Source organism: Passer domesticus, chromosome Z (genome assembly GCF_036417665.1).
Source record: "Passer domesticus isolate bPasDom1 chromosome Z, bPasDom1.hap1, whole genome shotgun sequence".
Taxonomy (NCBI): domain Eukaryota; kingdom Metazoa; phylum Chordata; class Aves; order Passeriformes; family Passeridae; genus Passer; species Passer domesticus.
Window position 1 is genome coordinate 49,818,979 of NC_087512.1, and position 144,179 is coordinate 49,963,157.

Sequence of the window (144,179 nt, forward strand, 5' to 3'; positions counted from 1 at the left end):
CTGCTTCAGCATGACAGAGAGAAGGTAGGGGATGACAAAGGCTGAACGCCCTTCAGGCACTGGTAGAGAGGGTTTCATTGTTTTGTTTGGTTAGAGCACTGAATACCTATTTCTACAGGGGTGTGAGTTCTTTGAGACAAGATTAACTCTCACAAGGACAAGAACTGGTGATTTCTGGGCAGGCACACCATATCAAGTAGAAAGTTATTAAAAAGAAGACAGCTTTGTACTGGTGCTTGCTATTCCAACAGCAGTACAGGCCTGTAAGTCACAAACCACTAGTACAAAAAACCCCAGAAGCAGCTCTGGCAAAGTACAGCCTGGGCCCTCTGCAGTCACTTCCAGCCTGTTTGAAATCCAAAGCTGCTGCTGAGGTCTTATTAACATAGTACTGGGAAAATATTATACATAGGGGTGGGGTATTTTTGAGGCCCTGGAGAGAGCCAAGAGTACCCAAAAGGGCAGTGATCTCCAGAGAAAGGTGGGCTCAAACTAATCTACTATGTACTCCTGGGCAATCTTCCCAAGTGGGACAGAAGGACAGGGTGAAGCTGAGGAGCACAGGAAATTGGTTATGATGGTTATGAAGACTTTATCAAGCCTGAAAGAGAACATCTGGACAAAACAGGGTTTTGTCTGCTGAAAGATGCAAGGAAACTAAAAGAACATGAGCAGCAAGTGGAGATTTGGCACTAAACTCAGATTTTTTTGTTTGTGTCAGTGACATCTCTTTTAATATAAGATCAGCCAAAGATTAAAAAGGTGTAAGGGACTACAACAATAAGTGAAAAGGATAATGAGAAAATACATTAATAGAAAATTACTAAAAGCTCAGACAGATTAATCTGCTGTGGCTAGATCCCTATACAGAAGCACTGTTAAATTGTTTAACCCCAAATAGGCCAAGTTCACTAATAAAGAGATCTTGAGAGTCAAATCTACTGCTTTTGGGGGAAGGTAAAAAACCATAAATGAGGAAGAAATATCTTGCTAATTTTCTCGTGTCGAAATGTTTTCTGACAGAGAGGAGATTTTGCTATGGAGGTTTCTTGGCCAGCAGTGTTTCTCTGAGAGTATTTCTGAATGTCTCCATTCTCCAGTGTCTAGGAGAAGAAAAGCTGGGAACCATACAACCCTCACATTCTGAGACTGCACTGCCTCTGCTGACAATAAACCAATACCTTGATCTCTCTGTTCTTTCTCAGAAATGCAAATATCTCAATTTGCTCTGGAGATATTACATTAAATACCAGAAATCTATTTTGAAAACAGGGCAAAAGAGAAAAGTGATTTAGACAGAGTTTCAAGTTTGAGTGTGAAGGAAAATAAAGGCTCTTGGCTGCAGCTTTCTGCAGCAAACTCCAGCAGGCATTCAATTGCTGCAGCCCCCTTCCTACTCACACACCCAGAGGTGGATGTGGACACCCTCCCAGAGAAGTGTTCTTGTGCTTCTAGAAGGATGAAGCAGTAACACAAGTGTAACAGAGGATGTCTGTTTTCTGTCACAGAAAAATGTTGAAGACTTGCCCAGAAACAAAGCTGCTTGGGAAGTGGCCATTGCTACCACCTGCACCCCCCCAGAGCAGCAGCTGGGAAGGATTCTTCATCAGAAAACAAAACTATCCTGCCATGACCTCGGCTGAGGCAAATGACTGCTGAACTTAGATTATTTAAGTGCCTGCATCTTCATCTGCAAAAATGGAATCTGCCTTTCTAACTACTCCCAGTCAGGGCTGGTGGCAGTAATACTTCCTAATGCCCATTCTGTGCCATTGCACCCTAAATATCTAATTCTGCAAGTGTTTAGGAATGTAGAAGTGATTAAGAAGATGAATGGAGCAGCACACTCCCTGTGACTAATTCTCATTTAAATGTGTAATATTGCAGCTAATAAGAATGCTGAGAAACTAGATCTAATTCTCTGATGAATGCACTGTTTTCCTGTAAATATAGATATATCAGAGAGGGTGATTGCCTATGTGGGAATAAGGGGCTTGTGAATAAAGTGACTTTTCTATTATTGCAGCACTTGGCAAAGGAGAAGAGAAGATCACAAGCACCACAAAGGGGAAAAACAACTGAATGGATGTGTCAGAAGCATTACGTAGTGAGCAACTGGAGCGATTGGCAGAGTAGGAGACTTTGTCATGGTGAATTACAAAATGACTCTTAAAAACAACCTGAACAAAGCCAGGAAAAGGTCTCTATTTAGAATGGAGTTTTTCTTTAATGTGACTATTTGCAATGGATATTGCATTCGAAATGCAGTATAACTGAAAATATAAAAATTAAAGTGCCCATCTGCAGTGTTTAGATTGTTGCAGTATGATTCCATTTGGAAATCACAGGAAGCTGTACAGAACATCTGTTATCAGACAGGACTGTCAGGCAGGACTGTCAGGATTCTGAAGAACAGATAAAATTATTAGATTGTGGCTGGAATTCATTCAAAATCAAAATAAACTTTTGTTCCTTTGGCTGCAGAATAGTTGTTATGGTTTTAATTTTCTTCCAACAACAGAATCTGATTGCAGTCCAATGGTGAGCTATCCGTCAGCAGGGAAAAGAGATTTTCTTTGAGTGTTTTCATTGGAAAAACCCTTCAGAAGATTTGTTTTTTCCTGTGAATGGAATAATGGGAGAATTGAGACAGAATGGTGCTTATGGTATTCCCCATGGTAGGACCAGAGTATCACTGATTCGTGTATGAAATTCAATCACAAAACCATGGTCCAACACTTATTGGCAACACCTCAATGAGCCTGCAATGGCTTTTGCATGCAAGAGCTTGGAATGAAGACATTCTTTTGGTGGATTTCACAGGTTGTTGGCAAAATGTTTGACTAAGTATTAGTTTGTATGTAACTGTGTGCTACTAAATGTTTCCTTGATGGCGTTGCACTGTCAGCGTTAGTTAGCAGAAATGTACCTCTAAGAGCTTGCTGTATACAATTACTTTGTGCCAGCCTGGACCTCTTTATTCTAAAAATCTGTTCAAGAGAAGGGCAAAAATTGAGCAGACTTCCTCTGAAGAATCAATGTATAGGACGGCCAGAGGTAATTTCAGTATTCTTTACCCGAGAAATATAAAAAGTTCCTCCATGTACTAAAACAACATTTTAGTTTTTGAAATTCTTGAAGGTAGAGTTTCCAAGATACACATGGTGGCAAGCAGGCACAGGGCAGGTATTTCTCTATCCCAGCATTACATTACATTTTAAAATAACCTCAAGTAGTAAAAAGTACTTCAGCACCCAATAGTTCAGCCCTGATCCACAGAGACAGCTGCAGCAATATTTTGTATTTCAGAAAACGTTTATTTATTGCCTACACAGAAATACTGCAATGGCAAGACTCTCAGCACATGCTCATCCCTCAGAGGAGTGCATCCCATTTAGACCTCCTGAAATTCTTCTTGATGGAAGTCAGCAGCTCTCACCCGGAAGGTTCTTCTGTCCTAGTGTGTGAGGCTTGCAATGTACAAAATCTGAGCAAAAGAACTTGTTCCAGCTGGACAACAACAAATGAGTAATAACAGTGGGTCACACAACCATCCATCCTATTTCTATGCAGCTCTTCCTGCTGAAGTGATTAAATGAAAATTATACAGTATCTGTTGTAAAATATGTGCTTACATATCCATACATATAATGTGTAAAGTTTTACTAAGAACTGCTTAGTGAATGCAGTAATTTCAGGGGCCGCGTCTGAACTGACACATGGAAACAGACTTGGGGGAAGATGAGCTCGAGCTGGAGTGCCTGTGCTGAAAGGAGCAGAAGTAATTCAGCCTTGTCAGGGTTTCTTAAGAAACCTGTGTTGGTGTTTCCCAGCGTGGCAGTTTCAGTTGAAACCAGGCAGAAACACTAATTTTGTGTAGTGGTTTTGGTTTGCTAATTTAAGATTTCCTGGCCTAATATAAAAAGAGTGTGGTAGGTTTTGGTGCTGGCTAATCACCAATGCACTCGCTTCCTGCTGTGAGATAGAACAGGAGAAAGGTAAAGCAGGTTCAAAACTTTAAAAGGGTATAAAGAAAATTTTATTAGAAGTAACTAAAGGGAAAAAAGTAATTAGAATCAAAACAAACCCTTCAGAATACTTCTTCTCCCCTCACAACCCTTTCTTTTCCACTGACAATGTAAAGAAACAAAACCTAAAATTTCCAGTCAGTTTATCACCTCTAAAATAGTCTTTCTTCAGTTCACTTAAGGAGAGAAGTCCCTCTTGTTAATGTTATGGAGACTTCTCCGCAAGAGGAAAAAACAGTTCTCTCATGGCTGTCAATTTCATCATGAACAGCAGCTGCACGAGGAAACCTGCAGTTGTGAAGTCCCTCCCATTTTCCATAAGCCTTCTTACAGCTTGTTGATGGGCCATGTTGAATTACGGGGTATTGTTTTAAAGACAAGCTGTTCAAAGGTGAAAGTTCCCATTATCTACTTCTAAAATCATCTTCATTCCTGGGAACAGAGATTTTCTTAAACTTCTCCTGAGGGCACCGGACTAGTCTCTTTTTCTGTTTCAGCTTCTCATGGGATCACATCTATTTTAACATCTGCTTACTTTACCATGAAAGCCTTTGCCAAATATCAATTAAACCCTTCATCTCCCTACAGTTTCATGTGTTATAGGGAAAAAGAGTTCTTTCTCCAGAGCTTACAAGAGGATTTCAGCTCCAAAAACAAGACATCTCCCCATCCCTCTCATCTGGGAATTAACTTCTTCCTCACTGAGCATGACATCATCTTGTTGTTCTTCTACACGCTTGCATCTTGTTCCTTTCTCTCGCTTGAGGGAGGACTGAAGTACTGAAAGAGTTAATTTGTTGCCTAGGCTCTTTAAATCCTTATCTGACCTGCCAGTAACTTGTGGCAGGAGCTGTGTCAGGATAGGCTTCATGGCTGGCCTTTGGTTCCTCCTGCGTTCACTTCTAGCCGCAGGACCACCCTGCACGGGCCTCTGGTCTCAGCCACCTGGTGGGGGAAGGCTGACAGCAAGATCTTAACACATCTGTGACCAGCCCTGCTCCAACCAACAGCCTCCCCACTTCCTACCTGGCAACTACTGGGGCCCAGCCCAGCCAAAACCGGACTCGGCATCCCCTGGACCCCCCGAAAAGGGGCCCAGCCTTTCCGGCAGAAGCTGCCCAGCCCAGCCCAGGACAGAGCCCCGTGGGCTTCCCCGGCCCAGACAGGACTGGACCCAGCAGGCCTGGGGCATGTGATCTTTGTGCTGGCTGGGAAGAAAAGAGGAAGTTCCCAGGATTTTTCGTTTTTAACATGTGTCTTTCACAGAGGCATACCCAGCTTCTCAGTAATTCAACAGACTGTCAGCTACACAAAAAGCTTTTACATCACTTCCTTAAATTTCCTCCCATTCCAAACCACAACACCCAGGAATCTACACATCTGGGGAAATGCCTTTGAAGGAGAGGGACTTGATTCTCAAGGAAACTGCTTCCCCAGGACTCCCAGTGAGGTAGGTGCAGCTGTCTCCCTTTGGCTCCCTGCGCTCCTTTCAGTCCTTGAGGCCCCTTGCACTTGGCAGAGGAGCAGGGAAGGGGCAAGGATGTCAGGAGCAGCTTTGGCATCTGCCTGGGCCTGCGGAGACCAAGCCAAGCGCCTGCGGCAGGGTGTGTTCCCCTGCTTTGAGCACAGGTCTGAGATGGATCATCTCTGTCCAGCTGAGAGCCCCAAAACTCTCTTGGAGAGCTGTGAATTCAAAGGCCTTTGTGCACATACTGATGTTTTGGTGTTTGCCTTTTTCCTTTCATATGCTCTCTGTATTGTTTGCACATGTATTTGTAGGTCTGTAGCCTACTGTATTAGTGACTAATTTTCCCAGTAATTTTCCGTGGCCTTCCTTAAGCAGAGAGACAAAACAAATTCCAGAGTTCCAAGCCATACAGGATACAATGCCCCAGTACTATCTTGGTTCTTCTTGGGAACCAAGGTTGAGAGCAATTTTTTGAGATACATTTTAATGGAAAAAGTACAGCCAGTGCCAAGGGGGGGGGGGGTGTCTTGGTTTGAAAAGACAAGAGTCTGTGAAGGAAGGCAAAAGCGTCCTGTGAAATGGAAAAGGTAAACCCCCTCCTTCCGAATTATCACAACTTCAGAATTAAAAGGGCTCTCAGGCAAAAATATGGGAATGGGAATAACAGTTTTTTACTAGGAAGAAAAAAAAACAACTAAATAACAATGTAATTTAGCACAAGCAAAAAACCACTGGCAGAGTGAGAAAAACCTGACACCCTGAGAAGTCAGGGTGCTGATAGCAGTCCAGCCAAATGGTGGCTGCTCCTCCTGGAGCGGCGATCTGCAGAAGGGTGTAGATCCTTTCTGAAAATGCGGCGAAGGAGCAGCTGGGCCTTGGTTCCTGATTCCTCTGGGAAATCCAGCGAAGAAGGCTGTCTGTGGTCTCAGAAATGCTTGTTTTATGGTGTCAGGGATGCTTGGCTCCTCCCTCTGGGTGGAGCATCTCCCAATGGGATGATGTAACTAATCTTACCAGCCACAGTGAGTAATTCACTAGCCCATTAGCAGGAGATTATCTTCCTGGCAGTGTCATTGTTCTTGAAAGAGATAAGAAAAACTGCCTAACTCCCAACAGATGGCAAAAATAGAATACATGCTTATTTTACAAGCCAGGACAGGGGACTCCAGAGAAAGAACTTGACCTGGGGGTGAATTGCATCACCACTTGTTCTCCTAACTGGTGCTTTTTATCAATTATGCTAATTTCCTAAGACCTATAAAAACACACTCAGCCCTGAGGGCGTGGGTTTTGTGGACATCTTTCCAACTGCCCCTGAAAACCTTCAAATAAAGAACCATATATTGTATTATATTACCTCCTTACTAAAAGTATCTCGATTTTCATTTCCAGGTTGAGAAAAAGATGACACTATATGCACATTAAGATGAAACTCCAATGTGATAAAATTATTGGTTTATTACTATAGTTGTGCAGAATTTATAACTTATAATAATGTTATAGACAAGTATTTGCAGTTAACTATAATGTAGTCCTTTTTTAATATACACACTTATTTTAGGGAATATATTTTAGTGCTATACCCTTTGTAAAACCGTCAGTTCCCCATAAATCGAGTTGAACTCTGTGTCCATTTACAGTTCTGTGACTGCCAGACGTGAGTTCTCTATGTCTTCTCACATCCTGCTCAGGAATCTGTTCAAAGGAGGAGGTTTAAGAGCAACTTTCTTGTCAGTCCTGTAGGGCTCCAGCTGTTGGAAAAGGCACATCCAAAATAACTGTCTAATCTCTCAAAGGACAGAGGGACATACTTCCATGGCAGGGGATATTTAATTGCGCTCCTTTGATTGAAAACATAAAGATATGATTTGAGAAAAAAAAAAAATTGATCCTTTGATTATCTTTCTTTTTTTTTTTTGTTGGATTTTCTTTTGTTGTTGTTTTTGAGGGTTTTTTGTTTAGTTTTGGGGTTTTGGTGGTTTGGTGTTTTTTTTTGGTTTTTTGGGGTTTTTGCCTTTTTTTTCCTTGGTTGTTTTTTGGGGTGTTTTTTTGGGTTTTTTTTTTTTTTTCATTCTTTTCCTTTAAGGTACCTTTGATTACACTGGTGTTGTATAATTTGGTAGCAGGTCCTTGTCTTAGCATTTATTAGTATGAATTTGCTAATACGTATTTATGTATTTGAATTGTAATGAGCGACAAATTAGTGACTGCTCCATGCAATTGTTTTTCCCGATCCTACTCTTCAGCAAGCCAAGAGCAGGAATTTGTATTTGGGTTCCAGATCTGAGCAGCCGTTTGTAATGCAATTTTACATGGGAATGCCTCTAAAATACAGCATAGTGGCTGTAAAAACAAACAAAAAAAAACCCAATACCAAAACAAAACAAAAAAGCCGACAAACAAAACCAAATAACAACAACAACAAACCAACCAACTAAACAAAACAAAGCAAAACAAAACCCACAAAAAAAAAAAAAAAAAAAAAAAACCAAACAAACCCTACTCACCCAGGCCCCAACAGTTTTCACCTTTTAAATTGACAAAAAAGATGCTTCACAGAATGATAAAATCAAAGGTGTGTGAAAGTCCATGAGAAGACGCCCAGCCTGTGATGTCTCTCAGACAAGTCTCAAACACAGCAAGTTGCCTGGCGGTGCCTGCAGGTGAGTTTTGAGTGTTCCTGAGGGTGTAGATCCCACAGCCTCTCTCTGAGCATCTGTGCCTATGTGTGACTTTTCCCACTATCATTTCTTTGTTTCCACATCTATAGGTGCCATTTCCTGTGCTCCCACCTGCTCCTGCTGCCTCTGTTCCTCAAAGCAGGGACTGTTACGAAGGCTGAAGACAAAAGACAGCAGGTCTTTGTGGTTCATCCAATGTCAAAAGGATTGTCTGATACTTCATTCTTAGATAAAAATGCCTGACTGAATGGTTTTTGCTTTGCTTTTTATTGGTGGATAGCTTTTCTCTGGAACTGAATGGATTCATTAATACAGAAAATATATTAATAGGAAAACAGTGCATCTGAAGCCAAACAGACTGATGTCCATTTATTGTAACTCATAAAGTAAAAGCAAGCCAAACAATTAATATATTTCTTGTGCCTCTTTGAGCAAATTAATTGTAAAATAAAATACTATGTAGTTCACCAGTCCTCTGATTAAATTCCTTTAAATAAGACTGTAATATTCTGTGTAATGCCATCTGAAATTATCCAGAGAAAATAAAATTAATAACTCAAACCAACAAAATATCTGTCTCTAGACTTATCTGCATACACTTATTAAGTTGTTATTGCCTACCTAAGCTGTATTTGAATCCTGCCAATTAACATTTATTAAAAGAAATTGAAGAAAAAGGGCCAGGATTTTTTTTTATGGGTGTTGATGACATGTTGTCCCTGAAACTGGCTTCAGTGTTTCTGAAACAAAGGGCAAAATGCCCCACCATTTCTAGGAGAACAAAGACACTATTGAAGAGGATCCTAATATTTGGTTAAAAATAGAAAATAAGTAATTAATTTAGGAATTTGCATATAATAGAGTCTTGATTTAGTTTTAAGGAAAAATCTGAAACATATTGAGAATATTTTAATTTTTTTTGTTTTTACTGATCTGTCCCAAAAAGATGGCAGCATAATGTAGGAAACATCCATACAGCTTTGCTAAGACATGTGCCTGTGATCCAATGACTAATGTCAACATTTTGTAATGAAAGTTTCAAGCCTTGATTGACTGTTGATAAAAATCTTAAAATTCCTAATGGAGTCTCAAAATATTTTGCAGCATGTGGAGAAGGAGCAAAATCTGTGTAGTAAAAGGAGGATCAACTCATAAGCTATGTTGTAAATAAACCTGTGCAGGAAGAATTTTAAGGTTATTAATGAACTCTGGCCTTAAAGAGAGCCCCTGTAAGAAGCTACCTCTAGGAATAAAGCCAAATGCCCTCACAATGAAATAAAGGATTTTCAGGTATCCACACAAGCCTGTGGTGAGAAAGCATGCAAAGGAAGTGTTTTTTTCGTGTGATGTTTCAAACACCTGGATGAAGGAAAATAAATATAATTGAGAAATTCAAGTTCCAAGAACTTCCCCAACAAAGCAGGCCAGGATAATTTTAACTAAAAGTGCTCCTCCTGCAATCTTTCATTCTCACCACCACTTCATTACAGGCTCACCACTGTGATGTCTGTAGTCATCATGAGAACAAGGATGGGCTGAAGAATTTAGAATTTTTGAGTTTTCAAGCACAGAAAGCTGGCCTTGTGGAAGAAGGAGAGATGACAGATATTTCTCTTGGGTCATCTAGAGAGATGCATTCTGTCAAGGAAAATAGCAATGGGCCAATTCCTGCCTTGCATTCAGCTCTGTAGTTTCCATATTTGGGTTAACAAACTTCAGTCAGTATTTGAATGTATCTGCACCTCTGCCAAGTGGTAATCAGAGTAAAACCAGATTTTCACTGCTTACTCTGCATGCTGTTTGTGCTCCCACCTGGACAGAATGTAAATAGACAGCACACCCCTGTGCTGACTGAGCGCAGCAGAAGGGAAATTACTGCCTCTGGAAGAACTTGAAAAGTAACCAGAGCTTCTGCCTCTTCATGGTTCCAAGCAGTATCAAGTCATGCTTTGCTAATTAAATCACCTAAGGTCATCTGTTTATTGTCCTTTATTAGAAGATAATGATGTTGTTGATGGTTTAAGCTCCAGCTCCTTCACTGGTGCACAGAGGCTGCTCAGTTTCCAGAAAGGTTTGAGTGTGATGGAAGAAATTCTTTGCATCTTCCCAAGGGAGCTGGTGAAGGAACTTCACACAGCACGATTTTTCCCAGAACAAGATCTAAACAAGGGAAAAATGTTTTAATTTTTCTCAATCAGTTTTGTGATAAGCCAAGACAATAAATATTAAGGAGTAGTAAACCAAAAATTTCAGGAGCTCATTTGCCCTTATGGGAGAGCTTAGAGAATTACCATTGGTAACTCTATTCCCTGGATTTGTAAATTCAAGGTAGCATTTCCGCACTGACAGCAGTCTTCACCAAAAGACACCTGCCAATACTGGTTTGTTGGTGAGATGTCTGTCAGGGTATAAATATGAGAGGTGTCTGCTTTATTTCCCATTAGTGGACTTTATAATGTATCTGCAGCCTTTTTGTGGTACTAGATCTTGTAAATTTTTGTGCTAGTTATATAGCTTATCAAAACCAGTAAATGACAGGAAATAAAACACAATCTATTGCTGGTTTGTGCTACCAATATAAACTATTACAATGTTCAGGAGACTGTATTTTAACTCGTCAGTTATTGCATCATTTCATATCAAATGATCAATTTCATATGTTCTTCCTTTTCAAAGAGGCTAACAGGTGCATTTATCACAAATCTTTTTTATATCATTAACCAGTAAATGAAAGCAATTGTCTTTAGTTACCAAACCAACCTTGGAGAATGGAATCACATAAAAATTAACAACTCTCAACATAATTGTCCTCTGTCAGTCCTACTTTCCTATACATAATTAATGTGATCGAAGCTTTAACAATGCTGAGGACAACAAATGTTTAACTCCATCCTCAGCAGATTTGCCTTTTTTCCCCTTAGTTTTAGATCTTTCGTAGTCTGGAGGCTTTCAGTTTTCCTGACATCAAAGGTCATATTGATCTTTAGCTGTGTTTTATTCACATATACATTTAACCCATCATTACTGATTTCTTTTTATCAATGGTTAAATGACTGACCCTCCACAGCCTCCCAGGGTTTGTGTCCTTGATTGTGTCTCATTTTCTTGGCATCCCTGCATCATATTTGGGAACTAGCTGAAAATCAGAATGGTCTTTCTTCTGTGCCATTTGCAGGGTCAATAATTTCTATCTCTGTTTCTAAGCTCAACTCTCATTCTCTCAGTTTATTTGAATTATTTCAGAAGAAATTTTAAAATATGAAACATAGGCACAACTCCAAACCCCTGGATATTACAACAGCACATTTACTTACTTAGTTCCCTTTCAGCACAAAGGATATCCTTCACTCTGATATTCCTCCTAAGTGATTTGGTAACAACAGCTCTTTTGAACCTTTTAAAACATAACATCGTGGTCTTGACTGTGTTTGACCAATTGGAAGTAAGTGAGGTCCTTACTACCAGATCACCAATGTGAGTGTCAGTGGACCTGCTCACATCCTCTCTGAGCTACAGATTTTCAACACTGAGCAGATAATCTGAGCTGAGGGTGCCCCATGCAGACATCTCAGGATTTAAAGGAAAATACCCTGAAAATTCAGCTTTGCTGAGTTCTGTCAGGCCATGCACAGTTGTGGGGACAGAGGACTTCCAAACACTTGGCTACACAAGAGCAATTTTTTTATATGTTTAAATGTTTTTAGTCTACAATGTGGATGTAAAAAAACCACAGCTGGCAACAGGACATCACTGGGAGCACCATTCATTCTAGCAGGAAAAAGTAAAACATTTTCAGTGTGTGCAAGGTGAAAGAACAAGTTTTCACACATGCCACAAAAAACAATGAGCCTGGACCAAAGTGCTACAACACCCTGGTCACAGAGAGGGGGTGAACCTCTGTGGAAGGGAACTCTTGGGAGCAGCTTTCCTCTCATCCTTGTGTTTCTCTTCTGAGAGCCTAAGCTAGCTGTTCTTTCTCCCGGAGGCAAAAGCAGAGAGCTGAAAGGTGTCTGTAATGGGGATGTGCTTGGACATCACTGGGATTTAACCAGAGAAGAATGGTGGGACTGCTTTCTGCTGATGTTCTGTGACATGATGTCGATACTCTGGATGCCCCAAAAGAAAGAATTAGTTTGAGCAACATTTACTTATGGTCTCTGTCCATTGCTCCAGGAGAAATTTACAGTCACTGGAAGAGCCAGAGAAACTATAAAAGGAGACACAGCTTTTCCTTTTTTTTTTTTTTTTCCAGTACTGGAGAAATGAGAATGGTCACCTGCCACAAGCATGAGCACCCACTGCAGGATTACTTTGTGAAGAATTGATACTGGTTTATGTTCAATAACTACTTAGTGTAAACCTTTATACTACACCTAAGTCTTCTTCCAAAATATATACTGGAGAGCTCTGAACCCACATATCTGAACCCCTTTTCAGCCTTTTCTCCCTCATTTCTAGACCCACTGCCTAAAATATGTGAAAATTTTCCTTTTCCTTTTCCTTTACTTCATTGAACAGAAAAATGGTGGACAAAAGAACATGATGAGTGGAACCTCTCAGAATTCATTGCAAATTTTTGCCTGCTTTGGAGATTAATTATAGTGCAGAGAGCTAGGAAACAAGGGTATCTCTTCTGTAAATAGAAGCTTAGTAATAAATAACTAAACAACTTTTTTATAAATGAGGGATAGTTGTAATCATCCCTAAAACACTTTCAGCTATACTGATTAGCTGAAATTATCAGTAATTCAGAGCAGATTTTTCTGCTTTCTAGTAGGAAAAGGCTCCTCTGCTGAAATTGCTGTCATGACTTTGTGCGATTCCAAATCATGGCAAATGATCACCCACAAATTCAGTGGAGTGACTGCTCCACAGGGATCCTTATGCCCCACCAGCACCCTTGGTTGTTTAGCCATCATGCCATAGTTAAGGTATTTTTCTTCCATTTTATATAGTTAACCAGAACTTTATCCCAAAAAGCATTAGGGAATGTGTGTCCCTGTAGCGTTCCATGGAGTCACACATGAAATAGTCAGCACAAGCAGCAAACAGCTTGTTCATATCTGGTTACAGAGCTTGTTGTTTGCCCTAAAGAGATGGAATTATCTGTTTACTTCAGCTAGTAATCTTCCTGCTTTAGGGATCTTCCTGCTTTCCTAATAGAAATGCAGGGTAGGTTGTCAGAGTTTAAAAAAAAACAAAAACAAAAACAAAAACAAAAACAAAAACAAAAACAAAAACAAAAACCCCAACCAACCAACCAACCAACCAACCAACCAACCAACCAACCAACCAACCAACCAAAAAAACCCCACCAAATCCAAAAAACCCCAAGGAATAATATCTTATTAACAGATTCCAGTGCCTAAAAAACTGCCAAATGTCTGCAAGCCAGTCTCTATGCAGATGCTTCCCTCAGAATATCTTATAGAACATCTTTTCTCAACATCCTTACATTTGTCAATGCCTTTTAAAGGAATAAATTAATGGAGTCTGTTTTCACCCCAGTGACACTGTGTCAGGATGCCATTATATTAAATGTCACAAGAAAAGGGGGAAAAATATTTTTAAACTGAATGATTTGCATACCTAAGAATATTTTCACCATTTCAACATTTTTGAGGCTGTACAATTTCTTATATAGGGCATGTCAAAGTAAGTTTGCTCCTACAGAAAAACAGTGCTAAATAAATTTTACTGGGCATTACTCAGATTCAATGTGTGCAGGGATTTATCCCTGATTTCTTCTAAGCAAATCAGCACAGAATCCTCATATTACTATGCAAGCTCATGGATCTTGCCATTCATTTGCACTAAATCTTGGTTTGGTTCCATAAAAATACTCCGGATTTAAATATATATGTGTGTGTATATATATATTTCAAATAAATTTTAAAAATATATTATAAATACTCCAGAATATATTGGGATCACATTTGTTGACTTGGACATTGTTATTCCATTCTTTTGGATTGTTTTAGTTGATTGATCTGGTTGAGGTTTCTTTGGTGGGGTTTGTGGAATTTTCTGGTGTTTGTTTGTTATTTGTTTGAGTTTTTTTCCCTGAAGGCTGCTATGCATGCAGCTATGCATGCAGGTGGATTTAATAAATGCTTGCAGTTCTTAAGATTGATCAAAGGTGCTGTGCTTGGTTTAAAAATATTTAATTTTGGACATTTTTTGTAAGATCAGTATATTTCTCTTTAACCTCAGCTTTGACTGAGGTGTCTGATTCTTTTTTTCCAGTAAAAAAAAAAAAGAAAAAGTGAACAGTATGTGATTAGAGCAGTAATTAAACACCACATATGTGATTAGGGCAGGAATTAAACACAGCCTGCTATCAGTACAGTTCTTTACTAGCCCTGAAATGGAGTGGTCAAGCAGGATTTCAGTGGTTGCCTTCCTCTGGAGTCCTGGTTCCTCTCCAGGCAGAGACTCCAGAGCACTGGGCTGACCTCAGTGCATCTCCTTGAGAGAGGAGGATGCTCACACACTGCTGAAGTTGCTTTGAAACCACAAGTTATCACTCCATATGAGTGATGCCTTAAGCAAACATGCTTCATACATTTTTGGGAATGCTGGAAAACCTGCAAGAGTTTACTGGGCAGGTGAGCTGCTGGTTCCTCAGGCACATAACCACAAACTTCACAAAACACAGCCCCCGTGATAAATGTTCAGTGCCCTTCTGGAAGGTGTGAGCAACCAGCCTTGACTGTCTTCTGTTGCTTCCCGAAACTGAACATTTCTCACAGCAACTCCACCATGGCCAAAAAATAATTCATTTTCAGTTTGCTTTCCTCCACCAGGCTTGATCCCTTTCAGTTGGGATGGTGTTTTCTCTCAATGCTCCCATCTTTTTTATTTCTGAACAATTGTGAACTTTCATCTCATTTTGAACAGAAAATGGCAATAAGACTGCAGACTTCCTGATTTGTTAATCCTCACATATCCAGCCAAGTTTTTCAGTGCTTCTTGGTGCTTGCTGTCCAGTCAGTACAAAGCAGTATTCTGGAAGACCTGCCCTGCCAGGCCAGGAGAGACACAGGTGCTGAGCTTGCAGCTCTCACACCTGAGTGGACTCTTCCAATCTGTCAAACCACAGCATCTTATTCTTGGCTTTTCAAATTAGGACAGCCATCATCTGGCACAGTCTTTAATTAGTCTGCGCTGTGTGCTAGATTAACAGGAGGGCAGAAAGTTAGGATTTCTTCTCTGCTTCTATTGGTAGATTATGACTAGAACTAGCTTACTCTTGCATAATGCCAGCAACAGGATATTACCAAGTTTAAAGTCAACCTCCAAGTGAAAATGCAGTGCTTCCAATGATTCACAGAATCTTTCCATACTGGGAAAAATAAAATAATCCACAGCTCTTCAGACAGGAGGCTATTTGGATCTATTTAGCTTTCAGTGGTGTGATATTGTGGTTTCTTTTGTATGTATGTGTTTTTTCTCACAGTAAAACCCTGACCATCAACTTAAATTGCTTTCACTGCTTTACTCAGTCCACAATGTAGCATTCCAGCATTATAACAGCTTTCAAAAGAGGTAAAATTTGGAGTAAGCAAAGGTCATACTTTTCTGTTCAATTGACCATTTTTTATATCTAGCTTGGACACTTTTGTATTTTCCTGCAATCAGCAAACTATCACTGGAATTTTATGAGAAATATAATCAGTAAAAGGGAGGAAGAGGAGACAGTGGAGCAGATTCTACTTCTGACTGTCAGAAGTGCAAAAGCCAAAACAATGAAAAAAAAAAGAGTATTGATGCAGTGGTGATACATTCAGACATTCCACTTTTGCTTTTCTGTGTGTTCCCAGCACCACTTTGCTGGTGAAATCATGTAAATCACCTTTTTGGATAGGCCAGTAGAAAAAAGATGCTATATTTAGTAAAAATTCTATTTTTTTTTTCAGTTTGTTTTTAGTAGAAAGAACCTTATCTCTTTTTCTCCTTGTTTGCATTTTTAATCCCACATCTCTGTCTTGCTCACAGACATCAGGATCTCATTGTTAAGCAACCCTAAAGCAGCTGTGGGATAAATGACTCCTTACAATAATTATGTTGATCAACTGTAAACTAGCCAGATCTCCACAGGTGTCTTCAGTTAACTTTCCAGTGTTGTCTTTAAACCACTCAAAATATTGCTGCCAAAAGTTCAGGGGTTTGTTTGGTTTCGGCACTCTCTGGAGCTCTCACATTTTGGTGAGTACAGCTACAGCTGATGCCATGTTACACACTGTCACCTTTGTCAGTGCCTAACTTCCTGCTCAGACTCTCTGAACTTTTGTGACATTTCCCAAGATTTTTTTTTTTTCATGTAGCTAATCAACTTCCTCACAGACTTTTTTTTTTAATGAATAATTTTTCTCCAAAAAGATCTCTTTAAGAATATTTGCAGCCAAAAATTATTTGCTGGTGCAGTCAGATAAGCTTTTGTTTGAAGAATGTTTCAAAGGCAACATAATGCCAAATGGAGCAACAATTCTACCTTTGTTTGTGAACACTGAAGTGTCTTTGACATTGTTAATGTAATTAATTATTTAATGAAACAAGTGTGTAGCTCAGTCACATTTTCTCTCCTAATAAGATATTTTCAGCTGAAGTAGGACACAGAAAGAGTGCTGCTGGGCATGCTAAGGATATGAATAAATGAAATCGCCCATACTTTGCTTTTCACATGTGGTTAAGAGTCTCTGGGGGTAGGAATCCTTACCTGCCATGGAGGACACAAGAGAAGAGCACAGATGTGATCCTGGGCCGCGAAGCCTTGCAGAGAGCTGAGGTGCGGGAGAGCAACATCAGGCTGATGTTGCTCTCCCGCATGCATGTGGCATTAATTATACCAGAACAGAGGGAAAGTGAGCTCACATCACTCTGGAAAATCCCAATCACTGAGAAAATCCCAATTCCTAAAGGTGTCCCCTGTGCTGTATGACACGAAGGAATGTGCTGCTTGCTGCAGAGCCCTGAGCTGTTAGTGAGCTTGGCCAGTCCGGGATGATTCCTGTCGTTTTAATAATTTAAAACTGCAGAGTGCAGGATCCAGCCAGTCCATACCTGAGGAAGGGGCTGGAGTGACATTTGCTGGCAGAAACAAGTGCAGACAGAATGCAGCAAGGCTCGGGAGGAGGGGAGGGCAGGGGAGAGGACACCAGGCCAGGTTCTTCCCTCTCTTCACAGCACTGAGTGCTGGAGCCCACACTGGAGCCAAATGGAAATGGAAATATAAAGCAAATATTTTTGTCAACAAAAATTCAAAAGCAAGTCAAACTCTTGTAAATGTTAGACTAGTCTGTAGATATTTTAGTCTCCCTCCACCTCTCCCTTCACCTGCTTTCCATTTTTGATCCTTTTAGAACCAGCTCAGCAGAGGGAAACTTTTTTTAATAAACAAATAATAGGAAAAAACTTCACCTAGAAATTAAATTATATTTTATAGGTATTTTTATAGAAATGAAACTCTTCTTTTCATTCACTGCTCTTGGAACTGCTACTTTTACAGCATCTATATAGAGACAGGACTTCCATATCTGTCTAAGTAAACATTTTGCTTTTTTATTTCCACTATATATGTCAGGGGATAAGTAGGTTACCAGTTATGCGATTGATGAAAACTTCAGTTTCAAAGCTCTTTTTTATTAGATGTCTTAATCCAATTCTCTTTATTGGATTGGGAAATAAAAATATATTCTCTTGAGCACAAATAATAAAAGGCAAATATAAAATTGGTGCACACAGAGCTCAAGCTAATAATAAAGAATCAGCAGAATCAGTTTAAAAATTGATTTGTCCAAAGCAGTTCTTCCAGGGGCCTGAAGTTCTGTCTGCTACCAGAACTAAAGTTGCTGTGTAGAAATTTCCAATCTTCTTGGTTTGATTTACACTTTTTGTTTGAGATTTTCTCTCCCTTGCTGAATTTTGATTCCCTTGAGATGTTCTAGAGATATGGATCTGTCTCATTCCTGGCATGTGTCAATATTTTCATTTCTCTTTCAAGACATTCTGGTTATGCATGCTTTTTTTTTTTCCCATAAATTTATTTTTGTCTCTTGAGATGTTTAGTTTCCTTGTTTTAAATACAGGGGTTTATTCACAGCTGTATAATTTAGTAGGAATGATTAATGGCAAGATAATCTTTAGGCTGTTGTCAGGAAGTTTTAAACATTTATAACAAATGTTGGTAGAAACTTCAGCTTTCTGCAGCTGGAATGGAAGAGGAACATGCTGGCAAATCCAAAGACTTTACCTGCAATGTATCTGAACATTACAGTGCAAATTATTTTATTTGCTTGAAACTCTGGCTATTATATGCAAAAAAGATTGAGTGCATCCAGTTTTCATTAGGCAAAAAATCCCCCAAAAACCTAAACAAACAAGCAGAAAACCCCAACACATCTTTTTAATTTCCTTTCAACAGAATACTCTAATCATGAATATGACCCAAAGTCTTTGCTTGGTCCCAATGGCCTCAAAGATGCTCAGAGCTGCAAAAGGGTTTGATCATATAATTGAATCAAGGTCCTGCAAGCAGGTGACTGTTGTCAACCTCACTGTGAGTGATGTGCTCATGTTCTGAGAAATGCTGAATTCATTCCTGAGATCTGTGATTAACGTGTATCAATTTTTTTGTTACTGACAATGCTCCAGGTGCGAGTTATGGCCGAAATTCTTTTGCAGTATTTATCAGGACTGTGTGAAGTAATTATAAATCATTTGGAAATACTGGGCCCTGAGGGAAGAAAACTCTCAAGGATCCCTAAGTTAAAACCAAATCTACAAGCATTTAAAATATTCTCACTGGAGTGTTTTGAAAGAGAATCAAATAGCTGTTTTGCTGAAACCTTTTGTGCATGAAGAGATTTACTCCCCAATAGCAGGTTTTGCTTTTTCTGTAAAAAAACCATTATTATTATCTACAGAACTTCAGGGTCAATACTTTAGATAGTTATTTCCTTTTTTCCTTAATTAAGCAAATTATACTGAAAAGAAACAGGGAAGGAGATTATCTAATTTTTTGCTCTTAATGATGTTGCAAATGAAACATATTTAAATTCCTCAAAGAAACTTGTGTCTTGCTTAAAACATAAAGGAAGAACATATGATCAATATTAAAAAATCATGTTTGACCTTTAAAAAGGTGTTAGTGATGGGCTATAGGCAAATCTGTAATAAACTTTTCTTTGTGCCCAGGCTTTTCTTTCCTTTGTGCTACATTTCCGTGACTAGGGTCATCAGTGTGGTGGTTTGGAGTGCAGAAGACCAGATCCAGGGAATGCTACCTCTCATCTGCATGTCTCTGTGCCAGCACAGCGGCTCCAGGAGTAACCCAAGCATCTTCCTTCTTATATTTTGATTTTCCTCCCTCTGCCTGTGCAGCAGGGTATCCCTTGCTGCCAGAAGCCACAAATGAGCCCATGAGCCATGCTCTATTGTGGGAATGGTTTCCCTGTTCAGGCTGAGTCACTCTTAAACTTCACAGGGTTTTTGAGTTTTTTTTTTACCTTGATGATAAGCATAATTTCCCTACACTTAGCCAATCATATTCAAAGATCCAGTAACAGAAGTTAATTCTCTCTTACACAAATCCCATCCCTCTCTATTCTAGGACTGGTCTAAAGTCCTCTCTTTTCCTAGCAAGAGAAGGTCAAACTTTGCTCCTGTTGCCAGAGTACTCATCATCTTCTCTTCCTCAACAGGCAGACACATCCTTGGTTTCAAAGTGTGTCTAGGAGCCAGGTGTTACTGTTTGATGGTGGTCTGGAAGTACATTTTCTCTCTTGAATTTGGTAGGTGCAACAATGGGAAACAATATGGGTGATGGGACATTGGAGGCAAAGTGATCACCCTTTGTTATTTCTTTTAAAAAGCCAGAACTGCTCACAACTCTCTCAGATAACAGTGCTTATGCTTCTGATTTCAACCCTTCCACCATCCTGAAGAAATCCATCCCCTGTATGAGAGGAGCTGCTCCAATCTGGGCACATCCTTTCTTTGCTCTGATGAGATTCTCCCCTCCAGCTTCTATTCAGGCCTTGCAGAGTAAATTTAGAAAAAACAGAATAGTCTCCAACAAGCCTGTGCAGCCCCAACAGTCACAGCCCTTGCCAGGCAGGACAGGACGTGTGGATTTTTGTCCAGGCTGCTCCTCATATGAGCAGGAAAAGCTGCACTTGAGAAGATTTCAGATTTTCATTTACGGTTGAACTTCCTCTCCTTTGCTTCAGCATCCTTTCCTACTTCACTGTGCACTGTAAATCCAAATGGAAATATTCCCTGGTTTCAGAGGGAAGAGCAATCATGTGTTCATACTTTTGTATGCACTGGTGGAGCTGGAGGGAAGATCATAGGCTTAGGAGGAGCGATTGCATTTATTATGCCAAAGGAACAGATGTTCAGGCTTTTCATACCCAAACAAAACCACATTCCTATAGATTAGTTGTTTCAGAGCATGTGCTAATGAATTTAAACTTTTTTTTTTCTTTTTTTTTTTCAAATGCACATGAGCAGAATTCATAATACCTTGTTCAGGATATAATGCAGAATAATAAGAGTACTGCTTTAAAGAGTATTATTAGTGTGAGCGTCCCTGCCAATCTCATCTTCCTTACAGGCTTCATAAGGTGCCCATGCTGACAGGGAGCTGCACCTTAGTGGAACACAGTGTAGAAAAACTTTAATTTTTCCTGTCTAAAAAGTTATATAAAATCTCATTATTCTAGCTTGTGAATTATTTTTTGTAAAGAAGTATGTAAAAATGTTCTATGTATCTAAATCTACTGAATCTATTAGACTCCAAGGTTTCAACCACTTCCAGTACTCTATAGATTAATTAATAATCAAATTGATTAAACTTGTCAGTCTAAGTCCTTGTCAATACTGTACATTAGAATTCATACTGACTACTAACATGTTCTCCACTCTCATAGTATTTCCTCTGTAGTTTCTTTATCAAAAATTATGAGAAAAGGATGAAAATGGAATTTTTTATTGCAAGACAAAATTTTCACTACATGAATATAATTGGGTTTTGGCATTTCTACTTGAATGTATTAAGTATTTTCATTGAACTATAATTTTGGATGTCAAAAATGTAAAGGGATATAAAATCCCTTTCAAATCCTGAAATGTAAAAGCTAAGCTATTAATTAGAGGAAAAAAGTCAATTATCTTCCTTCGCTTCCACAACATCTGTAATAATAATACTGGCCTTTTGCTGAGTGCTTCATATCCAGCCTCAGGAAAAAATCTCATTTCCCCCATCCCCATCATCTGTCCCTTTTCAATGCAGCACCTGAATATCTGCTGTTTTGCACATGTAAATCCCACACAAAGGAATAAAAACATTCATTTATGTATGTTTTTATAAGCGTCCAGACTAGCACTAATAAAAATACAATTCTGAAAATTTTGTGTGCCTCTGTGAATTCCATAGCCCCTGATTTTGCCAGTGACATCCTGAGACACTGAATTTTTAGTTTTCCACCAGATTTAGTGGCAAGCTGCCTGTCAGCTCTCAGACAGATTCTATCTGATATTAGCTCATCACCTCAAAAGTTGACTATTGAAAAGTCAGTGGTGTCTGATTTGTTCCTGCCTTCATTTGTTGCTGAAAATGGTGGTTTGGGAAAATACAACTTTTGGGTAATAGTCTGCCTTTTAAAGGGGTATCTGATGTTGTACTTCTAAGGCATAACTGAGCTGCCCATAGAGTTTGTCTGATGTTCAGCAAAGATGCATCTTTTGTCTTTCAGTCTGACATGGGACAGCTCACAGCCCACAAGGAATTTCCGGCCTCACAGGCTTCTGAGAGTGTGGTAGTTACTTCAAAAGATATGTATTTCTACAGAAAATCTGCTCTAGACTGGAGACTTTGATATTTCACAAGCTAGTTAAAAAGTAAGCATTGCTTCAACACAAGATCTTCAACTCCCTATGAAAAAATAAACATGTCTGAGGCTAAATAGTGTAAGGCTTGTTTTGTTGTAGTTATGGTAACTGGACGCATTAAAAAAAAGCAGAAACAAAAGCTTATTTTCCATTAAAGTGCCTAAAATCTGTCAATTTCACAAAAAAAGCACAGTACTACTCTTCTTAGTGGTACTTTACAAATTCAAACTGCCCTATGCAACAAACGTGGTTTTGCCAGGGGAGTGCTCTTCTGAGTCTGTCCACCCAGAGCAAGTCTCCCCAGAGCACCATGAGAGCTGTGATTTATAGGAATGTTCAGGTAAAACTTTCCCTGGCACCGTTTGACTTGCTCAGTGCCATGAGCAGACTATCTTTGGGGGTGAATTCCAACCCAAATCCTGCCACTGCTTCTGAGGTAGCTGGGAAATAGGATTTTTAGGGAATGTGGTATGTCCCCCAACTCAATGGTTATGACAAAACAAGAAAGAAGGGCAATGGGAGCTATAATAAGAAATTTCATTGCACATCCTCATGTTGGGCTAGGTCAGGTTTCAGGATCTGTGTGAAAATATGGGATGTGATGGGAATGGTAGGTGGTGAACAGAAGTGGGAAAAGAAGGGAGAAAGAGCAAAAGGATGGAGTGCACAGAGCTCTGCTCTGCCAGCAGCTAGTCCTCTCTGGATATGTTCTCCACCTCATCCCAAGTACCAACATAAAAAGAAGAACAGGCAGACACTGTTTAGTGTCTTCATCATGCTGTCCTGCAAAGCTGTAGGCAGGACTCTGCCTTTGTCCTGGTGGAACCTGAAAGCATTACAAGGAGTGACTGGGAAGGGAACTTTGGCTGGACAGGTCAGGGTACTGGAGCTGCACAGGTGTTGATTGAGGACAGCTGCACAGGATGGAGCAGGACACCAGCCCTGAATGGATTTTCCACACAATTAGTCAGGATGTGTACCCTGCCCAGCAACCAGAGAAAAAAACAGATGGTAGCACTGGAATTTCCATGGTGGTGGCTTTTTGGGCTGTTGAGAAATAGCATGTAAGCATGCCAGGGATTAAAACTAGTCGTATCCAGGGAGAGTTACAGTATTCCCTCACTTTTTGAATCCACAAAACCCAGTGAAACTCATTTCCTAAGTGTGTTGTCTCATCTCCTGACTGGATTTTATCAGTCCAGGTTAAGGTGACCTTTGTACATTTCATATTCTCTCAGCTCTAACCAGCAGTAAGAATTACATTCTGGAACGTATGCCAAGGAAATACCTCTGGCACCTAACTTTTGACACAGCAGCTTGTTCAGGGTGACCTGTTAGCTTGAAGGGAAGAACAGAGCTTTGTCCGACCCCTGAGAGGTATATGGTGGTCCCCAACAGCCAGGGTGAGTGGTGCTGTGCCCCACAGCTTGGTGACAGGAAGGAAATGCTCCAGATGCCACAAGCAGCAGCCAAAAACCTGGTGGCCAAGCAGCCCTGAGTGAGCCTCCTCCCTTCAGATGGACAGGGACATCTCTGTCTGCAGCCCAGTGCCCCAAAGCTAGTGGAACCTTGCAAGGACACATGATGTGCTACTGTGCTGCAGGCCCAGCATGATTCTTTCCAGGTGATTTGAAATTAATATCACTTTCAAATTTCTCCTGTGGGAGAGAAAGAGTTGGTAGACAGGCAGCCTAATGCCTAATTGCTTTGCAATTATATTGTCTAAGGAGATATATTAGTATGTATTGCTAAATCTCGTGTTCTTACTGCTATAATTAAGGGTCTGTCATGGTTTCCATTACAAAACCATAATTTTAGGGATTTATAACTATTCCCAGACCAGAAAAGTTTGCTTCAGGCTGCAATTTGGTATACCAAGACCTCAAGCTAAGAAGAAATTTATTGAAAAAAGCATACAAATATACAAATTTTGTGCTTCTGATTTATTTTTGCAGGATGTAAAAAGTAAGGCACACTTATACGTGTGTACATATCTATAAATTTCCTGGTGCAGTTTTGCAATTAAAGAATTGACATGTATGTAGTGTATTAATCCAAACTGGAGTTCAAATTACATTTTCATTTGAGTTTCAATAATTCTTTTATTTCTGACAACAGCACAAACTTATAAACTGAAGATATCGCATAAGTTTTATCCAACCACTGTCAATATTTTTCCTTATATAGCTCCAGAAAGAAAAGTTACGTTCTCTCACGTACTTCTGTCTTCACAGTACTAAAGGTACTGCAGGTCTGCAACTCTCTGGGCATATAATGTCATGAACTTCATTCCAAAATTTCTTTGATTTGGGTTTGAGCCAAGAGCATGTAAGAGCTGAGGTGGGTTTTTTCTTTTGTATTTTACAGAGAAAGGAGCCCTTCCTTCCTTCCTTCCTTCCTTCCTTCCTTCCTTCCTTCCTTCCTTCCTTCCTTCCTTCCTTCCTTCCTTCCTTCCTTCCTTCCTTCCTTCCTTCCTTCCTTCCTTCCTTCCTTCCTTCCTTCCTTCCTTCCTTCCTTCCTTCCTTCCTTCCTTCCTTCCTTCCTTCCTTCCTTCCTTCCTTCCTTCCTTCCTTCCTTCCTTCCTTCCTTCCTTCCTTCCTTCCTTCCTTCCTTCCTTCCTTCCCTCCCTCCCTCCCTCCCTCCCTCCCTCCCTCCCTCCCTCCCTCCCTCCCTCCCTCCCTCCCTCCCATGTGGTGATTGCTAGTTAAATTAGAAGCCATGCCATTGACTTCCTTAGAAAATCAGTAGTGTTTGAGGCTTTTACAGGCAACATTCATGACTCATTTACACAAGCACTGATGCTTTCAACAACCAGGATTTTATCTGTGAAGTGGTTAGCATAAACCCACAGAATTACTGAAATGTTGAACATGCAGCTGGTCTTGATATGCTGTCAATAACTCATTCATTCCATGAATGGTCCTGAGTACAGATCTTGTAGATTTAACCCAAACCACATGTTTTGCACTTTCAACAGCTCTGTTTAAAGCTACTCAGACTCTTGGCTTTGACAATCCTGAAAGGCAAAAAATTCTCACTCGCTGTGTTCTGCAATCTAATACCAGCTTAAAGCTGGACAAAGAGATTCTTGTAGGAATTACTACAAGGTGTCCCAACAGACACCTCTCTTTTCTAGGAAAAAAGAGGCTGTGTCCTTATGAGGTAATTCATTTTTCACTTCTGTTGGAGACATAGTGCAATTACTTATTTTGAGAACAAGTTGATGAAGTGGTTGTGGAAGAAAAGGATGCACCAGATCCAGGCATCATCAGCATTAAACTTGGCAGAGAATTGGAATATAGGTAGATATAGATACATAGATATAGATAGATGTAGATATAGATATAGATAGATATATAGATATATAGATATAGATGTGGATATGGATATGGATAAGCACAAAATTAATGCTGTCCTCTGTGAAAAAGGAAAAAGCTAAAATTCACTTTAGGCTATATTTATTTAAGATTTGCATTAAAAGTAAACCTCATTACTCTTGCTCCCATATTCACTACAGCCTGAGCTGGCATCCATCACCACTCCAATTGCCAAGATGTTGGCTAATCATCCATTTCATTACTCTTTCTGGCAGCCATGCAAGGTGGCACACAACTGGAAACAAACTCTTAAAAGTTCCAAAGTGTTCTCTGATTAGTGGGAATTAATGTGAATCAGGACTTGGAGAGCCAACACAGATTGCTGTGTATAATGTTTTTTCCCAATTGTGTGTCAGAACTCGAGGACTGAGTTCACTCTGGGGACAGAGCTCTGTGCTGGTGCACACACAGGTGGGGACCTTGGCTTTGTGGTGCCAAGAATATCCCTGCGTCTGCAGTGGTGGGATGCCAGGCCACCAAGCTTCTCTCTCACTCCCCTCCTCAGGTGGACAGGGGAGAGAAAATATAACAAAGAGTTCAGGAATTAAGGACTAGGAGAGATCTCTCAGCAAATACTATCACAGGAAAACAGACAGAAGTTGGAGGTATTAAAACTTATTACTGACTAAACCAGGGCAGGATAATGAAAAGCACAACCTGCTCCAGCGTGGGGTCCTCTATCCACAGGGTCACAGGTCCCTGCCAGGACCCTGCTCCAGCATGAGCCTCCTGCAGGGTCTCAGCCTCTCTCAGGCATCCCCCTGGTGCAGCACAGGCTCCTCCAGGAGCTGCAGGTGGATCTCTGCAGCCCTGTGCCCTCCATGGGCTGCAGGGGCACAGCTGCTACACCACAGGCTGCAGGGCAATCTCAGCTCCACACCGGGAGCACCTCCTGCCCCTCCATTTCCACTGAACTTGGGGTCTGCAGAATTGTTCCTCTCACATACTCTCACTCTGTTCTTCAATGTCTGCAATTACATCTGCACAATAACCTTTTTTCCTTCCTAAATATATTTTTTCAGTGCCATTACCACTGTCTCTGATGGGATTCGCCTTGGCCAGGGTTGGGTGTACCCTGCAGCCAGCTCTCCTGGCCTTGGAGATGCTTCCAGCAGCTTCTCACAGAAGCCACCCCTGTAGCCCCCTGCTTCCAAACCCTGGCCACACAAACCCAATACAATCTCTGGGCTGGGCTGTTAGCAGTGGAGGGCAAGTAAGTGGTCCAGGGCCAGCACAGAGGGGGACAAAAAACTTCACCTGGACTAACTGGACTAGCACCTTATTTTCCTCCAGAGACCAAACTGAACCACTGCATTAAGCACATACCTTTCCATCCCACACTCCTGGTTGAAAGCAACTCCACCGTCACATTTTGCTGTTCCCCTGCAGTCAGTTTCTGCACTTCAGAAACAGGTCCAGCCCATCAGGACCTTGACAATGAACCTGGGATGAGATCCTGTGTGGGCACATGTGTCCTGACAGATCTGGGACCATGGCTGGTGCTCCCCAGCTTGCTGTGAGAGCAGTTTCTGTGAGAGCAGAGGGTTCTTTGCTGCTGGCTGTGTGTGTTTTCCTGGTGCAGCTGCTGTTGGATGCTGTGGGTTATCTGGCAGCAGAATTCAACTATAAGGATTGATTCAAAAACAAGTAGATGGAAGAGTAATGATGAAACATAATAAAATATTTCCCCAAACCACAATGCCTTAAGCAAGCATTTGGCATCTGATTTCTGTTTCTTTTTTTAAAGAAGGTCTTTGTCTGGAATTAGATGCTCCCCTGAGTTCCAAGTCGATGCCAGAAAAGCTGCCAATTGCACAGGACAACATGTGAGATTAAAGAAATATATTATTTCCTTGCACTGCAGTTCCTGGAAAAAGCATGTGAGATTAAATAAATACGTTATTGCCTTTGCACTGCAGTTCCTGGGTAAGAAAGCATCACCAGTAAATCATCTGGGCCCAGAAAAACAGCCAGGGAAATATATCCCAGAGCATTGAGCTTGTAGTGTTGTTGGGGTGGTTTTTTACCCCAATTACCTTGTATTACACATCTGAAATGATCTCACTGATTTTGCAGAACAGGTTTTTTTCTCTCTTGTTGGCAAGTCACACAACTTGGCAGCGTGGTTGACTTGGGTGAGTTCACACACCTCAGGTCACAGGCACTCTCAGAGAAATTGAGGTGTTTCTTTTACTCATCTCCTTTTCTGTGTTGTTATGTGGTTTTTTTTGCCAATTAATAAAAGACAAATAATATTCAAAGCAGTTTCCTTTTGCTGTTCTTCCCTTTCTGTTTTTCCAAAGGGGAAAGAAATTGTAAAACAATGTTCACTTCCAAAGCAAACCTCCTTATGTATTCTTTTGCTGTTAAGAGAAAAAAAAAATCAAGATGCAGACAGCACAAAATACAATTTATGTGGAATTAAAAAAAATATTGGTGAACACATATGTATTTAAAAACTATATATCTTTGCATAGGGTTATTGCAAATCATAATTTTATTTATGCAGGTCTAAGAGCCACACTGCATATACCCATGGTGATACCAGAAGTCACCTTACTTTAATTTATTATGCCTATTTATTTTATAAAATGCCTATATGTATGCCTATACACATGCAGAGGTGGATATGTACAGTTCTCAGTAATGCATAAATATCTGCAGAGATGCACACGTGCATCTCTTTTGGGTTTTATGGTATTTTAGGGGTTTTATCATAAGTGATACATTTTATTACTACTTGTGGAACTGAGCTCTTGTTTCAATTTTCTTACAATTTTAAATGTCTTTTCTGTTTCCAGTTTCTGGCTTCTGCACAGCATGGAACTGGTCTCTAGAGGTTACTCTTTTTAAAACAGATGAGTGCACAGCAAGAGAACAAAGCTATTTAATAAATTAATCATAAAAAGATGGTTAATAGTCAGACACTATTAGACAATATGTTATATTTGGGAGACTGTTTCAGTGAGATTGTCAGATTTTTTTTCATCAAACATTTAAATCCTGCTAAAAGAAGTGAAATATCAAGGTCAGGTCTAAAACTGTTTCATTCAAAATGCAAATGCTGTTTGACCTTCCTATGCCCTCAGTTTGTATCAGTATAATTTTACTGGTGCAGTTTTATTATATTTGTCTCAGGGTGAAGGTGCTGAAAGCATTGGATTATCTTCCCTTGTATCTTTCTCCCCCTTCTCCACTCTTTTAAAGGAACTTTTAAATTAGAAGACATATACTAAGAGATAGTTCAAAGGCATGTTAAGGAAATTAATGTTGTGTGTCTCACACACTGAAATTAGAATTGCGGGAATTGTTTCCCTTCATAAACTGTGATGACTTGCACTCACAGCCTTGGACTTTGCCACCTCATGGTAATTGCATTTGTGTGTCATATTTAGTACTACCAAAAATCACCCTCTAAAATCATTAGGAGGAGCTCTGTCCTCATCTCAAAATGAGGGTCACCACTTCATGGATTGCAGTCTACATCTTTGAAGGTCTAAGTGGGCCAAGGCTAGTCCCAGCCACCTTTTATCTTCTCCTTTGGAATCACAGTACCACCCGTCCATGCTCCACAGGACGATTAATGCCCAATTACAGCTCTCCTTGATGTGTGCTTAAATGATGGGGTAACATCTAAGAAGCCGTGCTTTAGGGTGTTCCAAAGAGGTGTGATCCCTTAAATTCCCAAGCAGTGAAGTAATGTGTAAACAGGGAATGCTGCTCTAAATATTCTGCATTTTACTTGAGAGATGAAATCGTTAGCCTTCGTTTTCAACTTGCTCTTATTTCATAGCAGATTATTAAACTAAAGGTAGTAGTAAAACGAGGACTAAAAGTATTTGTAACTACCTGAAGGAAAATATGACTTTCATTCATTCATATATGTGTGTATGTGTGTATTATTTTTAATTAGCTTTAAATGTGTTCCTGCAAGATTTCTTTTTCTCAGAAATTTTGGCTGTTTAAATACCATCCCATGCATCCAAATGAAAGACTACCAGAAATTACCTAAATGCTGTCCTGAGACAACCAGTTTCTCAATGCAAAATTTGAAGTTCTTATGTAGCAGAAGTCTTCCTGTGAGTGTCAGTTTACAATTAACAGTTTCTACACCATTATTTCCCAAAGCTTGTGGTTTCAGAGGCTTCAGCTAATATATGGGATTTGTCAAAGCCCGTGTCCCTTGCTGCACTGCAACTTTTTACCCAACCCAGTCTGATTAAAGCTTCCATGTGCTTATAGTTATACATTTACAACATTTTAAAATATTTGCAATAAAATTCAAGCATCTTCTGGTTGAGAAGAATGGCATATAACCTTTATATACTTTCGTATACAAACCTTGGAGAAATGTTCTTTAAACTCCATGAAAGAATTAATTATCAGTCACTTTGGGGTGATATGTTCTGAGTGAGAGCACTGCCAGATACTGTGCATGGTCCACAAAACACTTCTCAGCTCTAAAAAGAAAATTTGGGGTAGTTCCCTTTTATTTTATTTTTTTTTCCTTTTTTTTCTTTTTTTTTTTTAACCAAATGGGAATATAACCAGTGTTCCTAGCTTTTTATTACTTCTTTTTACTGAGCCATATTACACACCCAGCACTGTTTCCATATGCTGTTGAATTTCAGGTAGGAATGAGGGGTAGTGGTGGATAAAGTGTGAGATCCCTGGCATAATGTGTAACATCTGCTCAAATAAAAACAACAGCGTCCCAAGATGTACACACACATTTATCAGCCACGAGATTTGGAAACTGGCCTTGCTCCAGCTGGAGGGGCCTCGTTTGGAAGATTGCTTGTAGTTCCTCACACTCAGTTCTGGAATGGCTCACACAGCAAAGGGGAGAATAAAGCATATGGCTGTGAGAGAGATAAAGGGACCAGGAGATAATGGATCTTTGGAAAAGCAGGAGAAAGTGTAGGGGCTTGACGTCTCATGAGAAAGTGGGACATGCAGCAGAATCCCAATGAGATGACACGAGGAGTGCAGAAGCCTGAGTGAGTGGCTGTGGAGCTGGAATGAGCCAGTGCTAAATGAGGAAGCAAAGAATTCTGGCAGCATTTCCTTACAAGACAGTGAATATAGCATGAGAGATTAAGCTGTTAACATCATCAGCAGAAACGCAATTCAGAAAGTCTGACAGCTGGCAGGAGGGCATAGACATTAGAAAAGAAATAGAACAAAAGCAGGTAAATCAAAGGTTGTGTTGTGTTTTCCCCTGCTCTATTAAAATTCCCTTCCTGCCAGGGCAGCATGCAGCCCCTGAGAGGGCAAGACGTGGGACACCACAGCAAAGACAACTGGAGAGCCACCAAGACAGTTACCAGATCCAGAATTTGAATTTTAGAAGCCTTTAACATGTCAGTCTCCAGTTACAGCATCAAACACCTTCCAAGGGGCCCAGGATGATATCACCCCATGGATCAGGTGAGGGAAACAGAGGCCTTTTCCTCAAGGACTGGCCCTCAGAAATGAGAGTTTTCACCCTCAGGGCATAGGCACTCTTCAGTGCACTCCACTGTGAGCCACCACGTGTCCCCTGGGGGGAGAAATTCTGCTGAAGCCAGGAAATAAACAAGTGGATGCATGGATGGATGGATGGATGGATGGATGGATGGATGGATGGATGGATGGATGGATGGATGGATGGATGGCAGTTCAGGTCTGGATATGCAAAAGGGAGTTGCTAAGGGTATCCACAAAATCTCCCATCTCAGCCTTGGGATACTATTTTGTTCCCACAGCAATTCCCACGGAAATGGCTGCTGAAAAGACAATTTACTTCTGTTAAAAACCTCTTTAAAATGAAAGTGTAGTGTCATGCAACTTGTCTGAAAGGGAATCAATACAGGCTTTCTCCCAAACCTCCTAAATAAAAAGTAGGAATTTACCAAGAGGAGATTGTGGATTTTATCCAAATCTGATGCCAGCTGTACTTTTCCTTACACAGTTATCTGCACAGCCATTCTCCCATCTCCTTATTTTAAAATAATGACTTTTGACTGAAGTGTCCCATGTGGGCACCCAGCGGGATTCAGATTAAGCAGCTCCCTGGGTTTATGAAGAGACAAGGAAGCACCTGTTGTCTCTGCTTGGGCCCAAACAGATGGAATCTCACTGTCCCTAGGGGCACAGCTCCAGGTTAGCACAGTGATCACAAGGAGTTTTCTGTTCCTAAAGCTTTGTCCAAATAAAACAAATCCCACCCGAGCTGTGCTCCAGCACAGACAGAAGAGAGGAACTAGTTTCTGCACAGACAGAAGAGAGGAACTAGTTTCTGCCACCGTGACCAGCTGGATGCAGTGATAATGAGACCAGAATGGATTCATGGGACATAGATAAATCATCATCGTCAGGCAAGTGAATCTCATAGTTTGTGGGAGAAGAAATGCCTAAAAAACATTATATTGTTTTGTCACATGTGATCCATCCTGGTCCTCATCTCTCTAGGACAAGAAAATAATTTAGTCCTTGTGTTTTTGTTCAGACAGACACATAAAGACAGGATTTGCCATGTTGTACCTGTCTATCAAAAGCTTTTCCTGACACAGTGTGGTTAATATAAAAATATTATTATGTAAAATGATCATTCCCTCAATAGTGGCCCTAGATTTTGACTGGCAACACTACAACAATGAGCTTTTTCTTCCATTCTAGGATTGACTATTACACATTATTTTTTTAAATATTCCACTGTCAGAAGACCTGCAGTCTGAGCTGACTCATGGTATGAACAAGGCCATAGTGGGAGAATAGTTCAGCTGTAATTCCTACCTAAAATTACCATAAATCAGTTAGTTGCACAGTCAAACTTCCTAAAACTTCCTTCTGCCTCCTTAGAGAAGTCTAATTAGAAATCAGACACAGGGTAATTTTGTCTCCCGGGGGTTTTTGAGCCTCCAATACCACTTTAACCAATTTTTAACAGGCTCTTGTTTAATAAGTGCATTTGTATGGAATGTGCTGTAATCACAGCAACTCAGAAAAACTCCAAGGTTTTCCAGTGTTGGGTTGTGGTGGTTGGGGTCTTTTTTGTTGTTTTTAAATACACGTTTTTTAAAGTAATATTTCCTCTCTATTCTATCTCCAAACCCTCTAATGAATTCTCAGCAAAATTTTCACTGACATTGAAACATCACTGTAAAATCAGAAATGAGATGTTTGGATATTTTTCTGAGATAGAAGATGGCTTAATTTTTTATTTTAGGGTTTTTTTTGGTGTTTCTATATTTTTTTCCATGTCACCATCTAATTCTATTTCAGACTAATACAGGTAGGAGTAGGAGGGCTGAGTTCTGTGCCCCTTCACAGTGATGTGTTTAAAACCTTGGTCTTAGAACACTTCTTGGTATCTTGACAGAAGTTTTACAGGATAGAGAAAAAAATAAACCTTGTGTGGATGAGCAAAATATTTGCAGGGAGAGTGTAACTGTGGAAATTGTGATCTGCCTTGTCTCTCTTTAAAAATAGGTCAGATTGGATCCAAAGTTTGTTCTTGACTTTAAAGGCTGACTTAAAAGAGATGTTCAAATGCTGTCGGAGGCTGAGAATGTGATTTGTCCCATCACAGATCTCTTCTATCACCAGCAATGCAGGGGTGTCATGCAGCTGAGGCTGAGGATGAGGAAAATACCAGGACCTACTGGTCTAAAAGTGCCCTACAAATCCTGGGATATTTCTGTAAGAGTGCACCACCCTCATCCTTACAACATGATGATGGTTTTCTGTGCCCCTGAAAACTCTTTTCAAACCTTCAACAGAAACAAAAATGTCTAGAGATGGGATAAGACATTTACTTATTACTTTACAGTAACTATAATAACTAAAGCCTTTTTCAGCATGAAGTGCCTTAATAGTTGAAGTAACGATGCGAAACTAAGACAAGAAAATAAAAATAAAAAATGCACCCTACTCTTACTACATTTTTAAAATCCAAGTTCCTCTCACTTCTTTTGAGACTTGCAAAACAAACCATCAATCTCAAATTTTCACCTCTTTTTCTAACTTGGTTTTAGGCTATGAAGTATCTGAAAAGCACAGTCATCACAGGTGTTTCTGGGAACATCTCACCCTAAATTTTTCTCAGCTTCTGTATAGTTAAGCAGACACATGTTGTTACTTGGTTTTGGATCAGAACAATAATCACTACATGAGAAGGGAGGGTAGTTCCTAAACTCTCCTCCAAACATCTCTCCAACACAGATGCTGAGCTGCAATGAAGCTGACCTGGAGTGCAAATGCTGAATCCACCCGCCAAACCCAAATCTGGTAGCTTTTCCTCTGGCATTCATGGCAGTGTCTATTTTTTAAACTACCTTCTAAACACAACAGTAATGGATCAGAAGCTAACACTATTATTGAATTTTGAAAGAATCACAGAACTGTCATGGCCTAATCTCCCAGGATTGTTTTACACCAAGGTGTGGGAGTTGTAGGAAACAACCCACTGGTTACAAGCCTTTGCAGTGCCCAGAACAGTCTGCAAATGGGAGTTCAATCTCTCTGTCCATAAAATTATACAGAGAGAGCAAAGTATTTGGGTATTATGAATCCCAGGAAATGAATTAGTCTACAATAAAGTTCCCAAAGAAATGAAACGGTTGTCATCAAATGGTGAAGTTTTTTTTCCACTTAAGAATTTGAGTGGGAGATGTAGGCCATGAGGTACAAAGGTAACTGGTTAGATAAAGGGGGGTCTCTCTGAAGTCTGGTTAAAATAGCAGGTAAAATTTGAGGAAATGTTCTTCCTTTCCCATTCATCCAGTGGGCAGGGGAAGAATGGTCTACACGGCAGAAATTCTGCATCACTGAACTCTTAATTCTCTAAATTTTGGTTGAGTTCTGGGTTAAAGACCCCTACGACCTACTGTTTCAAAATTCATCACAACTGAGAAGAAAAAAATTCCATGGCATTGCTCTATTTTTGTTGATGTGTGACAAGAAGAAAGCAATGACGAATCAGGATGAAATATGTAGCAGTATTTTATCCAGAACGTGTTAGGAGAGGTGCTTTAGGGACTACTGAATGGCCTCAAATCTGCCCTTCAAAAAGACAGAGCAAGAAATCCAGCACAGGTTTTGCTTTGGGCAGATCAGCTTCTTCCAGCAAATCATCGTAATGAGGAGTTTGCTGAGAAGTTTGAGGAACAAGAACCCCTGGGTCACCACCCTGACCTTCCACTGAGGGGTAAAAAATCCTGTAGCAGAAAATTCTAATCAGTTTACACTGATACAAAGCATGACTTTAATTTCTGTAAAGGCCTGGGAAGAGAGAATGACCTTTTAAAAAATCTACCTGTAATTGAACTCTTGAAAAGATATTTGGAAGGAAACTGTAGAACAAATTCTTCAAAATGTTCCAATTTTGAAATGCTCATTGCTTTCCAACATACTAATTTGTGCAGAGCTGTGAAAAATTGAGTTTGTTTAGAAGCCAACAAGGAACATTTTCAAAGACTTTTCCAGCATTTCGCTGGACAAAGAAACACTTTTTTTTGGTTGTTTTTAAAAGGGTATAATGAAGAATGTAGGAAGAGGAAGTAAAAAGGCAAGGTTTGCCATACCTCTGTGTCCTGTGCCTGAAGGAATTGGATAAGAGATGAGCCTTGTGTTTCCCTGGGAGTGAGCATCAATGTAATGTTTCATCTCTGCCTGACCTTCTGCTGTCACAACATTTCAGGGAGCTGAATTCATGTAAGAGCTGGATCTTGTAGCCACATCTGACTTTACAAGGTCATGGGTCACCAGGAAGAAAAGGGACAAACAGAACACAAGAAGGGAGACCCCAAAGTGCCACCAAACAGCCCAGTCTCCCCACCTCCTGCAGGCTGGGCACTGCACATGCCTGGGGAATTTGTGATGGTATTAATGTGTGAAGGCCAAAGGACTCTGAGGAGACATGGAACAGCAACAAAAATTCACTGTTACTGTCAGTCCTTTGCATGACAAGCCCTGCAAACAAACAGATAATTTTCCTTGTCCCAAGGCTGAGTCTTGTCTGAGGCAGGTTTGGGAGGCCAAGAATGATTTCACCCCTCCGTGGTCCCTCTGCACTGCTCCTCCCCATGTCTTTGCTGCTGCTTTCCCTGGCAGCAGATCTGAAACAGGAGCTGCAGGTGAGGATTCATCCTGCTTGGCAGTTCAGGTAAACCATGGAAACCATGCAGAGCATGGTTTCTGCTGATAAGTTTTCAGAGGCAGCACTCTGCCTTCTAAAGGGATAGAAACACATGCCTTGGTCAATTCTTCCACCTGCCATGTGTGTGGGACACAGCAAAGTTTTTCTGTACGTTTCTACAAGGACCTCAGTGCAACCTGTCTGGCTGTGTTTTGTGGTTAAGGTTTTTTGTGTGTCTTGCAGGAAGAAAAAAAGAGCTTCCAGGCTCCCTTGCTCATCTGGCTGGATATTGTCATACATGGGCATTGTGCTGCTCTGTGCTGGCAGCAGCAGAAACACATGGAGTTACACAGCAGTCTTATCTCCAGTTTGTGAATCCTTCTCCTCTGGTGTTCCTTCAGATGAAATATTTATCATTCATAAAGAGCAGCCAGACAGAACCAAATGGCTTCTGACCAATTTAAAGCAGTTGATCTTTTTTCCACCACACATCTTAGCTGGTTTTCACATTAAAAATGTGGTTTTGTGTAGCAAGCAGGGACATGTTTGCCAGAGTGACCCAAACAGAAAGCTAAGTGCCAGCACTGGGATTATGGGTTAGGCACTGTGGCCCCAGAGACCCATTCCTGTGACATTAGAAACCCAAAGTGTTAGGCAAGATAGGTATTGCATAACGGACTGTAAACCAGAGGTTTTTTAGAAGGTTGCAGATTGTTGAGTAAATGTAATTTTTCTTGTCTTAAGGCCAAATGATGAAATCGGAGATTTGACATAGAGGAAAGGAGCCTCTGTCACAGGTTTGTCTGTTGGCTTCTCTTACACTTGTTCATTGTCAGGAGTGTGTGTTTGATTAATTTTTATTTATTTAGCTATCTTTGTAAAATTTGTTTAGGTTTTTGCTTTTTCTTTTCTGTTTTTCTTGGTGTTGCATGAGGAATTTTCTACAAGAGCCAAGATAGACTCAGATCTCTGCAAAAGAGCTCTGGGATTGCTGGAAACTGCTGCAGAGCGCAGGAAGGACCATGATGGAGCTGTTGTTTGAAGGAATGGGGAGGGGAATCTAAAAGAGACCAAAAAGACATGAAGAGGAAACCAAAACAGAGACATTTAATTCAGATGTGTCATAATAATGGGGACAGGAGTAAAGTGTCAGCAAGAAAATGCCCATGGACCTCTGCTCCCTGCAGATGTGAAGCTCTCACAGAGGAGGGATGGCTCTACTACAGCTCTTTTTTATGAGAAATCCTATGGTGCCTGGTCCATTCTACTCCAAATGTAATGATGCTTTTTCATGAATCTGTTTTATCTGCAAAACAAATGGGTTTTTGAGCATTTTTTGTTTTATTTGCTTCTTCTCCATTAGCTACAGCAACCCAAAGCAGAACAACTGAGTTTAGGTTTCTCTGACTTGACTTCTCTCTTTTAATATTTTTTTTCCTTCACCTTGCTGGTATGATGCTAGTGAAAGCCAAGAAATTTTAGGGCACAGCATTGTGGGAAGGTTATATTCAGTTTTGAGATAATTTATAAACTTGTGAGGAAGAGAGCATAAACCATTTTAGGCAGATAGTAGCAATTTGACCTAGGTTTAGGGACATGAAAGAGCAAAGTAATAAACATGTGATTTTTATTTTTTAGAAATAAAAAGTCATGATCTCCATTATAAAATGTAATCTGTCAAATAAATAATCTCCCAAGTTCCTTAAATTTTATTAAGTTATCTGTTGCAATAAATACAGTATGATACCTTATGATAAGAGGAAGAAACTGAAGTATTTTTAAAGTAAATGAATACTGTTGTAGACTATAAAAAATAGGGGGGTTATTAATTAATTGATAGAGCAGGATTGTATTATTCCTACTTACTTATTCCTATTTTATATCTTGTTTGTCAGCCTGGACAGACATAAGAACTGCCACCTACTATGTTCCAGGATGATTGGGCAGAATACTACTCTAGGGGACAGGGAAATAAACCAGCTTCTGAGTTTAGGATCTCTCCCATGTGGGTCTCTTTCAGTCGATATTAAATATAGCTAAAAAAGAAAAAAAGCTCAGCATTTCACTGTGAGAACACCTTGGATTACATTTAAACCCCCTTAGATTAAATCTTACAACCTCAGAGAAAGTGAATTGCAGTAAGAAGATAAATGCTGGCCTATTAAGCCAAGATTGTCTTCTTCTTTTCCTTTTCTTTTTTTTTTTTTCCTTCCCAGTAAGATGTTGAAAAGACTCCTAAGCAATTATTAAAAATTATTAAAATACTAAGTTATTAAAATACTTGGAGAAACTGTGAGTTTTGACCACACTGACTGTAAGAGCCCCTTTTTAAAATCCTGACTCTGTATAGAAGGAGAGCCCCTTTTCTCTCCTCTGTGCTCCTTCCCCATCCAAAGCCTTCCCAGGCAAAGAAAAATTTTGGCTGATGTACGGTCATGGGCTAAGGCCTTTCAAGAAGCACCTAAGTATGGCAATACTTTTTCTAGGTCTACCAGTAATTTCACAGTGATTCTACAGAAAACTCGTTGTCTGGACACGCTGGAGTCTTCCATGGGTAAGGCCATGTGGAGAGGAAAAGCAGGTGTGAGAAGGACAAAACATTTTACTTTGTGACAACAGAAATATGTTTAAGACTTTTTATTCCCCTCCCTTCAAAATCCAAAGCCTGGCAACAGCCAGAGCCACTCTGACAGAGGAGAGACAGCCCAGCTGTGAGTGGGAAGGAGTGAACTGGCTGCCAGTGACATTTTTGTTTATGCTGTTGAGAAATGGGCTTTCCCCAGAAATCAGGCAGGGGGTTTTGTTTCAATACTTACCCGAACTGTTAATCCTTTTCCTTTGATCGCCACTGTGTTAGATCTTTGCTTGTGGCTGATAAAGAGCACACAGTCTGTGGTCAGACTTAATTCCTCACAGCTGGTTCGTCTCCACAGAAGAGTTATCTGCACTGAGAGAAGCTGTCTCCATTTTGTATCTGAGCAAGTCTGACACATTACGCTTTTGGCAAAAGAAAAATCTCCCAGTGCAGAGGTTTCTCTTCTATCCCTCCCCTCATGATCATTGACCTTTCTTTTTTCTACTTGAAAACAGTTTTCTCGTTTCAAGTCTGACAGGATTTTGAAAGCTATTTCTAGAGGTTTTTGCCAGAGATCATCTTTTTGGGGGGAATCTTCAGCATCCATTTCAGCTCCCAGACTGAAGCAGGAGGATAAGGCAAGCACAGCCTCCTCTCACCCTGGGCATTTTAGAATTCTAATCAGCTCAGGGGAAGTTTCCTGTAGGAAATTGTGAAGTGAAGCTTTCTCTTTTATCAGTTTCTTTCCATGAAAGTGTGGACTTGAGGATTTTTTTATCATCTCACAAACATGTAAAAAAATATATAAGCAGTTCCTGCTAGAAATGTTGGATGCAGTATCTGACAGATGTGAGGCTGCTACAACTCCCTGCTCCAGGTCCAACTAGCAGTGAGGCTGAAGGTGTACTCCAAACTATTTATTTTCTTTTAGATTTTATATATTCAAAATAATTTCTTAACTAATTCAAAATATGAAAAATGTGACGGTGATATGTATTTGCTTGACTCCTCTGTGAATTACAAATGAAGAGGAACAATAGAAAGCCAGTGTAAATTGACAATGAGAGCAGGAGAAAGAGTGCGCCTTGAGAGAAAAGGTGAATGTGTACTAATTAGTAAAAAGAGTTTCCATGGTTTCTGTAGATGTTTGTTTTGATGAAAAATTTTAAAGCATCTTCATTAACTAGTGGGCTATTTCTCCAGTCTGGCTGGTCCCAGTTTTCAGTCTGTGACAGCTCTCCTTTCCTGCACAAGGTGTTTTTGAGGGTTGCTCACAGCAGTGTGAAATGAAGTGCATGCAGATTTATCCTGCCTGTCTCTGTGCTGCGTAAGAGCAGTTGTTTCATTTATGCATGTCTGAATGCTAAGCCAGTTTTATTAGCTACCTGATTAGGTTCTCATTAAGAACAAAGCCTGTGTTTTCATATCCAAAACGTCATGTGTTTCTCATAGCAATTCCAGCCTATTAGCCAGGCTGCATTTCTTCCATGGGTATTTGCAGTCATTCAGCCCAGATCAGTGTTTCTTTTTACTTCCTCAGTGAAGCCCTAACCATTTTGGCAGCTCACATCAAGCCCTACCAGCCATGAAAATGCCAGGGGACAGATTGCAGTTTTCTCTTTCCAAGAGCAATCAGTTTTTACCCAGATAAATATAAAACTTTAGTGTGTTAAGGAGCTATGGGAAACCTGTGGTTTTCAAAAGGCTGGCATTTTGAAACATTAAAAACTGTGTTTGCCATTTCATGCTGAATACCTTGTTCAGTGTACACAGGCAGGGCCTCTGTATAGAAAAGAAGAATTTCTGAAATGGTAAATAATGACCTTTGTTTTTTTTTCTCCCAAAAAATATAATGAAAAAACCAACCTTCAGTGATAAAGTTTCCCCATGATCAGCTGTGGTTTTGCATTAAGAGGGGAATGCAGCTAATCAATCCTTGAACCATTCGCTGGCTAGAAGTAGGCAAACTAAAAAAAGAAAAACCATTGTGGTGAACTGAAAGACTTGTTTATGGAAGAATAATACTAAAAAATCTAAGCATTTCTTAAGAGATATTTGGTTATTGTTTATTTACATTAGGTTTTCTGATGTGGTCACTGTGTGGTGAAATCAGAGTCAGAGCCAGACTCACACTGCACTTTTGAATGTGAGGGCTGAAATGGCAACTTAAAAAGAGAGTCACATTTATATTGTGAGACACTCTGTCTTTTAATTTGCTCTGCTCACATGTAATAATAAAATGTATTTTTAGTGTGCAATTAAATCTAGTAGTTAAAAAAAGTTAGAGGTGGTAGGGGAAGATTTCATTTTACACTTATAAGACAGCTACACCAGATTGAAGGACAAATAAATGTATTAGACAAGCTGAAAGCTGAAGGAAATGGTGCCATGCTGATTGGATCTTGATTTTTCATTTTTGCATTTCTTGAAGCTGTATGAAAGGAAAATAATGTACAGGGACGAAAAAAATAATATGCATGTCTGTGGTTAAAATAAACTAATTGGAAGAGAAAAACCCTAATTGAAATTGCATCTGTGTAGCAAAAGGAAAATCTCTGCATGATATGAGACCTGTGGGTAAAAATACCTTACACCTGAAAATATATGAGCTGGATCCTGAAAGGGACAGCTGAAGTCAGCAAGACTGGAAATAAACTGGTGAGGACAAACACAAACCTCTAATTGTTTTGAAGTTCCTCCAAAACCCCAGTGATTAGGAGAACATAGTTTTAAGCACTGTGAAAGAAACATTTTAAGACTTGGTCAATAAAATTTTTATGTGCTGCTTTTTGTATTCATGAAAATTTTGTATTGTATTTATCTCATTTTGGTTTTCATTTTCATTCCTGTGAGGTAAGGGTAGTAGCTGTGTCCAAATTTAATAGGAAGTGAAATCTGTCTATGTCAATTCAAGTTGTTGACAAGAAAAAAAAATACTGTTTTCTGCTTTGGAAAATGACACTGAAAATACTGAGTGTCTCCAAACATCACCTGAGAAAAGTCCTATCAGTGGGGGGCAGGGGGGTGTTCTTAATTAAATTGTGATGAATCCCTCAAGAAAATACACAGAGCAAGCTCTATAAAGAGGAGCCAAATAAATATCAAAGATTTATTTTCATGTGGAACACCATTCTTAGGGTAAATCTAGTCTCTGAAGTGTTCATTAAAACTGTGGTAGCAATGAAGATCAAGTTATCAGACCAGGTTGATGCTCAGAGATGTCTAAAAGCAGTTCAGAAGTCACCTGGCTATGGTATCACCCTAAACTTTTGCCTGTTCTGCTTCCTCAAAGAGGTACTTCAGTAACCCAATTCTACAGGCAAAAAGAGCTGGCTGAAGACAAAATCCAAAGTCATGAGTTCAGGCTGTCATGGAAAATCACCCTTTATATTGTTATGCGCAATTATTGTTGATGGAGGCTTAGGTGGATCCAGTCAGAGCAGAAGAAAAGTGTTATGTGGATGATCTGGTTGCCACAGGGTGTTGTGGAGAGGGCTGAAGACGTTCAGTGAACCCAGAGGGGAGAAAAACCCACCCACTTCAGGAAAGGGCTGTGAGGGCAGTGGATGGACTGCCAGCTCTTCTTGGGGCAGAGGATGCTGTGATCAGCTTCTGTGTAACCTCATTCTGCTGCTGGTGTCACAGTGACCTAGTGGCACAATTGATGCCAGCTTCAGAGCATCCTCCACCTCCACCTAAATTCAGAAAATAGAAAAAAACATATTCTCCCTAACAAAGCTTTTGTCTTCCTTTCTTTCCCTTCCCTGTAATTTCATTTTCAGCCCTTCATAACCCGGTCTTGAAGGAGTTTCTTTTATAGTTTTATTGGATTTCCATATAAATCAGTGGCAAATTAAAACCAGTATTGCAACACAGTATTACATGCCAGCCAACATTGATTTTGAGGAGAGGAAAAAACCCCTCTGTTAGTAGTCAGGTTTCTTGCACCATGGTGGTTGTGATAGTTCTCAGTTCTTGTCCTCTTATGCCTTTAGAATTCCCAAAGCTCCGGTCAGATGTAAATATCCACTCTGCATGCAGCCATGAACTGAAGCATCAACTTTTTTTTCCTTTTCTGCATTTACAGGAGAGTTTGTGTTGAATTCTGGCGAAATTAGCCCAAACAACGCCCTTATATGTCTCACTGGTGGCTGTTCTGCAGCTCCTCCTCCTCTTCCTGTGCCAGTATGGTGAATAAACCTTGCCTTTTCAGACCATGAATGTACACAGTAGGGGCTCAATGATATATTCAGAATCCTATATTTCTGGGGGACAAAAAGAAAGAAAAAGAAAAAGAAAAAGAAAAAGAAAAAGAAAAAGAAAAAGAAAAAGAAAAAGAAAAAGAAAAAGAAAAAGAAAAAGAAAAAGAAAAAGAAAAAGAAAAAGAAAAAGAAAAAGAAAAAGAAAAAGAAAAAGAAAAAGAAAAAGAAAAAAAGATCAATTGGATTTTCTTAGCTAAGGGGTTTTTATTTAAAAAATGCTCAAATACATGAAGTCATCCATCATTTCTGAGCATGTAAGCAGAAATACACTTGCAGATGCTGTCCTGTTAAAAGTTAAACTGTTCATTTGGGCAAGCAGTATAAAGATACACAGAGGGAGCAATTTGACAATGCCTATTTTTCCATGTGCTGGAGATGTAAGGCTCAGATGCCTCTGCTCTGGGTATCACTCTCTGGAACAAGCCTTCATTTTTTTTCTGGTGCATCATGACACTGTGTATAATTAGTCCTCATTACTGTATGAAATGACATGAGCAGACAAAGCCCTGTAGGGGAAAAGGTGAACCCTGGAAGTGTTTAAATTATCATTTTATATGAAGGAAATGGATGCAGAACAGTATTGACACAGGGAACATCTTGACATAATGGCTTCGAAGTGATGCATTGCACCATCATCTCATTTCTACAATGAGAGGCAATAAACCCTGTCAAATTCATCAAACTTCACCACAAAATGCATGTCAGTATGTCTGACAATGTAATCCCTTGACCATCAAAATGAAATAAAATCCCAAAAGTTAGTTTCGATCTTGATGGACATCACTGCAAAGTCATCTCTGGTATTGCCCTTCTGTGCCCTTCTCAGGAAATGTGAACTTGTGGCCCTTGGGACTAACTCATTGCTTTTGTTAATGTTTGCAAAAATTTCTCTATGGACAAAAAAAGGTTCTAACATAGAATACAAGAGCCAGCTTGGAATAAAAGAACCATGTACTGCAATATATGGCAGATTTATAATACCCACTGAGATACTGCTTTTAACCCAGCACTTGATTAACCAGTTTTATTCCTTTACTTGTTATGTGGAATTAGAATAGAATAGGATTCAATGCCAGAGCATAAATCAGTCAGTTACTATGTTTTCTGTGACAGAAAGATAAATTCTCATTTTTGAAGAAAAGTGGATATCGACACATTATGCATTTCTACAGAGTGTGCTGTATCGACAGTTTTCTGTTCAAATGAAAGTAACTTACACTGATAGATTAATTTTCCTTGGACTTATTCAGATGAGGCTGTATTTGTATTATTTTGTTTCTCATTTCTGTCTGAGAATTGTGGCTTGGCAATTCGGGGAGTGCACTCTAAAACAGATGCTTTGAAATTAAGACAAATTAAGTTGAAGTTGCTTAAGACTGAGACCAAAACCACCCACAAGTCTTTATTAAATATAAATTGCTTGAAATTGGCACAAATGTGTCTTCTCAGCCTTTTTGCTAGTTGAATAGGTGATTTGTCCTGGAAATCTCCCTCCTTTTCAGCCACATAGTCACAACTTATCCTTCTGAAAGCTGCTGAAATCAAGAATTTAAACTGATGGGACCGTAGGAGAGCATCCTGCTTGTCTTCTCTTTCTTCAGAGACAGTGACAGGTTTTCCCAGCACTCCTGGGATTACTTTGTGTAACGTCTCCATGTCAGTCTCCAGTCCCAGACCCAGAGAACTGCCAGGTCCCATCACTATGGGACACTCCTGGGGTTTGGAGTCATCGTAAGGGAAGCCAAATTCCTGTCACTTTGTGACGCCAGTGGAGATGATCCACAGATTTTCCACAGAAATATTTTTCCAACACAAACAACTTTATTGCAAAAATAACAGATGGAATCTAGAGACAAAGGATCTCATTTTAAGAACTAAGAGGAGCAAGGATTTGGGGAGGTGAGTCTGCAACAGGAACTCATTCATCACAAACTCACCAGTGTGCCACAGTGGCCTTTCAGGTTTTTAAGCATTTTACACCTATTCCTTCCAAAAGTAGCAGCATTTTTCTCATCTACCCAATGTATCCCATCCTGCCCTGAGTGTTCTGATTTTGGTGTATTCTGGTCCTCACATTTCTGGCCATACAGACACAGTACATGCTGCTGCACTAACCACACTCACCTCGGGTCCCTGCTCTGCCTCTTCACACATTTTCCTCAGTGACCTTGCTCCTCCTCATGAGGAGTGTGTACCATTGAGGCAGACTGATCAAAAATATTCCCATTCTTCCCAAACAGACTCCTCAAACTAATCTTCTTCCAGAGCTGACTTTTCACAACAAAACCAAAGTCAGGACTTGAGAAGATTTTTTGGGAGACACCAGAGTCAATGCTTCCACTTTGACCAAGCATTTGGTATCCTCTCTGTTTGATGTCATTTGGAACAGTTAGCTTAAAATAATACCTTTTGTCTTTAACTTTTAATAGAGTTGCCTTCTATAATTTCTTTTTTATTATTATTTTTTCCATCTGATAAGTTATTTTGTCACATCTCACAGTGTCACCTCATTTGAAAAATGTATTTTTTTTCACTTTATGCTCTTGACAGGCTCAAAATCTCAAAGGAGATGGGGGATATTTTTTTAAGTACTACTCACTCCTAATGCTAACTTGCAGAAATAAGGTCAGGTCCTGAACACTCTCATTAGAGAACATTGTTTGAAAATTTTTTTGACTCTGTGCCTCACCTGTCTTGTTTTATTTTCTCTTTCCTTCTAACCATGGAATATGTCTCACACATCTGGAGTACCTGTGAAGATGGAAAACTAGAAGTACTACTATTTCTTCCTCTCTCTATCTCCCTCTTGCACATTTTTAGCTACTATGATTAGATTCAGTCTTTCTGTGACAGGTTTTCTCTGAATGTTATGAAAAATGCCTCCCAAGTTACTTAAAGAGCCTTGTATTACATCTTTATTTGCTTCCTAAACATTTTGCTAACACCTGCAGGACTATGTATATATATGTGTATATCTATGCATACAGCACAGGTCATCAGTAAACACAGTTGTTTAAAATATTTCCATTGCAAAACTTTCAGAAAAAACTTTTTAAAAAAGACTTTAAAAACTGACCATAAAAGATTTGCCTGCACACACACAGACACACTCACTGCCCTGCATGTTTCAAGGTGTGAACTCCCATTTTCTGAAATTTCTGGGTGTGCTGACTCCTGATTGTTTCTTCGGAAAAGAGTTTGCTGCAAAAACAACTGGCAGTCCTCTTTTGGATATGGATGGGCAGGATCTCCAGCATTCAGACATGAACCAAATATTGTGGGAAAAAAACCCCAAAACAGTGAGATGGATGCAGAATTTCACAGAAACAGGCAGAAAGGTTTCCATAAAAGTATTCTGGATGTATGTAACTGAACCATACCAATAAGCAGTGCTTTATACAGGGCTGAGTTAAAGCTTTTTCTTTCCCAGTGCCATCAGCTTCCCATGTGCTTCTTTCCCTCCCCTGTGCAAGGTGGCACTTTTGATACAGCAAATAACACAGTGACACATCAGAGGACTTGGACGATATTTCCTTCTGTTGTTGTTGTTTGTTTGTTTGTTTGTTTTGGGTTTTTTGTTTGTTTGTTTGTTTTGTTTCATTGGTTTGTTTGGAGGAGGCTTGTTTGGTTAGTCAAGGTTTATTTCGTTTTCCCATTTCTTTCTTTCCTTGCAACATCTGTGGCAATTTAATTCAGTGACATATGCTCTCAATTTATTAATTTCTGGCTTTTGGCCTTGCACTGCTACTTTAGAATTTTTATTGGTGCATATTCAGTCTAAATTTCACTCTGAGCTTCCAGAACCTCACAGCTAAAGTTGTGCTGCACAGCAGTGTGTAGATATATGATGAATAAACGAGACACAAACCAAAAGTTGACACTTCCCCATCCTGCATGTGCACAAAGGATATGAATTGTATCTGCTAAGGGAGTCATTACAGGGAAGTTTCAGACATTTATAGGTTTCAGCTATGAATTACCACACACAATTTGCATAGGTTTCTCAGCTAAACGTATTCTAAAGTATTCTGGTTTGGCCTGCTGACCTTTAAAACATATTTTTCAAAGGCAGGGGAAATGTTGATATGGTTATTTTGCTCCTCTGAATGCACCAAATTTCTCAGTTGCCATGACTGCACGTACTGATGGGGTCTTTGAGTTCCTAGTGTGTTCCTACAGCCAAACAGATACTGGGACTACATCCTTTCCCACAAAAATTGTGGGTGCTTGCTTGACAGCTCAGGACACAATCTGGGATAATGCAGCATGGGACACTTGCTCTGTCTTTAAATCCAATGGGTTCATGCACACTACAGGCACCAGACATGTTCTAAGCAAACTTTAAGAAAAAAGCTGGGATTACATCTGCTGGGAAAGTAAAGGTCATCGTCGGTTCCAACTTTTGCATGACATATTTCACACATTTTGAATTAAATGTCATTCATTCACTTGCTTGTGTTTTTATGAAAGTATTTCTATTTTGCTATAGATATGGGTTTTTTCCCCAGCAATTTAGTAGGAAAGGTTGCCTACGTGCCCTGTGCTATTCCTGGAACACTACATATGTTCAATTTAACACAAAATTAAACTTCAGAAGTACGTGCACTGTGCATTAGTTTTTCCAGGAGTCACAGATGTTCTTTCCATCATGGAGATCTGCAATTTCCGCTTCCCCTTGGCCCTTTCTTCCCCTGGCTCCCAGCAGGCAGGCCTCCCAGGTCAGGTCTCTCCATGTTGTGGATGATTGCTTTGCAGTTTTGAAATCCTATGTTCTGAGTAGCTGATTTAGGTCAGTTTGTCTGTTTGGAAGCTGCTGGAGAGCAGCACCAAAATCTGCAAAAAAAAAAAAAAATCCCAAACCCTTGTTTACTGTAGTTTTAGTTCAAAGCTGTTAAATTCCTGGAAAGATTTGCTGTTAGTTTTTACTTGGAATGCATGCTTGATCAGTTAAAAACAGGTTGCCCTGTTTTGCTCCCAGTTTGGAAATTTTTCCTCTCTTGAAACTATTGTATAATAAATAAAATATCACATGTGTCAATAATGGGAAAAAAAAATCCCAAGTTTCTGCCTACATATGTTCCTATTTTTTTAATTGAAATCACATATTCCTACACATTTTTTATGGAAATAAATAAAAAACACTTTAAAAAATAGTATTTCCTATGAGTAAAATCCACCACACATGGCAAAACTGGAAAAGCTCTAGGATTTGAATGGAAAACATTGCCTGTTCAGTATTTAGCCATTTTTGCTATTCTAAGAAGGGCACATAAAATCTGCTATTTTTTTATGATTACAGACATGATGCAGAAAACATCAGAGCAGTACATTTATTAGATGTTTTTCATTAAATTATGTAATTATTGGTTCTCTTTAATTCTGAAAATGACGAAGTATCTGTTTTCCTTGTACACTAATTACACATACAGAGGGGTGCAGGACCTCAAGCTTGCTAAATATAATAATGAATTACAAGACTTGAAAATATAATTTTTATTCAATTTCTCCAAGAGTTTCAACATCTCATTTCATAACAACTATGTAGGCCAGTCCTTCTCCATACTGAATTTTGCAAACTTTTTAATTTCTCTTGTCAATGGATGCTTCAGATATCCCAGGGATAAAGAAAACATTGTCTTTTTTTGCAGTCTTCTAGAAGATGTCTCACCTGGGGACCTTGGCTGGTGGAAGGTACAGTTATACCTGCACAAGGTGGCAGCAGCTCAGTCCTGCTGAAGACAGGTTTTGGGTTCTGCAGCTGAAGGCAATATTTGCATAGCAAACTGTTTTAGCAGGGGGGAAGATTCAATGCAGATAAAATTTTCAACATTGGTCTTGAATGAAGAGGGGTGAGAGCAATAAAAATATTTATACCAAGTTTAGGAGAATTGCACAGCAAAATATGAAAAATGGCATAGCCAACTATATCCATGAGGTTCCTTATAAAAATTGTTTAAGGGACTTTTCCACTGCAGCACTAAGACACCTCTTTCCAGGTATTTTCAACCATCCATCACTCTGATTTATATGTTTAAATTATTTATGTCCTGCATGAAAAGAAGGCTTCAATTGCATCTACAGTACTCATGTCCTTCTTAGCCTCCTGACCACCAGTGTTTGGGATAAAATTTGCCCTTCAAGTTCTTTTTTGCCCCATGGCCAGTCTGTGAGATTTGTACCTCTTCCACTCAGGTTGTGATATGAGTCATTCCCCTAGATTGTCAGGGAAACACTGAGCTTGTGGATGCAATAAAAGTCCAGTCTGTAACAAGTACATATCTAGGAGAACTGATGTGTGAAAATACAGGCTGCATGACTTGAACCCTGGTGCACAAGCTGCCCCCGGTGCTTGCTGGGCCAGACAGCTCAGCCTGCACTGCCTCCTGCTTTCACAAAAAATAATCCCATTAGCCCTGCTCTAAAAAGGGAATTTTAGAGATCCCAGTTGCTTAATCTTATGCATAAAGTTCTTTTATCTTCCTTTCCTTCCTTCTTCTTTATGCTTCATACAACATCACTGGCATATGTGTTTGATGTTGGATTTGCTCTGGCTCTGAATTTTACCAGCTGCCTGAGGGTGATGGTCCATTGGTACTCTGAGGTTCTTGGTCCAAGTCATGATGAAAATTGCAGATATTTCAAAGAGAGAGAAAAATGGTACACACAGGACAAGGACAATGGTTTGACTTTCATGATGCATGTGTTAAAAAAATGGGTCTTTTGACCCTTCTGCAGGGTCAAAAGAGCAGTTTAAAGAAATATGTGGTTTGCTTCTCTGGAGAGACTGGGTATTCATCAGCTTGTCCAGACATGGCCACAGACTCAAACCCAGTCATTCTGAGCCATGGGAGCTGTGCTTTTTTTCTAGCTTGGGGGAAATATGAGGCAGTTTGGGTTAGGTTGCTCCTCCTTTGATTACTTGTCTATGACATGTGCGATCCTCTGAAAAATCCCAGAGGCTGATCCAGCCTACTTTCTCACCACACCACATCAATTCCTGGCCCCTTTCCCCTTCCATTTCCACACTTAACAAGGCTACACCACCTGCAATAGGAGTGAGCTATTGGCATCTGTTCTGAGTCACAGCGTCCGGGCTGGGGTTTGGTATCATTCCAACAGGTGTGTGCCATAAAAATCAGAGCCACTGGAGCACACGTGGTATTTCAGAGCCCCTGAATGTGTGAGAAAAATTCCTTTTGTCCTGCACCAGTGACACTGCTCTTCTGCTAGCACTGAGGCAGGTGCTCCTGGGAAGAGTGACCCCAGAGCAGCCCTTTCATCCCTACCTGGCCTGTGCCTTGATTTCCCTCTGAAGCACCTGATTTAGCCTTCAGAAAGGCTTTAGGCTTTATAATCATGCTGGAACGATTCTTCAGTGGGAGAAACATTTGAGTATTCTGCTGAGGTGTAATGGACTCTTGCTTGAACTGCCCCATTGCTGTGATTTTGCTTGCTGCTTAAGTCTTCTTGTGTAAAGAATGAAATCTATATCTCTTGATCCCTGTGCTGCATACATTTTCTTCTATCAGTGTGCATTTGCTGCTTAGTTTTGTTGGACCACACAGCTTCACTGAGGAATTCAGTGGCTTTTCTTTGGGTGGTCCTCTTCCTCACGGCCTGAAGCAGGACTCCTTGTCTCACTCCTCAAAAGAAAGGCAGTTTTTCCTTAACAGAATTAATACTGATTTATTTTTAGCAGGCTGGAAAGGCATTAGGCATTAAGCACTAAGCAGGGCCCTGAAGCATTTCTGCAGGGACATACAGGACAATGATTCACTTTCTGCAACTGCTGAGGCTGTCAGTAGCAGGGTCAGCTGTGGTTGTGCATTGACTTGTCCTTTCATGGCACTCCTAATCTCAATAGGTGGGATAAAATATGAATATAATTTGCCACGTAAAGTTTCCAAGAATATCACTCTTTCTGCATAAAAAAAAAAAAAAAAAGGCAAGCATTTTCTTGACTCATAGTGCTGCTTGGGCAGAGAAAAGTGGCTGAGAGACCACAATATAAAGTTTGTTACTTGAAAGCTTCTGCAAAAGTTTCTAAGTCATATAACATAATAATCTCTGTGGGTTTTAATTAAATCTACTGAGCAGGATTGTTCTGCCAAAAAGGTACCTTTTAACTGTGTATATTCTCCCTTGAGAATAGCTGTGCAGGGCTGTAATGTCTGTCATCAGCCAATTGTTTTAATTATACCCAGTTTTAATTATATTGGCTTTACAACTACATGGCTTTTGTGTTTCTGTTGTAATAGGAGCATGAATCACACTCTGCATCAGGGAGACAGACAGATCCTTGTTTCTTTTGTCTTGAAGAAGCAATAAAACGTGTAGACAGGCACAGAAACACAATTCGTCCTCCCACTTCCCTTTGATTCCCAGCAAATGAGTAAAGCATAGCTCAGTGCTCTGAGAAATAATTGTAAACAAGCAAATAAGAAGTATCTGTACACATTTATTTAGCTATACTGTGGGAGAAGAGAGAGACAGATGAGGTTATTGCTGCAAGATCCTATCTCAATACTCCCAAACTGAAGGTTTATCTCCACAGGTTTTGGATTTGTGACTGAATCAACTCCTGTAAGAGTTGCTATGGATCCAGGACAGCCAAAATTACTCCAAGGGTGATTCAGAATCTATTGGCAAGAAAAGAAGTTAATATTGTTTTCTCCCCTTGGTAGTTCATAACTCCTGCCCTCTGAGGAAAAAGAAAAAGTGCACAAGAGACACTACTGTGCCTGGCAAAGGAATATATTTACAAATTATCGGGGATTATTACCTTTTTCCCCAGACCAGAGGAATACAGCCTGTAATATCTCTAAACATGTGCTTGCTCAGCCAAAACACAACAAAGCACCTTTAGAAACTGGGCATTTAATTGAGCCCCAGAGGGGTCCCTGTGGCTTTGGTGACAGCAGAGTTGTAAGGTGCTACTGTGCATAAAACACACCGAGGGGTTTCCATGACAGAACATCAGAACACTGATTTAGAAGCTGCAGGAGACATCTTTCCTGCTGTGAAAGGCAAGCTAAAAATGTGGTTTATTCTTGTTTTGAGAGATATTCCCGCTTCTCTCGTCCCTCCTTTCTTCACTGCATTTAGGGCTGGAGAAGCTGAAGCTCTTCTTCAAGAGCCTGTGACGAGCTCTGGTGCTTTGCACTTTTGTTCCAGCAGTTCTCCACACCTTTCCTCCTCTGTTTTCCATGTCTCATTTCCGTCCTCCTTCCCACACCATCATCAGTGGAAAAGGAAACTTTTGGGTTTGTTTTGTGGGTTTTTTAAATTAAGAGGCATAGCTCCCTCCTTGCACAGCACACGTGCACACCAGCTCCTCTCCTGCTTCAGCAGCGAGGCAGTTGTTAAACTTTTTCTGCACTGACTGCATTGCCTGGATTTATAATTCCTAGCTGGATTTATAATTGGTGCTGGATTTATAATTCCTAGCTCTTCTGTCTGGGGACATTATTGAACAGCTTCAACAAAGAGGGTGAAAACACTACCCAAAACTGTGTGAGACTTTGTAAAAGACAATAGGATTATAACTTCAGCCTCACTCACTGCTTTGACAGCTCTCTGCCATGCTAGGGCTGGAGGCAGTGGCAGAAGGAGAAGTTTTGCTGGTAGTCAGCAGGGAGGATGCAGTTGTGGAAAGCAGGTGTTTTTGGCAAGTGACCACAGTTTACTCACACAGAACACACTTTCATCACAGTTTCACTGGAACAAAAGCTTCTCCTGTTTCTGTCTCAGCTGGCGTAAAAGCCTGCTCTCAATTCTTGTAGTTATTTGCAATATTAGGACTGGGTAAGGCACCACCACTAGAATATTATCTCAGCTCTGATGGGGTTGAGACTTAGCAGTGCCATATTCCAGTGATAGGTAGGACAGTACCATAATTTCCTCCTTTTTCCATGGCCTGGTCTTTTTCCATCCAGCTCAGCTACATTTTTACACCTGCTTCTCTTTCCAATAACTGGATCAATATCATGAACAATATCATGTAACCTTCTAAACTGCATTCACTTTTATAGGGAGGAATTTTACAAAGACGTATCTAAACATGTAGGCTTATTTTGCAGAAAGAAAATATCTTTGACATTTTTGTTGTAGAATTTGTAGGCAGAAAATGACTGTAGAGGTGACCCAGTCTCTGAGACAGGAGCTAGCTTTACTCCTGGGCCCTTTCAATTCCAAAAGGGAAGTATATCTGCTTAGTTTAAGTAAAAAGTTCTCCACTGAGGGGAAAAGAAATTCTCTGTGGTTCAGAGGTAACCTTCATAGGTTTTGCCTGTGGAAATACTCTGAAAGTAGAGCACATATCTTGTGCCATGGCAGAGCGGTACAAGCTGGAGGTACCCTGCTTCTGTTGGGACTCTGCCCTCCCCTGGAACAGAGAGGGTGTGTGGAACCATCAAATAAAAAAGATTGAAAAATTGAGATCCTATCCAAGAATCATGGATCCTAGAGCAAAGCACAGGCCTGTGACTCACTGTGAATCCAAAAATCAGGGTAGAATGTGTGTCTGCCCCATCTTTGGAATTGTCCAAGGCCAGGCTGGACAGGGCTTGGAGCAACCTGGGAGAGTGGAAGGCGTCCCTGCCCATGGCAGGGCTGGGACTGGATGGGCTTTAAGGTGCCTTCCAACCCAATCCATTCCATGGCTCTGTGATTCTGTGCGCCATCTCCTGCCTGCTCCCATTGCTGTCACCACCAGTCCCTGGTTGACAGGTCTATGGATAGACCTGCTGACAAATACAGGCAGAGAAGGTAATACTGATTTGCAGCAACTTATTGTATTTTTTTTCTCTAAATTAAGTTTGTCTGACAAGTAGGTAGACAAAAAGGTTGATGACACTTTAGGTCGTATTTGAAGAAAAAAGTGAGATCCACATTTTTGCTTTATATTTCTGTGCTTTATTATCAAAGTTGTACTTCCACTTTCCCACAAGGTTTTCAGTGGAAGCTTAAGGTGGCATTTTTAATTTGCTGAAAGCCTGAATGATTAGGCTGCAACTAAGGAGTAAATTAAATCATGGCCTTGCAGCCAAAGCTAGTGCAGGATCTTAAAAAAAAAAAAAATAATTAAAATCTCAGTGCTTGCAGGCAAAAGAAAAGTAAATAAAACAAACAAAACAAAGGGAGACTTGTTTTTTTGTTTTCATTGGAGCCATTTTCTCAGACTGAGGCAGAAACGAACTGCATTTTGTTTTTGATGTAGAAGCAATTGGCTGTACTTTTGAGTTAGAGAGCTTTTTCTCCTGGAAAACTGCTGCAGGATATTTGGCTTGAACAGGTGGCAAAATACCACATGGAATGTGCATGCTCTGCCTGGTTTTATTTTAAAGGAATCTTCTCTTTTTTAAATTTTTTAATAAGGATTTTATTTTGTTCTCCTAAGGTTTTAATGCAACAGTTTTTATTCTTCATGAGACTTGGGCATCTTTTGTGACTGTGCTATAAAAATACTTGAAACAGAATAAATTATCAAATAAGGATGACTTAAGAGTTAACATCAGCCCCTGTGTGTCAGTGAAGTTTTTGTCCATTAAAACACAAAGAAAAATTGAATGCATTTGTCTCAAAGGAAAAGACAAAATATTGATCAACCTTTGATTTATTGCAATTGATCTTTTACAACACAACAATCTAAGAAGGCTTCTGAGACATCCTCCAAATTCTAGATGTTCCAGGGCTCAAAACAGACCATAAACAGGTGACTGAAAATCCTTTAACAGTTGAAAAAAATTAAGGAAAAAAAAAAAAAAATCAGACCATTAGCATGTTTCCAAAATAAAAATTTCTTTCACATGGTGAGATCATTGTGAAGATTACAATAACTGTCATTGCAAAAAGCAACTATCTTCATTCTTGACTCAGAAAGCAATTTAAAAAACCTTTTAAAGTTGTTGTATCATTAAAAAATGAAATTAAAAAACACAACTGCGATAATAATGATTGACTATTGATTGAATGTGGGAATATTTGACTAATACAATATTTGAAATGTGACAGCTGAGTTTTGTCTCCCCATGCTCTCAGGGCTTCCAGTGCCCAGAAAAACTGCTGGCCACTCACCTTAACCTTCTACCCCACCCTGGGGGACCCCAAAATCTCCACATACACCTGGAATACACCAACCCCCTTCCCAAACCCCTCTCCCAGCCTCTCCTGTCCCCAAGACCTTCTCCCACTCTGAGCCACACCAAAAGAATTCAAATCCCTCCCACCACACTGAGGGACCCTACTCCCCCAGATAAGCCCCAATGGCATGACACCCTCCTTGAAAATTACCTGCATACCAACTTTACCCACAAATATGCATCCACTACACAAGAAAAGCCAGAATTTGAGGGGGGAAATGAAAAAAAAAAAAAAAAAAAAAAAAAAAAAAGGTTAACAACCTTTGTGCTTATTTTTGGAGCTTTTCTTTCAGAAGAATTCCAAGGGCTTTTTGCTGTCTCCAAGTTGTTGCGAAAATACCTGGGAATTCTGCCAGGTCCTCCCGTATTTCTGGGAATTTTGTATCCCACAGCCAAGGTTTTGTTGTTATTTTTGAGGCAAGAATTCAGAGATTTGGGGACTTCCCAACGCAGGGTGGGAGACACAGGATATGCTGCTCCCATGGAGGTAAATGAGAAGGAATTGGGAGTCCCCACCCCACAGTCTGGGTGGTCAAGGATCCAAGTGGGAATGGGGCAGAAAGAGGAAAAAGGGGTGGGGAGGGAGAGGGGGGCAATTCAGCATGGAGGGGGGAGACTGGGGAGGGAGGGACTCATTGTGGAGCACAGTGCCCCAAACACTGGGGTGACAATGCCCTGAAATCTGGCGTTACAATATCTCAGATCTGGGGGTCATATTGCCCCATGCTTTTTGGTCTCATTGTCCCAAACTTTGGGGTCACACTGCGTCCCATTTTGGGGTCAAAACATCCCAAAGCTGTGGGCCAAAATGCACCACACCTACAGGTCATCACATCCTACGTTTTGGGGTTCAGGTGCCCCTCACATGGGGATCACAGTGCCTCACATTTATGGGTAATAGCGCCCCATATTTTTTGTCACATCATCCCCCATTTTGGGGTCACATTGCCCCACTCTTTGGGGTTGCAATGGCCCTCACTTGGAGGTCACAATGCCACAATCTTAAAGACTACACTGTCTCACACTTTTGGGGAAAAATACCACACATTTTGGGGTAAGAATGGCCCATAGTTCAGGGTAACAGTACCCTATGCTTGGGTTAATGTTCCCACCCTTAGTGTGCAGCGCCACACATTCTTGAGTCACATTGTCCCACACTCTGCTGTCAAGACACCTCACACTTTGTGGGTCACATTTTGCCACATTTTGGGGTCACAATTCCCTGCATTTTGGGGTAAAACCACTTCACACTTGGGGATCACATTGCCCCACACTTGGGTGCCACAGTGTTTTACTCTTTGGAGTCACAACGATCCACATATAGGCATTGTTTTGCCATGCATTTGTGGGTCACGGTACCCCACATTTTGAACATACCACATGATTTAGGGTCAAATTGCCCCCACAATTTGGGGTCATAGTGCCTCACTCTTTGAAGTCACATTGCATCACACTTTGGGGCCAAACATACCACACCTAGGGGTCACAGTGCTACACACTTTTAGGTCAAATTGCCCCACAATTTGCAGTCAAAACACCCCATGCTTGGGGTTGTAATGTGCCACACTTGGGGGCCATGGTGCTACAAAATTAGGGGTCACAGTGTCCTGAACTTTGGGGTCAGAATGCCCCATACTTTGGGCCTGCAGTGCCCCACATAAGGGTCCCAATGCCCCACATTTGTGGGTTATGTTGACCCACATTGAGAGATAAAATATCACTACCGATTGGGATGATGACATCCCAGTTTTCAAACTTAGCAAATAAATCCCAAATTCACACCCCAAAAAAGCCTTTATAAGCGTTTATTGACTATTGTATCAAAACCAGCCCTTGGCAATATAATTTCTATATGGGAAAAAACATGGGGAATTGGATCTTTTTTATCTGAATTTGATATGTTTCTAGGTTCCAGGGCGTGGATGGGACATCAGGGCATTAGGATCCATACAGATTTAATCCATTTGAGAAAAATCCAGGAAATTGTCATGGATTTGAGGCAAAATCCATAATTTTCCCAAATTTGGGTAAGTTTGAGGTGGATCCACCTATGGGATGGGATAGATAGGAGCATCAACTTCCTGGCGGGTCTGATGGGAGATGTGGCTGGAAGAGAAAGAAATACATAATTTTGGGCAGAAATGGTGTAGTTTTGGCAAAAATGGGGAAGTATTATACAAAACGGATTATTAATGTGCAAATAATAGGTCTTTTTATGCAAAAGTGGGTCAGCATTATGTGTAATGGTCTGAATCCAGGGAAAGTGGCTAATTTTGAGGGGGAAATGGTATTTACTATGCAAAATGGCTTGTTGGGAAAAATATCTCATTACTGGGCAAACAAAAGGCTCTTTATAATGCAAGATGGCTCATTTTTTGGCAAAGGAGTTGCTTACCCGTATTGTTCCCACAGGATCCTGCCTCAGTCGCTGCGGATGAAACCAAAGAAACTGGAAAAGTCCTTCCAGGATCTGCCCAGTCCCTCCCCCAATGGCATTATTGCCAAATATCTGAGTGGGAAAACATAATTTTCTTGGAGTTTGGGGTAAATAAATTACTGAGGAATTACTCACCATCCAGTAAAATCCCGGGATTTCCACATGTCCACCACTTCTCCAACACTCTCGGCATCACGTCCATCTGGAAGCTTCAGGTCATCTCTGGGGTTTCCGTTGAAATTTCCACAGGGGGCACAGAGACGGGAGGCCAGGCCTGAGGTCACGGTGATGGTCGCCTCCCCATCCCGGCTGATGGTGATGGACATCCCAGAGCGGTGGGTGATGGTGACATTCTCAGGGGACGATGCCACAAAGATGGAGTCAGAGACAGTGGTGGGGGGTGGGGTGAAGAGGCCATTGACCTGGGAAAATTACAGGGAATGATGAAAAACATGACAGAAAATCAGTTTGTTCTTGGGCAAAAGGCTCTAACTCGGCTAGAGCTAAAATCACTCTTTTTTTTTTTTGCAAAAATGGCTCATTATTGGGCAAAATCACTCTACATCAGACAAAGTAGCTCACTACCAGGCAAAATCTATGGAGATTTTTGCCTCAATCTCTATAGATTGACCCAAACCACCCAAAACTCCCTCACCTGCTCCACTCACCCACACCTCCATGTTGCCGTTGACACTGACAACGCCCTCGCGCACAAAGACGATGGCAGCCGTGGCTGCGGGGACATTCGTGTCACGACAGTCACTGACCTCCAGCACCACCTTGAACCAGTCTGGTGCCTCCTCATCGCAGAGGGCTGACACCTTGTAGGTGCCACTGGCCAACAGGGGCCCGGTGACACCATCGAAGGTGGTCATGGTGGCTCCAGGCTTGACCCGGCAGAGGCCATCTCTCCTGGCACACGCCTGTGCCCCGTCACGGGTGATGCACACCTGGTCCTGGGGACACTGTGTGTCCCGGCACACCAGTCCCCGTGATGGATGACAATGACATTCCTTGGAGCAGTTGTTGAAGGTGACAATCTCACCTGCCTGGAACAGGAAATCTCACAGGTTAAGCACAATGTCCCAGATTTTTGGGGAATTTCCTGAATTCCAAAGGGGGAAATCCTAGAGAGTGAGAAATTCAGGTGGATTTGGGGAACTTTGGGCAGCTCAACCAGTTAATGATAACCTTTCCCCTGCTAATCACAAATTTTTTGTGTTATTTGTCCTTTTTTCTCATTAATTATTCCTTCATTTTTCCTGGCTACTCTATGCCAGTTGTTGGAGTTTTTTCCCCAACAATTGTCCTTTTTGCTGTTAATTGTCCTTTTTTCACCCCAAACCCCCTGGAACTTTCTAGATGGGGCAGCTCAACCCCCAACCTGATTCCCAGAAAACCAACCCCACCAGTCCCCAGCCTCAGGTGTCACCTGTCCTTGTCACCTGACCTTGAGGTAGCGTCCCCTGTGGAGGCAGCCGCAGCGCTCCGGTGACACGCAGGTGTCCCCATCAAAGACGAACCCTTCGTCACACTGACACCCCTCAAAGCACCCCCAGCTGCAACGGGCGGGGCCGACAAGGGCAGCACAGGTGAGATCACAGGTGCGGGTGCAGAGCTCATAGTGGCTGTTTGGGGGGCAGGACAAGGCTGGGGAAAAAGGAAAAAACACCATTGTTGGGACAATTCCAAATTGTGCAGGGTTTTGGTCAAAATTTGAAGGTTTTCAGGAAAAAAATAGTTTGGTTAATTTGACAGAGTCTTTTTCAAAATGGAAATGCAGCATTTCCTAGTTTTGGCATTTCCATCAAAACTGGGATTTTTTTCATATCAAAATTGGTGGGTTTTTTGGTTTTGGTTTTTTTTTGTGGTTTTTTTTGTGGGTTTGTTTTTTTTTTTTTTTTTTTTTGTTTTGTTTTGCTTTGTTTGTTCTTTTTTTTTTTTAAATTTGAGGGCATCTTTCCAAAATGGTGTTATTTCTCCATATTGGAGTGTTTTCAGTAAAATGTTCTTAATTTTACCAAAATGGCCAGCTACTTCAAAAATTTGGGATTTCAGCTTTTTTCCTGAATTGGAAAGGTTTTAGCAAAATTGGAAGGTTTTCTGCAAAATATTTTTTTCCAAACAGAAGGGGTTTTTTTCAAAATTAGAGGAAAGAAGTTCAAAACTGGAGAGAATTTTTCAAAATTAGTTAACTTTTAAAAATGGTGAATATTTTTTTCAGATTTTGTTGTCTTTCTCATAATTGAAACGTTTTAATCAAATTTGACAGAGAATTTCCAAATTTTAAAGGAATTTTTGCATAAAGGGAGGATTTTTTTTTCAAAAGAGAAGAGAATATTTCTAAAATCTCAGAGAATACTTCCAAAAATAGAAGGGATTTTTGAAATTTGATTTTTTTTTCACTTTTAAAGTTTTTTTAATATTGGAGAATATTTTCTAAAACGTAAAAGAATTTTTGAAAAATGTGAAGATCTCTTTGAAACACAGGGGAACTTTTTCAAAATTTGAGGCAACATTTTCCAAAATGAGGAAAACTTTCCCCAGCTGAAGGAAATTCTTTCCAAAACTATTTTTACAAAACTTGAGGAATTTTAGTGGTTTTTTTGGGTTTTTTTTGGTTTTTTTTTTTTTTTTTTTTTTTTTTTTTTTTTTTTTTTTTCCCCAGGAGAAAATGTAGCTTTTGAGGAAAAAAGGACCTGAAGTGGCAAGATTGTTCCTGACTTACGGCAGAAGTCTTTTGTCCTCCACGCTCCGACTGTAGCACCAGCGGCTTGGCAAGCAGCGGCGTACGCTTGCAGCGCGTGGCACAAGGCAGCGCGATCCCCGCTGGCGGCACAGACATCATGGACGCAGTGGGTGAAATATTCCACGGGGCTAACACGTGGGTGGCACCCCCGGAATGGCCCTTCCGCATCACGGATGATCCCACAGGATCCGTTCCTGCCGTATGTCGCCTCTTTGGCAACATCACACCTGCTGCACACACCGTCATCACAGCCATCACTGCACGCTTTGTCCTTCTCTGGAACCTTCCAGGAGGTGACAAATTCCTGGGTGGTTTTCGCCAGTGCCCCGTTGGGCAGCCGGAAGTCATCACTGGGGTCCCCATCATAGTCGCCACCCAAGCCGCAGAGCCGGCCGCGGTAGACATCTGGGACAGTGATGAGGAGGAAGGTGGCTGTGTTATAGAGGATGCGGATTCCTGCGGCAGTGTGAAGGATGATGTTATTCCCCTCTTGGCCAATGCGGAGGTTCTTGTCCTCTGTCACCAGTGGGAGGGTGTAGCGCTCCAAGTCCACCTGGAATAGGGATACGATGATGTGTGATATTTTAGAATAGTCACTAGACCTTATTCCACTGAGACAATGGAAGGAAACACCCACCCTCTTTTTAATCATGGTGTCACCATAGGAATCACTGGATCCTCTCCACAATTGACATTGTACCCATGGATGGACACCTCCACCCTCTTCATCACCACCACATCACTGTGGGGGTCTCCAGACTTACCATCACCTCCCACCTCTGTCCCCGCTCCATGGTGACGGTGTACCCATGTATGGATATCACGACCCTCTTCATCAGCACCGGGTCACTGTGGCTGCCTGCCTCATGCTCCACCAACACTGTGAAGTTGACCAACCGTTGTGCTGGCTCGCACACCCGCGCCAGGATGTAGGTGCAGGATCCCGGGATATTGAAGGTGCGTCCATCAAAGGTGACATAGTGGGGATCTCCTGACACAACCAACCGGCCATAACCAGTGGGGTGACATCCCAGCACGCCATCTTCCACCCGGCACTCCTCGTGAGCACCACAGAATGCCTCCTGGCAGGTCACTGTGCCGTTGGTGCCACAGCGGCAGCGTTCCCGGCATGAGGGGTAGAACTCCGTATCCTTTTGGTAGTAATGACCAAGGTACTCACAGCCACACTCAGAATGGGGAACACAGTCGGAGCCACTGAGGACGTAACCGTTGTCGCAGAAACAGCCCTCGGAGCAGGGAGATGCGGGACAGGAGGTGGGGACAGAAGGAGTTTGGCAGGTGGGCTGGCAAGGGCTCCCACAGAGCTCATAGTGGGAGTGAGGGGGGCAGGAAAGAGCTGAGAAAAAAAAAAACAAACAAAATAGGGAGTGAAGGGAGTATCCGAAGAGGAGGGGAGACCCTCAATGAGGAAGGAAGGAAGAAAGGAGGCAGGAAGTGAGGGAACAAAGAGGGAAGGAGGGTCCCATTTACCCCCCTCCCACCCACACTCACCGCAGAACTCTGCCGTCCTCCACGTCTCCACAACTACCCCGTGACTCTGGCATGCAGTGACATAAGCAGAGACACCCTGACACACAGTGTCACGGTGTCCCTTATAGTGACAGGCATCGAAAGCACAGTCCTGCAGGAACGGCTCTGGGTTGATGACACGGTGACACTCCTGGAAGGGTCCCCCTGCTCGGGCAATCACCCCACAGTACCTGTCCCCACGGTATGGCTGCACCTTCACCGCATCACACACTGGGCACTCTGCGCCACAACCAGCTGAGCACCCGGGGACATCCCCCACTTTCCAGCTGTCACCCAGCTGGGTCTCATGGGAGGCGCGGTGGCCAGCAGGGGTGACAAAGTCGTCATCGGGGTCACCATTGGCATTGCCGCAGAGACCACAGACGGCACCAGAGTAGGTGGTGGGGAGGATGACACGGGCATAGCTGTACCAGTCAAAGGTGACAGTGACACCGAAGTCAGTGGTGACAAAGCCATGGACGCCACGGTAGAACACAGAAAAGTGGGGGTGGGTGAAGGGAAGGGACACAAAGGCACCATCCACCTGCAGGAAAGGGAGTGAGACAAAGTGGAGACAGAAGAAAACAGGTTTGAAATCACAGTTTGATCGTTTTATTTTATTTTGGTTTTGTATTTTTATTTATATTATAATTTTATTTTAATTTATATTATATTTTTAATTATATTTTCTCTTTTTACATTATTTCTTATTGACTTCTTACTGGCTTTCATTTTTTATCTTTATGCTTTTTATTCTTATTTACTTTTTTGGGTATTTTTATTTGAATTATTTTTATATTTTAATTTGGTTTTAATGTTTTATATATTTAATGTAATTTAAGGTAAAAATTGGGGAAAAATAGGAATTTGGTAGAAAAAAGGAATTTGCAACAAAATGTTGGATTTAGAAGGGAAAGGAGGAGTTGTTGGGAAAAACGGGAAAGCATGGGACACAAAATGGAATTTTAGGAAAAACAGGTGATTTGGGGAAACTAGGAGGATTGAGAATATAGGATTTTTAAGAGAAATAGGTGATTTTGGGGGGAAAAGTAGTATTTGAGAGATAGAAAGGGGACTTGAGTAAAAAGAAGGGTATTTGATCAGAAAAAGAGGAGAATTTGCAGACAAAGAGGCATTTTAGGGGAGGAAATGAAACTTTTTGGTGAAAAGGGGATTTTGCAGGTAAAAAGAACAATTTTGAGGGCAAACTGGGGAATTTTTTGGGGAAAGAGGAAGTTAGGGGAAAATTAAGAGCAATTTGGAGGAAAAGGAGGAAGTCAAAGGGTGAAAAGGGATACTTGGTGAAAAAAACATATTTGGGGAGATAAAGAGGATTTGAGGGATAAGAGGAGGATTTTGGTGAAAAAAATGGGGAATCTGGGAGAAAATGGAGAATGCCAAATTAGAATTTGGCATTAAAGAAGAGTAGTTTGGGGGGGAAAAGGAAGACTGGGGAGCGAGGGGGAAGGTAATTACAATGGAAAAAAAAGGGGAATATGTGGTAATTTGTGGATGAAAGGGATTCCTTGAGGGGTTGCCCACCTTGACCTTGCGTGGGTGTTCCTGGCTCATGCTGATGACACTCCCATAGACCTCCAGGTTGACGGTCTTAGTGAAGGACACAGCACGGCTGCCGCGGTGGTTGTTTTCCACGGTGACATTGAAGGGGACCAGAGTGGGCTTGGGGGTGCAGAGTGCAGCAAACTGGTAGATGCAGGAGCCTTGGAAGTCAAACCTCACCCCATCAAAGGTGGTGTAGTGCGGGTCACCCGTCCCGATGCAGGTGTAGTGCTTGTTGGGCGTACACCTGGCGATGCCATTAAGCACGACACACTTCTCATGGGATCTACATCCCCCTGCCTTACAAGTCACTGTCCCTGAAGCCTCACAACGGCACCGCTTCTTGCAGCTCCCGTCTTCCCAAAATTCCTCATGGAGCTTGTAGGAGTGATTGTTGTGGAAACAAGCAGAGATGGTGGTGCTGGGGTTGTTGGTTGCCTTGATGCCTACAAGGGATTTAAGAGTCTGTGAGATGTCATACAGGGATGGTCATCAGGAAAGCCCCAGTGGAATTCCATATGTTGTGGACACCTCAAGTCAAATCAGGAGGACTTAGAAGTATTTTACGGAGAACCAACCAATGCAAGTCTTCCCTGTAATGGAGGTGTTGATTACATTGACACATAAACCAAACTAGAGTTCAAGATATACCCCACAGGGACAAACCTCAGGAAGAATCTTAGTACAGTTCCTTGGGTTTTGGGCAGCTGCAGTGAGATCAGGTAGATTTTGGAGTAATTTCTTCCCCATTGGTTTTGTTCATGCCTGTAAGGGTTGTGGAGTCAATGAGACACCAAGCAGGGATGGCCTTCAGGAAAATGCTGGTATAATTCCGTGTGTTATGGACACCTGGGGTCAGATTAGGTGGGTAGGTGGGTTTTGGGATGAAAGGACACATTGATTGTGCTGATGTCTACAACCATTACTCTAGGCTAATACCCACAGCTGAGTTCTCACATGCATGCTCTTCTCCCTTCCCCAACATCCGCACAGACCCCCACATGAACTCACCACACCCCTCCATGCCCTGTGCAGTCTCCTGGTCTCCACAATCTTCCTGGCATGAAGGATCTCTCCAGCTTTCTGCCCAGTCCTCACCACCTTCACCAGGAATACCATTGGGAATCATGGCTTCATCATCTGTATCCTCATTGAAGTTGCCACAGAGGCCACAGGTGCCCCCAAAGTAGCTGCTGGGCATAGCCACCATGATAACCTGGTCCTCATCATAGGTCACCTGCAGCCCAAAATCCGTCTGGAGGATGGTACGACCCTCATTTTGGAAAATCTGGACTTTTCCGTCTTCCAGGATGGCTGGAAGGTTGGTGGGTTTGTTGTTAACCTTGTGAGGCGGGAAAATGTGGAGGAGGGTTAAACCTAAACATGTGGTTCCCACCCCCACAAAAAGCACATATGTACAGAGGGAGAAATGATATTATGAATAATCAATTTTCATTATCAATCAGAATTTTTGCCCTACTTCATAGAGATTCACACCAAGAAAAGCTCAAGTTCCAAATCTCTAAATAATTTTCTACATCTTCTGAGCTAATCTTACTTGTATGGAGACCAGGACTGGAAAAAAACACATTCCACATGGAAATTTGTTTGGAATGGAAAAAATTCCCCAAATTCCACAGGTCTGTGGTTCTGCTTATTTTCTAATGTGAACATCAATATTTCAATGATTTATCCTCTCACACTTTTTTGGACATTTTTCCTTGTTTTTTGAAGGTCAAACTCACCCAGAAATTTTAATCCACTTGGAAGAAATGGTTTTATTGGAATGATGGGTCTGAAACTCACCTGGACGAGCTTGTCCTCACCGGCATGGATGGAGACATTGTAGGCGTAGATGTAGACATTGGCCAATGGCTTCTTGGTGTGATCCCGGCTCCGCTGCTCCTCCACGGTGAAGGGCTCCAGGGTGGGGTCAGCCCCACAGTACCTGGCCAGGGTGTACCTGCAGCCACCACGGGGGGACACGGAGGCCCCATCAAAGGTGTGGTACTGCAGGGATGGGGAGCCTGTGCAGGTGCCCAGGTAGTCGTGGCGGCAGATGGGCATGCCCTTGTCCAGGTGACAGCTCTCCTTAGCGTGGCACTGCACCTGCTGGCACGGATCTGTGGGTTTATTAGTGACAGAGGATTAAATTCTATTAATTGATTGAATTATTGGTATGTCTAAGTATAGATTTGTTTTATATTTTGCATGTTTTTATACCTGATTTGTAATGACATGTAAGTTTTTCTATATTATTTATAAATATCTCTATATTATGCCTATTTTCTTTATATATGAATTATTTATCCACATAATGTTTATGTATTTCCATCATACAGAATTATTAAAAAAATAATAAAAGTATCTGATTTTAAGTAATGGATAAATATAAATTTGTCACAGACATGTTATCTCATATATGTATATTGTATTTGTCTCTAGACTTCAATATTTATTATTTATTGTATATTTCTATTTATAGATAGGGATTTTTATGTATTATTTATGTATTTCTCCATTGATTCTTATTTGTTTATTTAGTATACTACATATAGGTTTTTTACTGTTATTATTATATATTTGTGTATTAGAATTTTTTATAAATATTGCTATTATAATATTGTATATTATAATGTAATGCTATATATTATTATAATAAAATAATATTATTATGTAATGCTATTATTTTGATTTACTAGATATTTGTCATTTCCATTATTACATGTAATTAAATATAAGTATCTGTTATTGACATCTATATAATTCTATATATTTTATTTATATCAAAGTCCACCTCCACTCACCACTGTCGCAAGCTCCCTCTGCTCCATAGCGCTTCCCCTGTCCCATCCCAACGTTCCACACCCCAAATGCTGCTCTCTCATGCTCCACACGATGGATTCCAAATCCGCTTCCCAAATTTATCCCAACCCAGGAATATTCTGTCCCAGCGATCTGCTCCCATGCCACACTCCCTAATGGCCTCTTGTTCAGCAGTATTCCAGAAGTTTCCGCTGTCTTGGCCACTAGGAGGATGCGGTTGTCATATCCCTCCAGCGCAACGACACTGTAGGAGTTGCAGTAACTGGTTATGTCTGAGATGCTGACAAAAAAGGGCTCAAAGGTTACTGCACCGCTGTTCTCACCACTGCCCAACAGAAAAACCTGGACACCAGCTTCAGAAGTGAGGAACAAGCCCTGCGGGGATTGGGTGCCATAGAGCAGTGAGTGGTTGGGATTTATCTCTCGCGTGGTCTTGGTGACTTCACCATGACCTGTGACACGCGTTGGTTGGGCAGCGGTGATGTAGATGAGGTTGGATTGTCCCTGGAATGGCACTGGTGGCACAAGGAAGGATTTTCCCCACTGGGCAATAGGGTGGAGCTGTTCCACCACATGATCGCAGCGGCTCAACCTGCCCACACAGGTGTGACCGCTGAAGACAGCCACTGGTCTCTCTGCCACCACCTGTGTTCCAGAAAGATCAGCCGCGCTCTGGATCTGTGCTGCTTGGAACGGCTCCAGTGGGATGGTAAGGGTGGAGCCGCGTCGATGCAGCTGTCCACGGAAGGTGATATCAGCATTGAGGTGAATGTTGACTGTAGTGGGTTGATCCCAAGCAGCCACCACAAACTGGGCATTGCGGGTGGGGCCAGGATTGGGGGTGACCACATGGTATTCCGTCCCCCACCTGTGGACCGGAATAATGACGGCGGAATCAGCTGCTGTGGGTTTGTCGTTCACCATCACTGCAGTGACAGCAGCAGTGGTCTTCACCACCACAGCGTTTTCAAAAATTTGGCTTCCCACCATCTCGGCTTGGGGTGGGATCTTCACCAGGACTGGTTGGTTGGCAGCTGCCTGCACTGTCATCCGCAATCCAGGTCTCTTCATGGAGATGGTGGCAGTGGTGGATGGGGAGGGGCCAGTGAGGAGGAGGAGGCGGAAGTCGCTGCGAAGGGTGCGCTGGTTACCATTCTGCAGAAAGGCCACCAGGAACTCGTCACCCAGGTGAGGTGGTGACATCTCAGAGGTGATGCTAGGGGCATGGAGGAGAGCTGGGGGGAGGAAGAAGAGGGGTGGGTAATCTGATAGATTATTGATTTGGTGGATTATTAAATTGACGGATTACAGATTTGATGGAGAGAGATTTGATTGGTTAGATGGATAATTAGTTTGATGGACAGTTGATTTAACGGATCACTGATTGCTGGATTATTGGTTTGGTGTACTACAGATTTGATAACTTGATCAATTTGGTAAATTATTGATTAATGGATTATTAATTTAATGGGTTAATGATTAGATAAATTATTGGTTTGATCAACTTTCAATCTGATAGACTTTTGATTTCATTTGCTGGACCATTGATTTGGTGAAATATTGATTTGATGAAACATTGATTTAATGGATTTTTGAGCCAATTGACTTAGTCAATTGAATTAGTCAATGGATTAATAAACTGGTGGACTTTTTATTGGGCAGACTGTTGATTTGATGAAGTGCTAATTTCATGGGTAATTTGTTTTAATTTGACAGTTTATTGAGTTTATGGACTATGGATATGATAGGATATTGTTTTGGAGAAAAAATTTAAATTAACCTTCATCTGACGGATTATAGGACTTGATTGATATTATGAACTATTAATTTGTTAGATCACTGTTTTAATGGAGTGGTAATTTGATCATTGATTTGATTAATTTTTCATACACTCATTCCCCAGTTAGGAGAGTAAACTCCAGTTGGGAGAGTAAACTCTGAAAAAAAATTTAACGAATTAGGTTAATCTGGATCATCATTAACAAGAACAAACTGTTTGAACAATCATGATTTGAGATGAAATCCCAATTAATTCCCTGGGAAAAAGATGGAGATTTTAGGCTGGGGAATCCTTCTTCTGGGCTGCATAACCCTTATTTTGAGGAAATTAATTATTTCAGGAGAATTTTATAGCTTTTGGGGCATCTCCCCAACCTGTTTCAACTTACCCCAGAACATAACATTCCAGAACCATCTCAGCACATCTGCTTTTCCCAGGCTGTGATCCATGTTGCTCTGGGTGCAAAAGGTGAAAAAAACAATAAAATTCTCATATTTTTTGAAATTTCACTAGAATTTTCCCAAAACTCACCATTTCTTGATATAAAACTCACACAAATACCCAAAATCTGTGTGTTTCAGACTTGCACTCATCCCAAAAAAAGTGTTTTACTGGATTTGTCCCCAAAATCTGTTCTTCTCATTCAAGCTATCCTCAAATTCACTACTTAAATTGCATTTACTAAAAAATGTGAATTTTATTCCACCTGGTAAAAAATTGACTTTTGGGGGGGCATTTCCACGTCTTTTCCCACCATCCCAGGTACCTTTGAATATCTTTTCCCCTTTCCTCTTTTTTTTCTTTCCCCTTTACCTCCCTTTTCCTTTTTCGTATTCCTATTTTTTTTGTAATTTTATTTTTCCCCATTCTTTCTTTTGCTTCATTTTTCCATTTTCTCCTCTTTCCCCCAAATCCCATTTTTCTACCCAAATCCCCTTTTGGGTCTTCTATTTCTTTATCTTTTTTCCCTTTGCTATCCCCTTTCCCCTTTGTTACTCCTTTTTTCCACTTTTTAAATTTCCTTACCCTTTTATCCTTTCCTCTCCCTTTTCCCGTTTTCCCCTCCACTTCCTTAATTTTCCTTTTCTTCTCCCTTCCTTCTTTCCTTTTCCTATCCCTTTTTCTATTGCCTCACTCTTTTCCCTTTTTTCCTGCTTATTCTCCCTTTCCCATATTTTTCCCTACTTTCCTATCTTCTTTCCCTGGTTTTCCTTCCCTCCCCTTTTCCCCTTTTTCTATCTTTTTTCCCTTTTTCCCCTTATCCCACTCTTCCCCACATTTTTTTTCTTTTCCTCTCTTCTTTCCCCAATTTCCCTTTCCCCCCTCTTTTTCCTTTCCTACTCCTTTTTCCTTTTACTTCTCTCTTCCTTTCCTTCCTTTTCCCTCTCTTTTGTTCTCTTCCAAACCCTTATCCTGCCCTTTTCTTCCTCAAATTCCTTCATAAATCTTCCAATCCCACTGCTCCCAGGACCAGTCCCAGGGCTGGGGTTGTAAGGTAAGGGAGGGTGGAGGTGGGGAAAGGGGGGAACTTGAGGAGTCTTCAGATGGATTTTCCCACTTCAGGGAAAATCCTTCCTGCCAAAAAAATAAACATAGTTATTAGATCTACATTTGCCCTTACCTGCCTTCGGCCCTGTTTGATCCCCAGCTTAGCTCCGTATCCCCAAAGTGCTCCGTTTTATCCCCAAATCTGTGAAGAAAACACAATCCCAGGACAGTAGATCTGGCTCCTCCCTCAATTATTTTTTAATTTTGGCAGAAAAAGGGGAAGGAAAATGACTAATCCAGGCACTCTCAGGGGACCACCCCACCCAATGACGTGAGATAATTTTTGGCCAGAAAAGGTGAAAACAGAGAGAAAAACAGGGGGTTTTTGTTAAAACTGATGTCAAAATTTGGCATTACCAGATATCAAGGGTTTTTTTTCCCCAAAGTGGTTTAAATTATTCCACAATGACAAGGAGATGATGGAGCAAAAATAGTGTATTTTTTTGAGAAATAGAGGGTGTGATTTGGGTAAAAAAAGAGGGGGAAAGGGAAAAAAAGGAAGGGGAGGAAGGGATGGAGTAAAAAAAAAAAACAACAGCATTTTGTGGGTTGAGGAATTGATGGGATCACTAGGCCCAGGCCCATGGCATGAGCTGCACCAAGGGGAAGTGCCAGGTCCTGCCAGGTCCAGAACCTCTGCAGTTCCAGGCTGGGGCACAATGGTTGGGAAGCTGCTTGTTACGAAAGGCCCTGGGGGTGCTCATGACAGCAGCAAAACCTGAGCCAGGTGCCCAGGTGACCAAGAAGGACAATGACCTCTGGGTTGTGCCAGTCCGGGTGTGGCAGCAGGAGCAGGATAGTGACTGCCCCCTCTGCTGGGCACTGCTGAGACCACACCTCAAATCTTTGGGACAGTTTTGGGTCCTTCATGGCAAAAAAGACATTGAGGGGCTGGAGGATGTCCAGAGAAGGGAACAGAGCTGGGGAAGGGTCTGGAGAATCAGGAGCAGCTGAGGGAGCTTAGTGGGGCTCAGCCTGGGGAAAAGGTATCTTGGGGTGACTTTATCACTTTCTACAGTTACCTGGAAGAGAGGTTGTTGCCAGGTGGGAGTGAATCTTCTCTGCCCGGCAACAAGCAACAGGACAAAAGGAAATGGTCTCAACCTGTGCCAGGGGAGGCGCAGGCTGGACATCTGGAGGAATTCCTTCACAAAAAGGATGATTGGGCATTGGAACAGTCTGCTCAGGGAGGTGGTGTAATCACATCCCTGGAGTGTTGAAGAAACATGTGGACATGGCACTCAGTGCCATGGTCTGCTTGGCATGGGGTGCTCAGTCAAAGGTTGGATTTGAGGATCTTGGAGCTCTCTTCCAGCCTTAATGATCCCGTGGTTCTATGAGTAGGAGTCAAGGGTGGGGAGGGATGAAGTTGTGTCTTGTAGGTTTTGTGTGTCTTGTGATGTCCAAGGGTGTTGTAGGGGCAGCATTTTGGGGGTGTGTGCCAAGCTGTTTGTTGTGGGTTGTGTCTCCTGTGTACGTGGCTGTCATGTGACTTCATATTGTGCAAGACCCCAGAAATTACCACCCAAAAAGGTAAAACTGGATTAATTCTGTCACATTTCACCCCAAAACCCCTCAGATCCCTTGCAATTGTGGGAACAGTGAGGGTGATGGTGATGTAAGTGTGATGATATCACCATGGGTGCCATGAAAATGACAAGGGCATGGACACTGCAATGTCTTAGCTGAAATTTTATTGCTCTTCTAGAAGTTGGCATGATCTTGACTTGCACAGTGACTTCATCGGTGATAACAGAGGCAGTGGTGATGTTCCTCTGTCCCACTCCCGTCAGTTCACCTAGAGGAGATATCAACAGCCCAGGAAAACGAGCCACTTTCCAACCAAATCCCCAATACCACCCAAAAATATTCCCCTCAGAAATCCAAATTTTCCTCACAAATTCCCACCTTTCCCCAACAAACTTCCAATTGTTCCCCAAATGCCCAATATTCTCCAGTTCCTAATGCCCCTAAATTCTCAATATTCCAACCAAGATTCCCATGGTTCCCCTGAGATTCCTAATTTTCCACAACAAATCCTGTCTCCCCCTAAATTCACAGTGGTCTTCCCACAGTGACAAATTATTGCCCTGAATCCCCACTTTCCCCCCCTCATTCCTGAGTTTACCCTCCAAATCCCCACTTTTCCTCAAAATTCCCAATTTTCTCCTCCAACTTACAACCAGCAGTTTTTGTCCAGCTGGGGAGGATCCACACCTGTCACCTGGAAGTCATCCACCCTAAAGACCCAGCGTCCTGGGACCTTGACGTTGGAGGTAGTGGTGATGTTGATGATGGCATCGGTTTGGGATCCAGGAATGTTGTAGAAGTTGGTGTCATCACCGCTATTGAATCCCGCCTGGAAAATTGGGGGGGAGTCTACAAGGGCTGACCCCCCAAAGGGGTAGTGGGCCCCTAAAATTATTTTAGGATGCGAACATAGTTGGTGTCACCCAGAAATTATATGAACCAATCCAAGGCCATCACTATCATGATCAACTCCAGAAGGAGGGTAGAAAACCTCCTGTCTTCACTATCATCATCATCATCATCATCACTATCATCATCATCACTATCATCACTATCACCTCCAACATTTGGACTGGGCCAATCCCTGACCTTCATTATCATCATCCTCAGAACAGGGAGTAGGACAATCTCCTCCTCCTCCTCTACCCTCCCCACTTACATGTGCGGGGGTCCCCCCAAGCCCTGTTTCAGCATCCCCATCACTCGCTGCCCCTGTGGTCCACTGGATGTCCCCATAGTTGAGGATGATGTAGAACATCTTGGAGTCAGTGGTCAGCACAGCCTGAAAGGTGTTGCCCTATGGAGAAAGGTCACAGAGGTCAAGATGAGTCATGAAGGTCAGGGATGGGTTCTGGAGGTCAAAGATAGGTCGGTTAGCAAGGCCACCAAATGGGTCAACGGGAGCCAATGAGTCACCTTCATGCCCCCTGGATCATGGCCCTCACCTTTTCAGAGGTGGAGCCGTAGTAGGCCACATGGTCCCAGGTGGCCAGCAAGGCCCAGGTGGCAGTGAAGGGGCTTTTGGGGAAGTACTGGGTTATGTGCTGGCTGATGTCCTCCAGCAGCGCTGGGTCAGTGGTCTGGCGGTAGAAGATGTCCCCACACAGCACATTGTCCACATCTGCCCAGAAGGGAGTCACGAAAGGGCGTCCGTCCGCCAGAGGGAAGGGGTCAGGGGTGTATTGTCTGACGGGCTTGTCAAAGGAGATCACCCCATTGTTGTTCACCTGGAGGTGACACCAGGAGCGGGTGGGAGCAACACCTTGAGTTGGGTTATGGGATCTTCAAGATGGGCCCTACAAGCATGTCAAGAACCACCACCCATAGGGAACCCCAACACCACTGCCCACAGGACTCCTCCAAGACCCACCAACCATAGCAACCCTCACCCACAGGACTCCCCAGCACCCAAAGAACTCCTCAAGATCCATCAACCTCCCAAGACACACCACCCACAGGACATCCCCCCCCCCCCACCGCAAATATCAGATCCATGGAGCCCCCTAACAGCAACCACGCCCAGGACCCTCCCAAGGCCCAGCACCCAGAGGACCCCACAACACCCCCCAATCCCCTTGAGACCTTCCTATGAAGGACACTTACAAAATCTGCCACCCATGTTATCCCACAATGCCCACCAACACACCTCAAGATCCACCCTGTGGGGGACCACCCAAAACCAACCAACTGCCCCAAGACCCCCCAGCCATGAAGGACCACACCATCACCCACCATCCTCAGGACTTCCCAAACCCCTCCAAATCACCCCCTCTCCAATACCACCAGCCCCCTCAAGATCCTCCACCCATCTGAAGATGTTTCAGTGTCCAAGGATAAAAGCCACTATGAATTCAAGAAGGGTTGATTTTCAAGACACGCACACACACACACTCACACTCACACTCACCCACATACCAGTGAAAAATTAAGTAGAAATGGGGAGGAAATTCAGAAAAACTGAGGAAATTAACAAAAAAAATAGAATTTGGGGTGACCTACAAACACAGTTTGGTAGGTTTTGCCATAGAAGGTGAAGGGAACTGAGAGGGTGATTGCCTCGGATGCTCCATCATCAAGTTTGGGGTTGGTTTTATCACCCTGGTCCAGTCCATAGGGATAGAGCAGGGATCCTGTGGGAAAATCAGGATTTGGGAACTGCCCCCAAATTCCCCCCAATTACATGGATTTTGGGTTGTAACCCACCAAATTTGGTGTTCCCATGGTCTTGGTTACCTAGAAATGGATGTCTCTTCTCCTGGGTTTTCATGGTTAAACTGGGGTGAAAGGGAATGACCCCAGTGGAATTACATGGGGAATACAGAGATTTTGGGAGAATAGAGGGAAAATAGTATAATGTGCTTGGGAGAAAGCTAATTTAGGTGAAAATAATGTTTTTTCAGGACAAAGCCCCCAAAATTCACCTTTTTCTGATGAGGTTTTGGTGTCCACCATGGCACCTGGAGAAGAAATAGGAGGGAAAATGAGTTGATCAATCATTTTTCCAGCAGGGATGAAAATGACAACACTTTTCAGAAACAAATATTTACCTAAAAGCAGGAGGAAGAAAACACTAGAGGGTGACATCCTCAACCCTAAAATAGCTGTAAAAAACCCTGGAAAACATAAAAAACCTATAAATACATCTAAACAAGCAAACTAACAACCCTCCCCACAAGAGATGATGCAGTAAAATGATGTTCCAGAGGCAAAAAAATTTCATACTAAAACACCAAACACACACTTTGTCCAGGAATTTTGTGTGGAGGGCTTTGTGTATGTGTGGTATTTTAACAATTTTTGGAAAGAATTGAAGTACTTGAAAAGTTGGTTTTTTGATTTAATTATAGTACATTTTTAAGTGTAATTTAATTTAATTCAGGATATTTAAAAATTTTATTTAATTTATAACTTTTAATTTACTACGATTCAAGTTTAATGGAAGTTTTTATATGAATGAACATTATTTAATTTAATTTCAATTTTTAATTCTAAATGCATAGCCTTTTTATTTAATGGAGTTCTTAGGTTAATGCTATTTTCATTTATCCTCTATTTATTTAACTTTTATTTAATTTTTATTTAATTGAATCTTCAGGTTTTTGCCATTTGTGTGAATGAAGACATTTCTCCCCTTCTGTGCCCAAATTCAGGATTTTTTTGCCTTTTTTCTGAATAAAATGAGGATTATTTCAATTTCTTAATGCATTTTTAAGTGATTTAAAGGCACAATGCATGAAAAACCAGGACTTTAAAGAGACAATAATAAAAATTACCTCACCTGGATTTCAATGAAGTGAAGAACTGCAGCCTGAAGATGAGCTCAAACACCCTCAAATGCTGGCTTTTGCCTCGTCCTGCTCTTTTTTTTTTATCAAAACAAAAAAATACTGAACATGTAATTTGCCAACTTTCCACCCATCCAATCTCTCTGAGCTCTCCCAGGATTCTTTAAAAAAAAGGAAATTGAATCACATGTTGAGGATTTTATCACGTGTTGGGGATTTGGAGCTCCTCCAGATGTATATTTTTAAACAGAGATAAGACTTTTTTGGAATAATTTTTGGGTTCTGGAGACATCTCCGGATCTCTCCTCACCCTATGTGAAGTTTTGCCCCTTTCCAAGCTTTTAATTTTCATCCTGTGATTTTTTTTAAACAAAAAAGTATTTAAAAATAATTTTTATTTATAGATCTTTTATCTTTTTTTTTTCTTTTTTCTTTTTTTTTTTATCATGAGCAAGAAAATAGATTATCTCTGTTTATTTGGGATTTTGAGGACTCTTTTTTGTTATTGTGAGGCTAAGAATAATCTTTATCAGGCACTTTGGCCTTTCCCGGAAGAAAGAAAAAGTCCTTATGTGCAGGAATTCAAATTTTTGGAGGAAAAAAAAACCCCTTTAAATTACCAAAATTTTTAGTGTGGTTTCTTTTTTTTTTCTTCTAAAAAGAAGTTAGTATCTTTGTTTTTAGGGATTTTTTAAAGGGAAAAAACCATTTTATTCTCTTTATTTTAAGGGAAAAAAATCTTGTTCCTTATTTACCTGGCAGTTTAAAAGTATATTTGTGGGAAAATTCTTTATTATTGCTCTCCTTTTCTTTTCTTCTTATTTTTCTAAAGGAAAACACCTTCATTTGTTTGTACTTTAAGAAACTTCATTTCCCCAGTTCCAGATGGGTTTTTTTCAAGCTCTTTAAAGTTGTTTGTATTTTTTTTTTTTTTCTTGTCCAGAAGTTGGGCTTGAACTTCCCCAGAATCCTCAGCTGGGACTTCTCTCATTAATTTTGCAAAAAAACCAGACAGATTTGGCTTTGTTTCCCTGGAGACAGTGAGAAGGGCAAGGATTCTGAAGAACTCACTGGATTTTTGGAGGACAGTCAGCTGGGGTGACCCTGTGCATTCCCCTCACCCACACCTCTTGCGGGACCTCATCAGTGGCAAGATCCACCCGCCCACTTCCAAATTCTCCAGAATTTTGGGGTCAGTTTCTCTACCCACCCTCCTCCAGCCAGATGTGATGAAGAGTTTGTGATGAACTGGTCAGAGTTCAATGCTCGCCCCAAGTCCCCAGCCTCACCCAGTCCTTGCCCTGCAAATGTCCCCAGGACAGTTTTGCAAGAAATAAAATCCTGTGTGATTTTGCTGGAGAGAGCCAATTACATTGGTAAAACTCTGCCAGGTCCTTGCAGGGACAGGCAGCAGAATTCCAAGGAAAGGTTAATGCAGGCAGTCACTTGGTGTCACCACTTTCAGTGTCTGGTGACAAGTGATGTGAAAACCAGACGGTTTGGAATTTCTTCCTCTTTGTATCTTAGTGCATCATGGAGAGGTTTGTTTGGTTTGGGGCTGGTTTGTTCTGTTTTCCTCCCTGATTTAAGACTTTATCAAAACACATGGCTTTTATGTGCACTGCTAATGCTGGGAGGAACTGCAAAATTGTGCTTGCTAGGAATCTTGCTAAATGCTGGTTTTAAAGCTTGTTTGCATTAGTATCATCTTCTCTGGGGACTTGAATCATGGATCATACCCACTCTGACTAGTGTTAAATACTGGTTTTTCTTTTCTCTAGATTGGACCAAACCTTCAGTTCAGGTAAGAGATTTACATATGTAGTTTTAATTAAAATAACTGTTTTCTTCTGAAATTCAGTTGCTTCTTTCTATCCACTGTAAGAAACCACCTTGCTGGCCTCCTAGCCACAGGTGCCTACAAAAGGCACAGTCTGGAGGGTCATGTCTTTCAAAGACACCCAAAATTCCAGATTGCTGAGTATTCAACTTTTAGCTCCTGAAGAAGGCTGAGTCAAATGGCACAAATTTTGTCTGCTTGGAAAACTGTATGTTTAAACACCGGAAAGCAGGGGTTTGGATTCCCATTAGTTTTAAACCTCGGCCTCAGAACACGCTGCTGTGAATATTTGTTGCTGTGTTTGCCCATGGAGATGTTGCTGTTGTAATTTCATACAACTGGAACTGGCAAAAGCTACAAAAGAGAAAGAGAACACCCTTCCCTGCCTCTTGCCTCTGGTACTGATCACAGAACACTGGATTTTAGCCTCACTCCCTTCTGTCTCAACAGCTTTGACCCTAAACACAGTAAATTCTTTATTTTTCTGGTTAGAGGGAGGAAGTTGACACGCCAGGCACATTTTTGTTCTGGAACATTCATTCCACAGCATTCCAACAGGGTAGCCTCTGTCACCTTCCCCCAAAGCCTCTGGAAAGCACTGTGCACAGGGCAGTGATGCAGGACATGGTGAAAGGACTGATCTGATCTGATCTGATCTGATCTGATCTGATCTGATCTGATCTGATCTGATGAAGCAGCTCCTGTGTTTCCTTTCCTGCCACGCTAATGATCTCTGCAAGCAGCTGGAAAAAGTGCAGCCTGAAGGATCGTCTGTCCTGCCCAAGGGCAGCCTAGGTCCAGAGAGGAAAGCAGGTTTTCATCAGGGTCCCCAGAGTGTGGCAAGGACAGCGAGACCCCGTTCCGTGTGATGATGCCATCAGTCACCCTGCAGACACTGCCAGGTCACCGGGCTGCACACTGCGTGCTGCTTCTCTCCGTTCCACTCCTGCAGGAAACCTGCTGGGGATGCCAGCAGCCTTTCTAAGGAGACTCTGCAAGCCTCAGTGATGCAGCACAGCTCCCACTCGCTGCTCTGCAGCAACAGGAGGTCAGGGATGGTTTAGTGCTGCACTGAGTTTATTATTAATATCCATCAGTGCAGGTTTGTAGTGAAAGTTCCTGTATCTGCTCTCTACTCGTGTCTCTGTTTGCTTTTAAATCCCTTTGCTTAGATTTCTTGTGCTCCCTAATTAGTATAGAGAGAAACAGACACTGGGAACACCTCCCTGGTTGACACTTGGGTTGTATTTATCATTAGTTGCATTAAATCTTTTTGCAATGAGACTTCGGAAAGAGAAAGAAATGCAAAGACACACACAGAAAAGCTCATTTACAGCTTTTCAATAAAAATCTGAACACACATTATTAAATTTTAATTCAACTGGCTCATCACACTTTAGAAATTTTGCTTTGTTTTTTGAAACTGAAATTGATGTAATTTAGAATAACTCAGTTTATTTTAACATTTATTTGATTTCAAAGCTTTAAGATTTTAAACTACAGTTTTCTTGGCAAAAAAAAAAACCCAAACAAAAAACAAACACCAAAAAACCCCCGCAAAAACAAAACACACAAAAAAACCTCCAAAAAACCCAAAACAAACAAACAAACAAACAAAAACCAACAACCCCCCCAAAAAAAACCAACAACAACAAAAAAAGAAACCCAAAAACCTCCCAACTCTGAAGAATTAGGAAAGGGTTTTAAATGGTCCAAAAACATCTTAGTCAGAACTCATTTCTACATCACCTGAAACAGATGGAAGGCTTTGACCACATCCTGATATTGACAGTAGCTCCACTTTCCCATGCATGTGTGGCTTTACATGCAATCACTTCAGTCCTGGATCTGCAAACCAGTCATGAATCAAAGCTGGTCTATCAACAGAACATAACATTTTAGGATAAAATTTTGAGTATTTACCAGACACTTATCTGTGACTGAATTATATTTATATTAGGGTGCATCTGTGCATCTGTGCATCTGTGCATCTGTGCATCGTGGTGTGAATTAACAGTCTGCCAAGATGACAGCTGTATCATGCTCTGGAAAGTGGACCAGCACAGCATCAGAAAGGAATTTTATTTGTTGCCAGCAGTTTCCAGCTACAGTCAAGACTAAGAAGCTCAAATTACACAGCTAACTTATTCTGAGAAGCTATTTATTTTGACCAGACTGTAGCTTCCTTTTGTGATGACATTGAACACAATGTACTCAGGCTTTCTACAACCCAGGAAAGAATAAGAGCAGACAGGTAAAGAAGATTTTATCAAAAAAATCATGTTGACCATTGACCATTTAAGACTCACAGTGGGTTAGAAATAACATTTTTTCAGAAGAACTAACTCTTTTTTTCTTTTTTTTTTTTTTACTCTGAGCGTTGGTGATATCTGGTTGAAAAAATTTTGCCTTGGAAAATTTTGTGGGCGAGGACTTCAGTGTTCCACAAAACAGATAGGGAAGATAATGGATGTTGTACATCTTCCTTCCTCTTTTTGCTTCCTGACAGGCAATCAGATCTGCTTAACTGTGACTCACACAACCCTCTTGTTGCTGCTTTATGCATTAATTGTGCTACTGGTTTACTTCTTACAGCCTGTCAGCAGGCTTTGAATTGGGACTGAGGTTTAATTGGACCTGTGTGAAATTAAGAGGGACAAGCAGATTCACCCTTTTTTTGTGAGAGAGGGACTCTACATAGCTGCCATGGTGTCTGGCTACTAAGATCTCCAATTCAATCAAACATGATATTCAATAATTTAGGACTTAGAAAGCCAGATTTCACAAGTTTGTGCAGAGGTTTTATAGGATCTTGAAGAGTACATCTTGTGTGAGTAGTTTTGGCCTTGAGCTTCTTTTCTGACTGTCTAGCCCTAACACAAATGGTCTAATTCTCTTGTGGAGAAATGGCTCCATTCTCTGTACGCAGCTCATGAAAATGAGAAGAGAAGAGAAGAGAAGAGAAGAGAAGAGAAGAGAAGAGAAGAGAAGAGAAGAGAAGAGAAGAGAAGAGAAGAGAAGAGAAGAGAAGAGAAGAGAAGAGAAGAGAAGAGAAGAGAAGAGAAGAGAAGAGAAAAAAAGAGTTAAAAATTTGTGCAATCTTGAGTGACAAGAACACCTATGACAATGATTAAGTGCCACCTTAAAGGTATGCTCTCCTGTCAGAACCAGACTCTCCCTATCCTGCTGTGGCAGTAATTTGGTTACAAAAGCAGGCATGTCTTTGTCCTCTATGAAATGTTAAAGACCAGCTCTAATTTTAACATCAACACGACAGATCATCTCATGTATATTTTATAATAAGTCCTTTTACATCTGGTGTCTTCCTTTACTCTTACTGACAGATTCCCATGTTCAACACAGTGTTCAGCTTTGACTCATGACATGGTAAAATGCTTGCAGAAGTGTACTGCTGTCTTCTACCCTTTGCCTTCCCCAGGTGATTACTGTCTCCTTATTTTGAATTTCCTTGAAAGTTCAGGTGCCCAGAAACTCCTGGGGTCAGCTAACTCTCAGAGTGACTTCCCATACTGACAGAAGCAGTCTGTCTGTGTATGGCTGAGCCAAAGTGAGCAAAGGTGAGTCAAAGGTGTAGAGAGAGATCTCCCTGAGGCTTTACAATTCTGAGAAAAATTTAAAAAACACTGCTCAGAACATCTGTGCCATCCATGACTGTTAAATAAAAGGAAAAAGTAATGCTCCTGCATTGCGCTGAGGTGGAGATTTCTTTCTGACAACTCATATGGGGCTGTGTTTCAGATCTGGGACCAAAAGAGCATGGACAACACACAGGTGATTTATTACTGCTGAACAGTGTTTGCACAGCATCTACACCTCCTTTGGTTCTCTGTGCTCTCTCAGGGAGCATGTGGGATTTGGAAAAGTGATGGGATTTGGCACAGTGGAGACTCAAAGTGACTCAAAGCAGTATCCTGTACCATCCAGGACCATGCTCAGAGGTAAAACTGCAGGAGGTGGAGAGGAGCTCTTTCCAAAGCAGCCACTTCATGGAGACTTGTCTGGACTGCAGTTTGCTGGTGGGAGGTGGGTGGGTGAATGACTTGACTTTTTACTTTTCTTTTTACTTTTTTATTCCCTCCTCATTTATTAGAATGATTTTTATCTGAACCCATAAGATTCTCATGCTTTTACCCTTCTGATTCTCTTCCCCAACCCTCTGGCAGAGACAGAGCAAGCCAATGACTGTTTGCCCTATGAGGAACTTACCCAAATGAAACAGAACAAAGAAAGACTTTCTTTCATTAAAAAGGCTGAGGGAAATAAAAGGCCAACAGAGGGACACTGGAGTGAGTACAGAAACATTTCTCTGCTGTGCTTGATGTTGGTAGCTGCCTCAGAAACTTTTTGAATTGGCCTTCTGTAGTTTTGGGCAACAGACTTTTGGCCTGATTGTAACACCACTGTTCCAGTCTTGACAAGCAATATAGCCAGGAATTTATCTGTAATTGCTGACTTTATATAGGCAGTGTAGTACTCTCCAATTATCTGTGTTTTGGGAATTACGGATATGGTTTAGGTCAAGCCAAAATTATGCTGACAGAACTAACACAAGGGTGTATGTACATTAGCACACACATTAAAACAAAAGGAGCAGATCTGCACAACAAAACATTCAGGGCTGATGTTCACCTCCCACAGACTCAGGGTGCTCTATGTAGATCAAACCTACGCTGGTGCTGTGGACTGAAAGGCTGCAGGAGGTGAAGCATTTTAGGAGACCCTCTGGATGTCAGGGTCTGGTTAAATCATTTCCAGAAATAAAGCCCATCATCATTGTCTGAAAAGGCTCTATGAAATCAAGGAATGTGTCATACAAGGATATGACGGGGAAATTGACTCTTGAGCCCAGCTGAAGTAATACACCTGTGTTATCCATAAGGAGATATGCAGTTACAGAAATTATGTCACTTTCTTCTGAAGCAACAAGTAATACTGATTCTTTTCACTCAAATTTTAATTAAGGCTCACAAAATGTAAGCTGTAGTGTATTGTAACTGATTTTAAGAATTCATGAGGATCTACAGTAAGGGATAGCAGCTTTTTTGTCTGCGGTGAGACCTGTGGTCTCTGCGCAGGTCCTGCCTTCCTGCCACCTGATATTTGGGAGACATTGCTTTCAAGAGGCCTAAAAAGGCTGGCAGGTTTGCCAAACTTATTTGTGTTTCTCTGCTGCTACATTTTTGTTGTGCTCCTGTTGAGGGAAGGGCTGCTGGAAAGCAATGAACTGATTCTGCATCCAGGGGAGGGTGCTGCAGGGCAGAACACAGCGGGTCTGACCACAGTTTCCAGAGTGACTGCTGGAAGAGATTTCCTGGTGATCCAGCTGGACAGTGTTCTCCTAAGCAAACAGTAGGATTCAGCTGGGAACATCCAGTCCAAAGTCACTGAGCCATACTTCAGCCAGATGAAATGTTTGTGATCACTGGGAGCTGCTGGCAGAACACATAGTGTACTGAGATTACTATCCTGAAAAACTAGGGAGTACACAGGAATTTTTTTATTTGCCCCCTTTTTTTTTTTTTTCAGTTACTTGTGTACAATGTGTGAGAAAGAATTTAAATAAAGAACTTGTGCTTATGCCTCCTTGGCTTTTTCTCCGTTAAATCTATCCATTTCCAGCTGCTGGGGAATGTGAGGCAGTGGCAGAGAGCAGGGCCTTGTCCTGGACCTCTCTGGTTGTCACAGGTAAGGGAATTCAGTCATCAAGTTCCTCTTACAGTGTCATCAATACAATGATGAAAACAGACCTTTTGGTCAGTAAAATAACATTTTTATAGACTTTGGGCCAGAGAAATGATTTCTTTTTAACTTCTCTGCAAGAAGAGGCAGGTTTTCACTATGACTTACAACATGACAAAGCAACCAGAGGTAGAGAAACCTCAGAGTGTCTGGAAGTGGCACCAGACTAAATGTGGGTGTCCACCTAGGACTTGCAGATATCCCTGAAGATCCTACAGAGATCCCAGTCCTAAAACATGCAACTTCTGCAGGGTGGAATATCCCACCCTCCTGTGAAGGCAGCAGGGTCTTGCACAGTCAGAGCCAGCCTCAGCACCTGCTGATGTCTGCATATTTTCAGTGTGACTCCTCTAATAAGTATTAATTATTTCTGTATATAGTTCCTTCAGTACTTACTACAGAGTTATTCCATTTTACGCATGGCAGAGGAGGTTAATGACCTGGAATTTCACAAGCACTGTATCATAATTATGTCAGTCATTAAGCCTCTTTGAAATATGGGAGAGGCAGAAGCTCGTCTCGCTGTTCTCTCATGCTCCAAGCTGCCTTGTACATTTTCACATTCGCTGAACTCAGGAGAGGCAAAGGATGTGAAACCCCATGTAGAAATGAGGCTGGCAGATCAGTGGTGTGTTTCATCTAATCTCTTGCCTTTGAAATTACCTACATTTGTAGGGAGAATTATTGTGATGTCTGAAGAGTGGCCTGGCTGGCGAGTGAGGACCTGATGGCTCTGTTCTCTCTGGTCAGTGGCTGGCTTCACACCTGTGGATCTGCCACTTCAGCCTTTTGTGTCTTTATTTTTTCTGCCGTGTACCTTCCTCAATGACTGCAATTGAGTGAATTTCAGCACAGAGCTGTAGGATCAGGGCAACGAGCTCCTGCTTTGCTGCTCTTGTACCAAAAATCCTTGCACAGACAGAGGCCATGAGTTAGTGACCACTTAGAGTGTTTCTGGTAGTGCAAAACGTTGTGGTGTGGATGATAAATAATGATAAATCCATCATTTCAGCTTCATTTTAACTCTACTAAATACATAGGTAAGTTTTCCCTGAATTTTATGTCCAGTGGTTCAGATTCAGCTGGGAACAGTTTACTGTTCAGATTACTTCCTCAGCCACAAAAATGGAAAGCTGCTGAGGAATCAGCAGGGTGGGTTTCACACTTTTGCCAGCCTGCTAAAGATTTCAGGCTTATCACAATTTTTAGTTTTGAAATACCAATTTTAAAAAAAACCCAAAACATAAAAAACATAAATCTTCCTTTCAATTTTTAAATTTCAGAAGCCTAAAGAGGAAAATCTTGAAAATATGTATTGTTTGCCAACAAGTGTAAGGACATTTAAGTGGAAAATAATCGTGATTGATATTTAAAGAAACCAAACTTGTTCATTTATTTTTAACATTCTGTAGTTTATTTCTTTTTAATTAAGTTTTTAGTAAGAATTCTGTTTCCTCAGTAGCTTTCAGTTTCTGTGGTTGACAAACATAAACCACATTGTTGTAGATTAAGAACTGAAATATTTTTTACAATAGTAAATAAATTTACTATTCTATATTAACAGATAATACTAAATAAAGTGCCTTATTTACTATAGCTATTATTTATACAATTATTTAAATAAATATTCAGTTTTTCATTTTAAGCACACATTTATTTGATCAGTGGGCTTGCCTGACATTTTCACTCTATTCAAAAATAATTTTTATAACTACACAAAATTGATCAGCATTTTCAGAAAATTTTGGGATAAAACCTCAAAGTTCACTTATGTGAAGGAGAATGAAGGAAAAAAGGGTTTTTTGGAGAGAAGTTATGAAAGAAAAGCTAGAGAACAGAATGCATTCTTAAGCAACAAGGATGAAACACTGACAATGATACTATTGAAAGATTCCTGCTAACAAGACCACTCCCACTCCACCAACACGTGTTTTTTCCACAATATGTTTTACGTGGCTTCTGGGTATTCCCATTGGTTGTAGATATCATTAGGAAAAGAAAAAAGCCACAAATAAAGAAAACTATTTTGAAGAGGTTTTGGTTTTTTTTCCAAATGTTACTGATTTATGCTTTCATGTATAAATTTTTATTTCATATCTTGACTTTTTTAATGCTGTATCACAGGCTAGCTGCTGGTTTTCTTAGAAAAACATTGATTTTGAGACAAAAGCTCAAAATTGTCAGAAAAACGTGGTAACTTGCCTGCTTTTCCCATTGTGGTTCCTTTCCCAAACAATTACACACTTTGTGGTTTTATGCTGATTTGGAAAAAGGAAAAAAAAAAAGAAGAAGAAGCAGCTTGGAGATAATTCCCATAACACTCTTTATCTTCATCACCTTTACCCATTAGTGTTTGCAAAGAGTTCCGTGACTGAATTTCTATGCACTCAAATGCTTGGTTAAAAATCTCTGCTGGTATGAACAATAACCAAAACCAAAACCAAAACCAAAACCAAAACCAAACCAAACCAAACTAACAAAACAAAAGAGAAGTTTCCATTTTTATTGTCAAGTATTGTTAATGTTTAGCTTTAACTATATTAATCTGGAAGTTATGTGGCAAGGGCATAATGGTGTCACAATGAGACCAGATAAATACACTGAGTAATACTTCAATGATCCTCTGACACATTTGATGATGTTTAGGGTTGGTTAAGTCTTGGGTGTTTTTTCTGTTTTTATACAAACTGTTTAGGAAATTCCATTAAGGAGAAAAATAGAATTATCTGCTCTGAAATGTCAACTTTTCCTTTGGTGAAAATCCTATCTTGGGGGTACTCCAGCTCCTGTTTCACATGCCTTAGGACTCCTGCAGAATTATGAAATATTCTTTTCCATTTTCCCTTAGTAATCAATCATAGCAAGTATGTGCCACTACACTGGTATCGGTATTTATGCTGCGTCTAAATCTGCAAAAACACAGTGGTAAATCACATCTTCTTTATGTGCTATAATAGTGATGTAATCTCGCTACTTAAATTTCACTCCCCTGAAACATCCCTGCCTTAGGTTGTTCCCTGAGCTGGGTAATAAGCAAAAGTGGGGCCTTCTGTAAAGTAATTGATTAATTAACACAGTCAGAAATCTGCACCTTTCATAATGAATCAATTCTTTGAATGGGATATGCCCTGTGCTTGTGAAATTTTACACTTCAAGCAGTTAGCCAATACTAATGAGAATGAGTAGTGTGGTGTTTTGCTATTCTTCATAATTCTTATATTTTTATTATCTACACATTTTTCAGCTACATCTGATGGTGCATGAATGAGGCCAAAAGTTGGTTTTTTGACAGTTTTATTCTTTCTTTCCGCAGTTTCTCTATTTCTAGCTAGTCCTCTAAGGTAGTTTAATCTGTGGTTTTCTTCTGCTTTTATAGACATAATGCTGAATCAATCTTATAATGGAATGAAACGCCCAGAATATGTTTTTTCCACAAATTAACAGAGTGCTCAGGATTTTTGAGTACTTTCCTGATGAACAATGTAGCTGATTTGACAGTAAAACTCCAACTATGGCGTGCCTTGACCAGAAAGCAAAAAATCTAAGCTCTTCTAGAAATATTACAGTGGTGTTTCTTCTCCAAGATTTTGTTTTTTGTTTTTGGTTTTTTTTTCAGAACTATGAGCAGGTTTTATTTTGCAAGAGGGAAGTAACCCTGGAATTTCTGACAAAAATTTCTTACAACTCCATTTTTTTATGGATAGCTGAGTGTTTCAGACCCATTAGAGGAAAATCTGCTGCTTCTCTCTAAAGAAGAAATTCTTTACTTGGGCTGTGAAATTAGGAATTCAGCTACTTGAGGGCATGGGTCTGCAATTTGCAATTAATAACTTTTTGATGAGTCATGATTGGTTTCATTTTATGCTTATAAAAATATGTGAGCTTTCAAAGATATTTTAACCTTCATTTTTCTTTTGGTGTATAGCTGTGTCTGAAGTTTATTGGTAAAGCTGTAACTGTAAATATTTGGCAACTGGCAATTTGCATTGCGTAAGTTAATTACTTTCACTGTGTTATTTACACTCAGTAATGAGATACTTTTGAAAACTAATTAGATGTCCTTGCTTAGTTGCAAAAATCTTTTAAAAGCATTTATAATTCAATGTTCACCGCTTCTCCTGTGTCATCCAGTATCAAAGAGGAGCCAAATCACCTATTTCTGTCCCTTGTAGTTGAAACAGGACTATTTCCACTTTCTGTTTGGACTGGTTGTATTACCCAGCTTCAGGCATGTTGTTTATCTTCACTTTCATTTGGTGACACTAAAGAGGTTTCTGCTAAAGGAAATTGCAGAACAAAAGGCATATTCACTTGTTTTTCTTCATTCACCAGTACCAGGCAAGCCACAATTCCTGCACACAGCAGCTAGGTTGCAAATGCAGCTTAGTCTGGTTTCAGAGAGCAGAAGGAATGACCTCTAGTGCACTGTGTAATTACCCTCATTTACTTCCATTCCTTCATTAAACTGGTGTAATTTCTCATAGCTTTTGCCTCGTGGAAAAACATTTTTCTGCTCAATATCATAAGAGGAAGAGTAATTTACTTTCTGTACATATTTTGGTGACAGGCACACTATAAATATTGGGATTTCTTCTTAGACTTGATAACTTCACATGCTTTTGATGCCAAAGTCATTCTGCTGGATGTTTAATTAAAGGACATCAAGGAGGGTTATTTACATCTAATTCTGTAGTTAGCATTTGGCCTTCTCAGTTTTATGCCAGACTTACAATACAACATCCACGCTGTCTGGCATTAGATTAGCTTGTAAATAATTTATGTAATTAATTTACTTTATAAGCCTCCTGTTTCATTTATGATTTTGTTCTCAACCAAGATGGTGAAATCTAGATGCACTGGCAAAGGGCTGAGCAAAAATAAATACTTTGGAATTTGTATCAGTGCCCCAAGATGGGTGTGACAGGTGACATCTTGTCTGATGCTTCATTAAAGCTTAACTGCTTGCAAAGAAAGTGCTCACCATCATTACAAAAATTACTTCTAGGCTTGAACAATTAATATTCCTTAGAAAATCTTACAGGATATGTTCCTAGACTTAATGACCCTGGGACCTGAGCTGGCATGGTCAGTCCTACGTTGCCAAGTTCCCTGGGCCTCCCAAAGTCTCACACCTCTGGTCTAATGAGAAATTGTGTCAGGGCCATCACAGGCTGCTCCAGCAGAAAACAGAAAGTTAGACACAGTCGAGAGAAAGTTCAGGGAAATAACTCATCCAATACAATGGCAAAAAAAATTGCCAACCCTGTAATTTTTTTGTTTTTCCCACTATTTAAATAGTGACATCCATGAGAGCTTGTTGGTCTGTCTGTCCTTTCCTTCATACAAAGGCTGGTGGGTTTTTTGTTTATCAGGCATGGCTATTTTCAACCACTGTCATGACAAGTCTTTTTTTCCTTTGCTCGTTGAGTGCAGGGCAGCATCCAGACTTTGAAAGGACAGCAAAAGAGAATTTTTGGATAAAGTTCTGAGGGCAGGTTCAGCCTTTTTATAGCAAATCTTCCAGTCTCACTCTTGTTTCCAGCTGTTTTGTGGCTCATCCTGCTGAAAATATATTTTGGGCTTCATTGTCCAGTGGAAAGGACAGTTTATGTGCAGAAGGGGTGCACAGGATGACGGAGATAGTAAACAAATCCCTTGTTTCAAAGGGATTTCCAAGTATGTTCTGATTGTGTGGAGGTACCTATAAACTCAGAGTATTTATTCTCCTGGAAGAACTCTAAACTGGTAAATCCTGTATCTCTGCTCCAGATGCCTCCCCAGCCTGTCCAGCATTGGCTTCCATGGTGGTTGAATCCAGCTCCAGTGCATCAGTCCTTTAGGGAAAAGGCTCAGTGGAAACAAACATCTCAAACCCCCCTGCTTGATGTGCAGCCCTCCTCTTGAAATCCTCTACAGATTTTGTCTGTGAATGTCAGAAGAAGACCAGGGGAGGGAGGAAACCTGGGCATGAGGTGCCAGCAAACAGCAGTGTTTTCACATTGCTGCAAAGGGAAGTCTCTCTACAATATCCACAGTGAATAACTGCAATATCAGTAAATAACTGCCTCATTTTATGGCCGTGGCTCAAGCAGCATGGCTCATGGAACTCTGAACAACAGAGGGAAATAGTAAAAATAATGATCACTTAGTCAGAAAACAGCAAGTTGGTTGAGTTGCCAAGTGATTGAGGTGTTTGTATTGGGAGGAAATAGTGAGTTTTAAGTTTCTCAGTGGATTCAGAATACAGTTGTAGCATATGTCTAAAACGGCAAACAAAAGACTGAAGAAACCTGCCCTGTGGCTGGGCATTTTTTTCCAATACGGCAGAACTAGGTCAGAAACTCTGGGATGGATGGATGGATGGATGGAGTTATAACTGCTGCTTTTCACTAACTTTACTGAGAATATTCTCTAAAGCATTGGTTCCACAGGATTCAAATGCTGAGCCAGTTAAATTTATTTAATATATTGCATGAACATTATGCACTGATTTAGACAGGGAAAGATGAAATTGACTGACCTAATATTCTAAACATTAAACCACTGGAGTCGTGTAGAAAAGAGTGTGCTCCTTGATCCTCAATTCACAGGTTTATTTATGTCTTCATTATTTTAGTGAAGCAATGGCTTGTGGTGTAAAACACATTTTGCAGAGTCCCATGATGAGACAATAGAGCAGGACTGATAACACAAGGGGCACCACACAATCCAAGCAGCAGTGCTGCCCTGGACGGGCAAACCCCTGGAAATTATTTTGGGTGGGAATTAGAGATAGCTTCTCTGCCCAGCTGCCATTGGCCCTCACGAGCAAATACCCAACATGAGCCAGTGACTTTAAAGATCTGATTCTTGCAGCAGGCTTCCACAGCACTGATCTCTGATGTTCAATAGCAGAGGCTTGGATAACTGGCTGCCTGGAAAATCAGCAGGCCAAGCAAACTGAGGAGCAGAAAGGATGACACAAACTGAATTTCCAGAGAGGTCCAGGTGCCATTCAGTGAAGAGCAACAAGATGCTCAGTAAGAGAGACTGAACAGCAAAGTAAGGAAATAAGAGGCTGCTGTTGGAAGATCCTTTTGTGAGGAAGGAGCTTCTGCCTCCTGTAAATGAGAAGTGTATGTTCTGATGATAAAAAGGTGAGTCCAAAGTGGAAAGTTGCCAGCTGAATTAAATAAGGTTTTTTTGACAAAGCCAAAGTGGAGTATTTCAACTCAAGTAATGTCATGTATTGTGAGTTGTATTTTGAGCAAGTATTACTGAGTTTAGATTCAGAATGTGTCACTGTCTCAAGCAAGAGCTTTTACTCCTCCCAGCATGTTGCTGCAAGGACTCTCTTTCCACCAATCAACATCTTTTGAGTTAAGCTAATGGACGGACAGGAATTCAGAAATATTTCTGACAAACTCTTGCTTTTTAAAGACTGGTTTTTCAATTGAAAAATATGATGGTATTGCAGGTGTTTTCTAAGCAAAATGTAGATTTAAAGTAAATATATGTTTCTGAATCTGTTTGAAAAATATCTCTCTTCTTGTTCCTGTTCTGCAGTGTAAATATTGGTGGAAAATTAAAAAAATCAGTACTTAGCTGTTTCTGTGAAGAATTTTTTCCTAAGGGATGCAGAAGGAAATACTTTCTGCTCAACTAAATATGTGAAGTTTGAACATATACAAAAAATGACCAAATTATTCCTGAGAGGTACTTATTTGTTTTATGAAGGGAATCAATTTCTGTAATGTGTTGACAGCAGCTTATTGCTTGTTAATATATTTAAAAGGCACTTGAGAGACAATTGGCTGCATTGACTGCAAAAGAAAAATTTATTACCTGTAGCACAATATGGGGAGGATTGTAGATTGTCCAAGTATTGGTTACTTTGAATGGACTCACGCTCAGTCTTTTTAAACTGTTACTAATGGAAATTTAGATTGCAGCTGCGTGAAATTAATCTATTGGACTTCTTTTTAAATTAATCTATTGGCCTTCTTTGTGCAACGTACAAGCTCTGTGCTAATTGGGTAATGGTTTCTCGTTACAACTCAGTCTGCACCAGGGATATTCAGGAAATAGACAAAATGGGCTGTCAGACAGGAAGAATTGGGCTATTGTAACTACAACAAAAAAAAAATCCCCAATCCAACAACAAAATTTTGCCATGCCCAAGCACCCAACACTTACTGGGTTGCAGGGGCTGCAGCCAAACTGGGGCCCCACAGACTGGCATCCCCCCTAGAACATCCCTGTCCTGCACGAAATGTCCCCACAGAGTCCTGGCCTGCCGTGGTGTCACAGCTTTTTCAGCATTAAGGTGAGATGTCCGCAGGGATGGCCCCACAGCAGCTGAAGCTGTAGCCAGCTGAGGGGTGTCTGTCCATCCCCAGCGTCCATGCCCTTTCCAGAGCCACCCCTGGCACTGGGTCTGGCGCTGCTGATCTCCACCTGGGGGAGGTACCAGTCAAAGAAGACACAAAGTGCCTGAGCTCCTCCATGCTGCAGCTCCAGGGGGTGAGAAGCCCACGGCTTCCTTTGGTGCAAAGCCACTCAGCCAGGCCACACCAGCCAGAAGCACAAATCTTCATGCATTTGCATCTTTCAGTCTGTTTTCCTTTAGGAATTCTTAATTCTATAAATCTCCCTCTTTGGATGGTTATGAACATAATTCTTCCTTTAGTCTTTCAAATTCTGCTGAGCAGACAGAGCTTTTTTTCACCCTCTTGTTTCTTCTTCCTACCCCCATCCCCACTTGCTTTTCTTCATTATTGTCATTTAAGACAAGATTAATGATACTGGTGGGCCTGGAGTATTCTTGAAATAAATGGCTTCTTTTATTGTCCCATTCTAGGCATCATTTTGGATTTTAATCACTTTGATTTTGCCTCTCAGCCCCTTTGACAATAGCATCCCTCCTGGATATATAGAGTCTGTGAGATTTGTGTGAAGCTGCAAGTCAGTTCAGTGCTGTTTACCACTACTCATCAATAAAATAAAAAATAAATTTAAAAATCACCCGATAAATATTTTTCTGCCGCTGTGATAAATGCTCAGTAGCTTCTCTGTACAAAATCAGACTCACTGTGAATGCCAAGAATTAATTTTTTTAAAGGTGAGAAAGATTCTGCTTGTGCAGGAAGGTTGGATTAGATGACCTCCAGTGGTTTCTATCAACCTTGCCCATTTTGTGTGGTTTCATTAAAAGGAAAGTTGGGACATCATAATTTTAGAACTTTAGGGGGAAAAACCTGGGTAAAATTTTTCAGAAAAGTTAACAGAGAAAGAGCCAGGGTTATTCCTGGGCATGGCACCATTTGAAAATTGGGTTTTGGTGTGTTTTTTCATTTTTCTTTTTTCTGTACTTTTCCTTTTCAAACAGGAATAAAATCAAGGCCCATAAAATTCTTTTCAGACAAAAAAAAAATTAAATAAATTAAGGACATTAAATTGAAACACAGAGGGACACACACCACTTTAATACATAAAAAGTGTTCTAAAGATTATCTGAGTGAAATCTGATGAAGCGCAACATTAGGAAATTATAGGTTCATGGGTTTGCCTTTATCTATTCTGAGTTCACCACTGAGTAACAGAAATGAGAATCCAGATTCCTCTCACCGAGGCCAGGCTTTTCCACAGAGCAGACTTCTTTCTTTCCTTTCCAGCATGACAGAATTCTTTAGTTAAATTTCATGTTGCCCAAATCCTCTTATCATCTCCAATTAGGGTTTACGCTTCATCAGCACTTCGCCTGGCTGGAGGCCAGCATTTCAGGAAGAGATGGATCTTTCAGTACCTTCTACACCTCAGATCACCTTGCTCTCTACCACTCTGCCTTTTGAATAGAGGACATCCTAACTGATGACATTTTAGCCACAAAGTCTGGAGATCAGATGTTCCTGCTGATACCAGCCTTTTTATCTGTTTTGGATGTGGCAAGACATGGAGACACAGACAAAAAATCAGGATCCTAATTTTAAAAATGGGCTTTGTGCCAGGAGTGCAGTAACAGGAGAACGTTGTTACTGTTGAGAAAAGGAGAACAGGTGGTTGTTCTTCTTAATCACTTTGATGAAACAGACAAAATTTGTTGAAGAAGAGGAGGAAGAAGAAGAGGAAAGGGAAGAGGAAGATGAAGAGAAAGAGGAGGAAGAAGTAGAAGAGGAAGAGGAGAAAGAGGAAGCAGACGAGGAAGAGGAAGAGGAAAAAGCAGCAGTTGAAGAGGAAGAGAAGGAAGAAGAGGTAGAAGGAGGGAGGGAGGGAGGGAGGGAGGGAGGGAGGGAGGGAGGGAGGGAGGGAGGGAGGGAGGGAGGGAGGGAGGGAGGGAGGGAGGGAGGGAGGGAGGGAGTCCATCTGACTTTCTATGTTGTCTTCACTTTCCTTGTTCATTGTCATGAAGTGCAAGTCACCTCTTGGTGTCTCACAGGTCTGCTGCAGCTGGTGGTGCACCAAATCCTGGTGTCAAAATCCTCAAAGCTTCAAAAGCCACCAAAAGCCTCTCCTCATACTCATGTGATGTCAAGAGCTAGGTGTACTTCACCTTGCTCATCCAAAATGGATAAAAAAACTATGACTGTACTTTCAGTTATTAATCACATGGTAGAAGGGATAGCAGGTATAACTTCTAACATCTTTTTTTATTTTCTGTGATATAAATCTGGTAGGACTCTCACAAATGAATCAAAAGAAGTCCTGTGTCTGTTTCTCTATGATCTGCTGAAGGAATGCTGGCTGCCATTCCCTGACAAAAAGAACAATAATTTAGAAAGAGACTGAAAACATTATATAAAGGAATTGAGAAATAATGGAAGACAGGAAATCTTCTCTAGCAGTAACAAGGTTTTCACATCATGGGCCCTGTGCTGTCAGACCCTATAAACCCATTAGAACCAACAGGCACAGCTGTCACTTCTGGTCCCTTCTTCTCTCTGTGAAGATGGAAGGGAAGGCATGCTGAAGAAAAATAAGAACCAGGTCCCACATGGCTATTGGGAAGCAGCAAACTCATCAAGCATGAGCTCAGTCAGGGAATTTTATTGGTAACAGGAGCTCCACAGGCACTGTGGGTACCAGCAAGAAGGATACACACCTCCCTCTGAAGGGGCTGGTGAGTGAATGACCTGAGTAGGGACACAGCTTGCTCTGAGATGCAATCTCCCTTCCCTGCTGGTAGATGTATAAATGGCAGTGTCAGGGGAGCCCCATGAAGGCAGAACTCACTGCTAAGAGGATCATCTGAGATGAGATGTGTCTGTGCGTGTTTCTCTGTGACAGCTGCCACCTTGGCTGATGCTCTGAGGGGTCAAAGGAGACACCTCTGCTACTCAGGCTAAATAAAGACATAAACACAGAGCTCCCAAGGTCTCAGCCGGGGAATCAAAGAGTCCTGCTGGGAGCCCAGCAGTCACTTGTCATCTGTGGAGTGGGTTTGTCATACGCACTGCTGGGAAAGAAATCTGTCAGAGACTTGTATATCAACAACACCACTTCAGCCAGCCTCTCCTGCGGCCATTCTCTTTGGGATTTATTGGTGCAGCAAGACCTTGTATCACAGGTGGTGTATTTTACAACCCTTTTGGAAGTCCTGTGTGTATCAAGGGAAAAATCTGGATTTAGGGATATACCTGTATTAGTTTTGAACACCACTATGAAGGAAGGAGGCGGGAAAAAAATTAAGCCAACAGAAAAATAAGGATTAGGGAAGAGCGCAAATGTGAATATTGATCAAGACAAACACTCATGCAGGACAAGTCTGGTGTAGGTGAAGTATTCGCCCAGGTGTAGAATCTATTTCTAACTCGTTTATTACTGCATGTTGCTTTGACTGGAGTATGAGTTTCACGTATCTGGCAGACATACTGAAACCAATTGCCTGATTTTGCTGATACATCTATGTACTTGTCTGCAGCTAAGAGAATGAAGACTGACAGGTGATATTCTCATGGTCCGATTATTTTCAACATCCCAAAATGGAAATAAATCCTGTATGTATCCCATAACCCACAGAGCTGACCACCATCCAAGGAAGATGTCCCATCCCGTATTCTTTGCTCTGTTGCCCTGTTGTGCAGGTGCACAGTTCAGTTCCTTCTGGGTTTTGTTTTCAAGGAAATCTCTTTCATAGTGGGCGTGGCAAGATGGTCTGGGGATCACATTTAATTTGGATTTCCTGCTATCCATGCCAGTTCAGCCTGGCTGAAATGCATTAGCAGCACTTCCATTCCTCCTAGGGCTACTTCATAGACTCTCAGAGAGAAAATGATCTGTGCATCACACGAGTCCATAATAATCACTGCCAAGTACCTCTGAGGGGGACAGTCCCACCCAAGGATCTCTTTTTGCTGGTGTCTCTTTGTAAAAATGTGCAGAACAGGTGCAGCAATACAGATTCACAACCTGCCTCAATGTTTAAGTGAAGGCAACTCATTCCATGTGTTTTCTCATATGCTTTGTGTGTAAAATGTTAGTTGCAATGTCATTCAGACTTCCTGAACAGACCAGCTAACAAAAATGGTCTCTGTCATAATACTGCTGGAAAAAATATTCCAAATTTACTGCTTCCTATGAGTTTAGTTCATGTTCAGGAAATTAAGTTAGAAACCTGGCTATTTTGCATCTATAGAGTATTGTAAACAACAAATTCACTTTTAATAAATAATAACCACAGTCAGGCTGAGAAAATAGAAGACTGGATTCTGAGCTAACATAATTCACAGCAGATATATGGAAATTGAACTCTGTGGGTTTACATCAGCTAATGGGTCTGACCCAGGATTTATGTAATACAGTTACATAAATCTCTTAACTGAGGACATTTTGTAGAAATTCACCAATTCACCAACTAGTGTACCAACTCAAAGAGCAATTAAATGTCTGACAGCCTCACAGAGACTTTCTCAGATGTTTCTTTAGCTGCAAAACAATGCCACTTTTTTTGCAAAATAGACCCACAAATACCCATTCCACTTGTAATTGAGCCTGCTGTGCTCAGGAGAGAACAATCACCAGACAGCTCCTCACTGCAGACAAAAATATGACAAATGGTCAGTCTCATAACACCAGACCTGTCTAGACTGAGCAAAATTACATGGACCAAAAAGCAGCAAAAAATGTCAAGGTTATCAAACTCCCTTCATGCCCTGTTGCTTAATCCCACAGTGCAAACACACTCACAAATGAATTTGTGCTCATTTCAGCAGCCTGATTTACTCTTCAGTGCAGCTTAACAGTAATACATAGATAGCATCAACAAGATAAAAATAGAGAAAAACATAACTCCCACACCAACCAAACCAACTCCTCTTTTATAACTTAAGAGAATTGCTGACACAAACCCAGGCCTTTCAGAGGAGGTGGTACATTCATCAGGGTTAAACTCAGGCTGCACTCTGAGCATGTGGCAGATAGAAACAGGTTTTTATGAGCTCCTAGTTGTTACTTCTGCAATTCTTAGATATTGTCTTTACCTAAGTGACTTATGTCTCGCCATTTTTTTCCCTCAAATTTGAAAAAATATCAGTTGACCAAACAGTCTTTTACAGCACACCCCTTCCTCTAACACACAGTTTCAGTTCATCTCTGCAGTTATGCTGTTTTTCCTATAATTTGACCTTGAAGCTTTATTCTCTGGCAGACGGCATCCACTATCTCCTGAATTGGTTGCATTAGGCTTCTCGTTCCTACACTCCTACATTGAAGCAGGAACTCCCAAGCACCCAGGAAGGATCAGGTGGAGAGGAAGGAGCATCACCTGTGCCTGTAAGGAGAGGTATTGTCACCTCCATAGCCTCTGGCTGGTGGAGGACTGGACTAAGGTTGAGGGAGCAGGAACAAGAAAAACCATTTCTCCATGATGTGCACTGACTACCCAGACCCTGAAGTAGACTCGCTGAGTGGCTCTGAAGGGCTTTAAATTGCTTCTGGAAATGGAAACAAATTTTTTACAACTCAATTTTTTTTCAAGCAGAAAACAAGAATTTTTTTCTTTCCTGCTTAATGCAGATCTCATAAACGAGGAAAAAAGTTCTTCAGGAAAAAGACTTACTGAAAATTCCAGTGAGTGGTCAGAACTATTAAGATCAGTTTTACTTTGAGGATTTTCTCATTCCTCTTCACTAGGGGTACTGAAATAGGTCCAGGCGCATCACAAAGTCTCACTGATGCTGCTCTTACCAGCTCTGACTAATTATTAGGATAATCTACTGTAAATATAAAAAAACATAAAGGTCAGAATTAAGGAATAGATCCTTGGGAGCCTGGCCCTGTTGACTCCAATGCTATGGAAAGGCTGAAATATCACAGGATTCCGTCGCATCTCCTCCTCCAGGAATGTTTCTTTGCCTCTGATGTGTCAGACTGTCTGCTGCTGATCTTTTGTTAGTGCCACAAAGTTCCCATTACACCTCTGCTCTTTCACACGTGATGGACCATGACGCTTCCACAGCAATTCATTCTGTCCTGAGATGCCAGTCAATGCTTGGTTTAATAAACAAAAAGTTTGACTGAGCCCTGATTCAGTAATAATTCAACGTCCAAAGAAAAACAGCTTCTCAAAAAAAAAAAAAAAATCCCCTCTGTTCAGCAGACTGTTATTTTCAGACTAAACAGCAACAGAGCAGGTTGTTCTAGGCTCTTGCTTCACATATGATATAGATGCTGGCTGTTCTTCAGCATTTAATGATCCCATGCTACATATGAAGAAATACAAATAGTAAGTAAAGGCAGGTGCATTTTATTTGGCAGTTAAAAGATGCTCACCATTTAAAAGTGAATATAGTACAAGTTATCCGTGCAATAAAGTGAATTTATTGAGCAGAAAATGGTTTGCTTTATACAGTAAATCATTTTATGTATTACAACATTTTTTTTCCTTCCAGCACCAAGTTGAGCTATCCCACACTGAATACAATTAAATATGAATTGTGCCTGGAAGGACACCAGTTCTATCTACTTTTTCAAATATACAGGAGACAAATATTCAAGTCTCTGCTCTCATCTACATGTGGTGTATAATACATATAATTCTGATTCATTCCTATGAGAAATGCATCCACTTAACCAATGCTCCTCCTACAGTTTCAGCTGCACAACTCGTTTCAGTTCCCAAAATTCAGATTATCTCCCCACTACATATGGTGACTGTGCTTTTATAAAGCTTTCCCAGTGACCAATGAGGACCAACATTTTTGCACTTATTTGAAGACCCACATGCTGCTAACATTGACCTGGATTAAGTGATATACCAGTTTCTACTATTATTGAATCTGTGCGCCCTCTCATCATGTAGTAAATGTTCCACAGCTGTCACTGGTCTTTGCCAGATATCTCACATTGTGAATAAAGTATCAGGCCAGACAGTTCTTGACAGTGTAAGCTTTTAGAATAAAACCAAAAAATAAAAAAACAGACAAAAAACTATCCCAAAATCTACAGCACAGCTTTGTTTAAGCCACATATGCAGTCTTTTTTAAAAGAAAAATGCATAAAAGTACCTCTTATGTTTGTTGAAAAGTAAGATTCATTCATTGCATACAGATATTAATTTCAATAATTTTTCAGCTTTTGTTTTATTTCCTGGATGTGCAGAGATAGAAGAAAAAACAACAGAACAGAACAAATCTCAAACCCCCTCCCCCAAAACTCTGCAGGATTTTGATTTGAATTTTCTTTTTTAAAAAAACATTGAAACCATGTTGGGTCAATTTGAAATATTTGAAGTGTCAGGCTTTTAAAGCTAAGTTACATTATTAATCAACAAACAGAATTTGAGAAATTAAAAAAAAAAATTAATAAGAAAAAACCTATCCGCAAATAATTCATAAGTTGCAATAACATGCCCTAGGCTACTGAGAAGAAACCTACAAACAGAAAAACTTCTTTGAGAAAAAAGAAAAAAAGATCACTTAGAGAGCAGATTTTTTTCACTGTGAGTTATTTAAGAATGAGAGAAAGCAGTTTGACATTTGTTTAAAATTGGACTTTTCCAATTTCATAAAATTTCAAGGTCAGTACTTTTTTTAAAAAATCTTCATTTCTTAAATCCATGTTTTATTGTTGGAACATTTTCTCATAGCTAATAAAATTTCAGGCTTTTAATCCTCCTGGACATTTAAACTTTTAGTTACTCTCATCTTTCTATCTATGCTTTGGAACTCTCATTTCTGTGCTTTTCTAAGCAAGATGCAGATAAAGAAAAAAAATAAATAAAAGCAAATGGAGATATTGGTAGTTTAAAATATATTTTGTTATGGGTTTATCTTGCCTGTTTACTTTTAAGGCAGATTTTAAATGAATCATTCAAGCACTATCTTTATCCAGTATTTTCCAAGCTTTCAACTTCAACAGTAAAGATTTCTCAGGATTTTTTTCTCAGGATTTTCTTCAGCTTGGATATTTCTCAGCTAGGATGCAATGGTTAGTTTAATTAAATTCTTCATTCTGTTCATTTCTGTTTTACCACATGATTTTTTTTTTTTAATCTGTGGTCAACTCTAAACCACAAATAATTCAATTACAATTTGAGGGATTCTTCCTTTTTACGGAAGAAGACAAATAAAGGACATGGCCAGAAGAACTATGAAAATTCCTCGGACAGGTATTACACTGAAATTTAGGGTGCTACAGTTTCACTAACAACTTTTTTTTTTCGATATCTTTTAAAGCAGGTATCTAAATGTCCCCAAGAGTAATCCTCTGTCTGCCAGAAGAGATTAATTCTCTCGTGATGCTTGGAGCAAGTTGTATTGACACAGGAGCCTTTGAAAAGTTTCCTTCTTCATTCCCTCCTCCTAGGGAAAATTTCCTTGATAAAAGATTACCTGACTGCAATGTCTGACCAAAAATATTTTTCAATAGGCATATTTCAAAATAAATATTTCAACCCCTCACTCCCCAAGATGAAGAAATATATTTTTATTTCACAAGGACTGGACATTATAATAACTTATTTTATTCAAAATTTTCTTATCTGACTTACCAGAAGTAACTTATTAGTCCTGGGTATCTAAATATGAGAGTTTCTACCAGGTGCTGTATTTTCCTCTCATTAAATTAGGCCACACTTCTGAAAAATAAGGTCACTTCCACACCTCGAAAGCCAGATTTTCAGAGGTAAATATTCTGATGGTCACTTGCTGACCTCTAGTTGGAAAACTTGTCTGCAAACTGGGAGGCTCAGTGGCCAAAATCCCCAAAACTGCCCATGGGTTCCGATGTTTCTGTGCCAAATTTCAGCCAACAAAACCCTAAAATAAAATAAAAAAATCTTACCACATGGAAATTACTTTTGGCGATTTCTAGAAATCTCAGCTGATATTCTCATTCATCCAATGCCATTATTAATGTCTCTGCTGGAAATGAGACTGGGCTGCACAATTTTGGGTCCAAAGATGCTGGAAAATCAGGTGTTCTCTCACAGTCACAGACACAGCTTGAAGAGTGACACATGAGATGAACAGCAAAATCCACACAGGGCCTCTATGAATGAATGGGAATAGACTCTGTGGAAGTGTGGGCACTTCCTAGAATGTCCCAGAAATAGTGAAATCACATTTTTCAAGCATGGCATGTGGGTAGTACACTCAATTTTTAATTTTTTTTCTATATGTCTGAGTCAGATGCCAGTTTAAGCTGAAAAGTGTTTTCCTAAAATTTGAATTCCTCTGAGAAACAATGGGAAAATGGACATGATGTTTTTCTAGGGTTTGTTTGAATATCTCTAAGGGAAATGTGAGCTTGGAGGAAATCAGGGCTATGCTCTTTCCAGGAAATGGTGTTAATCTGAGACAACAAACTCGTCAATGAAGCTCACAAATTATTTTGCACATGAAAATGGAGATTAGCAGAATCAGAACAAAATGTACATTTTTAACATTACAAATACATACTCAAGCCAAGAGTTACGAAGCTGGAAGTGTCCAGCCAAATGTGCTGTTTTCTGAAAGTACTCTTCTGACCCAGAGAGAACTCTGGGATTCCCTGCAGCTGACACAGCTATGAATCTGAAATTGCCAGATTTAGGAACTGCAGAAATTGAGCTAGGAAGGCTTACACACAACATCTCATGGGTATTGCCCTCCCAGTTGTTCAGCATTGGAATTTAAAAAGATCCAGCTAGCTGCAATTAGCTTCGAGTTCGTCCCTCCTACCATCTGGAAGTGCCTCTCTCAAGTGTTTTGCAGGAGAATTTTGCTAAATAATGGATCAGGTGAACCAGATAAATTTTGTGATTTTAAATCTCATACACCCTGTATCCAAACTGACCCAAAATCATTAAAAATTTTAAAAAACAAAAGGAAAGAAAAAAGTTGTACATGACCATACGCACGAGGCTTCAGGATGGAGTGCTTTCTGTGACTGGGCTGCTATTTCACTCTGGTTTTGGTGGTTTATTCCATTATGTGCCTCCAGTAAGGACTTGAGACTGAAACACGTAGCACAGGTTTGCATTTTTTGTGGGGCTGCATATGCCTGAGCTATCAATAAATTCAGATACATGGTTAATAACAAAAAGAAAATTAGTACTTGTGCTCAAAAATGGCAAGACTTACATAAATGTTTAAGTTCTAAAGAAACAGATTTGAAAGTTCTGAGTGCCATAAAATTCAGATTTTTGTAGACTCCTGGACCATTAGCAAATATAAATATTAACCTTTAGTGAGTATGTGATATCACTCTGGAAACAAGCACCTAATCAGTGAGTGTGCTTTTCCTCAAGAGAACAAAAGAATTTTACATTGTAAATGGTACCACAAAAAGATGTGATATAACATTACCAAGATTACTAATTTAAGTCACAGGTGGTCTGAAAAAAATATGTTGTCTCAAACCTATTGTTTCCCCCTCCCCATACTTATCTCCAGATAGTTTGGAAGGAAAATAACAAAATAACCCACAATAACTAAAGAAATTCATGCCGCACCTAACATTTTGGGATTTGGTATTGCTAACTCTGTTTGAAATAAGATTCAATGCTTTCTAAATAAAAATTATATTGTGACATAAATTTTTGTTGAATTAAAAATTGTTTGGTTTATTGTTTTGGCTTTAGGCATTTACGGCTGAAACACCAGAAGTTTAAATTGGAGAAAGACTTTATGTTCTCCTTGCACTGAACTCCACAAAAACTCATTAAGTTCCCCTCAATCCTTTCCAGCAGTTTCAGAAATAAAAGAGCTTTTCACAGGGTGACTTCCACTTTATTCTTCATAGTTAAAGTGACCATAAAGTCACATCCACACGCTAAAAACACCTTCACAGTTGTCTTCATATAGCAAGTCTTCTCACATGGTTTTTAAGGTATGTTACTAAGATCCCTAATTAACTAAATTTAAATGTTCAAAAATGTCCTGGTTCTTTATTCCTCGTCTTTCAACAATACCTGAGGAAAATGCTGAAAAAATTTCATGTGGACAACTAGCATTTCTCTGATCACTCCCTGTAGGTTGCTGTTGCAAACAGCAAGTTTTGCTGGGTGAAGCCCAATGCAGTCTCCAGCTCTCCAATATCTCCTTTATTATAGAAGATGCTGCAGAAAAAATGGAAAATTGCCACCTTGCAAGTTATGGTGTTTGTCTCTTCATATACATCCACCAGTGAAATAATTTAAATTGGTGTTGCTTTTAAAATGAATGTTAGGCACAAAGGCTGAAAGAATTATTATTTCATTAGTGAGAACAGCATCTGGAATACCCAACACCAGAACTCGTTCCCCTGCTCTCCAATAGCTGAAAACAGAAATGGTCTAATATTATGCACAGCCTCCTGCATGTTTTACTATAAATTCAGGTGAATCACACATGCCAATCTGGCCTATATTCATGATGTGAAAAGCTCATGTGAATTTCTCCTGTGTCTCTCCCAGTTCAGAGCAAATCTCTTCCACCAGGAGAGCCAGGACTCTTCCTTCTTCCTGATTTCTCTTGTCTCTTTCTTGAGCATTTGTGTACAAAAGGAACTAAACCTCAGACAGGGTAGGGCTGAACAGTCTTGTTTATAATTTAAAGCTAGTAGAATTAGAGGAATTGAAAATGAAAAGACAACACTGACATGAGAAGTCAGACTGCTCATCTCTTGTAAAAAGTAGGACCTTGCAGCAGATGTAAATAGAAATAAAAAGAACAAGTGTTCTCATTACATAGCGATGTGCAAATTTTCAGGCACTTTGAAGGCAAAGAATAATGCAATGACACTGGTGTGAACCCCTCTAAATATTTAGCAGTGGTCATTTAAAACTCCAGTGATAGTGCAGAAACGTTTTTGGGGTTTTTTTCTGAAGAAAAGGAGAAAGCAATTTTTGGATCAATTTTTTCCAATTTTCAAATTTGAATAAGTATCAGGTCAAAATCATCCATGAAGGAAGTTACTTAAAATCCCAATATCTTGATCCTAATGGAAACATTTACAAAACTGCAGCACCTTTTGGACTAGAGGTTTGGGATGGAAATGAAGCTGCTTTAATTTCATGTACCCATTTCCCATTAAAAGTATTTACCACATATGCTGTAGAAAATAACCAGATATGAAAATTTTACATTTGAAGGATTATCCTGTGTCAACAATGAGATTCTCTATGAGGAATAAATCAGATGTAAAACTGTTTACATTATTTCCAGAAAACAACAATGCAAATTTCAGAGTAACACACTTCCTCAGATTTCAGTCTCTCTGCTGAAGACTTACCCCAAAATCTGCTGGAGCCTTTGAAGAAATTGTGGGGTTTAATGCATATTGCTGAGTTCTGGCAGTGATGTGTGTATTCCAGTGCGGTGCTGGGGAACAGTTCAGAAGTTTTTCTTCTTTTCTTTCTTTGAGTAATACCTGTATTGAGTTTGCATAACCTGGTTTTGGTAGCAGGGGGCTATGGGCGTGGCATTTGTGAGAAAGTGCGAGAAGCTGCAGGAAAAGCTCCCTCAGCCATGGAAGAGCTTCTGGAAAAGATTATAGTCTGTTGCTCTCTGTTAGTTAGAATTGTTATGGTTCAACTTGGAACTGAAGAGGAACAAATTTTCAGGGATTATCTAACTTCAAATTTATTTTGTTCTAACTCAGAAGGAAAACAAAGAGGAGGTACACTGCTGGTGTCAAGTTCTTCTTACAATTAGCGTAATAGTAATTATTAATTTGGGGGAAGCAACAAGAGCAGTGCAGCGAGCACTTGACAAAATGCAAGTTAGGACCCAGCCCAAACAATCCCAGACTTGATGCAGTTTCACAGTTTGGTTTTACCCAGAAGTTTGTGCTGTTTTCTTTTCCTAGGAACGCCCCCACCTCCCTGCTGAAGATCAGAAGAATGAGTCCAGGAGTGGGGCAGCTGCCAGCAGTTTTAAATCGAGATGTGATGATAATTTTTCACTTAGGCTCTGTCACCTCTGGGACAGGTACAAGAAATTTTATCTTTCTTTTAATAGTAAGTCTGTAGAGAACAAATTTTTCTCTTTTCTTTTAATAGAGTGGACACGGTGCTGTCAACTACAGTTAACACGGTGTTGTGGGGAGTCAATGAAATTTTTAATTGCCACTGTAATTGCTTGTATTGATAATTCACTAATGTCTCTGACTTGTCTGTATTCACATCACAAGTGACATGTTGGGAGACCAAGTATTAGTCAAAGAACTTTATTTTTAAACAACGAAAAGTGGTATAAGAAAACTCCTATGGATATGTAATTTTTCTCAAAAAAACCTCAGACATATTTGAAATCATGTTAACCTTCCCAGCTCTGCCTTGGGAGGTTTTAGAAGTGATCTAGCTACATTTTTCAAATTTCATAATAAGGAACTAAAGAATTGTAACAGAAAACAAAAAATGTCCAATGAGGAGTGGTTCTCTTCACCTTCCTCAACTCCTTTTTGCCTGCAATGCTGTCACCGCAGCAGCAGTGCCATCACAGCAATGAGTCTGAGAGGTGGCAGCTCTCTGGCCCACACAGTGCTGCTGGCAGAGCCGGCTGCTGCCTACTCAAGGCTCAGGCAGGCCCCTGAGCTGCCGAGCTGCACGGCCAGAGCCATCTCGATGCTGCAGTGCAAGCCAGAGGCGCCGCTCAGCTGGAAGCTGCAGGACTTGCTGGAGGGCAGCGCCGTGAGCTGGCAGTGGCGGGACTGCGGCAGAAGCAGCCAGGCCGCCAGCACCAACATCTGCACCCAGCAGGTGACTTTCTGCAGGTCCAAATAGGAGCCCGTGCAGAGGGTGTCCAGCAGGTACCACTCCTGATCCGTGGGCAGCTGGCCACCAGTGGCGTGCAGGAAGCACGTGTGCCCCAGCAGCTGCTCCCCGGAGCACAGGCACTCCAGCGCCACACGGATGCGCCTGGCTGGCGGCCACTTGGTGCTCTCCAGGCTGAAGGAGTGGCCGGGGGGTGGCCGCAGGATGACCAGCGTGTGGTAGGTGCTGCTGCTCTCCTGGACGCTGCAGGCTGCAGGGCTGGCGTCCGTCCCGGCAGCTGGGTGCAGCTCCGGCATGAAGCTCCTCCGGGAGAGCACTCGGCAGACACCGAGGAGCTCGTCCACCAGCTCCTGCAGCACCTTCGTGCTGGGCAGGCCCTGCTGCAGAATGACAGAATCACAGAACAGCTGGGCTTGGGAGTCACCTTTAAGGACTGTCCAGGGTGACCCCACAGCAATGAGCAGGGACATTCCCATGAGATCAGGTTGCTCACAGCCCGCTCCACCCTTAACCTGGATGTGCCCATTGGTGACGGGCTGGGCACAGCCAAAAGTCTGCACTCTTGTCCTTATGCTCACTGACCTTCTCCTGGCTGCTGGATCCCTCCTGCCTCCTCCTACTGGCAGAGCCACGCTTCCATCTCATGACCAGCCAAAAGGCCAGAGAGAGCAGAACAGCCTCGGTGAGCCAAGGCAGCCACAGCAGCTGCTGAGCAGAACAGAGCAGGGTTTCCATGATGGACTTGTTGTCATCAATCTCCTGCAGGAGCCGAGTAATTTCCTGAAGTAGATACTCCTCACGCTCCTGCATCCGTTCAGCTTCACTCTTTTCAGTTTCTGGATTCCCTTTCTGCCCAGCCTTGGTGAGCCAAGGCAGCCACAGCAGCTGCTGTGCAGAACAGAGCAGGCTTTCCATGATGGACTTGTTGTTATCAACCTCCTGCAGGAGCCGAGTCATTTCCTGATGCAGATATTCCTCCCGTTCCAGCATCCGTTTAACATCATCCTTTTTGATTTGTAGATTCAACTTCAGCCCAGTGTGGGTGGCTAACAGGGCCAAAACAAAGGCCAGTGTTGGAGACATGGCCTGGTGGGAGAAAGGGGGCTCAGCATGTCTGGCTAGGAGGGACCAGGGGGGCTGGTGGCAGCTGCAATGTCCCCAGAGTCTCTCTTGGCACCTGCCATGGTGAGAGCCCCAAGCCCCACTTCCCTCAGCCCTGAGGACAGTGCCCTGCCCTGAGGGTCCCAGCTCTCACTCTGGCTTTAAATCTCCAGGGCATCTTTCCCAGCCCCCATCCAGCCCAGCATTTCCCCTGCATGTGCACTCACTGCCTGCCAGAATCCAACTGCCTGGAGCTGCTCCTGGACACAGATGCCTGCATGACCTCTCCTCTGTGATGTCACAGCCAGCAGAACCATGTCACTGAGCTGCCAAGCTGGCCGTGCCCCTGCTCACAGCTCCCACTGTGACCCATGCCCTGGCATGTCCCAGCCCCCAGAGCCACACCTGCCAGGCCACGAGCCCCAGCCTTGGTCCCCACTGCTGGCCTCAGAGGCTCCTGGCCATCCTCACCCTGAGTGCAAAGCCAGCCCCAGGAGCCCCCCAGGGCGTGCTGGATCCAGGCTGAGACACCCTCAAGCCATCACTGAAAGGGACATGGATGGGGACTGCAGCTGGATCTTCCAGTGCTCACCACCCCTGACTGTGCTCCAGGTGAACCCAAACCTCAGCTGCTGCACCTTGAGCGCATTGACCCTTCTTGCCCATCCTGGAACGTGATGTTCCCACATTATACTCAAGGCCTTTGCAGAAAGTGACCGGCTCCTGGCTGATCCGCTACCCTGGCCTTACTTTATGTTTCACAAGAATGAACATAACCACTACACTTGTTATGGTTTGAATTTATTTTATTGATTTCTTGTAAGTGGTTCATTCTGTTGTACCCCCATGTTCTCCCCGAGTTGACTTATCCCTGTTTTTCCCACCCTCAAACCTGTTCCCCATATCCAGCCCCTTATTCCTGAAACTTCTCTGCCACTTAAACCTCAAGCCAATCCCTAACTTCAACACCCCTTTGGAATTCCCCTACTCCTCGAAGCCCCATTGGCCCATGTGATCCATTCTCTCTACCCTCCTACCTCAATTGGCCCCAAACACTTGATGTAATCCCTCACTCCTCCCCTGAAGATTTCCTATTGGTTAGCTATTTGTATCCACCCCCTGACTTGTATCTGCTCAAAACCCTTTGCAGAACACAACCAGTGGCTAGTTTGGTCTTCCTCCCTTCACTGGGGATGAATTGTTGTTCATTGTAAATGCTGAAGATGGAAAGCCTCCTCCTTTCTCCTGTGCCTGGTCCCGGTTGTGGCTTGCATCTGGCACCTTAGAGCAAGTGACTGTAAAGGTTCTGTCTCTGGTAAATCCCCATACTGAGGCAGTTCCCCACTCCTGGCATGGTGTTGGAGTTCTAAGAGCTAGCCCAGGCAGTCAGTAAATACACACATGAGAATCCCAGCACACATTTGCTTCTCAAGAGCTCTTGGGCAAAAAAATCTCCACCAATCACTATTTTGTGCACAGGGAAGGAGGTGATGACAAGCATAAGGCACAGGCATGGCTCTGACATGAGAGCTCCTGAGCCATAGGATTCCATGCATGGCTGTTCTCAGCTGTTTTGCTCATATTTTATAGCCTATTCAGGACAGGGGTTGTTGCTGACAGAGTAGGAAATACAAAGCACAACAGAAGACCTTGGAGATGGCTCAATAGAAAATGCCAGCAGCAGCGCCCGGAGCCCGGAGCTGCTCACTGCCACCACAGGGCTCAGTGCCCTGCTGCTTTGTGTCTGATCTCCACATTCTTAGCAGCACTGAAAGAAGAGATGAAACAAAGAGCCATTTTCTGTCCTGCCTGCAAACTCTTCTCCTTCAGTGCCACTGCCAGAGAGAGATCATCCCTCTGTCAGCTTGGCTATGTGCCTGCTGCATTCTTGTCCCTGTCCTTTCCATCAGCACGCTCTGTCCCACATCATCAACAGAGAGAGCTGTGTTAGAAGAGCAGAGATTGCATTTTCTTGGCATTTATAATAGACACAAGAAACATGAGTCACAACAACTACTTGGACGTGATAGAAGATACTAGATTCATAAGCAACTCAAGGAAAAAAATACTGCTGAGATCTAAATTTTTAATCAAATGCATTGACAAATATGAATTTTAACTGGAGCATATTTTAGGTCTAGACATTTTTTTCATTTAAAATGAAGAACAGAGGGTTCATTGCTGTTACTAAGTTATGTTTGCAATCAGCCTAATAGTAGTTAACTGAGTTAAAACTAATTATCAGTCTCAAGTGTTATAAGAATTGTGTCTTAGAGTAGGGAGTGGATAAATCTTACTTGCAGAACATGAGAAGGAATCCATACATTGTAAAAACAATTCTAGCTCTGCACACGCAACTTCTCAGTTAAGTTTTCATAGCCAGCAGATGTATTAGCAGTCTATGCAACAGCTCTGTTGTTGAGGTGCGTTTAGTTATATTGGTCCATTCCTGTATCCCCTATTTTCTGCTAATGGTTCTGCCCAGACTCCCTCTCTCTCTCCCTCCTGGATCGCCCTGTCAGTTATACTTTTCCCCTCCCTTTCCATACATTGTGTCTCTCCAAACCCCTCCCTGGTTGCCTGTCCGTCACTCGGTGCCCACACCTTTCTATCCAGAACCTTCTACCCTGGGCATTGAGTGATTGGATCAGGGGCCAGGGCTCCACCCCCAGTTAACCCCAGTTGGATACCCAAGCTGTTTGTTATCTGTTCTCCCCTCCCATCAAAAGTTTTGATTGGACCTCACCCTCATGTTATAAGGCCCTGCCGGGCATGTTTTCCCTTGGTCCACGACCGGCGACCTTTCCTGAATAAAGACCCCTGTTCTCCGTGCTGTCGTGGCCCTGTCTTTTCGCCTCTTGCGGGTTGCAGCTTCGCTCCTCTCCATCACTCTGTGGATCCTCGCATCTAAAGGCGAAAGCCTTAGGCGCTCTCTCAGGGAAGCCCTCCAGTGAGAGAGTGCCCCCCAGTGCTGCCGGCGGTGCTGGCCGCAGCTTGCCGGGTCATCCAGAGACTATAGAGGTCAGCCGCCGCCACTGCAGTTTGGCGCCCAACGTGAGGCAGTCCGAGAAGACCACCGGACCCCACAGACGAGGATCCCAGAGCCATCGGGCTCAACCCGCTGGTGTCTGGATTGTTCCCAAATGGCCGTCAAGCTACCCCACAGTGAACAGACCCACTTTGGTGGGTGGCGCTCCCCGGGGACCGGGACCGGCAGCTCCTTGCACCCAGGAGTCGGTCCCTCCGCAGGAGCCGTCTTCCCCGGATTTTCGTTGGACCCCCGGTGACCTGTAAGTCCTTTTTCCCTTCCTTCCCTTTTTCCGCCCCACCTTTTTAAACTCCGCCGGTTTCGCCCGGCTTTCCGGTTTCGCCCGGATTTTTCTCTTTTCTCTTTCCGCTGGCCAGCAACTTGCCGGCATAGTCCGGCGGTGGGGTTGCACCGGGAGTCCACCCTTTTTACTTTCTGTTTCGCATTTTCCGGGGTTGGTGGGTTTAAGCCTTTTTAACATCTGAATATGGGTGCCCACCTGTCAAAGGCTCAGAAAAGATATTTCAGTTTAATTTCGGGTATCCTTTTTAGTGGGGGTTTTGAGAAAATTAAGAAAAAAGAAGTTCGAAAATTGGTCATATGGCTGGCTGCCCAGTTCCCGGAGATCTCTCCCGAACAAATTAATAATTGGCGTTTTTGGGACCAAATTTGTGTCAAATTAGAAGAATTGGCGAGAGCAGGAGACTCCTCACTGTCAAGAATTGCGTTCTGGGCCTCTCAAATTAGGGGAGTTTTAAAGTCCCAGAGGGAACTGAGGAGGCAGTCATCGGACCAAAGTTTAGTCCCCGGTTTTCCCTGTTCCTCTTGCCCTACACCTTCTCCCTCTCCCGCTACCCCTAAATCCAGGATCCTGAAGGGAGCAGCCCGCAACAGCACCGCGCGGAGCCTTTGTCACCGCTCCGGCTCTCTTCGGGAATCCCGATCCCCCCTCCCGAGGAGTCCTGGCCAGACTCCCCGGGACTCTCCCTGTCCCCCTTCGTACCCAGTTAATGCTATTCCTAGTTCTAAAAAGTCTGTTCGTTTTAGTATTTCCCCTCCTTCCCCTCCTTCTCCTTCGTCCACCCTGCTTTTCCAAAATGGCTCCCACATTCCCCAAAATGGCGGCCGTCACATGGCGGTTCCCGCCAAGAACCCTTCTTCTACCCACAATCCTTTTGTTTCCCGCTTCAACCCCTTCCGTAATTCTAGTTCCTCCTTAGACTCCTCCTCTTCCTCCCTTGTGTTTCCACACACTGCTCCTCCCTTCCCTCCTCCAGAAACTCCTCCCATTCCGGCATCGGCTCCTCCCGCATACCACACCCTGCAGGCGGAGACGAAGTCTCCACCCGTCTCCGCCCCCATCCCTGGCCCCTCCCCTTCCTCCCTTGGTTCCGGTTCCCACAGCCTACCTTCCGGTTCCCACGCTCCATCTGGGACTGGGGGGGGGGGGCTGAGGGCCGGGACCCGGGGCCGCTGCCTACCATCTCCGCGGCTCCGGTCGCTTACCATCCTGGGTGGGGAGGGAGGGCCCAGCCCCAGTGGACCCCATTCCCACACCACGTAATAAAGGAGCTGTGTAAGGCCCAAAAGGATTACTCACGTGAAAGCGAGTATTTCCGGGGTATCCTGAGGGCCACACTCTCCGAGACGGTGGTCACCCCTGCAGATATGCGGCGGTTGTTCTCATGTCTTTTAAATCCCACCGAGTTTTATTTGTGGGAATCCAATTGGCGTAAAGAAATAGTAAAAATTTTGCCCGCTTTATGGGAAAACACGGCAACCGCTACAGATCTGCAGGGAGGCATGTTATCTACAGACCACCTGTGTGGGACAGGGACCTGGGAGGATGGGCAGACCCAGGCGTGGTATGTCCCAGTGGAGGCCCTGAGGGAGGGAGCAAGGGCGGCAGAGCGGGCCTTTAACACCCTACGGTCCCCTGCCACCCCACTTACATCTTATACAAGAGTAACACAGCACCCTAATGAGCCTTTCCTGAGTTTTGTCGAGTGACTCCGCAAGGCCATTGATGCGCAGGTGCAGAGTGAAAACACCAGGGTGGAGATCCTGACAGAGATGGCAGCCACCAATGCTAATCCATCGTGCAAAGCCACCATCCTCAGCCTGCCGCTGGATCCTCCACCAACTCTGCACCAGATGGTGGACGTCTGTATGCGCAAGGTCAACGTCATCGTGGAGGAGCTCGACCAAAGGACCAGAACTCCAGCTCCGGCTCGTAGGGTAGCTGTGATGGAAGCAGAGACCAACACTGCAGATGCCGCTCCCTCATCCTTCACACCAGTCACCCCGAGGATGCCGCCCCGGACTCCTGCACCATGCCACCTGTGCGTGAAGTCCGGGCATTGGATGCCGGACTGTCCTCTGAGGCGGGAGTTTTATGGCTTCCGGAGGAAACATCAGCCTCAGAGGACACCTCAACCACCGGCAAAAAACTAGTCACCAAGCGCGCCTCCTCCCCGCGCGAAAATAAAAATAGGGCAGGTTTCGGTTTACCATCACGCGGGGGAAAAGGAGAGGAGGGAAACCTCCAACAGAGCCTGCCTGTTGCCACGACTTCACTTACTTTACCGGACATGACTTCTAATGAATCTACCTCTTGCCTTTTCCAGGCGGTGCCACGGCCAGTCCTCACTACCACCTCGAGGACGGTACCCTTTCGGCTGCAGTTTACGGAGCCACTTCATCTCAGCAATTCTGACATCCAGTTGGTCTCCGTCAGCCTGGAGTGCCCAGGTACTTGGCATCGGACCAAGGGTAGATTCGTCATCGTTGGAGATTCCAAATTTACACCACCTGACATTCACATCGTCCCGGGTCTTTTATCATCAGACCCGGGGGAATTTGCCATTACCATGTATTGTGCCAGCCCTCCCACCTTTCTGCCTCGGGACCAGGTTGTGGCGCAAGCCCTTCCTGTCCCTGAGTTGACCTGGGACCCAAAGCTGCCGACCCCTCACACATTCACACATCTCCCGTCGGTAGCCTGGACCCAGGTTGTGGGCCGAGAAAGACCTAAAATTACATGTAGCCTACAGAAAGGTGGGGACCAGAAGTTCCTTCAAGGGCTTCTGGACACTGGGGCAGATGTCACGGTCATTCCCTCTCGGGAGTGGCCGTCGCATTGGGAGCTGCAAAACGTCGGTGAACAGATCCAGGGTGTAGGAGGGATCCAATTGGCAAAACAGTTGAAGAGCGTTGTACAAATTAAGGGGCCGGACGGACAATTGGCTTCTGTGCGTCCGTTCGTTTTAGATTATACGGAGCCCCTGTGGGGAAGGGACCTGCTGGCCCAATGGGGAGCCCGAATTGACCTGCCAACGGCTCCCCAGGTTTTTAGGGCAGCGGTCACTGGAGAGCGCCCTACCCAGAAGCTGAACTGGCTGACAGATACACCAGTATGGGTAGAACAGTGTCTGCTTTCAAAACTAAAACTGAAGGCGCTTGAGGAGCTCGTGGAGGAGCAGCTGCGGAAAGGCAACCTGGTGGAGACCACTTCACCGTGGAACTCCCCAGTGTTTGTCATCAAAAAACCCAACAAAGATAAGTGGCGGCTCCTTCATGACCTCTGGCAAATAAATAATGTCATCGAAGATATGGGTCCCCTCCAACCAGGGATGCCCTCCCCAACAATGCTCCCCCAAAACTGGAATTTGGCTGTAATCGATATAAAAGATTGCTTTTTCCAAATTCCTCTGCATCCGGACGATGCCCCGTGTTTTGCTTTCTCGGTGACTACCATCAACCGAGAAGCTCCCAGGAAGAGGTACCACTGGCGAGTTCTTCCACAAGGAATTAAAAACAGTCCTGTTATTTGCCAGTGGTACATCTCTTCCCTGCTATCACCACTAAGGGCGAAGGCACCAGACTCTATCATCTTGCACTACATGGATGACATCTTGGTTTGCTCTCCAACTGATGACGTACTTGCCCACAGTCTTGACCTTACAACCGCTGTGTTGGTTGCTGCAGGGTTTGAGTTGCAGCAGGAGAAAATTCAGAGGATGCCACCTTGGAAGTATCTGGGTCTTCAAATTGGCAAAAGAACCATCATTCCTCAAAAAATTTCAATTCGCAATTCAATCCGGACACTTTCTGATGCCCAGCAGCTGTGTGGGTCTTTGAATTGGGTGAGGCCTTGGCTAGGCATCCCCACCGAAGACCTAGCCCCCCTTTTCAATTTATTGAAAGGGGGAGAGGAGCTTAGTTCTCCTAGGTCCCTCACCCAAGAGGCACAGGCTGCGCTGGAAAAAATCCAAAAGTCCATCTCAGAAAGGCAGGCCCATCGTTACCAGCCGGGCCTGCCCTTCAAATTCATCATACTCGGAAAATTGCCACACTTCCATGGAATGATTTTTCAGTGGGAAGACAAAAAGGAGAACACCGAGAAGGACCAAGGGGCTAGGGACCCCGTCTTAATCATAGAGTGGGTGTTCCTTAGTCACCAAAGGTCCAAGAGAATGACAAAGCCACAAGAGCTGTTGGCGGAACTGATTCGCAAGGCTCGCCTTCAGATCAGGGAGCTGGCAGGTGTGGACTTTGCATGCATCCACGTTCCACTTAAATTGGAATCGGGCCACTTCACAAAAGCTATGTTAGAACACCTTCTCCAAGAGAACGAGGCCCTGCAGTTCACTCTGGACAACTACACCGGCCAAATTTCTATCCATCGGCCGGCCCATAAAATTTTTAATCAGGAGGTTCAATTTAAATTATCTCTTAAACTGGTTCAGAGTCGTACTCCTCTGAAAGCCTTGACAGTTTTCACCGACGCATCCGGCGCATCCCACAAGTCAGTTATCACTTGGAAGGATCCGCAGACTCAGCGGTGGGAGGCAGACATCAAAGAGGTGGAAGGGTCACCTCAGGTTGCTGAGTTGGATGATGTCGTCAGGGCTTTCGAGAAGTTCCCTGGACCATTTAACCTTGTCACGGATTCAGCATATGTTGCAGGTGTAGTTGCCCGTTCTGAGAATGCGATTCTGCAGGAGGTATCTAACATAGCCCTTTATCGCTTGCTCTCAAAATAAGTAAACTTAGTTTCCCACCGAGAGCAACCGTTTTACGTGATGCATGTCCAGTCTCACGCTAACCTGCCGGGGTTCATTGCAGAGGGGAACAGGAGAGCTGATGCCCTTGCTGCCCCTGTGCAGATGGCCCCGCTCCCAGACGTGTTCCGCCAGGCTAAGATCAGCCACCAGCTCTACCATCAGAATGCGCCGGGTCTGGTCCGGCAGTTCCACCTTAGCCGCGACCAGGCCAAGGCCATTGTGGCCACATGCCCCCACTGCCAATCATTCCAGCTCCCCTCTGTCAACGCGGGAGCCAACCCTCGGGGGTTGGCAAGTTGTGAGGTGTGGCAGTCAGACGTCACTCATATTTCCGAGTTTGGCAAGTTAAACTTTGTACGTGTATCAGTGGTTACTTTCTCCGGCGCTGTCTTTGCCTCAGCCCAAACAGGGGAGAAAGCAAAGGACACTCAGAAACATCTACTTTTGGCCTTCTCCACGCTGGGCATCCCAAAAATGTTAAAAACAGATAATGGCCCAGCATACAAATCCAGGGAGCTGCGCAACTTCCTGCAGCAATGGGGAATAGAGCACAAGACCGGCATCCCCTATTCCCCAACGGGTCAAGCTGTTGTGGAGCGGACCCATCAGAGCCTCAAAAGGGTCCTTCAACAACAACGAGAGGCAATGGAGTCTCCCCAGGTCCGTCTTGCCAAGGCCCTTTTTACTATCAACTTTTTAAACTGCTCATTCGAGAATTTAAGTTCTCCAATCGTGCGGCACTTCGGGCAGCACCAACAACTGCAGCCAAAGGAGAGACCTCCAGTTCTCATTAAGGACCCTGAGACCTGGAGGACGGAGGGACCCTTCAATCTTATCACTTGGGGGAGGGGATACGCTTGCGTGTCCACTCCCTCAGGTCCAAAATGGGTCCCTTCGAAATGGGTCAGGCCGTTCACCGCCCCCCGTCCATGTCCAGTCAAAAAAGTGGCACAGGTCGAAGAGGCCTGTTGGAGGAGGAGGAAAAAACCCTTTGAGGGAGATTTTGACATCCTCCCTGGGCAGAACCATCTCTTATGATTTATTCTAACGATCCTCTGTTCTGTTTTCCTTAGCCCGAAAAAGCCCGAGAATGCCCGTCCCCAAGATCACCATCATATGGATCATCCTCTGGAGCTTCCCTACGATAGCGAGCCCGTGGATTGTCCCCCAACCGAAACAGAATGTTTGGAAGATACTCGCCGGCGCCCTCGGCCAAGACAATATATGCCTCACCACCGCATCGGCAGCAGACCCCTTGTCGACCTGCCTTGTGGGGATCCCGTCTCCTCCAGATGAGTTCTCTGATCCTCTTTATTCTTCCCTTGAGCCCCTTACCCAAAATAAAATCTTCCGTCCCTCTGGCCCCAACCCCAATATAATCTGGAGGAGACTAATGTCCAAATTGAACATAAGAAAATCTGGACCCACAGAATTCAAGTTACTTGGCTCCGCATCAGCCCAATTATGCGTTGAGTTCTTCCCGTTCCCTGGCCGCAATGAAAAATCCTTCACTCCCATCATTCAATCAAATCAGTATTATGCAGCGGGGAATTGGTGTTCCTCCCTCTCACATATCACCACTTCCCTAACCCCAGAGGACCGACCCAGATCCCTTCCTAAGGGTGTGTTTTTTATTTGCGGAGACCGGGCATGGGCAGGCATCCCCTCTCGTCTTATAGGAGGCCCATGTACTTTCGGCCGGCTGACGCTGTTTGCGCCTAACAACTCCCAAATTAAAAATGGGAAGGAAAGAATAGTTGCACCCAATTCGGCCCGCATAACAAGAGATCTAAAAGAATTAGATGAGCAGTGCAACTCCGAAATTGTACATTGGTCAAAACCAGAAGGTGTCGCATCGTTTTCCTACCTTGGGTGGCCGTTGCGAAGTCTCTAGGTGAATTGGCCCACCTAGAGTGTTGGGTCGTCAAACAAGCGAATTTGACATCAGCCGCGTTAAGTGACCTCCCCTATCCGACGAGGAAATTACGAGGCAGGCGACTCTTCAGAACAGGGCAGCAATAGACTTTCTATTGCTGCTCCACGACCATCGCTGTGGAGAGTTTGAGGGGCTCTGCTGCCTCAATCTATCATCGAAGGCCAAGGACGCCAGAAGCTCAATAGATAAAATGAAGAGGATGATCGAGGACATTAAAAAAGGAACATCGGACTGGTTGGGGGACCTCTTTGCGGGATGGGGACTCTCGGGCTGGGTATCTTCCATTTTAAAGACTGTTGTTTTAGTTCTTTTCATTCTGTTAATTATTTTAATTGCCGTTTCCGTTATATGGAGAATTTTGAAGAGACTTGTTTTTAGTTTAATCCCTTCTGTAGAGGTCGACCAAGTGGTGGTCGCAGAAGGAGCCCTAGACGAGAGTCAAGAAGAAGAAGAAGAACAGCAGATGGAAGACCACCGTTGGTCGGAAAACCTCTCAGAGGACAGTTTTTAAGTTACCCCTCTCCCCTCTTTCTTTTTCTTTTAAACAAAAAAGGGGGAGATGTTGGGGTGCGTTTAGTTATATTGGTCCATTCCTGTATCCCCTATTTTCTGCTAATGGTTCTGCCCAGACTCCCTCTCTCTCTCTCCCTCCTGGATCGCCCTGTCAGTTATACTTTTCCCCTCCCTTTCCATACATTGTGTCTCTCCAAACCCCTCCCTGGTTGCCTGTCCGTCACTCGGTGCCCACACCTTTCTATCCAGAACCTTCTACCCTGGGCATTGAGTGATTGGATCAGGGGCCAGGGCTCCACCCCCAGTTAACCCCAGTTGGATACCCGAGCTGTTTGTTATCTGTTCTCCCCTCCCATCAAAAGTTTTGATTGGACCTCACCCTCATGTTATAAGGCCCTGCCGGGCATGTTTTCCCTTGGTCCACGACCGGCGACCTTTCCTGAATAAAGACCCCTGTTCTCCGTGCTGTCGTGGCCCTGTCTTTTCGCCTCTTGCGGGTTGCAGCTTCGCTCCTCTCCATCGCTCTGTGGATCCTCGCATCTAAAGGCGAAAGCCTTAGGCGCTCTCTCAGGGAAGCCCTCCAGTGAGAGAGTGCCCCCCAGTGCTGCCGGCGGTGCTGGCTGCAGCTTGCCGGGTCATCCAGAGACTTTAGAGGTCAGCTGCCGCCGCTGCACTCTGCCTAGCAGCAGTCAGAAATACTGCACTGCACTGTTGGGCATTCTTAGAAACTGAACAGCTAAATACGACAGCAAAGTCGCCATAAAATTATAAAGGAACACAACAGGTTTGCAAGAACGTGAGAGGATTAAACCATCGCGATTTAATCTTACTTTAAAAAGTAAACCAAGAAAATCAGAACTTGTTATATTTATAAAGTTATTCCATGTCAAAGAAAGAAATTATACAAGTGTCTGACATTTTTAAAACTCGTAAAGGAACTGTGTAAAATATGTGCTGTATTGCAAACAAAAGGACCAGCAAAATACTTGTAAGCTTCAGGAAAAAGAAAATAAAGAACTTCCCCATATGATGTAATTCAACTGTGAAATGCTAGCACTTCGCTAATGGTGTTAGTTCCAAGAGCATTCACAAGAATCTTCTGTGGGAATGATTCAGTTTGACTGCCTGTGGTAGTTGTTTCACAGAATCTCCAGATTAAGAAGCCAATAGACTGCAGGAATATTGTGTATCTGTTGTGCAGACTTGCCATCAGAAAAACTTCTCCATGTCAACATTGCCCAGATTTTTGGTCAGGCAGGTGGACACTTCTCAGTCTTTTCAGTCTCTCATTCTGTCTTTTGGTCTGTGTAGGGTGCCCAGTACTGCAGGGCAAAGACTCAAGAAGCAAGGAATAATGGAAATTTCATGTAACTCACAGATTGTGAGATGAGCATTGAGGTCACAATGTTCGCACAATGGGATGATCTCACTGGATGATTGTGATGTCACCAGTGGATGCATTGTGACTTCAAGACCCCCACTGTTTGTACTGGGGCAAGTGTGGGCTCAGAGTGGCTTTTTTTCTGGGCTCATGGAGAGCTGCTCGTGGTGCTCGCTGAGCTCTGCCTGCTGTGCCAAGCAGCTGTGGCCATGGAGACCCTGTCCAGAGCTTTGCCCGAAGCCACCAACCAGACAGCAACAAGCCACCGCTCCATGGACACCACAGGGCACCCTCAGCCTACGCCCATGGCGGGTTTCCTGTCCAGGGTGTGGGTGCAGCTTGTCGGTGGACTGAGTCCCGTGTGGGCCCAGCTGCGGCAGAGACTGGCAGGAGCGTGGCGGGGCCGGCAGCGGCGGACAGAGGCTGCGGAGAGCAGCAGCCCGGCCGGGCCCGCTGCGGAACAGCAGGGAGCTCCCGGGCAGCCCTCGACCGTGTCTGTGCTCACAGGGCAGGAGCAGAATCTGGAGCAGAGCCAGGAACAGAGCCAGGAGGTGGCCATTGCGGCAGCTCGCCCTGCCCAGGGCCCCGGCCCCAGCCCCGGCCCCAGCCCCGGCCCCGGTCCCAGCCCCTCCCCGACCATCCGCGGCAGGAGCCGCTCGCCTCCAATGCTCCCCTGCTTCCGAAAGAGGAGGGCCCCCACCCTCCAGCACGTCCTGGAGCTCCAAAGGAGGAGGAACCGCCGGCGCTCCAAACGGCGGCGCAGATGGCGTGGGTTCAGGAGACGGAAATAAATTTCTATTTCTCTGCTAGAGAAATTTTGGTGTCTGCTTTCTCTCCTGTCTCAGACTGGTGCTTCTCCCTGACTCTCATCATCGGCCAAGGGCCCCAGAGTCCTTTCCAGGGCTGCAGGAAAAGCTCCCTCAGTCACTGTTCTGGTGCACCAGTTTAGTTGTCTTGCACTGAGTGATCGGGAATTTGCACAGAATACTTTCATATTGCGCTGCATAGCTTATGTTATATCACGTGGTTTGTTACCCCGTTTCCCCATCACATGGTCTTTCCCTCTCCTGTCCTGGTACCACCTGGTGGTCTCTCCTCTGGGTTACCCTTCCCCTCACCACTCCTCACTGGTGTCCCATTGGCTGTGGACCTCTCCCCTCTGTCCCATCCCAGGGGGTATAAAAGCTCCCTGCTGCCAGGGAAAGCCCTCTTTTCTCCCATGGGTTTGTCTGCCTGATGTGTGTCTTGGAATAAGGACAACGTTTTCCCACGTGGAGGAGAGCGCCTCTCTAATCTTTTACCATTGTCTATGAAGTATTGTGTGGGCAAGCGTCTGTAGCTAGCCGAAGCGGACTCTAACAGGCCAGGAAACACGCTTCTTCAAGTCATGACCATCAAACAGCTTCTGGAAGAGGTCTGGGATGATGCTTCCAGAAGAGTCAGGAGTGAAAGACTGGTCAGACGTGTGTGAGTGTGAGACTGGAAGGGATTGTTAGCCTGGAATGTTCCAGGGGTGTGTGTGTGAGGAAAAGGGGCAGCTTGGGCCTCATCTTTTTTGGCATTTGTGAGAAATGATCCTCCCGTCTTAAAAAAACAAAAAAAACACAACAAAACAAAACAAAACACAAAAAAAAAACCCACCAAAAAACTAACCTACAACAAGGAACAAAAATAAGATAAAAGGGTGCTTAACTAGATCCAGAGGCACACTGCACACACCCACAACAATCCTTAATAGATAAGACTATTGCCACACTAATCACCTGGCAAGCCAACAACCCCCAACACTCACGCACATGGCACTTTTCCAACCCAGCTCCTCCTTTGTCCCACCTCTCACTTTGGCTTTCCCAATGGTCGGAGATCAACTTTCAACATTACAAAAGTCATCTATAAAAACTCCCAACGTCAGCAGAACTTCTTTAACATTATACATTTAAGGTTCACGAGAGCCAGTGTCACACTATCTGTTTATTACAGTTCCACATGGTATGGAGTTTGATTCCACTCAGCAGTTAAGTCATTGAGTATTGAGTGGACTGCTAAGAAAAGGCTTCAGGAAGGAGCACCCTGAGCCTGAAGAGCCTGTTGCCAGGTAGAGATTATCTCATACTGCTGGAAAGTGTCAGGGGTGTGCCTGGGTTGTGCTAAGGGCTGTATTTCTAAAATAACTGAATTCACTGAACCATGCAGCAACTTGCTTTGACTCTGATGGAACTTTCTCACAGAACTTGTTTTGTATACAATTTTGTTTGAAGAAATGAAACACTGGGGCAGTTGTTGAGCTATCCTTATGTCCCACAGTAAATAAATAAAAATCCGTCTGTTTTATGAGACCAGATTGTATAAAAAGGCAGATGAGGCAAATTATGAGGGGGTTCAAACTCAAATATTCTTGAAGCCATAAGCCTGCAGTCTGTCTCCTTTCACATGGGAAGAAATTAAAGAGAAAGCAAACCAACTACTGCTTGGGAGAAAGTTTGTCTTATTTGTGGCTGCACAAAGCAGCTCAGCTGCCTGGTGTGCCTAGCCCATGCATCAGCTGCTGAAGCATGAATTTGTTTCACTCCTCAAATGAAGCCAAAATCACTTTGGGAAAGCGGTGAACCCACACACATTTATGGTGTCAAACATGTTTTATATTCATGTCTGTTGGTGGAACTTGTGCTGCCTGGTTGGGCAGCACATGCTTGGGTAAAGTTGATTCTGTTTCTGGTTTGACAAAGTTCTTTCTAGGGGAATTTTTTTTTCCTTCTTAAATTGTTTTCAGTTGCCATTTTTACTTTACTTCTGATGTTGTTTGGTGAACAGTATCTCCAGGCTGCGGAATTCCCCCCCTCTCTGGGGCACCCATGGGTCCCCCTTGTCCATGCTCCCAGTATCTCCAGGCTGTGAAATTCCCTCTCTGGGGCCATGTTTCAGGGTCCCAGGAGTCCCTCCTATCCGAACACCTCTCCGCAGGCTGTCGAGGGTCCCCCAGCTCGGGTATCACAACTCTCTCCTCTCCCAACTGCAGCCCCACTGGTAACGGCGATCCCCAGGTGGCTCCAGACAGACAATGCAGCGCCTGACCCAGGCACACCAATCCCCACCACGGGGGGACCCCAGATCCCAGCACCCACTGCCGGGGCTCTGCTGGCAGCCAGCACGGGGACCCAGACACAATTCTGCTGTCTCATTGCTGCTGAAGGCCCAGGCTGCCTGTTTCACTTTCGTCAGAATATTATCTACCAAATTTACCATGTCGAAGGAAAGAGAATAAAGGTAACACAATCAAATAAACATAAAAACACTTAATTTATTTTTTTTTTTTTTTTTTTTTTTTTTTTTTTTGCAAAAGAAAATGAGGCAATATCATTCATTGGAAATAATAATTCTGTTTTATTCCATACTTTGTATAATTCCCCATTGCAAGCAACTGTGCTTCATTTGCTCTAGGAAATTACAGCAGAACCACAGTCCAGCAATAAGGGCGCTTTCTTGAAGGCATATGGCTATCAGTCCTCATGGTGGGCATGCAGAATGGGGAGGAGGAGGAGGAGGAGAACGAAACTTGTGATGAACTTTATGACAGTCAACACCAGAATGACCTGCCCAGGTGTTGTTGTGGTGGTAGCAAATTGAGAATCATTTAATGAGGAAAGCTAAAGCTAGTCAAAGCATTTCAGCTAAATGCAGTTTACACAAAAGGATGATAAATAAAAAACAAAGATCACGATCCTTCTGCTTAATTTTTTTTCACCTGACATTTCCTTAGGGAAATCTTTGGAAATATTTCAGGATAATGAATCCAGAGTAATTCAAGATAGTTCCTGTGACTGGGGGACTCTGCTGAAATCTTTGGCAAGAAAAATGTATGCATCCTTCTGGTAGATGGAATAAAAATAAATACTAAAACCCAGCTGGTAAGGCCAGGGTGTTTTTTTCTGGCAGTTCTGTGAAGCAGAGTCTAACTGGCTCATCCCAGGCAGGATTTTCACTCAGTGGATCACAGGTCCCTGCAGAAGTGTCCATGAGGGCAGCTCCTTGGAGTCCCATGTGCTCAGTGGGCATCCATCCAGTCAGTCAGTGGAGAATGTGGGATGACTCGCAGGAGCAGATGAAGGTGTCTGTTTTGGGATGAAATTAAACCTTCCTGCAGCTTCCTTGCCTGTTGTCGGGGTTGTGGGTGGCTCTACCAGTCTGTCCAGGGAGACTCCCCGGCTGCAAGGAGCTGCCCTAAATTCCTTTGTGGAGGGGGCAGTCAGAAGCTTTGCTGAGCAGAGGCTGCCCAGCAAGTGCAGTGTGACTGCAGGATGCAGCAGAAGCAAGGCAGAAGAAGAGGAGGCAACCTGGGCACGAGTTGATTGAACAGCAGCAATGTTCAGCACTCACTGCCTCAATCCCGTAATTCAGGGATTCAACCTGTGTCAGAGACAAGAAAGCCCCTAATCAGCCCTGTCTTGGTACTGGGAGGCTTCTCACAGCCCTTGTGGGACCTTGCCAGAAGTGGAGGCTGGACCTTCACAGAGTAGGAAGAAACTTTACCCTGAGAAATTTAAAACTGTGTTCAAATAAAGAGGGAAGCCTATAGGAATCACCTCTACCAAGCCCCCTGAGATTTTTGTTAAAGCTGTATTCATGGTTATAGCTAAATGGCACGGGGCTAATAGCGCCTCACACTTTACAATTCCGTTAGAGACTTCATGTTAATCTAAGTGCTTTTTATTGCCTGCACTGATACAGAAATAAAGCAATTCAAATGCATCACAAAGACATGATTTCCTTCTTTTCCTCATGTGATAGTTGAGGATCTGAGACACAAATGTGGCAAGGTAGAAGAACTGTGATGGGAAAAAAAAAGAGAAGACTTCTCTTACGTCTCTTCTGTCCATTTGCACAAAAAAAACCCTGTAGTTTTTGAGGTTTCCTGCAAATATACTTCTATTCTTCTTAAGTATAGAAGACTAAGCATATTTAAGGGTCTTTTTTAGATAATAGATTTAAAATTAATTAATGCAGTGTACCTTTAATCAAGTCTTCTTGGAAAGCTTTAATTTAACTGGAAAGGTCTGTTGGATTTGTTGTAGGTTTTTAATTAAGCATTTATTTCTAATGTCTTTAATAGTTGAGAATATTTCCCACAAAATAATTAGATCTTGAGCAGTCTTTGGCTCTGGAGGTTTGTCTCAACTCACAGGACATGAATATTAAATTACTTCACAGAATATCCACAAGGTTGATGTTTCAATTACATCTCAGAGATGTTTTAATGAAAATTTAAAAATGCCTTCCACTAAATTTCTTAAATTCATAAATCATTATTAAACGTTCATAAGCACTGAGCTGAGAGGAGAAAACATAGTTCCTATGTTTTCACTGCATCTTATTCCCTGAAAAGAAATAAGAAAAGCAGAGAAGCACAGACCAGCCTGCACCTCCTAAAAATCAAGTGTGTTCTGCACATGCTGACTTCTAGAGCTGGGATACTGCTAAATATTAAAAGTTTAATCACAAAGAATGTTTTTAACATCAGATACCTTTTGTAAAAAAAAAATAAAATTAAAAAAAAGAGTCTCATAGTCTGATGAGTGTGTTATCCTTTAGAACACACAGTAAACAGGTTTCAGCATATATGAGAGACAGAGAGAAAGGGCTGTAAATTTTCATTGCGATTCCTCACTACAAATTCCTTTTTTGTTGTTTGTTTGCTTGTTTGTTTGAATTTTAATACTTCACTGGACAACACCAAACCTGTTGTATCTGCTTTGTCGGCAGGGAGATGAAGAAGCAGATGGAGTGGTTTGTCTGTGTTGAACCATTGCTGCAGAGCCTCTGATCTAAGTCACAGTGACAAGCAAACCACCAGATGAAAGGAAAGGCAGCCTGATACACAGACTCACAGAGATGTAAATCAGCCTCTTGCAAGACTTCAGCTGAAATATTAGGGAAAAAACCCCAGGTGAAGCCATTAATATAATAAATGTTGTGCTGCAGAGCTCAGCAACAGGAGCAGCCCTCCACAGTAGGGCTCGCCACCTCTGCAGAGGGTGATTTGCTCTGTGCTTGACTTTCACCATCTGGCAGGGGCAGCACTTTGAGGCACAGTTCTCCATCCTGCATGTTAGAGAGACCTTTGGTTCAGGGGCTTCAGTTTACAGGAGTCTTTGCTAAATAACATTTCATGGATAAGGATAATTAATTCTTCTGATGGCAACCACTAGTGATGGCCCACTGAGATTCAAGCAGAAAAAAACCCAGAATCACTGCTTTCATGTCATTGATGTCTGCTGTTTAATTTTAAATGCACTCCTCTGTTTGTAATAAACCTGACAGATTTCCCAAGGTGAGCACTCAGTGCTGCCTTCTCCCAGTCAAGTCACTTATTGATGAGTGAGTTTCTCTTACAAGGGCTCTCGTGTGCTTGCTGCTTACCCCTGCTGCCATGTCCCTGACAAACCAGGCTACAGCTCTTCTTCCATTAACTTTCAGGAAAAAAAAAATTACATACAGAAAGAGCAATTTTTGTTTAATTATAACTTTGGGAGTACTTTTTCACCATTCGTACCATGGTTTATTGTAGCCATACTTCACTGTTACTGACCAGAAGCAAAATTCCTAGAAAACTTGACATGCTGCAATTCCCTGCAATGGCTGGAAGCTCTGCAATGTATGATTTTTTTTTTTTTTTAATATGCAAAAAAGGCACTTTTTTTGCAATGCAAATACAGAGATGTCCCACATCCTTGCAGCAAATTATCAACGGCTAAACACTGTGGTTATGAATAATTCCAGCTTGCCCTTGCCCTGGTATTTCTTACTTCTAGAACAAATTTGGAACAAATATGGAACAAATTTTCCCTTATAAATTCAGTCATATTTATTGGTAAACCTCTGTCCCCTTTGAAAGTGGCATCTTAAGCATTTGATTCTCTCAGCGAATGGTGAATAACCTTTTTTTTTTTTTTTTTAAAGCACAAGTACCCTGTTTCACTGAATCAATACACATAAGAGCTGTTTCTGTTCCTGTGTTTTGATGGAGGTTTATGTCCCATATTTAATGACTATCATTGATGAGAACTGCAGACAGAGCAAGAAAATCTGCTGTCCAAAAATAAAAGATAAAGGGGAAATAATACTTTTCTTGGACATGCTGTGCATCTTCAGAATTCAATACTGGACAGAACAGTGAAAAAGAGGAGAGGAGAAAAGAAGAAAAAGGATTATTATATATTTTGTATATTTTCACTACTTTATTTAGCTTATGGCTAGGTAGCAGAAAAACACAGACTAAAACACTATTCATTTTCCCATCCTGGAAGAGTTTTTTTCCTTTCCTCTGGAAACAGAGGTTATATTGGATAGCTGTGTTTCGTTTCTTACAGTGTACTTTATTTTTATTTGTGAAAAGCACAGGGAACTGCTGCAGGTAGCTTGTCAGGGATGCTGAGAGTAGGAACAGGGAAACCATACAGCTGACAAGTGGAAATGCACGGGCTGTGACTGTGTGGGGTTTTTGTATCAGGTGCACTAGTTTGCAGCATGGAAGTTACCCAATAAAAGCGCTGAATCCTCCTAAAAACAGGGAAAATTTTGTTCCTCCTCTGTGTCGTTCTCCTAGTAAACAGTATGGAGTACTGCTGTATTGCAGTGGTATGGTCAGAGCTATTTAAATTTAGTGTAAAGGCTTCTTATGAAGTCAAAGGGGTAGCTCTAGGATAAGATTATACTGTTAATTCTAATTGTCTTCTAAAGAATTTTGCATTGTTTATAGGTACTAGAGAACATTAGCACACCAGGCACCTAAAATTTGTAAAGTCAAACAGCATAGACCATGTTCCATATCCTTGTGTTTCTGCATGTGCAGGTTTTCTGCCTGTGATAGTATGTGACATGAAAAAGATGATTTCTGTTTTGTTTGTATCAAATTGAGGTTGTGGGGTACCAGTGCCTGAACAGGTCTCATAAATATTGCAATTTCATATGTTGTTAATAATAAAAATAAAATAATTTTAAAAAACCCAAAAACCAAAAAACATATGTAACAGGGTCTCCAAACCCATGTTGTTGAAATAAAATAGGATGAGGTTTATCTTGAGCCATTTCCTTAACTGTTTGACAGCACCTGCTTGGAGATTTAAAACTGGAATTACGACTTAGGTAACAGATCAGCCTGTTAGTGGAATTGTTCCTGGAAATTCAGCTCTGACAAATCGTGTGAGCTCTTCATGGTGTGCGGTGAAGCAGCAGTGATCCAGCAGAAGGTCATCAAGCTTGAATTGATTGTGAGTCTAGAAACTTCATGCCAGGGTTTTTGATAATCATTTTGTTCTCCGAGGTTTTCTGCTGTTATCAATGGCTATCAAGTAATACCAGATGATATTGGGAATAACATTTTGTTATGTTTATTGATTACATAGATGCTGTGATTGAGTGTACCTTCAGTGCTTATAGTGGAAGGTATCCTTACTGTGCAGGACCATGTGTAAGCACATTTTATCTCACACATTCTGATTGTTAGGACAGGAAAGATGTGATCAGAAGCGTGGGGTCTGGGTGAGGCAGTGCTGTTGCCAGCAAATTTTCTACTCTGCCTGGAGATTTGAGCTCAGTCCTCCACCCTTAATTCACTCTCCGAAGAAGGGCTCAAAGGGCTGGCTGTGCATGTGTGACAAAACTGCATGAAAAATCTACTTGTACATAAGAGGCTGCATCAGCTTAGCTGTAAAAGGGAACAGTTTGGGCCTCCTTATTCTATTTTCCCTCTCTCTTTTGGTCTTGTGTACCCCAACTCTGGATCATCCACATGGCAGGACCAATATGGGATTTATGATCTGGTGAAATTCTCAGTTCACTCTCTTCTCTGCATTTATTTCTCTCCTCCCTCACTCTGCCTGGGCACAGCACAGCTGTCCTGTTTTCTCTTCCATACTCAGTCCTGAAGTTTGCTGTGGGTGTGGGGAGCTTGTGGATGTGTGTTGTGGCATGTGAGGCAGTGTGTCACGTGGGAAGGAGAGATGTCCTGACCCTTGGTGTTGGATTTCTCTGTCAGCACCCCAGGAAAGGTGAGACCTTGTGCCCCACCAGTCTGTCAGTGCCCCATTACAGGGACCCTTCACTGGACAGCCCTGCTGGATTGGAGGGACTTTGATTGACTTCCTCAGGGACACACCCCAGCAGCACTGAGGGGTCTCCCCACTTTGTTCCAGTCTGTTCCCTACGGCCGGCGCTGCCAGTGCCCAAAGGGTCCCACGGACAGTTTATGGAATAAGAGTCTCTATTAACACAAAACTGTGACAGCCCAGGGTTTGAGGAGCATCACTGGCAGTATCTGACTGCAAAAACATGATCAAAGCACAGACACAGGAGCTCTAAACCCCAATAAATGTGTTCAGCACACACAGAGTTCTCACCCGACAGGTGCCCTACAGCGGAGAAGGCAGGTTCAGCCTATTGACTGATCCCAGCAGTTACAATGCAATCTTCCTAAATTTCCCCATTCTTGACTCGTTTTTATGCTATAAATTCATATTTAGTGGAGTTGGGTGGCTCAGGTCATACATGCCCTTGTTACTGATGGTGTAAATTTCTCTCACCTGGCTCACAGTCGATAACCACAGAGCAGGTGCCCAGTGAGGGGTGGTCAGACCCTGGGGCAGGTAACACTGGATGGAGAGGTGTGTTAATATCACAGTTAGGTTATTGTGAACCCAGTTCATCCAAGGAGAGCAACTCCACCCCAGCTGGTGGCTCAGCAGCAGGACATGTCCTCCTCTCTGCCCTGGCTGGCAGGTGCTGTGGGTTCATCAGCTGCAGAGAGCCATCGAGTTCCTCTCCCTATGAGGATTCCTGCAGAGCCCGGCCACCCACCCTCCGTTCCATCCCCCTTTGCAGGTGCTGTGGGTGCAGATTTTGGGTGTGGGATGGGTCTCAAGCGTTCCAACCATATTCCTTCCAGGGACAGCAGCTGGATTTTACCCTATAATTTCTGCACTGTCACAGCTTCTGTTAGGATATAACTTCTCAGTTTCCTCTGATTTTACCCCTCAGCCACCTTTCCACAGCAAATACGTCTGAAAATTCTTCTGAGGAGTTGAGAGCTGATGGAAATGCACTGTGCAAAACCAAGGGCTTGTTAACCAACAAAGTCAAAAGAGTGGGCTGGCTGCTGAAATTAAGGTGACTGTAAAATACAACACAAGGGTTCCCTGACAAGTGTCGGGGGTCTTTGTGTTCAGCCTGATGAGAATTTATGATGAACATCATGCCCCATTGCAGTGGGTAACACCTTCCCAGTGTTGGACTGGATTGATGCCTTAAGTTTTAGCTTTCTTATTTTTCAGTTTCTGTGTTGCCTAGGTGTGTAGCTCTGAGCTTCATATAAAGTGTTAGCAAGTTCTTTTCACAGGGTAGGTAGACAAAACAATCCTTTTCAAGCTTGAGACTAATTGTTACCAGCTTCAGGCCCAAAAAGCATGAACAGTGGGGAACTGAAGAGAGCAAACAAGGAGGATGGAACTTAAACCTAAAGCTGTAGTTGGACAATTAACCCCAATATGCAAATAGACCAAAACTTTATAAAAGTGTGAAACCTTATGACCATTTTATGACCATTTTGGGTCCATCTTGGCTGTAGCGCTAGCTGGGCTCTTGTGCTGCCCCAGGTGCCTCCACTGAAGCCTTTTAATAAATACCTACTTTGTTCTTTAACTCTGTCTAGCCTCTGATCTAGGTCAGCCTCTCAAGGCATCAAGGTGATCCTTAAATGTCCCTTGCAGCCCAAAGCTTTATGTGGTTCTGTGACTTTATGAGCTAGATATGTGCACAGAAAGTGGAAAGAACGAGTTAAAACTCAGCAAGTCAAAAGTGTTCACACTCTTAAGACATTCTTCCCATTTTTCCATCCTTTATTTCTGCTACCACTGTTCTCCACCCTCTCCACATAGAAAAAAGTCAAAACTGTGGTATGTTTTATAGAGAAAATGCAATGAGGATTTAAATTCTGCACAATTTGGGTATTTTATTTTCAGTTTAACTGAAAAGAGATATGTACAGTAACATAGAAATGTGTGTTTTAAGATCATGCTGTGCACATACGGTCATGTATTAAGCTACAGAAATGCATTTTATACACATGAACTACATGTTAAATTTCTACTAGGGTGTGAAAGGATGAAAATCTTGCCTGCTCTTTGTTCTGGGGGTCCTTAAGGTCATGGGGGTTCTTCCACAAGGCGTATTCGAGTTGTTGTATTCTATTGCTGTGCTCGCCTGCCAGGGCTACAGATTTAGCAAATCTTTCACTCCTAATGAAAGCATTTCTCTTCACAGGAGCTGTCAGACATAAACTACACTTAAGTGTGTGGGGCAGACCAAAAATAAAAACAAAACTTTAAAAAGCAGCTCAGAAATGCAGTAAAATTAGAAAAGGCAATCTGCTTGGCAGAGCTGCATCTTGCCTAGTTTTTGTGTCCTATTTTAACATTTTGACATGCCACCCCAGGCACCCTGATTTATCTGAAACAAATCAGTACGTCTTTGCTAGTTCCCTATTTCCCTGCCAAAACATAGGAAAAAAACAAAGATCAAGTGCGTGCACTTAGCTCAGCTATTGTTTGTCTCAACGGTGTTCTTTTTGTTTCCGTTAGTCTTTCAGAAAACATTCTTTATTCAGGAAAAAAAAAAAAAGAATCCTTAGACAATAGTTCACTATGTTTTTCAGCTTTCCAAATATCTTTTCAGTTATATTGTGTGGAGACTTCCAACTGTGTGTGTTCATGCAAGGTGTTATCAGAAAGGTGTACTACGATTATTTTTATTAATCATTCTATTTAAAAGAAATGAAAATTTCTCTATACAAGCATGTCTTTTTTCCCCCATCCCTCCCACTCGTTTGACATTTTGTAAAAATGTTTTTGCAGTTACCCAGGATTGCAGATTTTATGTAGCACAGCTGCTAAATATCAAGGGGCAGATGAAGTCATGTTGATCTAATGAGGATGGTGCTGCAAAGGCTACAACAGAAAAGCTTGCAAAGTAATAAAGCCCCTAATTATCAGTCCCTCCAAAACACATTGTTAAAAGTTTTCTTCCAATATTTTGTGTTTTTACAAAACTAACCTCAAAGAAAAAGCTTCTCCTACTTATCCCTCCTGGTGACTAATTTTGAAATGCATAACTTAGCAGACTCTGCCTCAAATGGCAAACTAAATTAAGACTCTGACTCAGGAAAGCAAATTTGCATATGTTTAATACTATAGAAAAGAGAAAACTGTTTAGTCTTGTGGGTTCAATTGAGTGGATGGAATCAGGAGAAGAAATTAATTTGTAGCTGAAGTTTTTTAATTTGCAGTAGTTTGAAATTCTGGTTTAGAAGCTCCTGAGGGTGAACAAGTTCGGGACAATTTTTTTTTCCAAAACAAAGCAGCCTGTCCAACTGTAAATAAGGGGGAACAACCCCAAACAAATTAAATGCGTTTTCTCTTGCCAATTATTGTGCAATTTTTAATGTTGTTTACATGTACACTCAATTTTAATAACATCCTTTGAGTCCCTATTATTAAAGACCATTAACTTTTCAGAATCCCATGAATGACGTTGGTTCTACACTCCACTCCATCAGGATAACAGATACTTTAATTCCATATATGTGTTAAATAAGAAATGAAGAGAAGACTTGGCATGATCTAGTTATGCTCGTTTTATATCACTCCTTTTTTTTTTTTTTCCCTCCCTTAATGACTTAGATAATTTTTCTGTCCACTATCATGGGTTTCTTAGGCAATACAGCATTAAGCTGAAGTTTGTTGGTGGCTGAACAGAGAAAGCTGAAGTGTAATCCTGGTGATAGATAAGAGACAGAGAAGCAACTTAGAAAAATATAATCTTATTTTCATTATGTGGCAGTGAAATTTATACTGAAGACTTTTAATAAAACTTCATTTAAGTCAAAACAGTCACCAGGGACAATTAGCAGAGCAAGTCAGAGGGGAAATTAGTTGCAGAAATGCTTAGGGAGGGAAAAGAAAAGGATGTGGGAGTTAAAAATGTGGAAATCCCATTCATTAGCATCTAAGCAAACTTACAGTATTTAGAGATTTGACATAAATACATGGAAGAGGATTTCAACCCCAACTGTCCCACCTCACCAACTTTCATGTTGCTGCCTAAATTTGCTTCCCATTCTTTTCTCATGTGTTCAAAGAAGCACAAACCCTCTTGCAGAGATGACTTTCCATAAAAAATAGATTATCAAGGCAGGAACAGGTGGCTGTTGGTAATTATTGATGTGAAGTAAATAAGAGGTACAACACATCAGGATTAACATTGAAAAATTCAGTTTCTTGGCAACTGAGCATAAGAAGCAGTTAGTGGAGTTCAATGGCACAACAACAAAAAGGCAGGGGACTGGGAAGCAGTGACACAATAATATAAGGTAGAAGCAACAAGAACAAGAAAATTAAGATAAGCTGGGGACAGTTATAATAGTAGGAGTGGTTCAGAATTGTGTGTTTGTGGCAGCTAGTGTGTGCTGTTACCTTCTTTCTCAGCAGCATCAGCAGTACCACTGCTTCATTCTGTGGATTGCCAAAAATACACCAAGTCATAATTCTTGCTGTCATTCTGGGGTAGAAATTAGGGAAGTCCTTGAAACAAGTAGAAGCTGCCATTATCAGTGAAATTCTAAAATAAATTTGCTGCCATGGTATTCATACTTCCTGAAAGCTTTTTCATAGTGGTGGGAAGGTAAAGGCACTGATTGGTCTTCCTAGGAAGAAAGGATTAGATGCACTTTTTAAAAAACATGCGAAAAAGCAGTTGTAAACCACATCAAATGTCGTGCTGAAACAGATCTGTGGTGCAGGGAGAGAGGGAGGTCTTTGGCCAGTCAAGGTTGGCCAAGATGGGTGTTGGAATTGGGAATTCTCAGACACCTTCCTGGCTCTGCAGTAGCAGTAACATGTAGCAGTCACTCAGTGAATGCTGCTGTTGCGAACATATGCATAAAAAGCCCATAAATTTGTTGTAGCTCATTTCCCAGGAGAGGCAAAATAATTTCATGGAGTTTGTTATTATGTGCAAATATATTATTTTTTTCCAGAGTTGGTGTGAGTTAGTGACTGAGTAGCAAAGCAAACTTGAAATTCCTTTATGAATCCCACAAGCCAGGCTTTTCATTTTTCCTTAAAGGCAGGGTAGCCAAATGAAACACTGGAATGTACTCAGTGTAAGCAAGTGTCAGAGGGTAACAAGAAATACATTTCTCCCTAAGGTTGTCTGGAAGGTCTTGACTACCATTTTACAGAATATAATCAGTTTTAGTCCATTTTACTCTCTTTGGTCTTACACAACTACTGAAAGGATTGAACTCTCATGAAGAAAATCTTCCATTTTCTGCACGAACATCAAACCAACCCAGATTTATTTTCTAGGGGTTATATCAGTCCTTGCCATCATTAATCATAATTTATTGAAAGGTGTCATGTGGCCAGGGAAAACGGGGAGAGGAAACCAGTTAATTGCAATCTGGTAACCAGGACTTTCAGGGTGAGACACAGTTTCTATGCAAATGGCAAATTCAGTATAGTATGTGCCTACAAAATCCTACCTATAGAAAGCCTAGGAGTTTTTCTTCCCAGGATAGACTTTGGAGGCCTGAATGAGGAGGTCACAATTGTAGTTGTGCTGTATTACTATTTGATATTAATAACAGTGGAGACTCTCTTAGCTCTGCCTTCTCATATTTGGTCTCTTTCATAACAGCAGATGGGACACAATTTCTGATGTAGAAATAAATTGTCCCAGGAGTTTGGTCTGATTTGTGAGTCACTCATATTTTAGCTTTCCGTCAGTAGATGTGGTGATTTGTTCCTAAACCCAATGTGGTTCTGTGCTTGCTTATTTTACTGTTATGAAAATGCTGGTGTGCCTGCACTGGAGGTGCGCCGCAAATTCAGTGTAGGTGGATCAAAGAATCTGCTATTGTGACAGAGAACTCTTCTCCTTGGGATAAAAAAAAAAATTGTATTGGAAATCCTTCTGCAGGTATCAGCAGTGGTCAGGGACTGTCTGTGAGAAATGGACATAATGGAGAATGGGCCAGGAATAGGACAAGCTGGGCAGAGGGACCAAAACCCCAGATCCTCAAAGTTCCTGATTTGTCATTTTAAAGAGCATTGTTGTGTTGTGAGAGAAGTCTTAATGCTAGTTCTCAGCACTTTTTCATCAAGTTAGTTTGATCAGCTGTTGGACAGAAATTATAAAGTAAGTGGGAAATGCAGGTCTGTTTTCTGTTATTTTGGTGCCTTATCAGTTTTAAATCTGACATATTTTCCCACTAGTTTCAATGCATGTCATACTGTTAGTGTTAGTCTTAGTCTGCTGCTTCATATGTACTTTATTGCCCATTATGTCTTTTCACTAATCATTAATCTCTTTACAAAACTAACCACAACTAATTACCTTAAATAGCCTTCAATCTTTTTTTGAAGCCTGTTTGTTATTCCAGAGCTGTTTGATCACCTGGGATCGACCCATTTCTTGCCTTTTTCTTAGAGAGAATCATTACAGCAAAGAACAATTAATACACTTAAAACCAGGCTGCTATGCAGGTTTTCCTGTAGAAATGGCATGAGCCATCCTGGAGTATATTAAGGATTTTCCTCTGAAAAGACTAACTGCTTTTGACACTTAAGTCTTTCAGATTCTGCCCTTTAAAAGGGAGCGCTCTCCACAAAGCCAGAGTTTTCTAAAGCTGTCCCTTGAGCTCCCTGGTTAATGACTATGATATATTTAATAGCCACAAGAAATGCAGGAGTGGACTGGCCATATCTGATCAGGCTGCCAATCTTGAGATGTTTTCCTTGCCTATTACCTTTCTGTTCCCTTTTTTCTCACTTTCCACCAATTCTACCTTTATTATCCCATGAAAGATGTAAATGCTAGAGCTTCCAGAGGCCCTTTGTGGCATATCCCACCTGATCTAGAGTCCATGGTGTTTAACCTGTCAGTCTCCTTTGCCTCCAGAGAAGCCCTTCTGTCCATATAGGCATGAAATTCCTGGTGCCTCTCTGAGAGGAAAAAGCTACATCATTCTTTTATTCAATGCCTCCTTAAAACTTCTTGTTGATTATGCTAAAAAAAGCCAAACACCTGGAGCTTCTGAAAACTTACTTTTTGTAATTCTTAAGACCACATTTCAGCAAGCCAGAACACTTTTTTCTCACTGTGTAGGTACGTGCTCACCACTTGTACATTTTAGCTCATCAATTTCTTCTGATCCCAGCTGTACCTACTGTTCTCTGAGTGATGATGAAAGTACTTCTGTCTTTTTTCTGCCCACAACTTCTGATGCATTGGAGCCTTTTACCTAACACCCACTCCTGTAGCAATCTGTCTCATCCATACACAGCTTTTTCAAAGGCTTGTAAGTAACTTTTTCATAGGTAAACCAAAAGTCAGTTCTCCAATCTGGCCATTCAGTGTGCTGTGTTTTAATTTCTGAAGGCAGAAATAATTAAGAGTTTTGTTTGTCTAAATTTGTTTTGGGGTTTTGAGGTTGAGGAAATATACAGGATTTGGAGAAGCCTTTTGTTTCAGTTTGAGTCCGTTTTTGTGTAATATCACATGGATGAATGTGAATTCACAATGAAGGAAATAAATATGAGAGTGAAGTGTTCAAGTTTGCAAAGCTTATATGCAAAGGTTGCAATCTCTCCCTCTTTCCATGTTTCTTGTAAGCCCTCTCTAATATGAAAGGCTACAGTAAGGTCTCCATATAATTAATGTAATGGTAGCTGTAAAATATGAGGAATCTTTGTCATATCCTAAAGATCTTCTTTACACCCCATGTTAGCAGAACTCACTGTACAGTTTTTTGAGCCATGATGCTTGGAGAGCAGCACAACAGTGAGTTATGAGGTTGGCTACATAAGGGTTAGAGTTGTATTTGCAGTTTGTCATATCAGAGATGAGGGGTGTTAATAAAGCATTTTTATTGACACTCTTGATTCTTGGAAGATTTCTTAGCAAAAAAAATATTTTTTGTAAGGTTTTTATTTTTTTATTGCAAATAGGTTTGGTATCTCTCTGTAGATTTTATTTTCTAGTCAAATATTGTTCTGCTAGGGTTTTTGGTTTGTTTGGGTTTTTTCCCCCTTTGATTTCAGGAACTATTTGAGCAATATGGTTTTTTTCCAGGACATGGTACGAACATACAGCAGATGGTATAAAGTACACAAGAGCCTTGTGATTCATTTTTAAGAGGAAACTACATTATCCTTGCATGAAATGAAACTTTTAACTCACTTGCCCTTTTTCTGAGGCATATGAAACATTCTCCCTTTGCTCCCTCTGCCTTTGTTCCTGTTACATACTTCCAGAGAGAGTAGGAAGAATTGGGACAGGGTTTTATTGCACTGCAACACTCTCACAACCTCATTCTCATGTGCATCATGGTAGACAGCACATGCAGAGTCTTTGAGTGGGTTTTTTGAGGACATCTTCTCTCTCAACCCATTCTTTAACCCTCGGGATTGACAGGGTCCTTGATGTGGGCTGTCTGCACCTATCCATAGGAAGCCTCTGGAAAACAAAGGTCCACCAAGGAGTGCTTTCTTTCTGAGTCCTCCAACTTGCTCTGTCCTCAGTCTCTGCAGTATGAAAAAAACAGTTCTTTTTTGGAATTGTTGTTGTTTAAAAATAAACAAAGAAACAAACAAACAACAAACAAAAAACCCCAAAACAAAACAAAACAAAACAAAAACCCCACAAAACATAACAACAACAACAAAAAAAAAACCCACCAAAACATCTTGTGAAAAAAAAAACCTCCTAAAAACATTTGGTAAAATAAAACAGTAAGGATTTTGGGGTGGAGCAGACCTACAGATCTACTGATGTTCCTTTCAACTCTTCAGTCCTTACCATGGAGCTGGAAGTCAAGGGCAGATTAGAAAATTCTAGAAAATGTCTAGATTAGAAAATTCAATATATTTTGAAACGTCTTTGCCCAGTGGCATGAACGGGCACACCTGATCATCATGAGCTCTCTTTGTTTCCAGAACAAGATTTTTAAAGAAAATTTCCAGTTAGTAAATGTTCTTGGAGTTTTGTTGCTACCATATCATGCCCAGGAATTACAGAGGGACCTGGTGGTCGGCAGAGGCCAAAGCTGTGCCAAGGACTGACCTCGTGAAATGCTGGCATAGCTAACTGATCTTCTGTGTCCAGGAATGGTCCCAGCCAGCAATAAACGTACTTGTGAGTGTATAAACTTAGTTTTCAGAAAGATAATCACCACATTGTAAGCTTTAGATGTCCTTTATGATAAATGTTCTGACTGGATGTCATAGATGACATTCATACTTATATCTGGGTTTTTTTACTGAAAATATTAGAGATATTACACAAATGTCATTTGTTCAGGTTTACCTGAAATTTTTCAGTGTCCTATCAATTCAAAAAAAGTCAACAAGGTAGATGAAAGTGTCTCCCTGCTGTCGTAGATATGACAGGTTGGATTCTTGCTGTATACTAATTTAAGATTGTTTAGAACGTATGTTTCTTGCTGCTTCTCATTTGAGGTGACAGTTTAATTGCTTTAAGACTCACTTTGCATACACAGTAATTGATCTGTTTCCTCAAGACAGTGAATTTGAGTCACTGGAGAACCTGGGTTTCCAGTTATTCAAAAAGGCTTGTGGCAGGCATGCTCTGTGCTGTGGGAGAGAGAACTTTGGTTCACCTTGCAGACCCTGGATGCCCATGGGGCTGCACGTTTTGCTGAGTCCCAGGATTCTCCCCCACAGACACTGACCTACTTTTACACAAGGAAGTCCATTACCAGGAGTAACTGGGATATCTTCTGTAACAGAGGATAAGATGACTAAATTAATGGGTTGGCTTTGGAGTGCACCAGCTCCGCAGTTTGCCTCCAGCAAGGGTTTCTCAGAAGAATCACTGTAACATAGCAACATCCACCTAAGGTTCCTCTGTTTCCATCTCATGTTTTTCTTACTAAATATCTCAACTCCATAATGAATGTAGTGTGTGGCATTTAGCAGCTGTGGGACCACTAGTCTTCCCAAAGAATGTAACTGGGTTTTATAGATGCTACTCTAACATCCTGGAATGTTTAGCACTGCTGCTGTCCCTTCTGGTTTCTCTTGAGCAGCTTTTTCAGAAACCCCTGAGTGGTTCAAAGTGATTCCTTCTGTTGGGTGGTTCAGGAGCTCTGCAGTAAAGTGGGAAGGGGTGTGTGTTTCTTATTGGATTTACCATAGTAATTCACAGCAGTATCTGAGGGTGTTGACATACTCTGCATGTTCAAGGGGCTGCTGGGGGAGTTGTCAGCTGTGCAAGCTCCTGTCCTCACCTCCTCTAACACCTATAAAATTATGGATGTACCAGTGTCAGTGTGTGGGATGGCTGCACAGGTGAATATGTATGTTCACACATAAATATAAATGCATATTCACAATATTATTTAAAGCATCTTCTTATGTACCCTCTCTTTTCAAGAGAAAGTAAAAATAAAAAGCCCTGTGGTTGTCTCTGCTGCTAACTCTGTGCATGTTAATAGGGGGGAGATTCACAAACTAGATTATTTCCTGCAAGATGAAGATGAACTATCCTGTACTGATTTATCTGCCATCTGTTAAAGAGCCCCAACCAGCTGACTTCCTAAAGATTGGCAGGATTCTCAGGGAATATACAGGAACTTCACAGTTGACAGCAAAAATAACATAAATTATGTTTTCCTGGAGATGATGACAGACACAATGTCTCAGCTTATTTTATAGCATAAGTTACAACTCCTTGTGTTTTAATTGAACAACTTTGACAAAATTCAGTCTGTCATGCAAATTTTTAACCTCATCTCTGCTGTTTTGTTTTTTTTTAAGTTGTTCAGTTCTCTAACAGAGAAAAAAGAAGCACACATGGGTAGCCACAGCTACTTTTAGAACCAGCTCAAGCATGTCCGTCCTACTGGTGCCCCAGAAATAACAGGGCTGATCTTGCTGTGAGTGGCCTTTTATCACCTTTGCCTTTTCAGCCTTTAAATGACCCACTGCTTTTTGTTTTAGATTAAAACCCATGGATATCATGGGCCTTGCATGGGGAAGCAGAAAGTCTGGTCAGGTGTCAAACAACATGAATCAAGTCAAGGTGTCTTGCAGCACTGTCTAGTTGGAAAAGTCTTTTGAGCCAAATCAGGCATTTGCAGAAAAATAGCGTAAAAGAAGAGAGAAAAAATAACTCAGGAAGGAAGACATAAAAGAAAAGGAACTATTAGGGTTTTCCCGGTTATGCATAACCTTAACTTTTTATGTACATTTTCAATTAGTTTATATTAAAACTGTTTCTGGCTTTCAGAGAAACTTGGGTTTGAGTTCTTTATAAAGAGGAATATTTTTCAGCTGTAGCTGAAAGTTTAAATAGGCAGAGTTTTTCAATGCTTTGACAAATTGACTTTCTAAATGGTGGTGAAAAGGGCATTAACATGACACTGACATTCACACTGTGAAGAGAAAGGAATGAATGAATCAACAGGAAGAACGTGATTAAGTGAGACTAAAATGGAACTATTTTCCTGTGCACTTTCTCCCACAGTTATATTTAACACAAATTTTTTAAATCTTGCATCTTCTCTGGATTTCACCCAAAATTTCTCAGCCTGTAGTGATCCATCAGAACATTGTTCATTTATTTATTTTGCTTATCTGGGATTTATGGGTCCATTAGTAAAGTTATACTGCTGTGGGGAATTTGGGAATCTGGGTTTTATCCTAAATAGGGAAGGGAAAGGTAGAGGCATAGACTGGTGGGAGGAGAAACAGTCTATGTGCTTGCTTCTGCCATCACTGGGTTAATCCAAAGAGCATTTCCTTTATTCATTAACACCCTCTGGGGAGATGTGTAGGTAATGAAAACCTCACAAAATGCACGTGGGGAGCACGTGTGTGAAATGTTTTATCATCCTCCTCATTGCTGATGCCCCTGAGCAGAGTCTGTCTCCAAAGCAGGGCACTGGAATTTCCTCTGTAAATTAAATTTCTCTGAGTCCAGGAGCAGCTGCACAAAGGCAGCTTTTGGGAGGTGCTTGGGGCTGGAGCAGGTGACAATAAACAGTAGGGTGGAGGGGAAACTCAATGCTCTTCTTCAGCACTTTGGGATGTGATGGATTATCCCATCTTCCTGTTATCAAAATACAACACATTTCACAAGATCTTGTTATGAAAATGAGACAACACTTATTGTGCCTTCTGACAGGTCTTTGCAGCAAACTCTTTCTCGCTGCCAGGTTCGTTTTGACTCTTATCTATATAATTTTAATCTTATCAGCCTGAGAGAAATTCTCTTTACAGAACAGCTGAGGAGACAGCTGCAAATTCAATGAGAAATTCATCAGGAAAACAGGCATAATATACTTGAGGTTTTTTCCAAGGTGTGTAGTACAAAGTAAACAACCCAACACAACTCAAAGGCTGGCACTTAATAATAATACTAGGAGAGCTGAATAAAATAAATTTATCTTCATTTTATGGAAAAAGAAATTTAACTATGCACATAATCTTCTCCAATTCTATATTTTGCAAGAAAAATCTTCTATACCTAATATTTTGTTAAAGTGACAGAAATTTCAACATGGAAAACAATACAAGATGTAATTTCTTCCCTACATAGGGTTTGATGCACTTACATTCCTGCAGAATCAACCAGAACAGTTTAAAATTAATAAAATCAAGGAAATTACAGACTTTGTAGCCATGATGAATGAGGAGGGTTTCAAATTGTCTGTTGAGGTATTTTTTGTCACACTTGTGTTCATCTGTACACACTGAATGAACAGACACAAAATCTGCCAGCAGGTGAAAGACTTCCATTGACGCAAGCCTGGATTTTCCCTTATCCATTAATCAAATCCCTTTCTTGACACACTTTCCCTCAATACTTAATGGGTTTATAACTGCATGTGTGTCTGTGATTTTTCCCTGGCGGGAGACCCACCTGTGGTTATACCAAGGAGACAGTTTCCTCACCAATGACAGCTTTGTTCACTTGCCAGTGGAAATGTCCTTGTCCAAATCCCTCTTCCCACCATCCTGGTTCTTCCCAGACCTCTGTGAAATCCAGCAGCCGAAAAATTGCCCCATTTACATGACAGATTGCAGATCAGTCTGAGCAGCAGATCACCTCTGTCAGTCAGGAATTTTTGCTACAAATACAACGTGTTTTTTCCAGGGAAAACATTCCTGCACCTTTACCTGTCTTGCAGACCAGATTTCATAAGCTATGCAGTGAAATGGTGGGTGATGTGCAAAATTCAACTATACAAGTGAAATTTTGTTTACCTTTTTGTGCTTTCTGTGGTGTGTGTTACCTTTTGCCAAGGATTTCAATGTTTGTCTCCCCATCCTCACACTTAGCTGCATTAATGGGTACTACAGTAACCCACCACAGCTGCTGTTCAGCTTTAAATATCTTTTTAAACCTTAAATGCTTTCTAAAGATTGTCCCAAGTACAAATATTTTAACAGTAATTTTTATCCTCCCTCCCCTCTCCCCCCTGAAAAAGGCAAAGGGAGAGGAGCATCTGGAAATGTCTGCCCAGATCACCTGTATGGATGAGGGCAGGATCCCTTCCTGCTGTAGCTGAAAACTTCCACGCAAACCCTAAACTGTGGTGGCTGTGCCTCCTGCAGGCTCGGGATGGCCTGGGGGAGAGGGAAGGGAAGAGGTGAGGAAATGGAACAGGAAAATTAAAAGGAGGAGGAAAAGGGAAGGGAAAGAGGAGAAGGGAAAGGGGAAGGGAAGTTCTGGGAAGTTCAGGGAAGGGAAGTTCAGGGAAGTTTAGGGAAGGGAAGTTCAGAAAAGGGAAGAGAAGTTCAGGGAAGGGAAGTTCAGGGAAGGGAAGTTCGGGGAAGTTCAGGGAAGGGAGGGGAGGGAAGGGAAGTTCAGGGAAGGGAAGTTCAGGGAAGTTCAGGGAAGTTCAGGGAAGGGAAGTTCAGGGAAGTTCAGGGAAGGGAAGTTCAGGGAAGGGAAGTTCAGGGAAGTTCAGGGAAGTTCAGGGAAGGGAAGTTCAGGGAAGGGAAGTTCAGGGAAGGGAAGGGAAGTTCAGGGAAGTTCAGGGAAGGGAAGTTCAGGGAAGTTCAGGGAAGTTCAGGGAAGTTCAGGGAAGTTCAGGGAAGTTCAGGGAAGTTCAGGGAAGGGAAGGGAAGGGAAGGGAAGTTCAGGGAAGGGAAGTTCAGGGAAGGGAAGGGAAGGGAAGGGAAGTTCAGGGAAGTTCAGGGAAGGGAAGTTCAGGGAAGTTCAGGGAAGGGAAGGGAAGGGAAGGGAAGGGAAGGGAAGGGAAGGGAAGGGAAGGGAAGGGAAGGGAAGGGAAGGGAAGGGAAGGGAAGGGAAGGGAAGGGAAGGGAAGGGAAGGGAAGGGAAGGGAAGGGAAGGGAAGGGAAGGGAAGGGAAGGGAAGGGAAGGGAAGGGAAGGGAAGGGAAGGGAAGGGAAGGGAAGGGAAATGTGGTTGTCTTCAGGGGTCCCAGGACAAGGGAAGACATGAGAACCTTGACTCCATGTTTCAGAAGGCTGATTATTATATTATATGATGTTATACGATATGATATTACTATACTAAAACTGTACTAAAAAGAATAGAGAAAAAGGATCCATCAGAAAGCTAGAAAGGAAAGAAATGGAATGGAATGATAATAAAATCTTGTGACTGCTCACAGCCCCGACAGAGGTGGCTGTCATTGGTCATTAAGTAAAAACAACTTCACATGCTGGGTAAACAGTTCTCCAAATCACATTCCAAAGCAGCAAAATATGGAGAAGCTGAAGCTTCCCAGCTTCTCAGGATAAAAGATCCTAGCAAAAGGATTTTTCGTAAAATATGTCTGTGACAGGGAAGGGCGAAGGGGAAGGGAGAAAGAAAGGAGAAAGGAGAAAGGAAAAAGGGAAGGGGAAATCCAGAATTGAAAATGACATCCAGGATCTCAGGGAAATGACAGCAATTTATGTTTGCAAGAGCTTCCAAATTTGTCAGCAAACAATAGTTTTGGTCCCCTGGTTTCCTCCCCTTCTGGGAGGTCCCTCCAGTCTCTGCTTCCCCTGAGTGCCACAGGATGGTTCAGGTGTCACAGATTTGCAAAAAGTGTGGCTTGGAAACCACCCCACAAAGAAAGATGTGGTTCAGAAATACTATTCAGAAATCCTAATGAAGCATGTACATGATGATATTTCCATTTAAATGAGCAGAGGGAACATGGAACAATTAAATATGAAGTCATAAACAGTTCCAATGCAGTGAAAAAGGTTTTCATTGTAATCTCACTACTTTTGGCACAGTAATTGCAAATTAAAGCAAGATAAAAATTCTGAATTTAAACCAAGTATATTTTATAAAATTGACTTCATTCAGTTCAGATGTACAGTTCTTAAGGAACTATGCTGAAGGTGGAAGATAAGCTTATAATTTGTTAACTTTGTCTTTTAGTTGCTAAAATTCTTTTTAAGTAAGATTCTTCTAATGACTGTAAGTTTATTTGCAATGTCCTGCCTCAAACTGTGAGTTTATCTGCATTTTGATTAGCTAAAAGGAAAACAGGCAAGTAGTGGGTGAGTGAGGGTCAGATAGAATCCAGTGGGGGCTTCAGGAGATTAGGTTTTCAGTCTGAATTTGCCCATTGAAACAGTCTTTCCCCTCATGGATGAGAGATGAGACAATGCAAGGACATCAAGAAAAGGTTTGAATTTCTCCTATCTCCATTTCTTCTTTTTTTTTTTTTCCTTATTAAGATGGAAACTAAAACTTAGCTGAACATTGCCAATTTGCATTCTTTTAGGAGTTTTGTTGTTTGAAAGACCCTGCTTTCTTCTCAGACAAGCCAAAGAGCTCCATCCTGAACTGAGTCAGGTTCCTCCCTTGATGCTGCTGGTAAATGATGCAGCCCAGCAGGACTTTGCTCATGAAGCACGATGTGCTCAAGGCTTTTCAGTTGTAGGACTACAGTAATTATGTAGCCTGGGAAAGCTCATCTTTCCTGCATTCCTTCATATCATCACGTTTACAGGGAAGTTCACTGGGATTTTCAAACCCAGCGACAGAAATGATCCCTTCTCTGTAGCTTTACAAACTGTAACTTTTAAGAGTTGCTGGAAGTCCAATGCAAACAAGTCCAGCCGTAGTCCTAAGACACACTGGCCCCCACGTGGTGGTTCACACCGCAGGGAGGTGGTGAAGCTCCAGTGATTGACACTGACAGTCAGCATTGCTCTGACTCAGTCACCCTTACCCTTTGTCAAAAATTGAGATAAGGAATCAGAAGGTCTGAAAAATTAACACTGAAGCACAGTAGGTTGTTCATTCTGAGAATTCTGGATTTATGTATTTTTTTTCAAGCTTGAAAATCAGAAAGGCAAAGGGTGAAAATTGGCTGAGGCAAAACTAGAAGAGTCAGAGTTCTGCAGACTGATTTTGTAGGCCATGTTGTATAAGTCAAACCATTTATCTTCTTTTTTTACTTTAGAATCTACATAAATGACTGGATTACTGAAAACAAAATCAATTTTTAAAACAAAGATTCATGGATTCTGCTAAGTTAATTAAAAACATTTGTCCCTTACAATAATTCAAGCATGATACATCTTTTTCAGTGTCATCCATATTTGTTTTGCCTTAGCTCTAGAAATATGAGTTAATGAAAATGCCTGGAGTGTTTAATTTAATGCAGTGTGCTGGATCCAGACCTATGAATTTAATCAAAAGTCTCTCTATCAGAAAAAATAAAGAGCTTTATTGGATGTGTGAGACCTTATGATTGTTTGGATTTTTAAAAGCCCTACTGTGGGATGTGACAACAGAGAATGAATGAGACCCTGCACACTGAAATATCTGAGGAAGGACCATACAAGTGCTTGTCACTGACCCTTGAAGGGGTTCACATCACTTTGTTTGTCAATGCAATGACCTTGGGCTTGGCCTCCCCCCAGTGAAACCATTTTCCCATCCCTGCTGTTTCAGTCACATGGCTGTGACGTGCTGAGAAGTGTGATAAACCCTTATTCTTAGTAGTTTACAGCTGAAATGAGCAAGAAGGACAAAAGTGGCAGAGAAACAGAGGTTGAGTGGCTTCCCAATGCAACTCGATGCCTGAGCTGGAAATGCAGTTCATCTTTTCCTTTCACAAAGAAATGCCTGATTGTGTTTCGGGATTGCTGGAAAGCTAAAAATGAAAAGTGGTATGATGGATTGACAGTTGGAAAATCGAGTGAGGGTTATTCATTACAAAAATAGCACCTCTGGCTCTGCATCAATTTCTGTAAAGTGGGTAGATAGGGGAGACAAAACAATGTCCACCCTGTATTTGTGCCCTTCCCTGGGCATGTGCCATTGGCTATTGTTAGAAACTGTCTCTGGACTCCACAGCTGAGAGAGTCTGGAGGTCATCTGTATCCTGCAGGTCACAGACTCAGAGAACAGTTCAAGTCAGGAGAGAGATCTGGAACTGGGTACTTCAGCCCCAGCAGATCCTTTAAGTTAGATCCAACTTTGAAATCAGATGTGAAATGTGCTTGTGGTCACACCATTCAAATTTGGAACCCTTTCCAAGGATGGGATATCACAGTGTCTCTTGTCCCTGGTCCAGGAGGTTGGACACTATCATTGTGGAAATCTCTTCTCCTTTTCACTGCTCAGAAATTCTCCTGCTGTTGCATCTTTTCTGTAGAGCCTTGGAGGTTGGAGGTTTTGCTTTTGTTTTCATTAGTTGTTTTCTATTTTTTTTTTTTTAATTTTGGTGTTTTGGTTGGTTGGTTGGGGTTTTTTGTGGTTGGGTTAATTTTTTGGGGTTTTTCCCCCTGTGTGAAAATTTCAATCGCAAGAAGCAAGTAAGCAAAACTTTAAAAATAAGCAGGTATAAGCACCTATATTGAGTAAGCTTCCCTTTCTCAGTAGCAGCTAGGTGCTAAAACTCTTCTGCAGACACAAAATCATTGTATCAAGTTTCGACCATTAATTCCACTTTATAGGGGAAGAAATTGTTTTATTCTGCTTCAATACCTTTTTTACAGCCTCTGAAATACTTTGTAAAAGAAGCATAAAGCTGAATCTCATATATTAGTTATCTTTTCCTGTAT

At 42.0% G+C, this 144,179-nt stretch overlaps 2 protein-coding genes and 1 long non-coding RNA gene across 8 annotated transcripts; 1 reads left to right on the forward strand and 2 right to left on the reverse strand.

Moving 5' to 3' along the window:
* Positions 1 to 4,695: 4,695 nt before the first annotated feature.
* Positions 4,696 to 22,128, forward strand: LOC135291094 (uncharacterized). 2 transcript variants are annotated; one of them, XR_010353960.1, is made up of 3 exons: positions 4,696 to 5,478; positions 19,880 to 19,969; positions 21,935 to 22,128. It is a non-coding gene; the product is annotated as an uncharacterized LOC135291094 (long non-coding RNA). The 2 variants fall into 2 exon arrangements; XR_010353961.1 differs by lacking the exon at positions 4,696 to 5,478 and adding an exon at positions 16,301 to 16,385.
* Positions 22,129 to 56,333: 34,205 nt separating this feature from the next.
* Positions 56,334 to 70,573, reverse strand: LOC135290195 (IgGFc-binding protein-like). 4 transcript variants are annotated; one of them, XM_064404078.1, is made up of 14 exons: positions 69,731 to 70,573; positions 69,048 to 69,116; positions 67,815 to 67,881; positions 65,628 to 66,881; positions 64,627 to 64,943; positions 63,832 to 64,162; positions 62,803 to 63,266; positions 61,243 to 61,804; positions 60,495 to 61,087; positions 59,710 to 60,283; positions 58,432 to 58,631; positions 57,650 to 58,030; positions 57,117 to 57,403; positions 56,334 to 56,650 (listed from the first exon to the last, which is right to left on the reverse strand). In XM_064404078.1, exons 3-14 carry the CDS (start codon positions 67,873 to 67,875, stop codon positions 56,593 to 56,595), a joined length of 5,082 nt encoding a protein of 1,693 aa, XP_064260148.1. In that variant the 5' UTR covers positions 67,876 to 67,881; positions 69,048 to 69,116; positions 69,731 to 70,573; the 3' UTR covers positions 56,334 to 56,592. The 4 variants fall into 4 exon arrangements, with proteins under 4 accessions (XP_064260148.1, XP_064260149.1, XP_064260150.1 ...); XM_064404079.1 differs by lacking the exon at positions 69,731 to 70,573 and adding an exon at positions 56,940 to 56,972 and having other exon boundaries at positions 69,048 to 69,442; XM_064404080.1 differs by lacking the exon at positions 69,731 to 70,573 and having other exon boundaries at positions 57,749 to 58,030; positions 69,048 to 69,442.
* A 75-nt stretch (positions 70,574 to 70,648) lies between these two features.
* LOC135290196 (sushi, nidogen and EGF-like domain-containing protein 1) lies at positions 70,649 to 78,169 on the reverse strand. 2 transcript variants are annotated; one of them, XM_064404081.1, is made up of 10 exons: positions 78,053 to 78,169; positions 77,879 to 77,977; positions 74,283 to 74,358; positions 73,552 to 73,617; positions 73,426 to 73,461; positions 73,004 to 73,134; positions 71,950 to 72,231; positions 71,664 to 71,801; positions 71,155 to 71,333; positions 70,649 to 70,772 (listed from the first exon to the last, which is right to left on the reverse strand). In XM_064404081.1, exons 4-10 carry the CDS (start codon positions 73,586 to 73,588, stop codon positions 70,769 to 70,771), a joined length of 807 nt encoding a protein of 268 aa, XP_064260151.1. In that variant the 5' UTR covers positions 73,589 to 73,617; positions 74,283 to 74,358; positions 77,879 to 77,977; positions 78,053 to 78,169; the 3' UTR covers positions 70,649 to 70,768. The 2 variants fall into 2 exon arrangements, with proteins under 2 accessions (XP_064260151.1, XP_064260152.1); XM_064404082.1 differs by lacking the exons at positions 77,879 to 77,977; positions 78,053 to 78,169 and having other exon boundaries at positions 74,278 to 76,870.
* Between the last annotated feature and the right edge of the window lie 66,010 nt (positions 78,170 to 144,179).

What these genes read in the sequence shown, in the direction of transcription:
- LOC135290195 (XM_064404078.1), bottom strand. Translation starts at nt 67,875, where the DNA reads ATGGATCACAGCCTGGGAAAAGCAGATGTGCTGAGATGGTTCTGGAAT. An exon ending in CTGGAATGTTATGTTCTGGG is followed by an intron (nt 66,882 to 67,814) that starts GTAAGTTGAAAC and finishes TCCTCCCCCCAG; the next exon opens with CTCTCCTCCATGCCCCTAGC. An exon ending in GAGGACAAAAGACTTCTGCC is followed by an intron (nt 58,632 to 59,709) that starts GTAAGTCAGGAA and finishes CTTTTTCCCCAG; the next exon opens with CCTTGTCCTGCCCCCCAAAC.
- LOC135290196 (XM_064404081.1), bottom strand. Translation starts at nt 73,588, where the DNA reads ATGTCACCCTCTAGTGTTTTCTTCCTCCTGCTTTTAG. An exon ending in ACGGCTCCACCTCTGAAAAG is followed by an intron (nt 71,802 to 71,949) that starts GTGAGGGCCATG and finishes CTTTCTCCATAG; the next exon opens with GGCAACACCTTTCAGGCTGT. An exon ending in TTGGGGGGACCCCCGCACAT is followed by an intron (nt 71,334 to 71,663) that starts GTAAGTGGGGAG and finishes CCAATTTTCCAG; the next exon opens with GCGGGATTCAATAGCGGTGA.